This window comes from Sturnira hondurensis, unplaced genomic scaffold, assembly GCF_014824575.4.
Source record: "Sturnira hondurensis isolate 20B ecotype Veracruz unplaced genomic scaffold, ASM1482457v3 Scaffold0017394, whole genome shotgun sequence".
NCBI lineage: Eukaryota > Metazoa > Chordata > Mammalia > Chiroptera > Phyllostomidae > Sturnira > Sturnira hondurensis.
The window spans coordinates 798,785-942,963 of record NW_028090025.1 but is presented as its reverse complement, the minus strand read 5'-3'; the positions used below and the strand labels follow the sequence as shown (position 1 = coordinate 942,963).

Genomic DNA, 144,179 nt, shown 5'->3' with positions numbered 1-144,179 from the left:
ATTTGAAAAAATAATGAAAGAAAACTTCCCCAATCTGGCAAAGGAAATAGACTTCCAGGAAGCACAGGAATCTCAGAGAGTGCCAAAGAAATTGGAACCAAGGAAGAACACACTAAGGCATATTACGAGTACATTATGCAAGATTACAGATACGGAGAGAATGGTAAAGCAGCAAGAGAAAAGGAGACAGTTACCTACAAAGGAGTTCCCATAAGACTATCAGCTGATTTCTCCAAAGAAGCCTTGCAGGCAAGAAGAAGCTCAGAAGAGGTATTTCAAGTCATGAAAGGCAAGGACCTACATCCAACATTACTCTATCCAGGAAAGTTACCATTTAGAATGGAAGGGCAGATAAAGTGCTTCCCTGATAAGGTTAAGTGAAAGGAGTTCATCACCACCAAGTCCTTATTATATGAAGTGTTAAAGGGACTTATCTAAGAAACAGATGATCAAATCTATGAAAGTAAAATGACAATAAATTCACAACTGCCAACAACTGAATCTAAAAGACAAAAACAAAACCAAAAACAAACTAAGCGAACAACTAGAATGAGAACATAATCACAGAAATGGAGATTACATGGAGGGTTATGAGCAGGGAGGTGGCAGGGGGAGAATAGGGGAAAATGTACAGGGAATAAGAAGCATAAATGGTAGGTTCAGAATACATAGGGGGAGGTTAAGAGTAGTATAAGAAATGGAGAAGCCAAACAACTTATATACACAACCCATGGACATGAAATAAGGGGGTGGGGAATGCTGGAAGGAGGTAGGGTGCAGGGAAGAAGGGGATGAAGGAGAGAAAAAATGAGACAAGGGGATGAAGGAGAGAAAAAATGAGACAAAAAATGAGACAAAAATGAAAAAATGAGACAAATGTAATAGCATAATCAATAAAATTTACTTTAAAAAAGAAACCATCAGGGACTTCCACCAAGATGGAGGCATAGGTGGAAACACTGTGCCTTCTCCCACAACCAAGTTTGAATACAACAAAGGTTTAGTAAACAAAGACGCAGCCAAGGAACAGAAAATTGAACTACACGGAAGTCCAACAACAAGGAACTGTTCAACCAGACCTGTAAGAGGGGCAGAGCCCGCATCGGAGCAGGGTCAGGCAGGAAGGATCCCCCAACCCCAGGCACCTAGGCAGCGGTGGATGGATCCCAGGCATGGGGTAGCACTGGGTGGACCCAGTGAGGGTGCAAGGCGGCAGGCCGACCATGGTCACACATTCGCATGCAGATAAACCAGCAAAGGAGCAGTGAGACAGACCACGCAGACCCCAGCAGTGGACCCAGTGAGGGCGCAAGGCAGCAGGCTGACCGCGGTCACACATTCGCGCACAGTGAGACAGACTGCGCAGGCCCCAGCAGCGGGAAGCAGCAAAGGGGACCACCATTGCCCCTCTTTGACCTCGCCCCCACATACAGTGTCTCAACCCAGGAACTAAGTTGCTCCGCCCTGGTGAACACCTAGGGCTCTGCTCCTCATATGAAACAGGCACGAACAGTCCAAAATATGGCTCAAGAAGAACTCAAAGCCCCAGAGCTGATAACTCTAAGCGACAAAGAAATAGTGAATCTCTCAGATGCACAGTTCAAAATACTGGTGATCAGGATGCTCACAGAACTGGTTGGTTTTAGTCACAAGTTAGAGGAACAAATGAAGACTAAACTAATTGAAATGAAGGGAAATGCACAGAGAACCAATAGTGATGGAAAGGAAACTGGGACTCAAATCAATGGAATGGACCAGAAGGAAGGAAGAAATGACCAAACAGAAAAATATGAAGTAACAAGAATTCAAAAAAATGAGGAGAGGCTTAGGAACCTACAGCACATCTTTAAACTCTCCAACATCCAAATTATAGGGGTACCAGAAGGGGAAAAGAAACAGCCATGAGTGGAAAACTTATTTGAACAAATAATAAAGGAGAACTTCCACAGTCTGGTAAAGGATATAGACTTCCAGGAAATCCAGGAAGCTCAGAGAGTCCCAAAGAAGTTGGACCCAAGAAGGAACACACCAAGGCACATCATAATTACATTAGCCAAGATTAAAATGAAGGAGAGAATCCTAGAAGCAGCAAGAGATAAGGGGACAGTCACCTACAAAGGACTTCCCATCAGACTGTCAGTGGATTTCTCAAAAGAGACCTTACAGGCAAGAAGGAGCTGGAAAGAAGTATTCCAAGTCGTGAAATCCAAAGACCTACATCCAAGATGGCTCTATCCAGCAAAGCTTTCATTTAGAATGGAAGGACAGATAAAGTGCTTCTCAGATAAGATCAAATTCAAAGAGTTCATCATCACCAAGCCCTTATTATATGAAATGTTAAAGGGACTTATCTAAGAAAAAGAAGATAAAAAATATGAACAGTGAAAGGACAGCAAACTCACAGTTACTAACAACCACACCTAAAACAAAAGTAAACCAAGAGAACAGCTAGATCAGAAGTGAAACCATAGAAATGAAGAACACATGGAGGGTTAGAACAGGGGAGTGGGAGGAGGAGAAGGAGGGGAAGGTACAGAAAATAAGTAGCATAGACGGTGCGTAGAAAATAGATAGGGGGGAGGGCAAGAATAGTAGGAGAAATACAGAATCTAAAGAACTTGAGACATGTGGGCATAAACTAAAGGGGGGAATGGTGGGGGAGGGGGTGTGCAGGGTGGAGAGGAATGAAGGGGGGAATAGAACAACTGTAATGGTATAATCAATAAAATATATTTTAAAAATTTAAAAAAAGAAACCATCATCAAAATCAAAAGACAACCCACTGAATGGGAGGATGTATCTGCTGATACACCTGATTGCGGGTTAATATAAAAATTTTATAAAGAATTTATAAAGCTCAACACCAAAAGAACTAGCAACCCAATTAAAAATGAACAAAGGACCTGAATAGACACCTTCAAAGAGGACATACATATGGACAGTAAACATATAAAAAATGCCCAATGTCAGTAATAGTCAGAGAAATACAAATATTTTTGTTTGTTTGTTTTTGTTTTTTCTTATATTTTTATTTTTAAGCATTTTTAAAAATTTAATTATTGTTCAGGTACAGTTTTCTCTCTTTTACTCCCATCCCAGCCCACCTCCCCAGTGCTCCCCACCTCCCTCCCATTTCCACTCCCCTTAGTTTTTGTCCATGTGTCCTTTATACTTGTTCCTGTGAATCCTTCTCCTTTTCCCCTGAAATTCTCTCCCCTCTGGTAAAATGACAATGAAGTGTTACCGGTCTCAATGGCTATCATTAATAAATCAATAACGAGTATGTGTCGGTACACATGTGGAAAAAAGTGCACTGTTGGTGGCAATGCAGACTGGTGCAGCCACTGTAGAAAGCAATATGGAGTTACCTCAACAAAATTAAAATGGAACCACCTTATGATCATGGAACTGCCCTTCTGGGATATTATCCACAGAAATCTGAAACACTAATTGAAAAGAATATATGCACCCATATGTTCATTGTGTTATCTGCCATAGCGAAGAATTGGAAGTAGCCCAAGTATCCATCAGTAGATGAGTGGATAAGAAAGCCGTGGTACATTTACAAAATGGAACACTACTCAGCCATATAAAAAGATGGAACATTTACCTTTCGTGACAACATGGAGAACACTATGCCAAGCATAATAAGCCAGTTAGAGAAGACAAATACCATATGATATCACTCATATTTGGAATCTAATAAACAAACTGAACTAACAAGCAAAATAGAGAAAGACTCTTAGATACAGAGCAGGCTGACAGCTGTTGAAGGAGGTCAGGTTGGGTGTGGAGTGAAAGATTTGAGCAAAAAGGAAAGAGAAAGTGGAGTATTTCTGTTAACATTTCAGTTGAACAGATCAGGATGATGATAATCCAGAGTATGACCATCACAGTTAGGTGCCTAAAATGGAGTGGAGGCAAAGATCCCTGAAGTTAAATCACATTGATGTCAGACTCTTGGATGATTGAAAAAACTTAGGGTGGAGAGGATGACTGTCATCCACGTGACAAAGTCTTCATATATGTGGAGGAATGACTAAGTGGTTGTCCATGATCCAACAAAGAGGAGAGGAATGCAAGGTGGTAAAACCTATTGCCATGAGTATCTTGATGGCCATGAATCTCTGAGAAGGAAGAATATTTTTTTCACAAGTGCTGCAACCAGCGCAGCTAGATCGGTCAGGTCTCGAGGGAAGGTGACAGGAGATTGAGAAATAAAGAGACAGGGTCAAAGCAGGGTCAGGTGGAGTCCCTTCTCTGGGATGTAGAGGAGAGAACTGTTTATTGGTGAAGTCAGGCTGTATACATTGAGTAAGCTTTGAAGCAGAGCATTAGAAAGACAAACCACAAGGCTAGGTACATTGTATTTTTAAAGAACATTTGCTGCTCCTTCTTGGTACAGTGATATAGCAAGCAGCCAACTCATTCTTTCCTTACAACAATCTATCAGGCAGTTGTCCGTGGCCTAGGGAAGCTGTGCTGAACCCGAGGCCTGCTTCCAACTCCCTTGGCATGCATTATCCTGCTTGGCTCTCCACACACAAGGGTGAGGAAAAGTAGTCTGGATACAACTATGTGGGAGGTGTCCCCTTATAAATTTAAAATATGTAGGGTACAGGAAGTTAACCTGCTTCTATTGAAAAATAACTAAAGAATAAGTGATATCCTCAGAGGTAAGACGGGTCAGGAAGGGCAAAGAAATATTATAAGCCTTAGCATAACACTCAGTAAGGAGTAAATGAGGGAATTTTACCAGTTAAGCATTGTCTCATGTAACCAGGAATCTAGAAGACAATGGAAACTTTTTTGAATGGAGCAGTGGAAGAAGAAAGTAATAAGCAATATGGAGAAAGGAACACACAGGTGAATATTAACCAAATTAGCTTTCCTTTAGGGCCATAACTAAAGATGGCATTTATGTGAGACCAGGGAACAGTATTGTCAATGTTTCAAACTAAATTCTGGAATAAAATTGTCCCAGACAAATACTGGACTTCATTTATCAGTGTAGAAAAGGCTGACAGTGTATTCAAAATATAAGGGGATTATTCACAAAATACTTTTTTAAAGATTTATTTATTTATTTATTTTTAGGCAGGGGGAAGGTAGGAAGAAAAAGAAGGAGGGAAAGGTCAGTGTGTGGTTGCCTCTCATGTGCCTCCTACTGGGGACCTGGCCCACAACCCAGGCATGAGCCCTGACTGGGAACCGCACCAGCAATCCCTTGGATCATAGGCTGGCACTCAATTCACCAAGCCACTCCAGCCAAGGCTAAAGACTCTCTTTTTTTTAAATCCTCATGCAAGGGCATGTTTTTATTGATCTTGTAGAGAGAGAGAGAAACATCAATATGAGAGAGAAACATTGGTCAGTTGCCTCCCATATGTACCGCAACTTGAGATCAAACCTGCAACCTAGGTATTTGCCCTGACCTGGGACGTAATCTATAACTTTTTGGCATATGAGATGATGCTCCAGTCATCTGAGGTACCCAGGCAGGGCAAGAGCAGGCAATCTTGAAGAAGCTGAGAAGGGCAGAGCTGAATAGGGTAGAGATGAATATAGGAAAGAATTTATATCAGAAGGGTCCTAGAGCTGTGATTGTAGATTACAAGGGTGAAGGAGGAGCATATAATCTTTGGGCAGGGAGGAGGAGTAGAGTGGAGGATATTGGTACTGAATTACCTCAATGTAAAATTAACTGGCCCTGAAATCCCAAATTCAACTGCTTTAAATTCCTAAATCAGGTGGAAGTCAGGGCTTGAGTTGAGTGTTACCTGTGTACCTGGTGGATGTGGCATAAAAATATAAAATTATAAACAAAGGCTACATTAAAAATATTTTGGGCCATTTTAATAATGTAAGTCTTCTGAAAAGTGATCTATTACTTATGAGTAATGCTAAATACCTATGTGTACATTGAGAAGATTCGGATTTTATTAAAAACTGGTAGAAACTTAGTCAAGGGTTTAGGATGTTAAAATTGAATTCATTAGTCCAGTCAAGATGGAGGTGTAGGTAAACACACCTCACCTCCTTGCACAACCCCAGGAAGAATTACAAATAAACTAAAAAATAACTATCACCCAGAATCATCAGAAAACCAAGCTATATGGAAATACAACAGCCAAGGAATTAAAGAAGTCACATTCATTCAGACAGGTAAGAGGATTGGAGATGTGGAGACACAAGACACAGAAACATGGAGATGTGGAAAAGACAGCCCCACATCCACATGAGATGGATAAAAATCATGAAGGATATTTCAAGAGTGAGGGATCCCAGCTGCACACCAGACCACCCAGCCCAGAGTTCCAGTGCCAGAAAATTAAGTCTCCATAACTTCTGGCTGTAAAACCAGTGGGTGTTGGGTTGGCAGAAGAAAACACAGGATTCTCAGGCATCTCCTCTTAAAGAGCCCACAACAGTCTTAAGACTTAACACACACTCCCTCCTGGCAACAGCACTGGGGCAGCAGCTGGAGGAGCACCAGTAGCATACGGGGAGAAAATAAACTGTCTGACATTGGGGTGAGTGTTGGGGGACAGCTTACTCTTAGACAAAACTCCAGAGGCCAGGCAGCTGCCATTGTCCCCTTTCTGAGCCCTCTCTCACACAGAGCCACAGACAAACTACACCATCTCTGAGACTCCATCAACCTACTTCATAGGGTTGCCCCACCCTGGCAATTACCTAAGGCTCCACCACATCCAAATTATGGGTGCACTTTTCTACATTAGACCACATTACTGAGACAGGAATCAAAGCAGCTCTACCTAATACTTAGAAACAAACAATAGGAGGCTGTGAAAATGAAGAGACAAAGAAATATATCCCAAATGAAAGAAGAGAACCAAACTCGAGAAAAAAACTAAAGAAAATGAAGATAAAAACTCTTTCAGATGCAGAGTTCAAAACACTGGTTATTAGGACACTCAAGGAACCCATTGGGTACTTAATAGCATAAAACAAACCCAGGTGGAAATAAAGATTACACCAAGTGAAATAAAGAAAAATTTGCAAGGAATTAACAGTAGAACGAATGAAACTGAGAATCAAGTCAAAGATTTGGAACACAAGGAAGACACAAATGTAATGAGAACAGCAAGAAGGAAAAAAAATCCCAAAAATGAGGATAGGGTAAGGAGCCTCTGGGACAACTTCTAATGTCCCAACATTCAATTCATAGGGGTGCCAGAAGGAGAAGAGAAAGAGCAAGTAATTGAAAACTTATTTGAAAAAAATAATGAAAGGAAATTTCCCTAATTTGGTGAAGGAAACAAACATACAAGTCCAGGAATCACCGAGAGTCTCAAGCAAGATGGACCCAAAGAAGACCACACCAAGACACATCATAATTAAAATGCCAAAGCTTAAAGAGAAAGGAAAGCATTATGCTAAGTGAAATAAGCCAGACACTGAAGGATAAATACCATATGATCTCACCTATAAGTGGAACCTAATTGACAAAACAGACAAGCAAGAAAAATACAACCAGACATTGAAATATAGAACAAACTGACAATAACCAGAGCGGGGGGGGGATAATAGGGGAAGGGCCATCAAGGAACATGTATAAGGGACACATGGACAAAACCAAAGAAGGTAGATTCAAAGATGGGAGGTAGGGATGGGTAGGGTGGGGAGTGTGGTGGGGTGAAAATGAAGACAACTGTACTTGAACAAAAAGAGAATCTTAAAAGCAACAAGAGAAAAACAGAGTTACCTACAGAGCAGTTCCCATAAGACCATCAGCTGATTTCTAAAAAAAAAAAACTTTGCAGGCAAGAAGGGGCTGACAAGTATTCAAAGTGATAAAAAGTAAGGGCCTACACCCAAGGTTACTCTATCCAGCAAAGTTATGATTTAGAATTGAAAGGCAGATAAAGTACTTCCCAGACAAGGTAAAGCTAAAGGAGTTCATCATCACTAAGCCATTATTACATGAAATGTTAAAAGGAGTTATTTAAGAAAAAGAAGATCAAAATTATGAACATTAAAATGGCAATGAATTCACAACTATTAACAATTGAATCTAAAAACCAAGCTAAGCAAATAAGCAGAACAGAAACAGAATCATAGATATGGAGGTCACTTACATGGTTACCATTTGGGAAGGAGCAGGGGAAGAGGGAGATTGGGGAAAAGATGGAGATTAAGTACAAATTTGTAGTTAAAGAATAGGCCGGGGGTATTAAGAACAGTATAAGCTATGGAGTAGCCAAAGAACTTACATGCACAACCCATGGACATGAACTAAGGGAGGGGGATTGCTGGAGGGAAGGGGGTACTGGGTGGAGGGGGGCAGAGGAGGAAAATTGGCACAACTTTAATAGCATAATCAATGAAATAGTTTTTAAAAATTGCAATAATTAAATTCCTGGATGCCCTGCATTACAGAATTGAATTAAATCCAATCTCTATTTACTTGTATACATATACATATATGCATCTTTAGTTTTTAAATGAAAATGTAAATTGACTTCTTTTCCTTAAAACAGGCTTTTCAGCAGAGGAGGGGTTGGAGGAATGTAGGGTCAAGTCAAATAAGATGTTTGAGATTATTTTAGCACTAAAAATATCTACATGGACAAAATAACCATTTTTCAAAATAAATTTCCCCCTGATTATTTTTAGTAGTCTCATATAGGATATAAGCAGCATCTAAATGCACAGTAACTTAGGTACAGTAAGACTAGCTACAGTTGGAGGCCACAGTGGTAAACCATGAGAAATTTAGTACCATGTCAAACATACAGGTAAATGCTCCTAGAAAATTAGTTTTATCAAAAAGCCAGGATATGCCAAAAGCCTTTGTGGAGAATTCTTGAAACAGAACTCAGATGGAGAGAGGGATAAATTGGATTTTTGGTAAGGGAAGACATGTAATTTCCCTGATCATTTCACGTGCATCCTTTCTCTCCTGAAAACTACAGCCCTTTGTCCCAACAAGGGAAGCTTAAACAAGGTTTAAGAAATACTAGGGCTCCAACATGTTGCATATTACCACATGATACCTCACTCACCTGGGGTACAAGAGGTGAGTTAAACCCTAGAGGGTAAAGCCCTGGAGTGCTATTCGTTCTTGTTTACATATCTGCAGCCTGGGCTAAGAGAAGCTGTGCAGAAGCTGGCTGGAAGATAAGCTCTTGGGAAGAGCAAGCTTTGGGTGACTATTGGGTTTTCTAACATGGGAACAAAAAAGGACAAAAAATATGGTTTTTTTTTTCATCCAAAAAGTAAGGGTTTACTAATTCATTTAATAAATATTTACTGGTGGGGGGGCTAGAGGGTGGGCTGGGATGGAAGTAAAAAACAAAAAACTGTACTTGAACAACAATTAACATAAAATTAAATTAAATTAAAAAATAAAAATGGTTAAGATGGTTAGATTTAAATCAATAAATTAATAGATAAATAAATAGATAGATAGATATTTACTGATGGCCAACTATTTGTCCTGTCTTCCCAAGTTTTACGTCTCATAGTTCTATGAGCCTTCAGGCATACAACATGGATTCTATGAAAAACAATGGTCTGTAGTAGTGATTTAGGTCATGGGTTTTGTAGGAAGACAGACCTGGATTTGAATATCAGATTTACTATTTGTTTTCTATGTGATCTTGGGGACAAGTTATTTAGCCTTTATGAATTCCAGTCTTCTCATCTCAGTCATCTCATCTATAAAGTGGGAATACTACAGTAGTAGTTTATATGGTGCTTATAAGCGTTAGAGATAACATATGTAATAACACACTTAGCATGCTGCCTATTGTATAATAGACACTAAAAAAATGGTAATAGTAAAAAGATGCTGATGAAGTCATCCCCCTTCTTGGTTTATTCTTCCCCTTCTTCACCTATCCATGTCTGTTTCTCACTTTTAAATCTTGGACAAAATTTATTTCCTGTTACAAGGCTTTCTTGACTAATTGTTTACCCTGCTATCTCCTTTACTTGGACCTGATAGTAATAAACGTAGTATAGGTCATGTTAATTTGAGGAGTTTTTTGCCTATTTTTTTTGTATTTTTATGTATCCATTTGTATATTTTCTGGATTCCTGATTATCACTGAGTAATAGATTCATAGACTAAAGATTAAAAAATATAAACCACGCTGGCTGGTGTAGCTCAGTGGATTGAGTGCGGGCCTGCCAACCAAAGTGTTGCTGGCTCAATTCCCAGTCAGGGCACATGCCTGGGTTGCAGTCCAGGTTCCCAGAATGGAGTGCAGCCACACATTGATGTCTCTCTCTCTCTCTTTCTCCTTCCCTTCTCTTCTCTCTAAAAATAAATAAATAAAAACTATTAATATATATACACCTTCCATGTACTTCAGGAATCCCTTCAAATAAAACCCTGTCTGATGACCATCCATTTACAACTCACAAACTTTCAGTGACAGAGAACTCATCACCTCACAAGACAGTTCACTTCATTGCTGCACAGCTTTGTTTTAGAAAGTTGTTTTTCAGACTACACCTCAAAGTTAGTGCAATACTCTAACTTTCACTCATTGCTCTTAGTTGTGCCCTCTTGGACAATATAGGGTATTGGACTGTTCACTACATGAAGTAAGTTGTCTTCTATTTAACTTTATACTATCCATTCAATTCTCAATCAGTGTTAATGTTTTTGCTTTTTACTAAAGGCAGAATTTAAATTTCAATGTTTCTTACCACTAAAATCTATGGGTTTTTTTTCTATTAGTCAGGAGGGGTCATTTCTTTTGCTTCTTTCATTCTTATTTATTTGTTTGTTTGTTTGTTTGTTTTTAATTATTGTTCAGTTACAGTTGTCCCCATCTTGGAGAAGGAATGGGGAGCCAGTCACCTGTGTGATGTGATATGCTGGGTCCCAGAAATTCTCCTATCCAACAATGTCCTCATGCTTATGATATATTATCTGAAATTTCATTCATTTTTAGAGCAGCATTTATTTGGGTTTTAAAAGCTCTAGGGTCATTGAGCATCTGTTTAAAAGGCACATGGTCCTAGTAAAGGTAGCATCTTAACTTTAACAACTGATACTATAACAGGAGTTAATTGTTGATAGTGACTTGAGTGCAAAATAGCAGATAGGGTGAGATGTGACTTGGAAGTAGTACTTAACTGCTGGATATCCAGGTACCTTGTTTCATTCATGTCAGTATACACAGCAAAGAGACTGACTAACACCGGGCCCTCATTGGTGAACAAATAAATGAATGTGTTTGAAGAGGAGAGAATATTCTCTCCCAAACAAATATTATCTACTTCACAATTTTGTCTCTATCCATTAGAGTGTGGTAACACCAGAAATACTAGGGTCCCTAAGCTTAGTGACAGCCTTGCTGGCTATTAACAATGTTGTTGTTTTTAATATCTATTTCCTCTTCCTAAAGCTATTTGGTATCTCACCTTCAGCTGGCAGTAGGGGATATGTCTTCTTTGTTAGGCTGCTACTATATAAAGCTCTAGCAATAGGAACTGCCTGGAGTACCAGCCGTGATTCACATACCTACACAAAGTACTTACACCCACACAGGGCCATGGAGTGAAGGAACCAAATTCTAGCTCATATCTTCCTTCCTTGGACAATATTGTGAAATTAACATTACTCTTCCACTTATTTATATAAGCTATTGTAGATGTATTGGTCTGTATCATATTATATGATGTTAGGTAAAGTATAATTTTAAAAATTGCTTTAATTCTCACCAGTTTTTAATGTAAGATAAAAATGTGGGGTTGGCACTTAGAGGAGTGAGAGATGATTAACTAATTGCCTTCAAAGAATAGAAACTCTTTAAGCAGTACATAATAGCAGATATTTTGCTGCAAACAATCTTTGCCTATTCATTAAAGGGTAACCAGCAGTGCTTCTCTTTGGCTTGATTTTAGTAGCAAATAAACTTGTATTTTGTATTTAGTTAAGACTTTAAGAGAAAAGACTATTCAACAGGAAATCTCTGAAATATGGAAAAGTACTTTACAAAGTAATTCTTCAGATATATGCAGTAATATAATTTAAGTTAATTAAACATAGAAATATGTTTAAGAAACAATGTAAATGATTTTAATTAATAGTCTAGTTTCTTTTATGTAAATGAATATCTCCTAAGGGACTAGAAAAATTGGTTATCTTGTACAAGGTAACTGATCCCAGTGCAGAGCTTATATATATCACAAATTTCCTTTCATCATAGAATAAGTCCTGGCTTTTCTCTAAAATAATGAAATATTACAACATTCTCCAATTCCAATTATAGAACTGGCCAACTTCAAGGAAGTGGATTTAGTAAAGTTTTACTCTATTTGCAAAATAATTTAATAATGAAAGTAGAGTTCTATTTTTTTAATTCTGTATATTTGTCTGTACTTGTGGCAAGGAAAAATGGCAAATCTCAAAGGATATCTACATTGTTCATCTGTGAAAAATTGTTTAAACCTTTGTCTCTCCTAATGATACCCCTCTGAAAACATGAAAAAAAAAAACAGATGTCCCAGCCCATTAATCCTCACTCTATGAATTCCTGAAATGTTAGTAAAACAGTAAATACTGATGAAACATGTCACTGTCAAACAATAAGTCTTTGGAAATCTTACATTTTAGGCTTCTATTTAACTGACCTGTACCCTTAACCTATAATTACATTTTAAAAACATGAAGTCATGGTGTTTTGCAAGGTTTTATTTAACATTCAGTAAGAATATTTTTATGCTATAACTTCTTATAAATTATTTTCATTTCATAAAAGTGAGATCTTGGGGAGAGTGTATATATAGAGAGAGATATATAGATAGATATAGATATAGATATAGATCTTCTCAAACCACACACACTATTTCCACTTTTTAAATACATTATTTTATTATTGTTCAATTACAGTTGTCCGCATTTTCCCCTCACCACTCCCCCACCCAGCCAAACCCACCTCCCTTCCTTCCTTCCATCTCCCCTCTTGGTTTTGCCCATGTGTCCTTTATAGTAGTTCCTGAAAAACCTTCAACCCACTGTCCCTCCACCCTTTGGCTATTGTTAGATTGTTCATAATTTCAATGTCTCCAGTTATTTTTTTTTGCTTTTTTCTTTTGTTGATTATGTTCCAGTTAAAGGTGAGATCATATGGTATTTGATCTCACCTTGGCTGTGCAGCCAAGACCAGGTGGTGGTCCTGGCTGGTCCAGGGCAGTGCCAGAGAGTAATCAAAACCCTAGCCATACCTACAGCTGGGAGAAGAGGAGGGCAGCAACTGGCCTGAGATAGACCCAGGATTTGCCTCATGGATTGATCAACAGGGTGCAAAATGAGGTGATTTATACACATGCAAAAGTGCAAAGTGGAGAGTACAGGTCTTCAGCACTCTGAAGGCATGGGCTGGAAATTGGGCACCTGTGATTTTGCAGCCCAGAGTGAGCCCACTTCCCTGCACAACCACTGAAAAGTTAAAAAGAAGCCCAACCCCCACTACCTGCAGGAGCCAAAAGGATCTGCAGAACTGGCGAAGCATGTTTAGCAACTACCAGCAGTGGAGCTCTCTTTTTTCCTTTTTTCCTTTCCTTTCCTTTTTCTGTTTTTATTCAAAAATAACACAATAAGTCCTGGAGCTGAGAGAAAACCAGAGACAGATCCAGAATGAAGTCAAAAGGCAAAAAACAACACCTGAGGCAAAGTTCACCTTGCCCTTCACTAGAACTTTTTAAATTTCTCTTGCTTCTTTTCATTTATATAGGTTATTGTCATTTATTTGTTTGTTTTTTCTGATTAGTTGTGGCTTGCTTTTCTCCCTGTCATATTGTATCTTTTATTCTTTCATTTCACTTGTATTCCAAATAGCTCACTACTTGGTTTTTTAAATTTATTCTTTTTATTCACATTATACATTGTTATCACATTATTGCTATTCCAAAGACCACACTGCACCCCTCCCCAGTCTTAATCTATTCCACCATCTTCCTGAGCTTTATCACATTTGTGGTAAACTTATTTGCTCTCACATTAAGCTGACTTCCTATCCTTTACTGTCACTAATGCTCCTCCATCTAAACTTGCATAAGTGCTCCTCTTTCTTAAGTCAGTACACATTCTTCTGCCCCTCTGACAGAGCCTTGTTTCTTTTCCTCCTTATATAAACAGTGACTAGTTAGATGAAATACCACAGTTATTGCTGTATTGCTCCAATGGAAACCATACTTGTTCCCTGTTGGTTCTTTAAGCCCCACAGAAAACCCTTTCCCTGTCTTATTCCATTTTGCCTCCCTCTTGCCCCTGATCAGTAGAGCAAGAAATCTTATTTTGTTTTATAAGTTATTTTTATTTATTTTATTTTTCCTTCTCTCAACCTGGGATTTACTCCGTAGGCTTCTTAGTTTGCTTACCCCATCCTCTTAAAATCATTTACTTTATTATAGATATTTCATATTCAATTTTTGCTTTAACATTATAACATTATTTCAGTTCCACCTTTATCAAACTTCTTTCAGCTGTTGGTGCTATTGACCCTACAGTGGTTTTTCTCCAATTTTGTTCCCACTGGTCCAATGCCTTGTTTACTGTGCCTCAGACATCACGGTATACTTTTCCTTGTTCTTGCCCTATTGTTCCTATCATCCTTATGTGTTTTATTTACATTTAAAATTTTATACTCTTCCTATCTTCTCCTCATTTCTATCTCCACTCATCAATTCCTCTTCCTCTTACTGATCAGTAAATTTCCCCACTTTTGATCATTTCATATTCCCTTTGTCATATCTTTTAATATCCTAATCTCTCTTCATGTTTATCAACATTGCCCAAGTGCAGCCCAGATTGCTGACATGGTAGAGAAGTCCTATTTGCTGGTTTAGTTGCTTTGTAATACTGTTTGTTAATCAATACCTATACAACAACATACAAAACAAGGTTGGAAAGTGTGACCACCAGTAAACCGCTAGAGGGGAGAACACATCAAAATAGAAGCCACCAGCAAGTAAAGCCCAAGTATAACAAGAGAGCCAAAACAAAAAGAAGAAAGGACACTCCTAGACTATCCAGAGAAGATCACAGAAACTACACAACTGAGTCACACAGACCTTATACCAGAGAAGACCACCCTATGAAGATAGCTGACAAAGACGATCATCCTAGTTTGCAGAAATAACCCCAAAGAACCAAAAAATGGGGATACAAAGAAAGAACCCCCAATCAAAAAGAATGAAAGAACCCCCAAAAGAGCTAAATGAATTTGGGGTGAGAATCTATCTAACATAGAATTTAAAAAGTGGTTATAAGGAAGCTCAAGGAACTCACAGACAACTTCAGGGAAATGAGTGGGAATTATGACTTGAAAAATGAAATAGAAACTATAAACAAGAGCTGGGAAGAAATGAAAAATACAATTTCTGAAGTAAAAAAAAACACAATGGAAGGAATTACAAGCAGGCTGGATAAAGCAGAGGACCAACTTAGTGAGCTGGAAGACAAGGTGGAAAGAAACACCCAGGTAGAGCAGCAGCATGAAAAAACACCCCAAAACTACAAGGAGAACTTAAGAGAACTGAAAGACAACATGAAGTGTAAGAACATTCGAATCATAGGGATACCAGAAGGAGAAGAAAAAGCAAGGGATAGAAAATCTGTTGGAAAAAATAAAGACAGAAAACTTCCTCAAGAGGGAAAAAAGAAAAGCCATTCAAGTCCAGGAAGGCCTCAATTAAAATGAATCTAAAGAAGCCTACTCCAAGACACATCATAATTAAAAGTGCCAAATATTAAAGACAATGAGAGAATCTTCAAAGCAAAAAGAGAGAAACAGATAGTAATATACAAGGGAGTTCTGATAAATCCAGCAGCTGACTTCTCAGCAGACACACTACAAGCCGGAAGGGAATGGCAAGAAATATTCCAAGTAATAAAAAACAAAGACCTGCAACTAAGACTGCTAAACCCAGCAAGGATATAATTTAAAATGAAATGAAAACTAGGAGTTTCCCAGACAAAAGAAGGTTGAAAGAATACACAACTACAAAACCAACAGAGAAATACATGCTAAAGGCACTGCTTTAAGAAGAGGAAGAAAAAGCTTGGGAGAGAGGAATAGAAGTACAAAGGGAAAATGGCAATAAATAAGAACCTATCCATAATACCCTTAAGTGTTAAAGGAATAAATACTCCATTCAAAAGACACAGGGTAGCTGAATGGAAAAAAAAAAACATGAACCACACATATGCTGCCTAAAAGAGACTGACCTTAGAACAAAGGACCTACACAGAATGAAAGTGAAGGATTGGAAAAAAAAATTTTGAGCAAATGAAGAGGAAAAATTCCCCTGGGGTAGCAGTACTTATATCAGACAAATAGACTTTAACAAGGGTCAGAAAAAGCGACACATAAAAATATTACATAATAGACATGTAAGATACCCAAGGGAAGAATCCACTGAAAAGACATAAACATTGTAAACATGTATGCACCCAACATAGGAGCACTGAAATGTATAATGAAAATCTTGGAGAACTTTGAGAAAGATATATACACCAACACAATTAAAGTAGGGGATTATAACACCTCACCATCAAAAATGAACAGATCTTCCAAACAAAATATCAACAAAAGTATTGTGGCATTGAACAATGCCCTAGATTAAATGGACTAAACAAGTATACATAGACCTTTAATTGCAAAGAAGAAAAATACACTTTCGATTTTTCTTTATTTAATTATTTCTCAAGTACAGTTTTCTGTCTATTACTCCCAACCCATCCCACCCACCGTGCTCCCCCCTCCCTCCCATTTCCACCCTTCTCAGTTGTTGTCCATGTATCCTTTATATTTGCTCCTCTAAATCCCTCCCCTATTTCCCCTGAAATTCCCTCCCCTCTGGTCGATGTCCCCCTGTTCTCTACTTCAGTGTCTTTGGTTATATTTTGCTTGCTTGTTTATTTTGTTGTTTAGCTTCCTGTTAAAGGTGAGATCATGGTATTTGTCCTTCAACATCTGGCTTATTTCACTCAACATAATGCTTTCCAGTTCCATCCATGATGTTGCAAAAGGTAGGAGGTCCTTCCTTCTTTCTGCAGCATAGAATTCCATTGTGTATATGTACCATAGTTTTTTGATCCATTCCTTTACTGACGGGCACCTAGGTTGCTTCCAACTCTTGGCTATTGTAAATCGTGCTGCTATGAACATTGGGATGCATAGGTTCTTTGGGATTGGTGTTTCAGAGTTCTTAGGATACAATCTCAGCAGTGGAATTGCTGGGTCAAAAGGCACATTCATTTTTAGTTTTCTTAGAAAATTCCATACTGTTTTCCATAATGGTTGTACCAGTCTGCAATCCCACCAACAGTGGACTAGAGTCCCCTTTTCCCCACACCCTCTCCAACATTTGTTGTTTATTGCTTTGTTTATGATAGCCATTCTCACTAGTGTAAAGTGGTATCTCATTGTGGTTTTAATTTGCATCTCTCTGATAGCAAGCGATATTGAGTATCCCTTCATGTGTCTCTGGATCCTCTGTATGTCCTCCTTGCAGAAGTGTCTGTTCAAGTCCTTTCCCCATTTTTTAATTGGGTTAGTTGTCTTCTTAGAGTGAACTCGTGTGAATTCTTTGTATATTTTGGAGATTAAACCTTTGTCTGGGGTATCATTGGCAAATATGTTTTCCCATACAGTTGGTTGCCTTTTTATTTTAATGCTGTTTTCTTTACCACACAGAAGCTTTTTATTTTGATGAGATCCCATTTGTTTATTCTTTCATTTATATTTCTTGCTCTAGGGGACATATCAGTAAAAATGTTGCTGCATGAAATATCTGAGATTTTCCTGCCAATGTCCTACTCTAGGACTTTAATGGTGTCACAGGTTATATTTAAGTCTTTTATCCATCTTGAATTTATTTTTCTGTGTGGTGTAAGTTGGTGCTCTTGTTTCATTTAAAAAAATTTTTTTTTGAAGCCCTGGCTGGCGTAGCTCAGTGGATTGAGCGCGGGCCTGTGAGCTAGACGATCACGGTTCGATTCCCAGTCAGGGCACATGCCTGGGTTGCAGGCTAGTTCCCAGCAGGGGCCAGTTCCCAGCAGGGGATGCTGGAGAAGCAACCATACATTGATGTTTCTCTTCTCTTCTTCCCTCCCCCTCTAAAGATAAATAAATAAAATATTTTTAAAAAAACACCTTGGAGGCCTTCTCAAGGTCCATTATTTACAAAAAAAAAAAAATTTTTTTTTGCACATAGCTGTCCAGTTTTCCCAAGACCATTTTTGAAGATGCTATTTTTACTCCATTTTAGGTGACTGCCCCCTTTGTCAAATATTAACTGACCATAGAGACTTGCATTTATTTCTGGGCTATCTGTTCTGTTCCATTGGTCTATGTGCCTGTTTTTATGGCAGTACAAGGCTGTTTTGATTACAGTGGCCTTGTAATACAGTTTGATATCAGGTATTGTCATCCCTCCTATCTTGTTCTTCTTTCTCAAAATTGCTGAGGCTACTCAGGGTCGTCTATGGTTCCATATAAATTTCTGAAATGTTTGTTCTATATCTGTGAAATATGCCATTGGTATTTTAATAGGGACTGCATTGAATCTACAAATCGCTTTGGGTAGGATGGACATTTTGATGATGTTAGTTCTTCCAATCCATGAACATGGTATGTGCTTCCATTTACTTGTGTCTTCCTTAATTTCTTTCTTTAGTGTTGTATAGTTTTCTGAGCACATGTGGTTTACCTCCTTGGTTAGGTTTATTCCTAGGTACTTCATTTTCCTTGTTGCTATATCAGATGGGATATGTTTTTCTGATTCCTGTTTCTGACATTTCGTTGTTGGTTTACAAAAATGCCTTTGATTTCTGAATAGTGACTTTTATCCTACTGTTTTGCCACAATCATTTATTAGGTAGAGTAGTTTTTTTGGTGGAGTCCATGGGATTTTCTATGTACATTATCATATCATCTGTAAACAATGACAGTTTTACTTCCTCCTTTCCAAATTTGGATGGCATTTATTTTTTCTTGTATGATTTCTGTGGCTAGGACTTCCAGTACTATGTTGAATAGGAGTGATGAAAGGGGGCATCCTTGTCTTATACCTGATCTTAGTGGGAAAGCTCTAAGTTTTTGTTCATTGAGTATGATGCTGGCTGTAGGTCTCTCATATATGGCCTTTATTATTTTGAGGAATGCTCTTTCTATTCCCACTTTGCTGAGTGTTTTTTTTTACCATAAATGGGTATTGTACCTTATCAAATGCTTTTTCCACATCTATTGATATGATCATGTGATTTTTGTTTTTCTGTTTGTTTATGTGGTGTACTATGTTTGTTTATTTGTGAGCATTGTACTATCCTTGCATCCTTGAGAAGAATCCCACTTGATTATGATTTATGATCTTTTTAACGTATTGCTCAATGCAGTATGCCAATATTCTGTTAAGTATTTTAGCATCTGTGTTCATCAGTGACATTGGTCTGAAGTTTTTTTTTTCTTTGTTATGTTGTTATCTGGTTTTGGGATTAGGATGATCTTGGCTTCATAAAATGAGTTTGGGAGGTTTCCACATTCTTGAATTTTTGGAATAATCTGTGGAGTATGGGTGTTAGCTCTCCCTTAAATGCTTTGTAAAATTCTTCTATGAAATTGTATGGTCTGGGGATTTTGCATGTCAGAAGCTTTTTGATGACATTATCAATTTTATAAGCTGTTATTTGTTTATTCAGGCTTCCTGCTTCTTCTTCATTGAGTTTTGGAAGATTATATTTTTCTAGAAATTTGTCCATTTCACATAGGCTTTCAAATTTTTGGCATATAATTCTTTGTAGTAATTTCTTACAATCTTTTGTATTTCTGTGGTATCAATTGTAATCTCTCCTCTTTCATTTCTGATTGTGTTTACTTGGGTCCTCTCTTTTTCTTGATGAGTCTGCTTAAAGGCTTGTTGATTTTGTTTATCTTTTCAAAGAAACGGCTCCTGGATTCATTGATTCTTAGAATTGTGCTTTTAGTCACTGTCATTCAATTATGCTATGATCTTAGTTATTTCCTTTCTTCTACTTGCCCTGGGCTGACTTTATTTTTCTTCCTTGAGTGCTTGTAGTTGTAGGATTAGGTTGTTTTAAATGTTTCTATATTTTTTAGGTAGGTGTGTATTTCTATGAACTTCCCTCTCAGGACTGCTTTCCCTGTGTCCTATAAGTTTTTGGTTGTTGTGAGTTCATTTTAGTTTGTTTCCAGAAACTTTTTTATTTCTGCCCTAATTTAATTCTTCATGAACTCTTTGTTTAATAGCATGCTATTGAATCTCCATGAGTTTGAGTGTCTTGGGGGGTTATTCTTGTGGATGGTTTCTAGTTTCAGTCCCTTGTGGTCACAGAAAATGCCTGATATGATTTCTGTGTTCTTGAATTTATTGAGGCTTGTTTTGTGTCCTATCAGGTCATCTATCTTTGAAAATGTTCCATGTGCTTTTGAAAAGAATTTGTATTGTGCTTCTTTGGGATGAAAGGCTCTCCATATATCAGTTAAGTCCATTTCATCTATGGCATTTTTCAATACCAACATATTTTTGTTGATATTTTGTTTGGAAAATCTGCACATTTTTTACAGTGTGGTATTAGAATCTCCTACTATATTGTGTTGCTGTCAATATCTTTCTTGAAGTTCTCCAAGATTTTCTTTATATATATGGGTGCTCCTATGTTGGGTGCATAAAAATATTTACAATGTTTATGTCTTCTTGATGGATTCTTCCCTTGAGTATTGTGAAGTGAGCCTCTGCTTCTCTTTTTATGGCTCTTTTTTTTTATAATCTATTTTGTCTGATATTATTATTGCTATCCCACCTTTTTTTTTCTTGTGCCTTTCGTTCAAATATTTGTTTCTGGCTCTTCCCTTTCAATCTGTGTAGTCTTTTGTTCTGAGATGGGTCTCTTGTAGGCAGCATATGTGTGGGTCATGCTTTCTTATCCATTCAGCTATTCTATGTCTTTTGATTAGAGCATTTAATCTATTTATGTTTAAGGCTACTACTGATAGGTACTTAGTCACTGCCATTTTTGTACCTGTGTTCTTCTCTCTTTTACTGTTTTGTGTTCTTTAAGCAAACCCTTTAGCATGTTTTGCTGTGGTACTTTGGAGGGAGTATATTCTTTTGGGCTTCTTTTTTTTCTGGGAAGCTCCTTATTGTGGCTTCCATTTTAATTCAGAGCCTTGTTAGATAAAGCAGTCTTGGTGGAATGCCTTTGGTTCGCATTACTTGAAATATTTCTTGCCATTCTTTTCTGGCTTGGAGCATTTCCACTGAGAAGTCAGCTGCTATTCTAACTGGGGCTCCTTTGAATGTTACTTCTTGTTTTTCTCATGCTGCCTTTAAGATTCTCTTTTTATCTTGGAGTTTTGCCATTTTAATTATAATGTGTCTTGAAATGGGCCTCTTTGAGATCCTCTTGATTCAGATTCTGTATGTTTCCTGGATTTATGTGACTTTCTCTCATCACATTAGGGAAGTTTTTTATCATTAGTTTTTCTATTTCCACTTTATAGAAAGAAAATATTACTTAGAGTAGAAGGGTAATTCAAGACTTCTTTGTCTTCAGCCAAACAAAATGGCAAAAGCAAAAAAAAAACCCACTTTACTAAATTTTCTTTTAGATAAATGTAATCACTGTGTAGATTGTATTCTGATTTCTGAGAGGCCAAACGGAAAAGTATCAAATTCTACTGAAATATTAAAAAATAGATAGCCCCCTATCCATTAGTAATATATTTGTTTACCTGACCTTGAGTCAGGTTCACCCTTGCCTTTGACATACTACTAATATCCATAGAAAAGGAAAACAGTGAAGATTAATACACACCAAAGGCAAATGTATAATGCTCCGTGCATTACTTTTGCACCTGTTAGTATCTATTTTGTTAATGGTATAAGCAGTTAAGGACAACATTTAAGAAAACTCAGGAAACAATGATTTAATTTATGATATTGACTAAATAGGTCCAGAAGAATTTCAGTTTGATAAAATTAAAATCTTTTTTACTCCCAGGGTATGAAAAGCTAAACTTGGTGTCTTAAGAACAAATTAATAGAGAAAGTAGCGAGCTATATTCTTGCCAGTTCTAGTTCTGAGTGCCATTTGGAGCTGTGCAGAATAGAAACAGTAGGCTCTCTAGCTTCTTTCTAGTTTCATAATTTGCTTCTTCTGAAGCTATAAGAAAGAATATATGCTTAAATAAAATGTGGTTGTGTGTGCAATTATTACAAGTGAATTGTGCACAACACCCTTTGACTGTGAAAGAAGTTGTCGGGAAGATTATTGCTGGCTACTTTTTACTTCATCACACAGGATTTTGGAAAATATTTTCACCCAAGAAAAATATGTAAGTAATTCTGCTAAAGAAAACAGTGAATCTCATTATCTGTTCTTTTCCATAAGCAAAAATTATAGTAATGTGTGCTGATTTATACAGTTAGACCTCAGATAAAACCCCTGGGTTAGAAGCAGGGTCTGGAAATGCATCTTTGCAAACTCTGCAAAAATCTTGAATTAAAATCCACCTCTGACCTGGCTGGTGTGGCTCAGTGTATTGAGCACTGGCCTGCTAACCAAAGTGTTGCTGGTTTGATTCCCAGTCAGGGCACATACCTAGGTTTCAGGACAGGTCCCCAATAGGGGGTGCATGAGAGGCAACCACACATTTATGTTTTTCTCCCTCTCTTTCTACCTCCCTTCCCCTCTGTCTAAAAATAAATAAATAAAATCTTTTTAAAAATCCACCCCTTCACACATATTTTCTTGTGGCAGAATTATTTAGTTGGTTTACATAATAATGCAATAATTTTATAATAATGGTAGAATAATTTAGTTGGTTTACACATTTATAGAGAGATTACCTGCCAGTAATAGAATAAAATAATCTTATTCCATAAAACACAGTGGAGTTCCTAAGCACATAACAAAGTTTTAGTTTCTTTGGACCTAAATAGCATTTTAAATCTTCTTTTTAGTTTTGAAGCTAGCTAAATGAGACAGACTTATCTGTGTCAGAAAGACTTGTGAATTTGTATTTAGGGTTTATTCAACACATGTAATGGCATGTTGAGCAATTATATGGCTAATCCAAATGTACTTCTCTCAGGCCTGTTTAAAGAGTAACATATCATATTGGCATCTGAGGTAAAATATCCAGTGTCTTATGGCATCATAAGGCAACTCTTTCAATGAAGAGAGCACCAAGATACTCAGTTAGTCAAGGTCAGCCAAATAGATAAAAAAATCAGTCTAATTGATTACTTTAAAACCAAGCACCTTGAAAATGTGAATACATTCCCATAATGAATAAGTCTATAGATCCTCTTTAGTGGTTACATGTTCATGGGAATAATGTGTTATACAGAATAAAAATATATTAAGTTATGCCATTAATTTAATTATCTACACAAAGCCAGTTCATTAGCAGTGTTTGAATCTCAGGCTAACTTCCTTTGATCATTCAAGATACTTCAGAGTCACAGCTTATGGGTCTGAAGAGAATGCTAATTATAAAACATAAGGTGAAAATGTGCTGAAAAGTGAATTTCAAAGCCCTAAAGCTAACCCAAAGTGTTTTTTGTATTATCTACATCACTTCTTCCCATCTACTAGTATCTATAATGAGATTGGACTCAATTATTTTTAGGGGACAAATATACAATGAGAAAACTAGACCTTCAATATAATAAGGTGTACCTAACCATAAGTGGAAAATGGAATTCAATTCAAAAAAGAAAAAAGTTGATTTTGATATTTGAAGGGGAAAGCCAGGAATGCAACATTATTGTTTACATCTTTAGAAGATAATTCTAATAAGAGAAACATCATCAGAGCTTTGGTAAATGACTATCACTTTAAACATGAATACCTTCTATTCCTAAATACTTGACACACTACAATGAACTAGAAAGCAATTTGTTGTAAGACACAGTTCCCTTACATTTTCTTCACTTTTTTTCAGCCTACGTATCTAAAATGTTACTCAGTTCAACTATTTACTTTTCTTTCACAGCACTTAAAATCTTATTCTTTCATCCATCCATTTTATTAGTACTTTGCCCCAGTTAGTGTCATATCTGTTTACATGGCACTAAAATAAGTAAAAGATACAATTGGAGCAAAACAACTGAATACTTCACTTTTAAACAACTGTTTCAGAATTATGTAGATAAGCCTGACTCTTGGATATCTCCTAATACTATTCATTTATTTCTGTTATCCTCCAAAAATACTTAATGCAATTGAAACAATTTTTCATATTTGTAAGTACCAGCCTTGCAATATATAATAACTGAAATTATAAAAATTTAGGATCTATAGCTTACATATTTCAAAGGGGATTCAAATTACTCCCTTGGTTAAACCCAATAAAAATAAAACATTTATGTATAAAATATAGTACATCTAAGGAGGGGTTCTTAGGCTGGGGTCCTTGGAGGCACACAGATGAGCCACACAGTATCTTTATGCAGATGAAATAGTCTTGAAGTTATATGTACATTAAACTTATTTTTTAACATAAAGTAAATCTCTTTTTTCACTCAGGCCCTGACAATTATCCCCTCTGGTAATCACCAGTTTGTTCTCTGAGTTCTTTGTATCTGAGTCTGTTTCTGTTTTGTTTTGTTTATTCATTTATTTTGTTCTGTAGATTCTACATATAAGTAAAATCATATGGTATTTGTCTTTCTCTGTCTATTTCACTTAGCATAACACCTAAGTCCATGCATGCTGTCACAAATGGCAAGATTTTATTCTCTTTATGACCACCTAATATTCCATTGTATATGTACATGTCTCATGTTCTTTACTAATTCATGTATCAATGGATATCTAGATTGCTTCCATATCTTAGTTATTGTAAATAATGCTGTGATGAACATAAGGGTGCTTATATCTTTTCAAATTAGTGGGGTTTTTTCCTTAGAATAAATATCCAGAAGTACAATTGCTGAGTCTTACTGTAGTTCCTTTTTAAATTTTTTTTAAAGATTTTATTTATTTATTTATCTTTAGAGGGGAAGGAGAGAGGGAGAGAAACATCAATGTATGGTTGCCTTTTGTGCATCCCCTGCTGGTAATTAGCCTGCAAGGAACCGGCCTGCAACCCAGGCATGTGCCCTGACTGGGAATCGGACCGCGACTGTCTGGTTCGCAGGCCCGCGCTCAATCCACTGAGCTATGCCAGCCAGGGACTCCTTTTTAAATTTTATGAGGAACTCTATACTGTTTTCCATAGTTGCTGCACCAACTTACAGTCCCACCAACAGGGCATAAAGGTTCCCTTTACTCCAAATCCTCACCAACCCTTGTTACTTGTTGACTTTTTAAAAAAGATTTTATTTATTTTTAGAGAGGAGGGAAGGGAAGGAGAAAGAGATGGAGAGGAACATCAATGTGTGATTGCCTCTCACATGCCCCCTACCGGGGACCTGGTCCTCAACCCAGGCACGTGCCCTAACTGGGGATCAAACCAACATACCTTTGGTTTGCAGGCCTATGCTCAACCAACTGAGCTACACCAGCCAGGGCTATTTGTTGACTTTTTGATAGTAGCTATTCTGACTGATGTGAAGCAATATCTCATGGTTCCGATTTGCATTTTCCGGATCATTAGCAATGTTGGCATATTTTTACTTCTGTAGGCCAACTGTATGTATTCTTTGGAGAAATGTCTATTCACATCCTCTGCCCACTTGTTAAGCAGATTTTTTGTTTTTTTGGTGTTGAGTTGTATGAGTTCCTTATATATTTTGGACATTAACCCCTTATTGGATATATCATTTGCAAATTCCTTCTCCCATTCAGTAGGCTGTCTCTTTATTTTTAATGATTGTTTCCTTCACTGTGCAGAAGATTTTTAACTCAGTTATAAAATAAGTAAGCCATAGGTATATAGTATACAGCACAAAGATGTAGTCAATAATTTATTGATGCTTTGCATAGTGACAGATGGTAAGTAGAGTTATCATGGTGATGACATTGTAAGGTATATAAATGTCAAATCACTATGTTGTACACCTGAACCTAATATTGTATGCAAACTATACTTTAATAATTAAAAATGGGGAAGGTGAAATAAATGGGATACAACAAAAATACATATACACATACTGACATACTTACATACAATGGACATCTGAATAGTAATACTGCAACTTTAGCCTTTCCTTTTGATCCATTCAGTATGGCACAACTAACTTTGATTAGAACATTAAAATTCCAGGAGTTCTACAGTTAAAAAATATATTAAGAAAAACTCATAATAACAAAGACTTGGGTAAAATATATTACCATGACACAGGATATTTCAAGATTATAATTATCTTCCTTTTTCTTTTGTGTGAATAAAAAACGTTTCTACTCAAACATCTTTAAATTGCATTTATAATATTTTGGTATTCTTGGAATATTCTACTTTATATAGGGCACAATGATTACAAATCAAAACCATCAAATAAAATCATACATCCAGAAAATAATATTCTGACTAACTTATTTTGTATATTTTGTATTAGAATATGTAAAAATCATCATTCCCTAATCAGTACTGCTTCAGGAAAAGTTTAGGAAAGACCTTTCATACCATGCTGATGAAGAAACCATTGGAATGTGAAAGAAAGATTTATTTTTCCACTTCTTTTTTTAACTTTATTGAATGTATTGGTGACATTAAGTAATAAAATTACATAGGTCGCAGGTGTAAAATTCTATAATACATCATCCATATATTGTATAATGTGTTCACCACCCCAAGTTAAGCCTCTTTTATTATCATTTATCACCCCATTATCCTCAAATACCTCCCCCTACCCTTTTCTCCTCTGGTAATCACCATACTGTTTTGCATGTCTATGAGTTCTTCTTTCTTAATAGCTTCACCTTTTTTGCCCAGACCCCATACCCCCTCTTTTCTGACAGCTGTCAGTCAGTACTCTCTGTATCTATAAGTCTATTTTGTTTGTGTACTTGTTCATTAGATTACACATGTGAATGAAATCACACGGCACTTGTCTTTCTCTGACTGGCTTATTTCCCTTAGTATAATGCTCTCCAGGTCCATCTATGCTGTCACAAAAGGTAAGGTTTCCTTTTCATGCCTGAGTAATATTCCATTGTATAAATGTACCACAGTTATTTTATCCATTCATCTACTTCTGGACACTTGGGTTGCTTCCAAATCATGGATATTGTACATAACCTTGTAACAAACATAGGGCTGCATATATTCTTCTGAATTAGTGATATGTGTTTCTTCAGATAAATTCCTAGTAGTGGGATTGCTGAGTCATAAGGCAGTTCCATTTTTATTTTTTTGAGTTATCTCCATACTGGCTGCACTAATTTTCATTCCCACCAATGGTGAACTAGGCTTCCCTTTTCTCCATATCCTCACCAACACTTGTTGTTTGTGGATTTATTGATGATAAAAATCTAGGAAAGTTTTTCATAACATGACTGATTAGAAACCATTGAAATGCAAAGAAGGATTTAAATAGTACAATCTCTATAATGTTAATAAATAAAGTAAATCTTATCCTAAATGTTCTAGAGCAATGCTATCCAACAGTGTGCTGTAATACAAATTTCTATCTCTGTGCTGTCCAATATATAGCAACAAGTCACCTGTGGCTATTGAGCACTTGAAATGTGGCTAATGTGCCTGAAGAACTAAAATTTTAATTGTATTTCATTTTAAATGACCACATCAGGCTATTGGCTACCATACTGAATAGCATAGCAGTAGATAAATATTAATATCCGGTCACTGAATAAGCTTTATAAGGTCCATAAAACTCATTGAAATTGTGCACAAAATTATGTGTTCATTAAATCTGTACATAGCCATCATCAAATTTGCAGAAATAATTCTTATTCCCCAAAAGTTATGAAGTAGCTGCCTCTGTTTGGGCATCAAGTTTCCTGACAACATGATTAAAGCTAGAAACACAGCAATTTTTTAAAAGTTTTATGCCAAAAGAAAATACCCAAATTTCTCACAAAACAAACAAATACAGAGAGATCTAAGATGGCAGGGGAGTGAGTGGAAGTTACACTAACCTCCTGGGACAAATCTAAAACTACAATTAAATTGTGTAGAAATCATCTGGAACAAACAACTGAGCAATAGTAAGAGAGAGATGCCTTATAAACAGGGATAGACAGAAGTATCAGCTTCAGTACAACCTGACTGGAAGTGCAGCAGAGATGCAAGAGGGCTGGCTGGGCACCCACAGACAGTAGCACTGGAGGGGTAATTAGGCAACTGGCTGGATCCTCCTGAGAAGTGTGGGATCTAAACTCTAAGATGGGACCCCAACCTACAGCACCATAGCCCAAAAAGTACACAGATAACATCAAGCTTCAAAAAGGAGCAGGATTTCTCTCTGCTAGAGACACAAAGAGCTGTTTAAAGGGCCAGCAATAAATTTTCAGTTGCACACACTTACCCTGGCCTTAGGTAAAGGGAGGGGCAGAGTGGGCTAGAGATGCTTGAAGAAAGACTGGGGACTGAGGCTTTGGAGAGAGACCTGAGAGAGTGGCTGCCAGATCCTCATGCTGAGTCATTCCCCATAATGCAGTAGACATCCTGCTCAGGCAGATGACTCTACTTCGAGCATCAGCAGCCTGAGAGGAAACAATAGCCCTGAACCCCAGGAGGGATTCTGCCCTGCCCTGTGGTACTTAAACCTGACTGCTGAGTGCAGAGCGACTAGATTAACAACTGACTGAGACAGCCACAGATAGTAGATACCTGGTAGTCTTAGAGCAGGCTGCCAAAAGTCAGACTGGGTCAACATCTGACATCACCAGAGATGGATGATACCACTAGAAAGAAAAATCAGTGCTAAATATTAGATTCTACCAAGACAAATCTACTGTGGTGTTCTCCATTATTTGCAATATGTTCTTTCCTGCATAGCTTTTTGACATTCATTTCTTGTCCTTCAAGTTTCTGCACATTAAGCCACTAGATTTTATACTATAGTTTATTTCTCTTCTTATATTAGTCTTAACCTCTTTACACCCTTATTAATACTAGTTCATTTGCTGTTGATAGTGGAATTGAGGGGTGGGTGATAATTTAAGGATGTGAGTTTGTTCCCTGGGCTCTGTGGTTTTCTTCTGGCAGCACCTGTACAACATGATATAAGATGTGCTGGGCAGAGTGATTCTCAGTCAACAGGACAGACCCAAAGAAAGACCCAACAACAATCAAAACCCAGTTAAATCCAGAGAACCAACATAAAGGGCATAAAGGGTATCCCAAGAGCACCAAGTTCAGGAGGTCAAGGAGAGTGCACCAGTAAATCTCACAGGTCTTCTACTATAGAAGTTCACACCACAAATTCAGGGAGTCAAAACAGATCAATTAAGAAGCAGAGGCAAACAAGAAGAGCCTCAAAAAATGGGAAGACAAAGAAACAACCCCCAAAGAAAAGGAAAGGAAGAATCCTCAGAAAGAATGCTAAATGAATACAGGCAAGGCAATAATTAGATATTGACATCAAAATAATGGTTATTAGAAAGCCCAGAGGACTCTCTGAGAATCACCAAAACTTACAGGGAAGCTCCAAGGAATGTACTGAGAATTTCATCAGCATGGAAAAGGATATAGAAAGTATCAGCAATAGCCAAGAAGAAATGAAAAATACAATTTGTGAATTGAGGAACACAGTAGCAGGAATCAAAACCAAGCTAGATGAAGCAAAGGATCAAATCAGTGAGTGGGAGGACAAGGCAGAAAAAACACCCAGAAAGAGCAATAAAAGGAAAAAAGACTCAAAAACTCAAAAAGAACAAAGAAGGATTAATGGAAACACAGGACAACATGAAACACAATAATATCTGTATAATACAGATACCAGAAGAAGAAGAAGAAGAACAAGGGATAGAAGACCTGTTTGAAAAAGTAATGATGGAAAACTTCCCTGATTTGATGAGAGGAAAAAGGCACACCAGTCCAGGAAGCACAGAGGACCCCAATCAAGAGGAATCTAAAGAGGCACATCGTAATAAAAATGGCAACATTCAAAGATAAAGAGAGAATCTTAAAGGCAGCAGGGGAGAAACAGGAAGTAACATACAAGGGAGCTCTGATATGGTTAGCAGCTGACTTCTCAACAGAAACATTACAAGCCAGATGGGAATGGCAAAAAAATATCCCAAGTAATGAAAAGCAAATGCCTGAAACCAAGATTACTCTACCCAGCAAGACTCTCAATTAAAATGGAAGACAAACTAAGGAGCTTCCTTGACAAAAGACAGCTAAAAGAATACTGCCTCCACCAAACCAGCATTGTGAAGAGACTACTTTAAGAAGATGAACAAAAGAGTGAGAGAGAGAGAAGCATAGGCACAAATGGGTAAAATAGCAATGAATAAGTACCTGTCAGTAATTCTTTTAAATGTAAATGGATTAAATGCTCCAATTAAGTACATAGGGTAGCTTCATGGATAAGAAAATATGACCCAAAAATATGTTGCCTACAAGAGACCCACCTCAGAATAAAAAAACACAGACTGAAAATGAAGGGTTGAAAAAAGTATTCCAAGCAAAGGGACAAAAAAATATAAAGCTACTGTAGCAATACTCATGTCAAATGAAATAACTGCAAAACAAAGGCCATAAAAAGAGACCCAGAAGGAAAATTCATAATACTCAAGGGAAGATTACATCAGAAAGATGTAAACATTATAAACATATGCACCCAACACGAGAGCATCCAAACATATAAGGAAAATGTTGGAGGACTTCAAGAAAGATAGAGTTAGCAACACACTTATAGTAGATTTTAATAATCCACTAGCAACAATGGATAGATCATCCAAATAAAATATCAGCAAAGACAATCTAACATTGAACAATGCCGTAGATCTAATTGATTGAACTGAAATATTAACAACCTTTCATCCCAAAGACGCAAAATACACATTCTTATCAAATGCACAGGGAACATTTTCAAACATGGATCACATGATAGGACACAAAAGAAGTCTCAACAAAGTCTAGAAAATTGAAATCATATCAAGCATTTTCTTGTACCACAAGGGCTTCAAACTGGAAGCTAACCTCAAGGAAAAAAGTCAAAAACACTCAAATTCATGGACACTGAATAGCATGCTATTAAACAACGAATGGCTTAAGAATGAAATCAATGAAAAAATCAAAAAGGTTCTTGGAATACATAACAGTAGAAAACATATGGGACACAGCAAAGGCAGTCTTGAGAGGTTCATAGCAATGCAAGCCTACTTAAAAAAGAAATACTTCAAAAATGCAACCTAATACTACATCTACAAGAACGGGAGGAACAACAATAAACAAAGCCCAGAGAAAATAGTAGGAAGGAAATAATCAAGATCAGAGCAGATTAAATGACACAGACACTAAAAACAATTCAAAGGATCAATAAATCCAGGAGCTGATTCTTTCAAAAGATAAACAAAACTGACAAGCTTTTCACCACACTCATCAAGAAAAAAAGGGAGAGGACCCAAATAAACAAACCAGAAATTAAAGAGGGAAAATTACAACTGACACCACAGAAATACAAAGAAATTAAGAAATATCTTTTTTTTATTTGTAATTTCATGTAAGAAATTACTATGAACAAATATATGCCAAGAAATTTGAAAGCCAGGGTGAAATGGAAAAATTTGTAGAAATGTATAATCCTCAAAAACTGAATCAATAAGAAGCAGAAAGACTGAACAGACAGATAACAACTAATGCAACAGAAATAGTAATCAAAAGACTCCTGGCAAACAAAAGCACTGGGCCAGAAAGTTTCACAGGAGAATTTTACAAAACATTTAAGGAGCAGTTAAGCCATATCTTTCTCAAACTATTCCAAAAAAAAAAAAAAAACCAAGAAGAGGGAAGACTCCCAAACCCTTTTTATGAGACCAGCATCATCCTAATCCCAAACACAGATAAAGACACAACAAAGAAATAAAAGAACAGGTCAGTATCACTGATGAACATAGATGCTAAAATCTTCAACAAAATATTGGCAAACTGCATTTAACAATGCATTAAAAAGACCATAGACCATAACCAACTGGGATTCATTCCAAGGATGCAAGGAATGTACAATATTTTCAAATCAATAAATGTAACACATCACATAAACAAAAAAGGAAGCAAAAATCACATGATCATATCAATAGATGCAAAAAAGCATTTGATAAGGTACAACACCCATTTATGATAAAAACACTCAGCAAAATGAGAGTAGAGGAAGCTTACCTCACATAATAATGGCCATATAGGAGAAACCTACAGCCAACATCACATTCAATGCACAAAAAACTAATAGCTTTCCCACTAAGATCAGGAACAAAACAAGGATTTCTTCTTTCACCACTTCTATTCAAAATAGTATTGGAAGTCCTGGCCACAGTGATCAGACAAGAAAAAGAAATAAAATCAGCCAAATTGGAAAGGAGGAAGCAAAGCAGTCATTGTTTGCAGATGATATAATAGTGTGTATAGAAAATCCTATGGACGACACCAAAAAACTACTTGACCTAATAAGTGAATCTGGCAAAACAGTGAGATACACAGTCAATATTCAGAAATCAAAGGCATTTTTGTACACCACAATAAAATATATGACACAGAACTCAGGAAAAAAGTCCCATTTGTTATAGCAACAAGAACAATATGGAATTTAGGAATAAACCTAACCAAGGAATTTTAAAAGCCTGTACTCAGAAAACTATACAACACTGAAGAAATAAATTAAAGAAGATAAAAATAATTGGAAGTATATAATGTGTACATTGATTGGAAGAACTAACATCATCAAAATGTCCATATTACATAAAGCAATTTATAGATTCAATACAATAGCTATTAAAATACCAATGACATATTTTGCAGATATAGAACAAACATTTCAAAAATTTATATGGAACCATAAATGACCCCAAATAGCTGCAGCAATTTTGAGAAAGAAGAACAAAGGAGGGATCACAATATCTGACATCAAACTGTATTACAAGGCCACTGTAATCACAACAGCCTGATATTGGCATAAGAATAGACACATAAAACAATGGGACAGAATAGAGATCCCAGGAATAAACCCAAGTCTCTATGGTCAATTAATATTTGGCAAAGAAGACAGTGGCATAAAATGGAATAAAAATAACCTCTTCAACAAATGATGTTGCGATATCTGGACAGCTACATGCAAAAAAAAGTGAAACTCAATCACCAACTTACACCATACACAAAATAAATTCAAGGTGGATAAAAGACTTAAATATAAGTTGTGACATCATAAAAGTCCTAGAGGAAAAGATCGGCCAGAAAATCTCAGACACTCCATGCAGCAATATCTTCACTGATATATACCATAAAGCAAAGGACATAAAGGAAAGAATAAATAAATGGGACCCCATCAAAATAAAAGTTGCATCACTAAAGACAACAGTATTAAAAAGAGAACCGACTGTATGGGAAAACATATTTGTCAATGATAGCTCAGACAAGGGTTTGATCTTCAAAATATATAAAGAACTCACATGTCTCCGCACCTGGAAGACAAACAATCTAATTTAAAAATGGGCAAAGGGACCTGACTGGTGTAGCTCAGTGGATTGAGCATGGGCAGCGAACCAAAGTGTCATCAGTTCAATTCCCAGTCAGTGCACATGCCTGGCTTGCAGGCCAGGTCCCCAGTAGGGGGCACATGAGAGACAACCAGACATTGATGTTTCTCTCCCTCTCTCCTTCCCTTCCCACCTCTCTAAAAATATATAAATAAAATCTTTTTAAAAATGGGCAAATAACTTTAACAGAAAGTTATCCAAGGAGGTCATATAGAGAGCCCAGAGACATATGTAAAGATGCTCAGCATCACTAGCTATCAGGCAGATGCAAATTAAAACCACTATGAGATACAAATTCACAGCGGTCAGAATCACCATAATAAACAAATCGACAAACAAATGCTGGTGAAGCTGTGGAGAAAAGGAGCATTGTTGGTGGGAATGCAGACTGGTGCAGCTACTGTAGAAAACAGTATGGAATTTTCTCAAAAAAAAAAAACCACTAAAAATGTAACTGCCTTTTTGCCCAGCAATTCAACTGCTGGGATTATATTCTGAGAATCCTGAAAAACCCATTCAAAAGAACCTGTCTACTCCAATGTTCATAGCAGCATTATTAGAGTTGTCATGTGCAAGAGAGAGTCCAAGTTCCCATCAGTAAATGAGTGGTTCAAAAAACTGTCATACAGCCCTGGCTGGTGCAGCTCAGTGGATTGAGTGCGGGGCTGCGACTCAGACGATGGCGGTTCGATTCTCAGTCAGGGCACATGCCTCGGTTGCAGGCCAGTTCCCTGCAGGCCAACTCCCAGCAGGGGACCCTTGAAAGGCAACCATACATTGATGTTTCTCTCCCTCTCTCCTTCCCTTCCCCTCTAAAGATAAATAAATAAAATCTTTTAAAAAACTGTCATACATTTACACAATGGAATTCTTTGCAGCAGAAAGAAAGAAGGAGCTCCTACATTTTGCAACAGCATGGATGGAACTGTAAAGCATTATGCTAAGCGAAATAAGCCAAGCAGTCAAAGACAAATACGATATGATCTCACCTTTAACAAGAATCTAATAAAAAAAACAAATAAACAAGTAAAATATAACTGAAGACTCTGAAATTGAGAACAGGCTGACAGTGACCAGAAAGAAGAGGAGAGGAAATTTCAGGGGGAAAGGGGAAGGGTTTGGAGGAGCAAGTATAAAGGACATATGGACAATAACAAGGGGAGTGGAAATGGGAGGGAAGTGGGGAGGGCTGGGTGGGTGGGCTGAGATGGGGGCAAAAGGCAGAAAACTGTACTTGAACAACAATTAAAATAAAAACTAAAAAAAAAACCTGTGCTATATTTACACAGTGGAATACTACGAAGCAGAAGGATAGAAGGAGCTCCTACCCTTTGAGACAGCGTGAATGGAACTGGGAAGCATTATGCCTAAGTGAAATAAGGCAGGTGGTAAAAGATAAATACCACATGATCTCACCTATAAGTGGAACCTAATCAACAAACAAACAAATGAGCAAAATAGGAATAGAAACATGGAAATAAAGAACAAACTGATAGTGACCAGAGAGGAGGGAGGAGAGGGTTAACAGGTGAAAGAATGGGAAGGGTCATGTCAAGGAACATGTATAAAGAACCCATGTGCAAACACAACAGAGGTGAGGATTGAATGTCTGAGGTGGGAGTGGGTAGGGCAGTGGAGAATAGTGTGGGAAAAATGGGTACATAGGTAATTGAACAACAATAAAATAATTAAAAATAGAATCAAACAGGTTAATTTCAAAAATAATTCATGTATGTGAGTGTGATCTAGTTTCTCCATATTGTCACCATAATTTAATGCAATTTTTCTTTCTTTTATTATTTTAGATTTTTAAAAATTATTTCCTAAAGTTAAATTCAAGTAATATATTATACATTTCTACAACCAACACATAGTCCCCGTTTTAAAGAAATTAATTTAAGATTTAAGTGGATTGATATGCAATTGTAAGAAATAGAGGTCTTATGTATCATTCACTAAGTTTCCCCCAATGGAATCACCTTACACAAGTATAGTACAATATCACAACCAGGAGATTGATATGGATACAACCCACCTACTTTATTTCGATTTTATTAATTTTACAAATTGCATGTTCTGTGCAATTTTATCATATGTGTAGGTTCATGTGGTATCACCACAACCAAGATTCATAAAAGTTCCATCACAACAGGTCTCTCTCACATTGACCTTTTTTAGGAACACATATAATCCACCCCACACCCTCTCCTTAACACTGGGAACCATTAATCTGTTCTCCTTAACCATTAATATGTTCTCCATTACTATAATGTTTTCATTTCAAACTTGTTATATAAGTGGAATCATATTGTATGTAACCTTTTGGATTGGCTTCTTTTCTTTATTTAAAAAGAATTTTTTATTTTTGTTCCATTACAATTGTCCCCATTTTTCCTCCTTTACTCTCCCCCACCCTGCCCAGCCTCCACAGTCCATCCTCCTCCTGCCCCCTTGTCCTCATTTGTGAGTCCTTTATACATTAAATGGCTTTTTCACTCAATGTAATTCTCTGAATATTTATCCATATTTTTGCATATATTAATAGTACATTCTTTTTTATTTTTGAGTAATATTCTGTGGTATAGAGATATTGGGTTGGCCAAAAAGTCTAGTTTTTTCCATGAAATAAAAGATACATTTTTCATTATCACCAATAACTTTATTGATTTGGATATTTTTAGTATGTTAGCTATATCATGTGTGGTATAACATTGATTGTTCTCAGTTAATTTATTGATTTGGTTACTATCAACTTCAACTAGACTACCCAACCATGGAGCATCATCCAAAGAGACATCTCCAGCATACAACTTCACAAACCACTTTTGATACATTCAATCAGTCACTGCACCTTCTTCATATACTGCACAATTTTTTTCTTTTGTGTTTCAACCTTTCTTGAGATAATAAAGCATAATATGCTGAAAATGTTGCTTACTTTTTTCCATCTTCAATATTACAATGGCTGAACAAAAATTCACCAATTTTGATAAATTTTTTTAAATGCACACTGGTATGACACCTGTCACAGTGCAATCTAACAAAATTGTTTCAAATGAAGTTAAAGACAACTAAGTAGTGCTAGATCCATATTATTGGGGGGGAAATGAATGAATGAACTTTTTGGCCAACCCAATATAACAGTTTGTTCAACCATTCACCTATTTAGGTTATTTCCAGTTTGGGCGATTATGAATGAAGCTGCTATGAACATACTTATACAAGTTTGAATCAACATAAGTTTTCATTTATGTGAGGTAAAGGGCCATAACTGAAATTGATGAGTCATATGGTAGTTGTGTGTTTAGTTTTATAAGACACTGACACTTATAGGTGAGATCATATGGTATTTGTCTTTTGCCACCTGGTTTATTTCACTTAGGACAATGCTCTCCAGTCCTGATAGTGACCAGAGGGGTGGTTGGAGGGGATAACGAGGAAAAAAAGGGGAAGGATCTGGTCAAAGAACATGTATAAAAGACCCACAAACATGGACAACAGAGTGGGGACTGACTGTGGGAGCAGGATGGGGGTGAAAGGGGCAGGGGAGAGCAATGGGGAAAAATTGGTACTGGGACAACTGTAATTGAAAAACAAACAAACAAACAAGTAAAACAATCAGACTGATTTCCAGATTGGCTGTTCCATTTTACATTTCCACAAATAACATATGTGTACATCTGATCCAGTTTCTCCACATTCTTGGCATAATTTGGTCTTATTTTTCTCTTTCCTTTTTTCTTTTTTTAGCCATTCTGGTAGGGATAGCACCAAAAGTGATAGCACATTGTGGTTTTAATCTGCATTTCCTTAATGGTTAATAATGTTGAAGATCTTTTCATTTACTTATTTTCCATCTGTATATCATCCTTGGTGAAATATCTGTTTTTGTCTCAGAAAAAAAAAAGCATTCAAAATAGGAATGTGTTATTTTTACATAGGAATTTGCATAGTATCAGTGGATAATTTTGTTTTAAGAAAGAAATGCTGTTCAAGCGGAATTTTTATTTCGTATTTGCTAAGATAGAGGCCTTAATATTAATTCTAATGCCAGTGAAGATATTTCTGTGGACAACTAGGAAAATAGAATTTAAGAACAATAGCTGACTTTTTGATACCTTGACCATAGAGAGAATTGTGGGAATACAAATGAATGGAGAAAAAAGAGCTTTGGTGGGTAATGGATTCAGGCATTTGATGAATACGTTTTCTAGCAAGTACAAATAGTGCACATATTTTATATCCTGAGTAAGCTTTTGACATATTTAGATGGATTCATTTGTTGCCTCGCTTGAGGGTAAGTAACATTTGTATATTCACCCAGACAAAGATCAGTCTCCTTTCAGCTCAGGCAGAAAGGCAAAATTACCTGCAGGCAGAACTATTACTCTACTCGTAAAAGAGCTTGAATCAAAAACTTGCAATGGATGTCCACTGTCTAACAAATCAAGACTAAATTCCTAAATATGTTATTTGAGGTCAAGAAAGCCCTAGCCTACCTTCACTGTCTTGTCTCCTACTACGTCTCCTCTCATGCTCTAGCCAAACTTAATTTTCTCCAAATTTGCTCTGCTCTTTTTTGATTCAGAGCTTTTTTTCCTGCTATTTGTCCTTTACAGAAATATCTTCCCTCACCATGTGAACTTATAAAAGCCCCACCTATTTCTCAAGGCCCTGCTCAAATGTTACTTTCTCCATGAAGTTTCACTTAATTCCTTGAGTTAGAATAAACAGTCCTGCCTGTCTTTTTATACTGATCCCACCTTTCTGACCACTCTTTTGTTTAAATATCATGCCAACGTATTAACATTGATGAATCTCAAATGCAATGTGCTAAGGAAAAGAAGTCAGACACAAATAAATACTGAATAATATAATTTATATGACATTCTAGAAAAGGTAAAATCATAGGGACAAAGAATTGACAAGAGGTTGCCAGGGGTTAAGCATAGGGGGAAGGGTTTGCTTATAAAAGCACAGCACAAAGAATTTGGGGGGTGGTAAAACTATTCTGTATATTGATTGTGGTAGTTGACTAGATGGTGATATACATTTGTCAAAACTTATAGGACTGTACACTGAAAAGAATGAATTTTACTCTAGGTAAATTATACATCAAAAACAGTGAAAAATCCATATCCCTAGCCAGCAAATTAGTCAGTCTGTCCTCCAGTTCTTGTCATCAATTTACTTGCTCTTCAGACATACTCTAATGTGCCAAGCTAAGAGCTCAGCCACAAAAAAGAAAATTACATTGTCCCTCCTCTCAAGGAATACAGTCTCTGATAAAGGAGAAATGTAAGTAAATAAATGCAACATAGCATGGAGATGCTATATACAATACAGGTATGTGTCAGATACAATGGAAGTGAGAAGGGAGCAGTGGCCAGATAAGCCTAGATTGTTGAAGGCCTAGCTTTCCAAGTTTAGAATTTTCTATTTAATTCAATATGTAATGAAAAGTGACAGTTATACCCGTGTTTTAGAAAGTTTAATATGACCATAATTTGAATAATAATTTGGAGTAGGAGAGAGGTTAAAAGCAAGGAAAATTACTAGAAGGCTATTTACAATAGTTTAAGAAAAAAATTAATGTCACTTCTTTATTAGGAGACAATTGAGATTCCACTATGCTTTCAATTAAAGCTTGTATTGCTGATAATCTAAATGCATGTAAGCAAAAACAAAGAGGGCCCACAAAATTTGTCCTGGTACAAATTTACCCAACAATCTTACATACTTAATGGAGGGACTTTGTTGTATACATCTTTTTATCTTCCTCTATCATAGGACTGTATAAACATTAGAAGTTCTAATAATATTTATTATTCTAATGAATAAATTAGAGAATGGGTAATTTTTTAAAAGTTACTAAAATTCCAAAAGAAAGAATATTATTCCTGTAGGCACAATTATGCTTGTCACTTACAATTTTGTATTGCATTACAATTATGCCAGACAATCCAGAGGGTCAAGGTTAGTAAAAATGTTTATTCCTAAATTTGTATACTGATCACACTGATCAGGTGGGATTCGTCTGCCACATTTTCCCCCAAAAGGTCTGCTTGTTCTTTGCTTGTTCACTGCTACCTAGCAACTTGCAGCAACAGGGGGTAAGATTTTGTTTAAAAGAAAGCTGGATATCAGCAGTCATTATAAATCCACTTTCCAGTATACTACTTTTAAGGAACGGACAATTATCTCTGTCTTGGAACTTGAAAATGCTTTACATGAGGCGTAACTGAAAGCACTGATATAAGATAGCCTACTTTATGGAATATACGTGCTGAAAACTTTTCGTCCTTCCTTGTCCAACAAAATAGAAGGTCCTAAAACCATCAGGGCACTGTACTCTAAACACCATGTAAGGCCCAAAACATGTGGTCTCATTGGGGTTCTAAACACCTCAAACATCACCACTTATAAGAAAAATTAAGACATTTAATGAAGTGGTGGGATAACTGAAGGTAAACTTCACAAGCCTCTTCAAACAAACGAGAGCTTCAGGATTTCAATTTCAGCCTTTCCCCCCCTAAAAACCAGACATTGCTGAGCCACCTCATTGCCTCTGGTGAAAGCCTTTTTGTGGCTCCAGAGTTGACAGCCTCCAGAATATTAAACAGACGTATTTGTCTGTTTAATCTTCTGCTCCTGAACTAGTTTTCTTTTTTTATTGTTGTTCAATTACAGTTGTCCCAATTTCCACCCCCACTACTCTCCCCTGCCCTACCCACCTCCCCCACCTCCCACCCTCAACCCCCCACCATGTTGTCTTTGTCCATGGGTCCTTCATACATGTTCCTTGACTTGACCCTTCCCCTTCTTTTCCTCCATTATCCCCCTCCCTTCTGGTTCCTGTCAGTTTGTTCCTTATTTCTATGTCTCTGGTTCTATTGTGCTTGCTTGCTCATTTTGTTGATTAGGTTCCACTTACAGGTGATATCATATGGTATTGGTCTTTCCCCACCTGGCTGTTGAGACTGGTTTTGTGTCCTATCACGTAGTCTATCTTTGAAAATGTTCCATGTGCATTTGAAAAGAATGTATAGTTTGCTTCTTTGGGATGAAAGTCTCTCTCTTTGATCTTGTGCAATATCCTGAACTAGTTTTCCATGAAGAACATGAAGTATACTGATGCTATCTCTACCCAAAGTAACACAGAGAGAACTTAGGAATAAATGCATACTTTCCACCTGCTAACTGGAAGATAGTAGCTAAAGAAGAGTGATTTTATGGATTCCAGAGTGTACTGTAGTTCGAGGAACCTGAGCATTTTTCCTTTTGATCTTCCCATTAGTGTTTTTCCTTGTTAAAGTTTCTATACTGCATGATTTGTGGTGAAATCAAACAAAAATAATTTTGGTAGCCATAAAACACCCTTTTGTGAAGACCTGCTTGTCCGTTACCTGTTTCTTGTGACCAGCATAAACAGAACAGTTACCAGATTCTTAATTACTGTGTGAATCATGAGTGGTATGCCAGACAATTTTAATTGTTTCAACTATGTGCTAGCACCTTGTCACTTATTGCCAGATGCTTGTTTATCTTGGTTATTGATCAATTTTGAGCTGTGACCAGCTGCAGCTAATCTTAATGTATATAGTTGGCAGCTGTGAATTTGACTTTGCCCCTGGGAATACAAAGGTTGCTTTTACTCATACTCAGGCAGATTTTAGCTTCTAAACGACAAGCCTCAGCCTCAGTAAGTGATTGTGATTATGCACTACATTATAAGTATAATTATCCTTAAATTGTTTTTCAGAAGCCCAGGTTTTGCTGGGAATTATCAAATTTGGTTCCTATTAAGAAAGAATCCCACCGGTGAGAATGACTATCATAAACAAAGCAATAAACAACAAATGTTGGAGAGGGTGTGGGGAAAAGGGGACTCTGGTCCACTGTTGGTGGGATTGCAGACTGGTACAACCATTATGGAAAACAGTACGGAATTTTCTCAGAAAACTAAAATTGGATCTGCCTTTTGACCCAACAATTCCACTGCTGGGATTGTATCCTAAGAACCCTAAAACACCAATCCCAAAGAATCTATGCACTCCAATGTTCATAGCAGAACAATTTACAATAGCCAAGAGTTGGAAGCAACCTAAGTGCCCATCAGTAAATGAATGGATCAAAAAACTATGGTACATATACACAATGGAATTCTATGCTGCAGAAAGAAAGAAGGAGCTCCTACCTTTTGCAACATCATGGATGGAACTGGAAAGCATTATGCTGAGTGAAATAAGCCAGGTGTTGAAGGACAAATACCATATGATCTCACCTTTAACAGGAAGCTAAACAACAAAACAAACAAGCAAGCAAAATATAACCAAAGACACTGAAATAGAGAACAGGCTGACAGTGACCAGAGGGGAGAGGAGAGGAAATTTCGGGGGAAATAGGGGGAGGATTTAGAGGAACATATATAAAGGATACATGAACAACAACTGAGAAGGGTGGAAATGGGAGGGAGAGGGGAGCACGGGGGTGGGATGGGATGGGAGTAATAGACAGAAAACTGTACTTGAAAAATAATTAAATAAATTTTTAAAAAATAAAAGAAAAGAAAGAAAGAAAGAATCCCATTCTGTCTGTATGTTAAACTGTACATGTGCATTTTAAGAACTTAAGTCCTCCCTAATTTAGTAAACTGATCATATCCATGCCTGCCAGGCCCACTTTCTTCTTCTGCTCATTTATCCTAGGCAGTGGCAAGATCATAGATATTTATTTTACATATATTGTTTGAATTGTTAAGCTTTAATCTGAAGATTAAGTGGTTCAAAATATATCTATACAATTTTTCATTACTATTATCTCTATTTTGTAGTTGAGAAAGAAGAAAGAGAAGTTTCCTCATTGTCAAATTACCAGTCAACAGCATATTTAAAAATAACAGAGACCAGAATGGGCGAGTTGTGTGGCTCTACTGAGTAGTATGAATGGATTGGACATGGTCTTATCTGTAGGACACAATTCATAAAAGCATTTTTCTCTTCTAGTTTCCCCAAGTTTTTAAAATAACATGCACATAAATTTATTATGGCCACAGATTTTATTGCTTTGAAATCTTCATCTTACTAGGAACCTGAAAAGGAAGGAGAGGAGACAGCATGAGACCAGATGAGTTTCCCCAGTAGATTGCCCTGATAATGCAATACAGGGTAAAAACCACTCATGTCCATTGTTCCCTGCAGCAACTCCCCTGCCTAACTTTTCCCTGAAGCCATCCCTGCCCCCAGCCTTGGGCCCTCTCCCACACTTACTCCTCATTAGCTATCTGGCATCCCATAAATCATCTCCTCAAACTCAAGATAGCTGACTTGATCCCCTAGTACCAATCAAGTCAACACAATTTAGCTCAAAAGTTCTGTGTTGTCTTCAATCAATACAAGTTCATTCTGTACCAGTGTTCATCAGTGGACACAAAACATGTTTATACACTCCTCTCCACACTCTCATGTAAGCAAGTGTGTACAGCTGAAGATGTAGACATATATATATATATGATGATGAAGCACTATACTAAATAGTATACTCCCATAATCTTTGTTGCCTACAGTTTCTGGGGCTGCTCAGCAAAAAAGCAGAGCCTTTTAGTGAGGGGTTTATTAGTGTGCTAAAATGTGTTACTAGATGTGGCTGAAAAACACCCATTCTTTCCACCTTGTAAGAAAGGTAGTACAACAAAGGGAAAATGACAGAATTTGGAGTCAAACATACTCCCATGTGAATTCCACCTCTGCCACTTACTAGCTGTGTGGACTTTGGCAAGATACTATACCTTTCTCTGCCTCTTTTTTCTCATCTGAAAAATGGGAATTATTATATAGTAGAAGTGTATTACCCATTATAAGAGTCAAATTATCTAATTAATGCATATGAAATGTCTGAATATGTTTCCTTCCTATTTCTGCTTTTGAAGGTAGTGTTGTATTGAGTGGAAAGTGCTATAGTGAGAAGAGTGTAGTTTTGTACTAAGACATGGGGGTCAAATTCTAATTGTCATTTGGTTGCCTTGGGTTATCTCAGCAGGTTGCTTAATCTGAGCCTCATTTTCTTCTTCACTAAGATGTAGCATAATAATACTTATGTCATAGGTATAAAGTACCTGACCAAGAGTAGACTCTGAATGTTAGCTATTAGTGTTATGGGTATGAAAAGATTATTCTCAGTTTTGGATATAGCACATCTACTGTTATAAAGCTCCTCTCTGAAATTCTGCCTTTTGAGTGCATGGAAGTTTTGTTTTTTTTAAAAAAATTCCTCTGTGTTATAAGGGTTGTATACCTACTTGTGCAGACTGAGGCTTACTTGCATTTACAAGTGATGTTGTATTATTTGAAAGTATGCTGTAGCATCACATTTGGCTTTTCATTTTGTTTTCTTTGTCTGCTTTCTTTCTGTACACCCCCATCATTTTCTTCTTGGTGTTTGTAGAGCAGCTGCCTAGAGAGGACACTTATTGTCATCCCTTTTCCGCATATTCTCTATACCTATTTTGTCAAGCTGTGTAGCCACAGCATTGCTTAGATGCCAGGGCACTAGTTGTCCCAGATGGTGCTTTGCCATTTACTTAATTGTAGGAAGCCAGATGTGATGCCTCATTTCTAGCAGATATATTAAAGGTTGAACAATATAGCCCATTTCTGCATCTCTGCAGAAACTCATTGTGACTGGAAACTTTATTGGCCACAGCGATGCCCTGCTGTTGCTTCTGCAGGATGCTGCTCTGTTTATCAGTTCACTATTAGATAACTCATTGCTCAGGACAGCTTTCTGTTCAGTATTGCTGATACAAACGTTTGGAAAGGCTAGCTTTTTGGTAGGATTTGAGGAATTCAAAAAGGCTCCTGTCCCAAATACATCTCCCTTGCTGGTCACAGTGCCTGAAATGCATACAAGAAACAGTCCATTTAAACTGACTTTTTTGATATAAGGTAATGTTGAAGTACAAATGCCACTCTCCAGAGGGAAGATTCAGGTATTAATACTTACAGCCAGAACTGCATTGAGATCCTCATTCTGTTACTAGTTATATGATCTTAGGTAATGTGTTAATTCCTTCTGAGCCAGTTTTATCTTCTGCAAATTGGCATGCTGATTGATGATTGTAAGAATCAAATGAGACGATGCATGTAAAGCCCATAATTAATGCTCAATGAGCAGGTCTTAGCCGTAAGGACAGAAGAGCCCTAAGGGAATAAATATAGTAAATTTAGTTTGAGGGCCAGGAATCAGGTGAGGTCTGGTACAAGGAAACTGCTCAAAGCAAAGGCCCTGGTGGCTACAGATGGGAGGAAGAGGAAGGACTGAAACAAAGTCAAACAACACTTGTAAGAACTTTGCTACAAGAAAAGTGTAATACTACTCAAGATGTGATGCTTTGTGAGGTGTGTTCAAGAAGAGGTTGGGTGCTGGCTACACATCAGGAATATTCTAGTCTACCCCAGGGCTTTCCAAACTTAAATGTGTGTACAAATCACCTATGAATCTTGCTAAAATGCAGATTCTGATTCAGCAGGTCTGAGGAGGGACCCAAGATTTTTCACTTTTTATAAGCTCCCTGAAGATGCTGCTGCTGTTTCCCATTAACAGACCTCATTCCTAGCCAGGGTCTGTAGCAGTTTCAAAAGAAATTACACCAAGACAGAGGTATATGGCTGGGGAAAGCCAATTACCCAGACAAGTCTTCAGAGAGTGGGAGTGTTGCAGAAAACCAGGCACTGGAATTACTTAGTGAGGCAGAGAGTAAGGAAGGGAGCTTTATTATGCATGCGGACCTAGAGGAGTAGCCTCCTAAAGTCTGGGCCCCAAGCTTCTATTTCATTTCCTTTTTATATATCTGGACAAGCAGGGTGAGTGACGAGGATCTAAAATTTTTCAGCTTGATCAGCAGCCCCCTTTTCCGGGTTTCCTGCCCAAGGCTGCCGGAGCAGGTGGATGTCTGCAGTTTCAGCGCACCAAGCAGGCTTTCAGAAGCGAGAGTAGGGGTTATTGCTTCAGCTTTAAGAAAATGCCATTTGGCTTTTTTCCTTATAGAAGGACTTTGATGCAGTCAGGTTCTTAGCTTTGTAAGCTTTGAGATTTGATTTGTAGTACAACCAGAGTACAGGTTCCTGAGGACTGATTCACACTTAAGTAAATTCACAAGATACCAATATATAAGCCAGAATGTTAATTGATTAATTTATAACAAGAAGTATAACTTTCAAATTGACCAGATACTAGTGTTTACCCATTAGTGCATTATCTCTCCCATACATCCATCCCCCAGGCATATTTACCTGAAGAGCTAAATGATAATGAGATTGCTTGATGTGGATGGATTTATAGCAAGGGGAATTCATGGGATGATTTTAATGGTTCATGTCATCAAGCTATGATAGTCTGATACCTCCATCACCACAATTAGGCGAGACCTCCAGAATAGTCCTTGGAATGTTAGCTTCCTCACTAGTCTCTCTGTGTCCTGTTTACCCTCATACAATTCAGAGGATCTATTTAGTGCTAGGTCTAACCATATTCATTTGTTCCACATACTTTAACATAAATACACAATTTTAAACTCATCATTTCAAAAAAGTTGAAGATATGGAGAAAAATTGAAAAATAGTACATTGAGCACTTATCTACCCTCCACCTAGATTTAATAATTATTATTTTGCTATATTTAATTTATGTATATGTGTATGAATGTGTTTGAATGTGTATTGTGGCCACAATCATTAACATATTGTAGTTTTCTAAACTCTTCGTGTTCTGGTACAACCTACTTGACCAGTGTTAGTTTCCTTGGCTCCCCTTCTGCAACTTATATCCCCACCATACTTGACTACTGAATGTGGCATTCTCATGTAATATACTATTTCCTATGTCTTCATATCCCTACTCTCTTTGCTTGATTAACTCTGGTTCTTACAGACCCAGCCACACCCATGTAACCATAGAATCCTATGCTTTTTATTACACTGTACCATTTATTACACTGTACCATTATTATCTGTTTACCTCTCTGATTTTCCTATTAAACTGTGAATGCATTGAGGGCAGGGACTGTTTCTTTCATCTCTGTATACTCATGCCTCTCCAGTGAACACTTAGTAGGTGTTCAGTAACCAGAAAATCCAACTGCCTACCAGAGAATTCTACCTAGCTACACCAGAGGTACTTCAAAATCAACATTTCAACATTAAAGGCATCTCTCCCTCCTACCTACTCTATATACTTATAAACTTCTTCCTGATTAGTCAAGTGTCAACCAGTCTTCCAAGCCAAAAACCTCAGAGAAATCCTAACTCTTCTCTCTCTTTCATTCTCCAAACAAGTCCTTTTAATTCTATCTCCAAAGTACATTCCCAATTTGTCTATTTATCTTCATTCCCACTACCTGTCTAGTTCAGGCCACCTCCATCTCTCATCTGGAGCACTGCCAACAACTTTCTATCTTCTACTCTTGTCCCCTGCAATCTATTATCCACATAGAAGCCATAATGATGTCCAAAATTCAAATCTGATTATATATTACTCCATTATTAAACTCTGATTTTATTACTGCTTGCTTTTGGATAAAGTCTAAACTCCCTAGCTTTACCCAAAGGACTCTCAAGAAGTGGCCCCTGTGGACCTCTAGAACTTTGTCTCTTGTGCTCTGGGTAGCATCCAACCATGCTGTGTTTATAGAGCCTGTAGTGCTTGTTACCCAGCATTTTCAGTTTCATGCCTTAACACATTTCCTTGCACTGCTCTCTGCTTAGAAAGGCTAACCTCTCAAACTTGGAACAGGTATAAACTCTGTAAAGCTTTTCCTTATTTCCGAAAGGCTAATCCTTTCAAAATCAGCACAGATATAACATCTGTAAGGCTTTTCCTCATTTCCCAGTCTGGGTTGGATTCCTCTACACTGCAATCATCAGTTTGCTTATTTATTACATCAAAGTTAACTCTTGAGCTTTTTGAGAGCAGAGTTGATCTTACTTGATTTGTCTTATCAAGTTGTCTTACTTGATTTTTTAACTCCAATGCTTAGCCCATGGCTGGTATACAGTAGATGTGCAGTAAATATTTGTTTGAGAAATGAATGAGTGATGTTAACAAATAGCTCTCCAGATGTAATTTTTGTAGGTACTTTATAAGAGATCTCTTTTCTTTTGAACACATTGCTTCTCCATAGTACAATATTGTTGACTGTCATGCAGGTAACATTGAATTTTGAAAGTTCTTCAGTAACAAAGTCAAACAATTTTCATACCATTTCTGGGAGGTGGCTGATCCTACCATTTTCTTTTCCCATAGCTAATTTTTATCTTAGATATTTAAATCATCAGTAGTTAGGAGTTACATATTATTGGTCCCATATACCTACTCCCTTAAGCTCTAAAGTCCCTTTCAACACCTAGGGTTCAAGTTCCACAGAATTGCCCATTTATTTGAATCCTAGGTGCTTTTTGGTTATAATGTTAACCTTCCACTAGGTTTCTCTCAAGCTATAAAAGTACTAAGTGCAGAATTGTCCAATGCTTACTTTTGGGGAATAATATTGATTAGGTAAATGTTGGGCCAGGACTTAGGGAAATGAATGGTTGATCAGAAATTTAACAAATGTTTGGCTGGATAAAGTAACTTATGTTTCTTTGAACTGAAAAAGTGTCTACAGCTGAATATTCTGAACATCATTGTCTTTGATTATTACTTCAAAGTAACAACTTGATTATTTCAAAAGTATCAAGCCCTGAACCTGCTTAATAATAGTATTTAAAGATAGAATTTTTACATTCTGCTTAACACTGTTTTAAGTACTTTACATGTGTAAACTCATTTAACCGTTTGAACAACTCTAAGAGGTAGTTAAAATGGGGACATTTTACAGATGATGAGGAAAGTGAGGCACAGAGAAGTGATTTTTCCAAGGTCAAAAATTATCTGAAACCAGGTGTATTAATTCATTTAATCCAATGTGTATTTCTTGAGTACCTACTAAATGTAATAACCAACAGAGTGCATAAAAATTGACCAATTAAAGTAAGGAGAAATCATAATGCAATATGAGGGGGGACCCCTCAAAACCAGAATAATCTCTGGAGGCCTTTTGTAGCACAGACTTCCCCCACTAGATGAGTGTTCTAGGAACCCACCAGTGTAATAGCTGGTGTTGTTGTGAGAGCCTGTGTTCAGCTTTAATGATATTTTTGAAGATTTACAGGAATACCAGCCCATGTGGTGCTCAACATTCAGCAGTTTTTGACCAAAAAACAGTATGAGCCCCATGCCTCACCATTTGTATACAACCCATCTCGCTCCAAATGATTTTTTGTTTTGTTTCCCTGGATAAAAAAAAGTCCTCAAAAAAAAAAACAAAAAACGTTTTGCTAATGTGAAAGAATTGAAACAAAAAGCAGAAGCTAAAAGACATCAAAACTGAGTTCAAAAGCTATTTTGAGCAGTGGGGAAAAACATCTCAATAAGTGTATTCCATCAAATAGAGAGTACTTTGAAGGTGACTGAAGATCAAACAGGTAAGAATACACAATTTTTTATAAATAAATCCTGGTGTTTGCTTTAAAGATTATATTTATTTATTTTTAGAGAGAGGGGAAGGGATGGAGAAAGAGGAAGAGAAACATCAATGTGTGGTTGTCTACCACATGCCCCCCACTAGGGACCTGGCTGCAACCCAGGTATGTGCCCCAACTGGGAATAGAACCAGTGACTGGCCCTTTGATTCACAGGCCAGCACTAAATCCACTGAGCCACACCAGTCAGGGCTAAATTCCGTTTTTGTGGGTGTCTTCCATCATAGTGCCATGAGTGAATTGCCAAGGTGAGTCATGCTTTAGTTAGTGAGAAATGGAAAAAAATGATAGTACCTAAGGTCATAGTACCTAAGGTCATGAATTGTGCGTACATATCCATTTGGATAAACTTGGTTCATAGAAGACAAAGAAAAAAGGCTTAATTTTGACATGAGTGAAAACGTAATTCTTTTTTGAGGACTAAGATTAATTTTTGAGGTGAACTCTGACGCAGTATTTTAGCATGGGGTAAGGGTAAGAAGGAAATACACAGTTATGACGCTTGTTTGGAGGAGGAAAGGAGAATTTTAAAAAGAAAAGTAAATTTCTCTTCCTGCCCTGCCCCTCCCCCACTCAGAGACTCCGTCAAATGCTTGCCCCCAGCACCACCCACCTACTCAAATTCTTTTGACTGCAATCCAGACCCTCCGGATCTGTGCCTTTTAGAAGTACTTTCACTTTCTGGCACTATAAGGCCGAAACGCACTTCAGGCACATGTTAAGATTTTTAAAAATGTGTTTTTGAAATTCAAAACGGACTCGAATGTTACCAAGGAGCTCTTTTGTGTTCGCGGATTCTATAGTTCCTCACCTATGCATTTTTCCTAAAACTACAGGACACACCTGGCCACAGACAGCCTCAGATCCTACTCTAATGCCTATCTGTTACCCTTTTAAGAGGCGGATCCCGTAGTTTCCTTCCTTCTTTCCCAGCTACCTCTATCCCCAGTCGATTGGGCGGAGCTTCATGCCAAAGCCCCAGAGCCCCAAGCCGCCCAGCCGCAGCTAGGGGTAACTGGAGCAGCAAAGAGCTGCATCTGCGGCAACATCTGTACCGAAGCTACCTGCCTCTGTGCTCGAACCTAACTTGCCGCCGGCGCCAATCCCGCCCCGCCCCCTCCCCACCTGGCACGCACCGGGTCCTGGCCAAGGTCTGGAGGGGAGCAAGAAGGGCGCGTGTCACCGGCCTTAGAGAAGCACAGAGCGCGCGCGCCATGGGGCCACCGCCCTGGGCTGGGGTATGCTGCGACTTTTCCCGATTGCTGACGTGGTGCTTCCTACTGGCCCTGAGTCCTTGTGCCCCCAGCTCTCGACTAGCCGAAGCTGTGTGGACAGCGTACCTCAACGTGTCCTGGCGGGCTCCGCACACCGGAGTGAACCGCACCGTGTGGGAGCTGAGCGAGGAGGGCGTGTACGGCCAGGATTCGCCGCTCCAGCCGGTGGCCGGGGTTTTGGTACCACCCGACGGGCCGGGGGCGCTCAATGCTTGTAACCCGAACACGAATTTCACTGTGCCCACGGTCCCAGGGGACTGGGGAAGCACCGTGCAAGTCTCTTGGCTGGCTCTCATCCAGCGCGGAGGGGGCTGCACCTTCGCAGACAAGATCCATCTGGCTTATGAGAGAGGGGCATCAGGAGCCGTCATCTTTAACTTCCCTGGGACCCGCAATGAGGTCATCCCAATGTCTCACCCGGGTGAGTGCGGCTACAAAATTGTGCCCTTTCAAGTCCAGTTTCTCTTATTTTTCTCAGTGCTCTCCTATCCCCTTGTTCCAAAAGAAAACGATTGCCCTTTCTGTCCCCACCGAGTGAAGCAGGATCTTTTGCTCCTGGAGATTAACCCTGAGCGTGGGGGAGGTTTGGGGGGTTGGACGGAAAAATCCTTTAGAATTTTTGCCTCTGTGGTAGAAAAGTGTGGAGGCTGGCAACCGAAAAGGAGTGTTGGGGCGCGTTGAACCACCTTTTCCTGATGTTTCACAGGGGTGGCTTGCATTTGATTAATTAGTGGTGGGCACTGGCTTTGAAATGACTTGGTAGAAGACTGTCTGGAAATCCTTTCCTCACTCTTCTGTTTAACAACCTCAGACCTGCCGCAGATTTTCCCCTCTGCTCTCCCTGTTATTCTCTCCATGTTTCCTAGTATCAGGTACAAGATTGTGTTACTGTGCTTTGTTAATTTCATTGCAGTCTATGTGGAAAATTTACTTAGTTCTTGGGCTCTCCTCCACCCAGGGATCTCAGGTCCCAAGTGATTGTTGGTATCCATGCCTTCCTTTGCCTTTGAAAAATCTGATCTAGTGTTACTGCGTGACAAAAGAGGTGATTAGTATTACTGGAAAAAAGAAGTTTATGCGTGAGGATAGCAAAGGCCTAGACTTTGGAAACAGTAGTCCAAGTGGATCTTAAATTTGTAGAGATTATGTGGGTTACTATTTTTCCCTCTGCAGTTATCCTTCCAGAAACCTTTCCCCTAATTGTGATTAGGTATACAGACTATATGTATAGTGATCCTAAGCCCCAAAGAACAAAGTAAAATTTTGAACGAAAAGGAGGCGACGTGATAGCAGTGTATTGTAGTTGTTGAGAGCTGGGCCTCAAGTCAGGCCTTGGAATTCCAGATTCTTTGCTTTCTAGTCCTGTGACCTTGGGCAACTTATCTGAAGCCTTTGAGTCTGGGTTCCCTCATCAATCAAATGGGAAAGAACAAAGAACTACATGCATAGGTTTGCCTGGAGGATGAAATGAAATAATGCCTATAAAGAGTTTAACACATCCTCCTCCTCAGTAAAGTTTAGCTAATAGGATTAGCCATTTAGGAGTCACTGGAGAGATGAATCTACTTATTTAAGTACTTAGAAGGTTTTTGTGTTTTTTTAAAGCAGTGTGTTTAGCACTGCCTAGAGAGCACTTGCATTGGGTGCCTGGTAGCACAATGGAAAGAAGACTGAATTTGAAGTCGGGAGACTTAGTCTCTTCTTTGTATCTACCAGCTTTGTGACCTTGTACTAGTTACTGGTCAAATAATACTACAGAGGTAGGAGTTGGAGGCCAGGTTGGCAGAGTGTAGAGACAAAAGTGATCTAGATGAACTCTAATATCCCTTCCAGCTCTAAAATTCCACGATTCAACATGATTTTATATTAATTAAAGGAGCAACTATATCTCTCTTGGTTGTTAATTCATTGATTAGAATGAAATTACTTTTTCTTTTTTAAAAAAATTGTTGACTTTATTGGGGTGACATTGGTTAATAAAATTATGTAGGTTTCAGGTGTACAATTCTATAGTACATCATCTGTATATTGTATTGTGTGGTCACCACTCCAAACAAGTCTGCTTCTGTCACCATATTTCTCCCCGTACCTTTTCTTACCTCCCCACCCCACTCTTCTTTCTTTCTGGTAATTACCATACAGTTTGTTGTCTTTGTCTATAAGGGTTTTTTTTTTCTGCTTACTTCCTTTTTAAAAGCTAATAAAAATGAAGAATAAGGACTTGGTAAATTTTAAAGTCCTTACATTTGAGTTGGATACCTAAATGCAAGGATTTGACTTTGTCTCCTCCAAAGAAGATTCACTTGCATAAATGATTTGGAATTAAAGAATACCCTTTAATTCGAGAGTTTCTATTTAGGCTGTTTTCACCCTACTTCTGTTAAGGATATAAGTTTAATATTTATCTGATAGTTTTAGGGGATAATACAATTAATTTTTGTTGTGTTCTCACTATGTGCCAGGCACTCTGTATACATCTTACTTACACCTCATTGAAAGACAGTATGCTGTGTTAGGAAAAGCACAGGCATTGTGGTCAATGGGAATCAAACTCTGTATTTAGCATACAGCAACTTCTTTTCCTTGGTCAGATGATTTAACTTTACTGAGTCTCTATTTCCCCATTCATAAGATGGAAATAATATTTACATTGCTGTGATTGATAAGGACCACATGTGGAAACTACTTAGCAGATAATAAACACTCAATTAAAGTTAGTTATACTTACTAAGCTTTCCTTAAAGATGTAATGTATTAAAAATTTATATGCTCAAAGAAATAAAGTTAGTTATGATAATAGGTCGATGTTAACAAAATGCCAAAATTTAATATACAAATATATGATTATGCAGCTGTCATTTTGAAGACATGAATACACTGGGAATCTAATCATGGCTGTTTTGCTTCAGGATACTATGTAGAAATAAAGCCCTAAATATTGATCACTTAATTAAACTATATTCCAAAAGGCATTTTGGTACTTTAAAATTTATTATCTAAGATGATGACTATAGCAAAATTTACCATTAAACTAACTAGCTAAGAAAGCTGCCTAGTTACTGAGGTGTAGGATCCCATTTCTCCCTTAAACTCTGGAGAAACTACTTTTCAACATGGGGAAAATCACTTTGCATTTCATTCACATGTGCTGTTGAACTTTTTTTTTTTTTTGGAAAGGGCTGTTTTCTTTGTTTTGCTCATTCCTGAGATAAATCCTAGGGTTCATTGTAATCTCTGGTCAGAAATGACCTCTCTTGGATCTTAGCAGCAGAGAGGTAGGACTGAAGTGTAAGTGTTGATTATCTCAATATATATTGCTATGAATTGCACAAGGGCTACCAAATGTAAAAAAGTCAATGCTGCCTTCTTTGTTCATGAAATCTCTTGTCACCCACTCCCTCAGGGGACTGTGCTTGAATTATTTGGCCTTTAAGTTTGTGCTGAGCATCCATCCACACTATTATAGTACTGTGACATATTACAGTACCTATTACAGTCGTATGACCATGAAGGCCCATATGTTCCACATTAATAGAACTAACTGGTTTAGTTCTGGTTTAGAACTGTTTTAGAATGGTTACTTTAAAACTGTTGTTTATCAGAGAGAAATTCTACTGTATTAGAGCAACTAATTAGGAAAAATGAGGCTGTTTTTATGTATACTGACATTTTACAAAAGGTAGTTAGTTGTAGCCTTGCATCAACCTATGCAGTTTATTTCTGTATAGTAGTATTTTCCTTGCAATGTATCCAGTGAATTCTGTTTCACTATAAATGATAATTGTAAATGGTATATGTTTATTAACAGCTTGTCTTACAATCACTAAATATATTTCAGTCAAGTTGATCCAGAAATCTGGAGGAAATTAAGAAATCATTTTGGTTTCAAAGTTTAATTACTATTCATATGTCTACTATGAAAATCAGATAAGAAGCAGCCAAAACAGACTAAGCACTAAAGCCCTCTAAAATGTAGGATTGTCACAATGAGACAAGGTACACATGCATTTGTTACTATTCTGCTTTTACCACACAGATGGGTCTGATCCTTGCATGCTATGTAATTGAGCATAGCCCGCAGGTTCAAGTGATGTACATGCTTGCTTGTACAATTTTCCCTAAGTCAACATGCGCAGTCATGAATTTATTGAAAGACCTTTGGAGAGCTACAGCTGTCATAATCCATAACACATTTACAAGAACTTGAAACATATTCAAAGGGATGACAGGAGAAGCATTATTGCTGAGGCCTGTAAGAAAGTGAATGAACTACGTAGTTTAAGTTAATGATTGGGTAGAAAACAGTTGTTTCAATACATTGTTGGAAGACAGTAGAGCATATTAAAAGGTTGGGCTCTGTTCCTGTTCTTAAAATCTTAGCCCAGTTATTTTACTTCCCTAAGTCTGAGTTTTCTCCTGTGTAAGATGGGCATAATAATAATCTTGCCTTGTAACGTTGCTGGAATTAAATAAAATAATACAGATAAAGTGTTTAAGACAGTGCCTGACATAGAGGAAACTACTATAACTTTTGCATCACAGTTAAGATAGTTAAATGTATTTAGAAAATGCAAATTAAATCTTATGTTTGTAGTATACAACTTGAAAACGAATACCCTAGAGTACTTCAAAGTCCACATTATGTGAAATCCTAAATTTAACTCTTTAGGAAGAGGGTGAATAGATTGCATTCCTTACAAGAAATTGAGTTTTTGACACATCTGTGTTCGTCATTCTTTTCTCAAATAAATGCTTCTCCTTCAATCTCCTACCAATTTTCTATTTATAAAGAACGTGGGAGAGCATTTTACTCTGATATATCACCATCCAGTCCCTTATCAACCACCTGATAGTTAGTTTTTATTTTTTCCCTAGGATGCTGATTTTGAAAATAACCTTTTTTAGTAGTGCGAAAAGTTCAAAAGAGGATGAAAAGAGATTGGGTGTGATGATTTACCATAGTAAAGTACCATTCCTAAATCTGTTTCCAGATACAGCCTTTTTGGTATCTCTGCAGCACTATATTTGATACTGTTGACCAATCCTTTGAAACCCTCTCCCAAGCAGTCTCTTGCTTTTCTTGCCTCTCTTCTGTTTCATTTTTTTTATAAATTTTTTTAATTCTATTTATTTATTTAGAGGGGAAGGAGAGAGGGAGAGAAACATCAATATATGGTTGCCTTTCATACATTCCCTGCTGGGAATTGGCCTGCAGGGAAATGGCCTGCAACCCAGGCCATTGTGCCCTGACTGGGAATCGAACCGTGATCCTCTGGTTCGCAGGCCTGTGCTCAATCCACTGAGCTACGCCAGCCAGGGCCTTCTTCTGTTTCATTTTTATTATTATATTCATTCATTCATTCATCTAACAATCTTCTTTATTGCGTTCAAACCTAGGCTCTCAACATCTCCCTTCCAATAAATAATTGCCATATCCAGTTGATTCTATCACTTTAAATCTTCTAATATATGGTATGTTCACCTTTCCCTTGCACCTGTTATTACCCTGCTTTCAGTTCCTATGTCTTCTCATAGGAACAAATGCTTAGCCTCCTACCTCCACCTACCTCCAGTGGTTACTTTCCTCTAGTTCTTCTTCCACAGTGCCACTGGAACACAGCTCTCATTACATACATGCCATTGCTCAAAAGCCTATTACTTATAAATTTTAGACATTTCCCAAAAGACTCTTAATCTACTCCCAACCTACTTTTAAAGCTTTATATGCCTCTTCTCTCATGTTGATCCTTAAACTTTCTCTTGCCTTTCCCATTATCATTCCTTTGCCTGTACTTCCACTTTTGTTTACATACCCTTTTCCTCCCAGCTCTGCTGGTCAAAATATACCCATCCTTCAAAACCCATCACAAATTCCTCCTTATCTTTGAAGTATTTCTCAATTCCTTCTTTTCCCTTTCCCACCATAGCACAAAAAACAAAATAGTCCCTTTTCTTTGCTCCTTTAGTGTTATAGCTCTTATACTGCTTTCTGCATTTTGATGGTAGTTATTTGTTTATATATTTTATCTTCCTACTAGATCATAATCACTTTAATGTTTATTAATTTTCATATTCCCCACAGGAATCTTTGTTCTGTGTGTGCTCTGGAAATGCTTGTGGAGTTGCCTTAAATACCCAAGAATGCCAGAGGGTCATAAGATTCACTAGAAAAGTATCTAATAGAAAGATTTAAATTCAATTCATTAAGGATTTATCAAGAGTCTGTGGTATGCTATGTACTATGCTTCTTGTATGATTATACAAAATAATTAAGGAAAAATAGGAGAAATAAGAGTGTACAAATACTTCAAGATTGCAAGTTTCCTAATTTTTATGGCAACCACCATCATGGGCCAGTTTATGGGTTTCTAATGGTAAAATGACCAAGAAAACAAAGAAATGGTGACAATGAGTTTTTACATTCAACTTTTCTGTTTTTGAGTATTTATTAAATTTGATTTATACCAGCATTCAATTTGTGTCTCTGATTACAATGCTGCTATTGAATATGTTGGTGAATGTGGAGTTCCATAACATAAAAACCTTAAGGAAAGAAAGAAATAAAGAAACAAACAAACAAACAAACAAACATACCTTGGTCATAGCTTAAAAATTGTTTTTCTAAGCACATAAAAAACCTTTCCGCCTCAGTTCGTGGAAGAGAATGTGTTATCTTATATAGAATGCTATATTTTAATCTCTGTTCCCAGGCTTAAAGAGGAAATAGAGGAAAGTACCAAAGGCATTTTCTAAGTTATTTTCTGTTATAAAATTAAGTATGCTTTTTGCAGTAATCTTAGAAAATACAAAAATGTTTAAAAGTAAAAATAAAAACAATGCATAATTTCACAGAGGTAGTACCATTAATATTCCTTCCTATCTCTTTTTCCATGTATAAGTATAGCTTTGTAGCCTTCTTTTATCATAATTATTATTTTTTCATGAGTATTAATATAATATTCAAAATACTTATAATTAAAAGGAAAACATTAAAATGCATAAGCATGACCATTTTAGCATCGGGATTTTGTCATTTTCTTCTTCTTTTGTTCTGTAAAATATTATTTAAAGAATTATATAATGTAGCTACAATTTTGTATTCTGCACATTATTATAATCAATCCCCCATAATAATTAAAATAGAAGAAGAGTTCTCTTATAAGTTGCAGGTAGTGGTCTCTGGGGGCAGATTGAGTGTTTCTTTTCTTCCATCAAGTCAGAGAAAGGAAGTGCAAAAATGTTCACAAGCAGTGGTGTGAATTGGAACATTTAAAACAAAAATATGTACTACAGAGCTTTACATAAATTATACTTACCATAAATTTGATCTGATCTAACTTAAGGCCACTATTGTGGCCTTGGTCTTTTGAAAGGTTTGATCACCATTTATACTTTAGTTCATTTTCTCCGGTAAAATCCTAGAGATGATATCTTTGTCACAAGTGAGGTTTGCACCCAGTTTTTGTGTTGCTTTGTTAAGTAACACCTCATTGACTAAAATCGCTTTTTCATGATGGCCACTGAACTATAAATTATTGTTGGGGTTTTCCCCAAAGTTTACTTGATAGGGTACCACAGGTATTGCCTAGGTATACATACTTTTTTGCACATGTAAATTTAGTTGAGGAATAAATACATACCAGGAAAGTACAGAAATCCTTAGTGGATAGCTCAGTAAATTATCACAAAGTGACCATACCTGTTTAACCAACACTTAGATCAAGAAACAGAACAGTACCAGAACCCCACAAGACTACCTCATACCCCAAGATGAAGAATTTTTGAAGCAGCACAGTTGTCAACTTTACCACTTGAGGGAATGATGTCTTGTAGCATGTGGTAGGAACCTAGTCACCCATGGAAACAGTGTTCTTCACTGCACTGAAGCTAGTTAACTATTGTGATCATCAGTTACATACTGCATGCACTTTTGATGTGGTTACTAAGCCAGTACAGATTTTCCATATTTTGCTGTTAATACCCACTTTGGAGCCCTTTGAACAAAGCAGAGGACAAGGCCTCTTTGTTATTATTCCATTTTCTGGTCCATCTTTTTCTTTATTGGTACTGTGTATATCTTTGTGTATATGGTGGTACATAGTTAGTTGCTGCTTGAATTTATCCATAGACTTGTTACAATATTGATTTCTTTCAAAAACAAAGTTTGATGATTCATGCCTGACTTGATAGAAGCTATTAGGTTCACAACCTAGTCAAGGTTTACTTGGTTTTAATGCTTGAATGCTCAAGTTAGATATAAATCAGTGATTTCCAAACCCTATCTAATCTTATTTATTTTTACTTTTTTTGAAAGATGATGGTACTAGAACTTACTTGTTGATGTGTATGTATATGTTTGTCTGAAGATATTAATCATTTTCATTTTATATAAAATGTTGAAGTAGCTTAGTTAAATGCTACCTTCAACTAAAAAGTCTCAGCTCTTAAAAAAGAAAATACACCAAAATGTTACTCTTGGTTATTTCTGATTGCTGTAATTATTGGGTGATTATTTTTCTGTATTTTCTGACTTTCTATAATGAGTATACTTTATACTTATAGTCAGAAAAAATAAGCTATTAAAAAAACAAATACTCCTATAGTATTGAAAAATCCTAAAGAAAGCAATAGTAATGTGACTATACCAACAATAGGAACAAAGGATATTCCATAATAGAAATAATTTACATACTACTATGAGAATTTAAAGAAGAATTGCTTTGGCCTTTTGAATGTATCTAACACATATGACTTTAGCATAGCCCTTTTCTTATTAACACTATTTTCTTAATGTGTAAAATGAAACGTGAACACTGAAGAACTGACCTTTCCTATTTTAACATGCAGTGTTTCTCTTTGCTTTACCGTTTGTACCACTCTTTGTGTTTTTTTTCCCTTTACACACATACCTCTCCCTCCTTAATATTTTGTTTCTTTCCCATAAGAAGCTTTCTTCCTCTCACCAGCTCTCTTCAATATTTATTCTTTTATATACATTTAAGATTAGTGCTGAGTTTAACAACTTAGTTTGAAGAAGCCAATATATTGGCAGTTTTCACCCATGATACACTGGGTTCACCTGATGACAATAGTTTTTGTCATTCTAGAAAATAGCATGGAATTTTAGAATGAAGGCAGGCAGGAATTGTGATGTTCTTATTTTATGCTTTATTAGTGATATGCAGAACATACAAGGTCAACCAAAATTGCAATTAAGACATTATTAAAATTGAATTACTTGCTTTTTAAAAATTTTACTGAATTTACTGGAGTGACATTGGCTAATAAAATTGTATAGATTAGAAGTATATTTGTTTTTAAAATTAACATTCCCTTGAAATAATATTCTGCTATACAGAACTCCACCATTTGATGTTTTGCACAAAAAAAGCCCATCTAATTCCGTGGTAGCTTCTGTACAACTTATCCTCATGGGATACATTTTGTGACCTACTTTTCTGTCCCCTTCCTCTGACTTTCATAGCTTGATTAATTATACTTTAGATAATCTTATATACACAAATAAACACACACTTTCTTGGAGTTCTCCTCTTTTGAACTAAAATTAAACATTATAACAAATCAGTGCTCTCAGTATCTAAGGACCCTGAGTATGTCTATAACTCACTTTCTCAGTCTCCTCAAAAACCTTCCATCAACCATGTAATCCTCCTGATTAAATTAAATGCATTTTTCTTATGTCCTTGTATTTACAATAAATTTTAAATACTTTTTTTTTGCTTTGGGTATTTCAGTGACACTGTTTTCTGAAAAGTTTTATTACAAATATGAAGTAAATAATAATTTATAATTGCTTTGCAGTTTTTAGCCCTCAGAGCATTTTACATGCAATAATCTGTGGACTCATTTGGGAATGCAAACCCCATTGCCATGGGAAAATGTATCATTTCTAATTCCAAACAACAATCCATTAGTGTTTCTGTTGTGCTTATTATTAATGGTGATAGCCCCATCAATTATAGGTTAATACAGTCGACTCTTGAACAACATGGGTTTGAACAGTATGGGTCCACTTATATACAGATTTTCTTCTATCAATACAGTAGGCCCTTCATAGCCATGGGTTTCACATCAACCATGGATGGAAAACAGTATTTTGGATTCGCAGCTGGAATCTGTGGATGCTGAAGACCAACTGTATACATTGTTCTATGTCATTTTATATAAGGGACTTGAGCATACGCATTTTATATAAGGGATGTCCTAAAACCACTTCCCAGCAGATACCAAGGGACAAGTGTAGCTCAGTTTTGGGGAAGTCAAAATAACAAGGGACAAATGTAGTTAAGTTTCGGGGGGGTGTCAAAATTTGTATGTGGATTTTTAAGTGTGCTGGAAGGGACATGGTCATGGTCTTACCACCCTTAACCCCCTTTGTTGAAGAGTCAACTGTATATTCTTTCCAGTCAGACTCTTTCCAGAGTCTTTTAACTCTTTTATTGTTGTTTAAGTACAATTGTTTCCATTTTCCCTCCACCACTCCCCCCACCCCAGCAATCCCCACTTCTCACCCTTGATCCTAACCCCATTTGGTTTTGTCCATGTGTCCTTTATAGATGTTTCTGAAAACCCTCCCTTCTTTTTTCCCTCATTATCCCCTCTCCTCCTCTCTGGTTACTGTCAGTTTGTTCTTAATTTCAATGTCTCTGGTTCTATTTTGCTTGCTTGTTTGTTTTGTTAATTAGGTTTCACTTATAGGTGAGATTGTATGGTATTTGTCTTTTACTGCCTGGCTTATTTCACTTAGCATAATGCTGTCCAGTTCCATCCATGCTGTTGCAAAGGGTAGGAACTCCTTCTTTCTTTCTGCTGTGTGATATTCCATTGTGTAAATGAACCATAGTTTTTTGATCCATTCATTTACTGATGGGCACTTAGGTTGCTTCCAGCACCTGGCTATTGTAAATTGTACTGCTATGAACATTGGGGTGCATAGGTTGTTTTCCATTGGTTTTTATTAAAAGTTTTAACAACACAACTTTGATTTGTGTCTTGGTTAGCCATTGATAGATTTCCTAGTCTGCATATCTTTTCTCATTAGAGGATTTCAACAGTTATTTAAATTAAGGCTAGAAATGTATGGATATATTAAGATTTTCATTTATAGATCTGCAAACAACCTATATTTAACACAGTTCCAAAATACTTTAATTGGTAGGACATTAATATTCCTGTTTGTAATACATTTTATTGATTATGCTATTACAGCTGCTCCATTTTTTCTCCCCTTTATCCCCCTCTACCCTGTACCCTCCTCCCACCAGTTTTCCCCAACCATAGTACATGTCCATGGGTCATACCTGTAAGTTCTTTGGCTTCTCCATTTCCCATACTATTCTTAACCTCCCTCTGTCTGTTTTATACCTACTATTTATGCTATTTATTCCCTGTACCTTTCCCCCATTCTCCCTCCTCCCCCTTCACACTAATAAGCCTCCATATAATCTCTATTTCTGTGATTTTGTTTCTATTCTAGTTTTTTGCTTAGTTTGTTTTTGTTTTTAGGTTCAGTTATTGATAGTTATGAGTTTGTTGTCATTTTACAGTTCACACTTTTGATCTTCTTTTTCTTAGATAAGTCCCCTTAACATTCCATGTAATAAGGGCTTGGTGATGATGAACTCTTTTAACTTGACCTTATCTGGGAAGCACTTTATCTTCTCTTCCACTCTAAATGATAGCTTTGCTGGATAGAGTAATCTTGGATGTAGGTCCTTCCCTGTCATGATTTGGAATACTTCTTTCCAGCCCTTCTTGCCTACGAGGTTTCTTTGGAGACATCAGCTGCTAGTCTTATGGAAACTCCTTTGTAGGTAACTGTTTCCTTTTCTCTTTCTGCTTTGAAGATTTTCTCCTTCTCTTTAATCTTGGGTAATGTAATTATGATGTGTCTTGGTGTCTACTTCATTGGATCAGCTTCTTTGGGACTCTGAGCTTCCTGGACTTCCTGGAAGTCTTATTTCCTTTGCCAGATTAGTGAAGTTCTTCATTATGTTTTCAAATAAGTTTTCAATGTCTTGCTCTTGCTCTTCCTCTTCTCCTTCTGGTACCCCTATGATTTGGATGTTGGAACATTTAAAGTTGTCCCAGAGATTCCTAGGCCTCTCCTCATTTTGTTGAAATCTTGTTTCTTCATTCTGTTCCAGTTGAATGTTTATTTCCTCCTCTACTCCAAATAGCTGATTTGACTCCTGGTTTCCTTCCCATCACTATTGGTTCCCTGTACATTTTCCCTTATTTCACTTTTTATACCCTTCACTTTTTCCTCTATTTATGACCATACTCAACCACGTCTGTGAGCATCCTGATTACCAGTGTTTTGAACTCTGCATCTGATAGGTTGGCTATCTCTTCACCATTTAGTTCAGTTTTGGAAGGTTTGGTCTACTCTTTCATTTGGGCCGTATTTTTTTTTCAATTTTTTTTTATTTAATTAGTTTTCAAGTACAGTTTTCTGTCTATTACTCCCATCCCATCCCACCCCCCATCCTCCCCCCTCCCTCCCATTTCCACCCTTCTCAGTTGTTGTCCATGTATCCTTTATATAGGTTCCTCTAAATCCCTCCCTTATTTCCCCTGAAATTCCCTCCCCTCTCCCCTCTGGTCACTGTCAGCCTGTTCTCAATTTCAGTGTCTTTGGTTATATTTTGCTTGCTTGTTTGCTTTGTTGTTTAGCTTCCTGTTAGAGGTGAGATCATATGGTATTTGTCCTTCAACACCTGGCTTATTTCACTCAGCATAATGCTTTCCAGTTCCATCCATGTTGTTGCAAAAGGTAGGAGGTCCTTCTTTCTTTCTGCAGCATAAAATTCCATTGTGTATATGTACCATAGTTTTTTGATCCATTCATTTACTGACGGGCACCTAGGTTGCTTCCAACTCTTGGCTATTGTAAATTGTGCTGCTATGAACATTGGGGTGCATAGGTTCTTTGGGATTGGTGTTTCAGGGTTCTTAGGATACAATCCCAGCAGTGGAATTGTTGGGTCAAAAGGCAAGTCCAATTTTAGTTTTCTGAGAAAATTCCATACTGTTTTCCATAATGGTTGTACCAGTCTGCAATCCCACCAACAGTGGACCAGAGTCCCCTTTTCCCCACACCCTCTCCAACATTTGTTGTTTATTGCTTTGTTTATGATAGCCATTCTCACCGGTGTAAAGTGGTATCTCATTGTAGTTTTAATTTGCATCTCTCTGATAGCTAGTGATATTGAGCATCTTTTCATGTGCCTCTGGATCCTCTGTATGTCCTCCTTGCAGAAGTGTCTGTTCAAGTCCTTTCCCCATTTTTTAATTGGGTTAGTTGTCTTCTTAGAGTGAAGTCATGTGAGTTCTTTGTATATTTTGGAGATTAAACCTTTGTCTGAGGTATCATTGGCAAATATGTTTTCCCATACAGTTGGTTGTCTTTTTATTTTAATGCTGTTTTCTTTAGCTGTGCAGAAGCTTTTTATTTTGATGAGATCCCATTTGTTTATTCTTTCCTTTATAGTCCTTGCTCTGGGCCGTATTTTTTTGTCTTGGTGCACCTGTTACATAGTAAGGGGTGTAGCCTTAGGTATTCACAAGGGTGGGGCAACCCACATCGCTGTGTTGTGGCACTGTATTTCAGGGAAGAGTCAGAGAGGGAATGATGCTGCTTGCTCAGCCCTTGCCCTACTTTCAGTCACTTCCCCTGGTACCCACAAAGAAACCGGGACCTTCTGTTGCTGATTCCTGAGTGTGTGGGCTTATGTACATTCTAGGACCCTGTGAGTCTCTCAACCAAACTCTTCTGTGAGGTTGGGCATTTCTCCTGCTGCCTCAACCCACACAGTTGTTTGTTTGTTTGTTTGTTTTTGCAGTCTGAGGTTTTGAGGCTTTATATCCCCATGCTGGAACCCTGGGTTGTGTGGTCTGTCTCACTCTCCACTTTTTCCTCCCAGTTTATCCACATACAAATGTGGGATTGCCTGGTCCACCAGCCACCTCGCCAGATCTACCAGCCATACATCCTCTCCGCCCTAGGTCCTCTCTGACATGCTTCCCATCTGCACCCCTCTACCAGTCTGGGTGAATATTTCTTCTTTAATACCTTGGTTGTCAGATGTCCATACAGTTGGATTTTCTGGCACTTCTGTTTTTTTTTTTTTTTTAATTTGTGTCCTTTTGGTTTTGTGAGGAGGTAAAGTGTATCTACCTACATTTCCCTCTTGGCTGGAAGTCCTTGCATTCATGTTCTTCTTTTCCAGCAACATCATTTCATTTTGGCAAGGGAATAGAATGTGTAAGAGAGACAGAAACTGGCCAATGGAAAAGCACCAGTCACCTTCATTGCCTTAGGCTGCGCCACTGCCCCACTACCCTTTTTGCTACTTGGATCTAGCTGATGTCTTTTGGTTAAACTGGCAAACAAGACAAAGAAATTGACTTACTTGAGTAATGTAATTAAAGGCTAACAAATTATCCTTTGATGGCAAGGATATCTACATAATTGCTCTATTTTTATTTCAATCTGTTGTAGCAAAGATGAATGTGTTCCATTTGAAATTAGAAGACCCCATGCCCTGGCTGGTGTAGCTCAGTGGATTGAGCGTGGGCCTGCAAACCAGACGATCGTGGTTCGATTCCCAGTCAGGGCACATGCCTGGGTTGCAGGCCAGTTCCCAGCAGGGGACGTATGAGAGGCAACCATACATTGATATTTCTCTCCCTCTCTCCTTCCTTCCCCCTCTAAAAGATAAATAAATAAAATCTTTTAAAAAATGAAATTAGAAGACCCCATATTACAGTGGGAGGACAGATGTCCTTCAGTCACACTGCTTGCCTTGAATTCTAGCCCTACCAATTAATAAAGATGTGACATTGGGCAAGTTGTTAATCTGAACTTTATTCATCTTGTGCATAAAAGGGATAATTCCTATCTTCCATGATGGTGTAAATAAAATATTTGACACAGAATGGACATTTTGTAAATGTTTTCTTAAACCTTTTGATAACAATTTTTATTACTAAACATAATATTTCTCCCTTGGTAATTATAGGTGTTCATTGCCACATTTTAAAGTCTGTAATTGTTTTGTATATAGAAGTAGAAAAAAATTCTGACATCCAGATTGCTGTTATTTGGGGTAGTTTCTGAGAAATTTGGAGAGAAATCACATAATCAAAAAACTGAAACAACTATTTTGCCCTACTTTACTGTGTATCACCATTTTAAGCAGCAGTAAGATCTTAAAAGAAAGATATTAAGCTCTAACAATACAAATGGCTATGAAACTTTTGATGGCACAGTGGTTAAGAGAGAGGACTTAGGAATGAGAGGGAGTCTGACTTGAACTCAAAGCTGTCATGTAATAGCTCTCTAACCTTAGAAAAATTAACCTCTTTATTACTCAGTTTTTTAATCTGTAGAATGGGAGATGATAATTGTACTTAACTCATAGGGTTATTGTGAGGAATAAATTAGATAATATATAAAGCACTTAGTATACAGCCTGATTCATTAAAGGATAGCTCAACCACCTCCTCACCATCATCTATAGTTCTGTATTGGAGATTGGCAAAGCATGTCACAGCAGGGTTTCTCAGAGCCTCTGATATGCTAAAGAAACACTATTTAACTTTGTTCGGTGCATTATTTTCTAAACTCATTTATCTATATAACCCTTTTTCTCTCAAAATACTTAGTGTCTGAAGTATAATTTAGAAAATGCTGATTGTCATGCATTTAGTAACTCCTCTCTCTCTTTCTCATTTTATTGCACTGCACTATTATTTTAACTATGTCAAATTTTGTCAGTGTCAAGGAGTGACCAAACCAGTTATCTCAGTATGACAAGGACAGAGTGTTTTCAGTGTAATGACAAACACTATATTAATATGGCACTTTTTGTATCAGGTTAATGTGACTTCAAAGTGTAGCCTCACAGCTTAGGTTTATTCTACTTACTAACTTTCAGAAACAACTTACTGTGAAAGGGTAAAAACACGTGAGGCAGATTTGTGTTTGTTTTTATAATTAGTATATGGGCATTAGTGCAGAGGTTAGCTTTTATAATACATCACACAGGAGAACATTTAATATTTTCAGTTGCTAAAATGTTCTTATTTATCAATTTTTATACTAAATGATACCAGAATTTATTCAGAGGCATAGTAAGTTCTATTCTTCTCTAATTCAGATACCTAATAAAATATTAATTGTATTTCTGTAACTGTTGTACCCTTAGGTTCTTGTGTCCAGTTCATAATATATACCCTATCTCTGAACATAATACTCTGTCTAATTTTAATCTTAATGTGCTGTCCAACCCAATTCCCCTATTGGAAAGCATACCTGAAGAAAATGCAAACAAAAAGATTTCAATTTCAACAGAAGTTTGAATACCCCTTTCTGACCAGCACTGTGCTGGATGTGGTAGGAGGAAAAGAGTAAGCAGGGAATGGCTCAGGATAAACAATGAAGTGGTCTTTTCCTTCCAGGGAGCTGATATTTTCAAGATCTATTCCATTGTCTAATAGTGATATTTTATTCTGGTACTCAAATATCAATTTAGGTAGGGCTTTTAGATGTACACAAAAATGGCCCTCTTTAGAGTTTGGCAGTATTTAAGGTACAGAGTAAATATCTGTCCTTTCCATTCATTCTTGTACTAGTTTTACCATATATAAAAGGTGGGAGGGTAAAGTAGCAAGTGGTGGAGGCCATATCCTAATTTCATTGTCAGTGTAGGCTATGGCTTGTTTTATGCTCATATTTTCCCCCTTTATACACTAACAATTTATTCAGTGGAATTCTCTTTTTCCAAGATCTCACATTGTTGGAAAACAGGACCAATTTATATAAGGACAAATGGTGTCTGGCCTTGGCCTGCATCTTCTGGGAGGCCCCAGAGCCTGCACACCCAGTGGATAGCTATAAGCATATCAGAGCACCACCTACACAAATGACACAATGGACTAGTGGACTCAGCAAGCACCAGATCCCTGCTGAAATATGTCCTGTTTGTAGAGTGGGCCCCCGAAAAGCTTATCCTCCCTGGTGGTCAAAGATTGATGGCCAGGGGTCATCGTCAATCCTTGCAGCTGATATGTCTGGGTAAATCCCTTCCATTGACCTGCCAACAGCAATCAAGGCTCAACTACAAGAGGAGAGTGTACACAGCCCATGTGGTGTGTGCCCCTGGGGTACTTGGCTTCGGTGATAGTGGAAGCTGTGCCAATGGACCCTATGGGACACCTACTCTGTTACGCCACTATACCAAGCCAGGGAGACATGGCTCTACCTAATACATAGAAATAAACACAAAAAATAAGGATACAAAGAAACATGGCCCAGATGAAGGAACAGAACAAAACTCCAGGGAAAGAACTAAAGAAAATGGACACGTGCAATCTATTATATTAGATGCAGAGTTCAAAAGAGTGGTTATAAGGATGCTCAATGAACTTAGGGGAAGAGTAGAGGAACTCAGAGAGCACTTCAAAAGTGTAAAAGAGGACATGGAAACCATAAAAAAGAGCCAGTCAGAAATGAAAGCTACATGAACTAAAATGAAGAACAATTTACAGGGAATCAGTGATCGAGAAAATGAAGCCAAGAATCAAACCAATGATTTGGAATATAAGGAAGCAAAAACACTCAATCAGGACAGCAAAAAGGGAAAGAATCCAAAAGAATGAGAATAGTATACGGAGCCTCCGGGAAAACTTCAAGAATACCAACATTCAAATCATAGGGGTGCCAGAAGGAGAAAAGAAAGAGCAAGAAATTGAAAACCTATTTGAAAAGATAATGACAGACAACTTCCCTAACTTGGTGAAGGAAATAGACATATAAGTCTAGCAATCACAGAGAGTCCCAAAAAAGATGATCCTAAAGAGGCCAACACCAAGACACATCATAATTAAAATGCAAAAAGTTAAGGACAAAGAGAATCTTAAAAGCAGCAAGATAAAAGCAGCTAGTTACCTACAAGGGAGCTCCCATCAAACTGTCAGCTGATTTTTTAAAAGAAACTTTGCAGGCAGAAAGGATTGGCAATAAATATTCAGTGATATAAATCAAGGACCTACAATCTAGACTAGTATATCCAGCAAAGCTATCATTTAGAACAGGAACCCCCAACTTTTTTGGCACTAGAACTGGTTTCCTGGAAGGCAATGTTTCCATGGACCAGGGTGGGGGGGTGGTTTGGGGATGCTTTAAGCATATTACATTTATTTTTCACTTTATTTCTATTATTATTATACCCAAACTGGAACTGAAACAAGTGTGCAGTGTGGGAAAGATTCACAGAAGGAAGTGGTAAATAAAATAATGGATGGGCCATGTGTGGACTAAGATAAGTGTAGGATTATGACTTAAAGCCTGCCACCAGATGCACCTGTACAATTGAAGTACATTCATCACTTGCTACTATAAAACCTGCCTCAGATGCTGCTTGTCACTTGCTGCTCACCAATGGGGTTTTGACAGTCTGCAAGCAATTGGTTTATTAAGGTCTCTGTGCAGTCAGACCTCTCTGCTCATGATGGTCTGTATTTACAGCCACTCCCCAGCACTAGCATCACTGCCTCAGCTCCACCTGAGATCATCAGGCATTAGATTCTCATAAGGTGTGTATAGCCTACATCCTTTATGCACAATTTACAGTAGGCTTCATGCTCCTAGGAGGATGTAATTCTGTCACATATCTGACAGGAGACAGAGCTCAGGTAGTAATGCAAGCAATGGGGAGAAGCTGTAAATACTTATGAAGCTTCACTTGCTCACCCACTGCTTACCTCCTGCTATGCAGCCTAGTTCCCAAAGGGCCATGAACAGGTACTGGTCTGTGGTCCTGGGGGTTGGGGAATCCTGATTTAGAATCAAAGGACAGATAAAGAGCTTCCCAAACAAGAAAAAACTAAAGGAGTTTGTCATTACAAAACCAATGTTATATGAAATGTTAAAGAGTCTTTAAGAAGAAAAGAAGATTGAATTGGGTACAAGATGGCAGAGGAGTGAGTGGAAGCCACACTAACCTCCTCCCAGGACCAATCTGGGATTACAACAAAATTGTGGCGAAATCACCTGGAACAAACAACTGAACAATAGAGAGAAGCCTTATAACCTCAGACAGACAAAAGAATCAGCTTCAGCATTCAGCACAACCTAACTGTTAAGGAGTGCGGTAGATACTTGAGAGGGCTGGCTGGGTGCCCACAGGCAGCAATGCCAGAGGGGTAATTAAGCAATTCACTGGATTCCTCTGAGAAGTGTTGGATCTAAACCCTAAGCTGGGGTTCACAGCCTAGAGCACCAGAGCCCAAAAAGTACACAGAAAATACGCAGTGACAAAAAGTGTCATGGTTGCTCCCTACCAGAGACAGACAGCTGGAGATGCAAACAGCCATTTAAAGGGTCAGTGCACACATTTTCAGTTGCAGTCACTTACCCTGCACTCTGGGAGAGGCAGGGGCAGAGTGGACTAGAGATACCTGAGGAGCGACTGGGGATGGAAACTTTGGGGAACTGAGAGTAGATGCCAGGATCCCGATGCTAAGTCATTCCCCCCACTGCAGCAGCCATCCTGCTCAGGCAGATGTCTGAGAGGAAATAGTAGCCCTGAACCTCAGGAGGGGATCTGCCCTACCCAATGGTGCTTAAGCCTGACTGCTGAGTGCAGAGTGACTAGATTAACAACTGAAGGAGACAGACACAGACAGTAGATCCCTGGAAGTCACAAACAGGTGGCATAAGGCCAGACAGGGACACTATCTGACATCACCAGAGGTGGATCCAGAAAGAAAAAACAGCGCTAAATACTAGAGGCTACCGAAACAAAATCCACTGTCATCATCTCCATGATTTGCGATAGTTTCTTTCCTGCATAGCTTTTAAACATTCATTTCTTGTCCATAAATTTTGTGCATATCCAGTCACTAGATTTTACACTGTAGTTTACTTCAATTCACAATTTTGCCCCTTCCTTCTCTTACACCATTTTACCTTCTTCTTTCCTGTCATTATTTTCATTTCAAACTTTGTTTTCTCTCTTGCTATAACTTGTTTCCATTCATCACTCTTAGTATTTCTTCCCTGTGTAGACTCTCAAAACCAATTGTCTTGCCAATGGTCATCCCTCACTCTTTTTCCCATTCTTAAAATACCTGCAGTCTCTCTCCACCTTCAGCAATATTTGCTCATTGGATGTGGATAGGATAGTTGTTGTTGCATTTCTTCAGTTTTACCTCTATATCTTCACTAATTTTATATTTCAAATCTGAAATTTTACCGGTCCCCTCTCGTACACTTTTGTCATCTCAAATTTTTATATTTGCCCTGTCTTAGCTTGTTTTTTCTTTTTTCTTTCTTCTTTTTTCTCTTTCATCCTTCCCTTTTATTTTTTTTATTCTCCTTTTTTCCATTTATCTTTTTCTTTTCATCTTCAATTTTTATTTTTCCTGTCTTAACCTGGTTTTCATTTCTCACTCTTAATATTTGCTCTCCCTCTATGATTTCAGAATCACTTCCCATTCTTCTAGACATCTCTTAAGTTTTTCTTTTTTTATTTTCCCCTCCTATTCCCATCCCAACTATATTAATTTTAGCTAATTTCTCGTTGATAGTACTGTGGTAGGTCTTTCTGTCCAATTTGGCTCCATATTTTTATTATTTATTTAATTTCTTCCTTCATTTTTTTCCTCTCACTTTATTTTTTATTTTTTTTAGATTTCTGTTTAAACCTAACACGATGTGCTTTCCTTCTCATACCTCATTTCATCTTCTTCATTCTCTTTTTATTTATGATGTAAATTGCACTTTCTCTCTTCACATTGCTCCAACTCCTAACTTTTATTAGTGTTTCTTCCTCTACCCTCTCAAAATCATATTTCTTTCAGGAGGTCATCTCATATTCACTCCTTTGTCTTGTGACAGTTGTAATATCTTTATATCTATATTAATACTGGTTCATTTGCTGTTGATAGTGGGATTATTGGAGGGAGTTATTTTGCAGTTGTGGGTTTGTTTGCTGGGCTTGGTGGTTTTGTTCTGGCAGAACCTGTATAACAGCACACAAGATGTGGTGGATGGAGTGACCCTTAGTCAACTATGTGAAGGATGGACCCACCAAAGAATGACCCAACAACAATCAAAACCCAGTTACATCCAGAAAGCCAACATAAATGGCATAAATGGCATCCCAAGAGCATCAAGTTCAGGAGATCAAGGAGACTGCACCACTGAATCTCATAGGACTCCTACCATAGATGTTCACACTACAAAGTCAGAAGGTCAAAACATATCAACTGAAGAAGTAAAAACAAACAAGAAGAGTCTCCCAAATAATGTGAACACAAAGAAACAATCCCCAATCAAAAGGAAAGGAGGAATACTCAAAAAGAGTAATAAATGAAATAGTGGTAAGTCAACTATCAGCTACTGAGTTCAGAACAGTGGTTCTAAGGAAGCTCTATGAGCTCAGTGAGAATTATCAAAAACTATAGGAATGCTATAAGGAATTTACTGCAAAATATATCACCATGAAAAAAGATTTAGAAACTATCAACAAGAGCCAAGAGGAAATGAAGAATACAATTTCTGAATTGAAGAACACAGAAGGAATCAAAAGCAGGCTAGATGTACCATGGCAGATGTGTCTGAGTGGATAGAGCACTGTAGTGCAAACAAAGGGGTCACTGGTCTGATTAAAAGTCAGGGTGCATGCCTGAATTGTGGGCCAGGATCCCAGTAGGTGGCACTCTAGAGGCAACCACACATTAAGTTCTCTGCTTGTCCTTCTCCCTCTCTTCCCCTCTGTCTAGAAATAAATAAAATAATTTAAGAAAAAGCAGGCTAGATGAAGCAGAGGATCAAATCAGCAAGCTGGAGGACAACATAGAAAAAAATTCCCAGAAGACCAAGAAAAGGACAAAAGACTCAAAGAATGAAGAAGGGTTAAGGGAACAGCAAGATAATTTGAAACTTAGTAGTATTCATATGATAAGGATACCAGAAGGAGTAGAGGAGCATGAAATAGAAAACCTGTTTGAAAGAATAATGATGGAGAACTTCCCTAATCTGATGAGAGAAAAAGTCAAACAAATCCAGTAATCACAGAGGGTCCCAATCAAGATGAACAAAAAGAGGCCCGCCCCAAGACACATCATAATAAAAATGGAAAAATTCAAATTTAAAGAGACCATCTTAAAGGAAACAAGGGAGAAAGAGGAAGTAACATACAAGGGACCTCTGATAAGGCTAGCAGCTGTCTTCTCAACAGGAACACTACAAGCCATATGGGAATGGAAACAAATATTCCAAGTAATGAAAAGCAAAGGCCTGCAACCAACACTACTCTATCCAGCAAGGCTCTCATTTAAAATGAAAGGTGAATAAGGACTTGCCCAGACAAAAGAAGGCTGAAAGAATATACCTCCACCAAACCAGCACTGCAAGATATGCTAAAGAAACTGCTTTAAGAAGATGAAGAGAAGAGAAAAAGAACAGAGGCACAAAGGGGGAAAATGGCAATGAATAAGTACCTATCAATAATAACCTTAAATGTAAGTGGATTAAATGTCCCAATTAAAAGACATAGGGTAGCTGAATGGATAAGCTAGGCAGTGAAAGACAAATACCTTATGATATCACTTTTAACAGGAACCTAATCAACAGAATAAACAAACAAGCAAAATATAATAAAAAAGAAACTGAAATTGAGAACAGGCTGACAGTGACCGGAGGGGAGGGGGGAGGGAATATCAGGGGAGAAGGGGAAGAGTTTACAGGAATAAGTATAAAGGACACATGGACAAAAACAAGGGGGTTGGAAATGGGAGGGAGGTGGGGAGGGCTGAGGGTGTGGGTTGGGCTGGGAGTAAAAGGCAGAAAACTGTACTTGAACAACAGTTAAAATAAAAAAACATTACCTGCACATATGCTGCCTACAAGAGACCCACCTCAGATCAAAATATCTACACAGTCTGAAAGAGAAGGGTTGGAAAAATTATTCCAAACAAGTGGACAATAAAAATAATCCAGGGTAGCAATGCTTGTATCAGACAAAATAGACTTCAAAAGAAAGGCCATGAAAAGAGACTGGGAAGGACACTTCATAGTACTCAAGGGAAGAATCCATCAAGAAGACTTAATATTGTAAACATACATTCACCCAACATAGGAGCACCCAAGTATATAAGGAAAATCTTGGAGGACTTCAAGAAAGATATAGGCAGCAAACACTTATGGTAGGGAATTTTAACAGTCCACTGTCAACAGTGGATACACCTTCCAAACAGAATATCAAAAAGTATATTGTGGACCTGAACAACACATTAGATCAAATGGACTTATAATCATATAAACACACAGACACACACACACACACACATATACATATAATCACATATATACATATGTGTATATCAGAAAGCAGATATACATGTATATCTCTTTTCATCCCAGAGAAGCAAAATACATATTCTTTTCAAATACATGGAACATTTTCAAAGATAGATCACATGATAGGACACAAAACAAGCCTCAATAAAATCAAGAAATCTGAAATTATATCATGTATTTTCTGGGACCATGGGGGCCTGAAACTAGAAACCAACCTCAAGTAAAAAACTCAAAAACATTCAAACTCATGGAGACCGAATAGCATGAATGGGTTAAGAATGAAATCAAGGAAGAAATCAAAAAGTTCCTAGAAAGAAAGAAAAATGAACACACAATAGCCCAAAAAGTATAGGAGACAGTGAAGGCAGTCCTGAGAGGGAAGTTCATAGCAATACAGGCCTATCTAAAAAAGACAGATTTTTGTTAGACAAACAACCTACCTAACACTACATCTACAGGAACTGGAGGAACAACAACAAATAAAGCCCAGAGAAATTAGAAGGAAGGAAATAATCAAGATCAGAGCAGAATGAAATGACATAGAAACTAAAAGAACAATTTGAAGGATCAATAAATCCAGGAGCTGATGCGTCCAAAAGAGAAACTAAATTAACAAGCTTTTTACTAGACTCATCAAGAAAGAAAAAAGGAGAGAACCCAAATAAATAAATTCAAAAATGAAAGAGGGGAAATTATAACAGATACCACAGAAATACAAAAAGATTATAAGAAATTACTGGGAACAACTATATGCCAAGAAATTTGAAGACCTGAGTGAAATGAACAAACTTCTAGAAAAATATAAACTTCCAAAACTGAATGAAGAAGTGGTAACACTCAACAGAATGATTACAGCTGGTGAAACTGAAGCAGTAATCAGAAAACTCCCAACACACAAAAGCCCTGAACTGTGTGGTTTCACAGGAGAATTTTACAAGATGTTTAAGGAAGAGCTAACCCCAGTCCTTCTCAAACTATTCCAAAAAATCAAGAAGAGACAAGACTCCAAAATGAGTATTATGAAGCCAGCATCATCCTAATCCTAATACCAAATGAAAACATGGCAAAGTAAGAAAACTACACAATATCACTGATGAACATAGGCGTGAAATCCTCAACAAAATATTGACAAACTGAATCCATTGATACATTAAAAAGATCATGCACCATGACCAAGTGAGATTCATCCCTGGGATATGAGGATGGTACAATATTTGCAAATCAATAAATGTAATACATTACATAAGTAACAGAAAAGATAAAGATTACTTGATCATATCTATAGATCCATAAAAAAACATTTGATAATGTACAGCACCCATTTATGATAAAAAAAACACTCAGCAATGTAGAAATAGAGGGAGTATAACTCAGGATAATAATGGCTATATTTGAGAAACCTACAGCCAACATCATATTTGATGGGCAAAAGCTAAACCTTTCCCACTAAGAATAGGAACAAGACATGTGTCTGCTTTTATCACTTCTATTCAATGTTGTATTAAACATTCTAGTCACAATGATCAAACAAGAGAGAGAAAATGCATCCAAGTTTGAAAGGAGGATGTAAAACTGTGATTGATGGTGTACATCAACAACCCTATCAGCTAAATAAAAAAAAAACCTACTCAACCTAATAAGGAAATTTGGCAAAAACAGTGAGATAAAAGGTCAATATTCAGAAATCAAATGCATTTTGTTCACCAACAATGAAATATCTGAGGCAGAAATTGGGAACAAAATCCCATTTGATATAGCAACAAGAAAAATAAAGCACGTAGGAATAAACCTAACCACAGATGTGAAATACCTGTACTCAGGAAACTACACAACACTGCCCTGGCTGGTGTGGCTCAGTGGGTTGAGTGGTGGCCTGCAAAGCAAAGGGTTGCCAGTTTGATTCCCAGTGAGAGCACATGCCTGGTTTGTGGGCCAGGTGCCCAGTTGGGGGTGCTTAAGGGAGAACCACACATTGATATCTCTCTCCTTTTCTTCCTTCTTTCTCCTCTCTAAATATAAATGAATAAATTTTTGTCATTTAAAAAAGAATGAAAACTACACACCTTTGAGGAAAGAAATTAAGGAAGACACAAATAAATGAAAGCATATATCGTGTTCATGGATTGGAAGAATTAATATCATCAAAATACTGCCCAAAATATCATCCATACTACCCAAAGCAATGCATATATTCGGTGCAATCCCTGTTCAGTTACCAATGGCATATTTCACAGATATCAACCAAACACTTCAAAAAATTATATGGAACCATAAATGACCCCAAATAGCTTCAGCAATTTTGAGAAATAATGTAGTAGGGGTCACGATACCTGATATCAAATTGCATTACAAGGCCACTGTCATTAAAAGAGTCTGGTATTGGCATAAGAACAGACACAAAGATCAATGGAACAGAACAGAGAGTCCAGAAATAAACCCAAGTCTCTATGGTCAATTAATATTTGACAACGGGAGTAGCAGTATAAAATAGAGTAAAAATAGTCTCTTCAACAAATAGTGTTGGCAGATCTGGACAGCTGCATGCAAAAAAAAATGAAACTCAATCACCAATTTACACCATACACAAAAAATAAATTCAAGATAGATAAAAGACCTAAATATAAGTCATGCTGCCATAAAAGTCCTAGAGGAGAACATAGGCAGGAAAATCTCAGATATTCCACCCAGCAATATTTTCATCAATGTGTCCCCTAGACCAAGGGACATAAAGAAAAGAATAAACAAATGGGATCTCATCAAAATAAAAAGCTAGACAGCTAAAGAAAACAGCATTAAAATGAGAAGAGAACCAACCATATGGGAAACCATATTTGCCAATGATACCTCGGACAAGGGTTTTATCTCCAAAATATATAAAAAACTCACATGACTCACTCCAGAAAGACAAACAACCCAACTAAAAAATGAGCAAAGGACCTGAACAGATACTTCTCCAAGGAGGACATAGAGGGCCCAGCAATATATGAAAGGATGCTCATCACTACTAGCCATCAGAGAGATGCAAATTAAAACCACAGTGAGATACCACTTCACACAGGTCAGAATGACCATCATAAACAAATCAACAAACAAGTTCTGGCAAGGTTGTGCATAAAAGGGAACCCTAGTACACTGTTGGTGGGAATGCAGACTGGTGCAGCCACTGTGGAAAACAGTATGGAATTTCCTCAGAAAACTAGAAATGGAACTGTGTTTTGACCTGGCAGTTCCACTGCTGGGATTATACCCTAAGAATCCTGAATCACCAATTCCAAAGAACCTATGCACCCCAATGTTCATAGCAGCACAATTTACAATAACCAAGTGCTGAAAACAGCCTAAGTACCCATCAGTAAATAAGTGTATCAAGAAACTGTCATACATTTACACAATAGAATACTACACAGCCAAAAAAAAGAACTACCTTTGTCAACAGCATGGGTGGAACTGGAGAGTATTATGCTCAGTGAAATAAGCCAGGCAGTGAAAGATGAATACTGTATGATCTCACCTTTAAGTGGAACTGAAAGACAAATACTGTATGATCTCACCTTTAAGTGGAATTTAATGAGCAAAACAAACAAATGAGCACAAAAGAACCAGAGACATGGATATAAAGAACAAATTGACAGTGATCAGAGGGGAGCGGGGAGAATTTATGAGGGAAAAGAAGTAGAAGGGTGGTCAAGAAACATGTATAATGGACCCATGGACAAAGTCAATGGGGAGTGAGTAAGGATTGAATGTGGGAGGTGGAAGCTGGGGAAGGGTAGGGCAGGGGGAACAGAGTAAATGGGGGAAAACGAGGATAATTGTAATCGAATAACAATTAAAAATTTAAAGAGAAATAGAAAAAAGGGAGAAATTACACACAGCCCTACCACTTTAACAAAGTCATTAATATTTTAGTATACTTCTTTCCAAAAAACACTTACTTTCCTTCAGTGTCCAATAATTGTAAAATAACAAATTGTTTTTGTTGTGATATTTCTGAATTCAATAGTGCTCTTTATTTAAAAATTGGTAACCAGAAATAAGACTAGAGTTTGAGACAGTGAAGAAGCATAATGCAGCAAAAATAACACTGGAGTGGGAATCAGAACATCGGATTGCAGTTTTTGCCTGAAGAAAGTAAGGCAGTACTAAATTTCTAAAGTCTGGCAAAAGACATGACCACATTTCTTCTTCTGTCCTCCTGGAATTTCCAAATCAACTACGAATTTAATTGTTTTTCAAAAAATAAGGCACCCCCCACCAATGATAAGGAAACTATGATACTAGTGTCTGATAATGAAAACTGATCATTTATTGGACAACAAACTTCTATGGCCTAAACCCTCATCATAGAGCAGCTGTTATTTCAGGATTTGAAGGTCTCTCAATCTGCACTTTGTTTCAAAGTTGATTGTTAGCCATTTACACCCTTTTCCTTCCTGAACTGTTAGGCAAAATCATTAAGACAAACTATAAAATGTATTGGTTAAATGCCTAACTGACTTGTAGACAAAAATCAAGGATTTATTCATAAATTTTAATGTATTATATCTGAAAACTAAATTTTCAAAGTTGAATATCAGAAAAAGCTGTCATTTTTGCAATTCTAGTGTATTAGTACCACTTTATATTTGATAATTTAATGGTCAAATATAACTAACCTGAGGCCTTAATGGCTCAAACACCAGTTTCTGAGTCCAGTATAACTTAAATCACTTTTTAAAAAGGTTTTTTAAAGTTTATTGTTAGAGATAGGGGAAGGGTAGGAGAAAGAGAGGGAGCAAAACATCAATGTGCAAGAAAAACATCAATTGGTTGCCTCTCCCATGCGCCCAAACAGACACCTGGCCTACAACTCAGGCATGTGTACTGACTGAGAATAAAACCAGTACCCTCCGGTTTGCAGCTTGATGCCCAACCCACTAAGCCATGCTGGCTAGGGCAAGCCACACTTATCTTGATACCACAAATATAGGAGTCACTCAATTCTTTATTTTTGATTTATTTAATTTTACTAAATTTATTGGGGTTATATTAGTTAACAAAGTTATACACGTTTCAACTGTACAATTCCATAATGCATCAATTTGTATATTTTATTGTGTATTCCTATTTAAAAATCATTAATAACCTAATGTGGCTGAAGTTTTTCACATTTTAATTCTGCAATCCAAAGTATTTTGGGAAGCCCTGGCTGGTGTGGCTCCATGGACCCTCCAACCAAAGGGTCCCTGGTTGGATTTCTGGTCAGGGCATATCCCTGGGTTGCAGGCCATGTTCCCAGTAGAAGGCACATGAGAGGTAACCACACATTGATGTTTCTTTCCCTCTCTTTCTCCCTCCCTTCCCCTCTCCAAAAATAAGTAAATAAAACCTTTAAAAATAAATGAATAAATAAAGTATTTGGGGAGAAGGTACAGATTAGGAATAAGTAACAATTAAGTGACAAAAGAAATACAGAATCCAATTTCAAATGTTCAACAATAAATCAATGTTTTTGCATATACCTATATTGAGAACAAAGGTAATAAAATAGAGCATAGTAACTCTTACTACTGTTACTAAATATCATTCAATCAAAATATTAATATAAATAAAAATTCTCTCTTCTCAGCCTTACTGGCAAAACAAAACCAAACCACTTTTTAGTTATTATTCATAATATATAGAAATTTGATCTATGATTTTGCTTGTGATCAATCCCTTTCATGTCTTTCAAAAACTAATGGTATAGGTGAAATAAGTCAGTTAGAAAAAGATAAATACCATATAATTTCACCTACAAGTGGAATATAAAGAACAGAATAAATGAACAAACAAAAATGAAACGGATTCATAGACACAGAGAACAGACTGATGGTTGCCACATGGAAGGAGGGCTGGGGGCTCAGGAGCTGGGTGAAAAAAGTGAAAGGATTAAGAAATACAAATTGGTAGTTATGAAACAGTCGCCAGGATCTAAAATACAGCATAGGGAATACAGTTGATAATATTGTAATATTTTAGCTATGTATGGTGTCAGATGGATACTGGAAATACCACAGGGAATACTTTATAAGCATGATTGCCTAACCAATATGCTGTATACCTGAAACATAAAATAATATTGGATGTAAACTGTAATTGAAACTATGGTTTTGATTTAATCTTATTTCTTTGTGATCACAGACATCTTCATTGAATAAAAATGTATAAAGTACATAGAAACTATGTAGTAAGTTTTGTGTTTTTGGACCTTTCCTCCCCATTTAAATATTAACAGATCAAAACATAAAGTAAATTCTAGAACATTTTATAACATATGAAATATTCTAAGCATAATAATGGCATACTTATAGCACCTTTGTATTCAGGCACAAGATAGATACAAGGAAGTGAGGAAAGCTGTTCAGTATCTCTTTCAGCCACTATTCCAGTTTTAGCATTAGAAAAGAAAGTATTCACAATGATTGATTTACAAATAGTAAAGGCAATTAAAGGCCAAAGTAGCTCTTCTAAAACTAAGTTCATATTCAACACTGTCCAATACTCTGATAAATCAATTGGGCCAGTACTTCTGAATTCACTCTTACCTGGAATGAACAAGATGTAAGTGTGAACAATTCCAACATAATTCTCTAACATTTTCTCCATTAGAAAATCTGAAATCAATTTAAATGGACTTCTGATATTCATTTTGTCCACAGTAGCTTTCATAGCTCCCTTCTCCCGCTATAGCCTAAACTCTTTGAGCAACTAGGGAAGGTCAAGGTATTTCAGACATGGATATGGAAGTTTATCGGACCAATCCTCGTATAGCCGTCTCCATTTTCCCCCTCCCCCTTTCCCACACCCCAGCCATCCCCATTTCCTACCCTTGACACTACCCCCCTTTGGTTGTGTCCATGTGTCTTTTATACATGTTCCTGAAAATCCTTCCTCCTTTCCACCCCATTATCCCCTGCCACCTCCCCTCTTATTGCTGTCAGTTTGTTTTTAATTTCAATATCTCCAGTTATATTTTGCTTACTTGCTTGTTTTGTTGTTTAGGTTCCACTTAAATGTCAGATCATATGGTACCTGTATTTCAATGCTTGGCTTATTTCACTTAGCATAATGCTCTCCAGTTCCATCCATGCTGTTCCAAAGGGTAGAAGCTCCTTCTTTCTTTCTGCTGCATACTATTCCATTGTGTAAATGAACCATAGTTTTTTGATCCACTCATTTCCTAATGGACACTTAGGTTGCTTTCAGCACTTGGCTATTGTAAATTGTGCTGCTATGAATATCCACAAAAAGTCTGATTGCTCTTCTTTGGAATTTCATGTTACATATTTTATGGTTTTCAACAGAATATCAACTAGAGAAACAAATTTAACTTGGGATTGTACCTGAACTTTGACTGGTTTTTCAAAACAAGTATGAATAATTGAAATAAATAAGCAAAGTAACTCTTATGTTTTTAATTTTATGCTGCTTGTATTTAGTTTTAACTCTGTATCCAGTGCTATGTCAAGAATGCTAGAATCATCTGGCTTAGCCAGTTATATCTATATTTTCCCAACTGCACATTCATATGGCTGTAGGAGTAGTATTTAAGCTAAGGAAATTGGGAAAAACTAAAAGTCAAGGATTCTTCCTTCTTCCACTGACTACAAGAGCCAATTTTTAACATTGACCATTACTGCCCTCAGAACATAGCTATTAATTTTCATTTTTATAGTCAAATAATAGCTTTAGGTCTCATTAAAGATAAATAATGTAGAGTGGTGGTGAAGAGCAGGTACCATTTGTGCACTTAGCTTGTGTTATTCTAGGCAAGTTAGTCAGTCTTATCTTTAATGGGATAACAGCAATACCTACCCTAGAGGGCTGGTGTGAAGACGAAATATTTTAATGCATGTAAAGCACTGAGAACAGGGTCTAGTTTATAGCTAAATCTCATCTGGCAACCTCAATTATCCAGAGCGTAGCCAGGATTCAGAAAGTAAACAAAAATGTCACTGAGCAACCAATATAAATATCAGAGGGTACTCGTACTGAATCCCTTGAGCTCTCTGTCTCTGGAAGCCTGTTTTACTCTTTCTTCAAACGCAAGCTTGGTTGAATTTTTAGAGTTGACAGTAGAAGTCCTCTATTATATAGGCAGCGTGAGTAGAAAAAAGGATCCGATAATGAGAGATGCCAGGAAGTAGCATCTACATGACTTAGTAGGTTAGCACCAAGTATTCAAACCTGATTCTGTGGTTCCTAAAACAGTTGAACAGAGATTTGTGATGTCATTAATTGTCACTGGGAACACTGGGGGACGAGTAATTTTTAAACAATTGCAGGAGTGTGGGGAAGAGGTGATATATAATAATGCTTATAAATAGATCCTTTATATGATTAGAAAGTTATTCAGTAGATAGTTGGACTATATATAGCATGTATGAATATGAAATAGGGAAACTGAAGCACAGCATTGTTCATTATGTATAGACAATGTATTTCTTATCAGTGTTTTTAATCTCCATGTGACTACAATGGCCAGTATGTTCCTGAACACCCACCTCTGCCACCCACCACATATCTTCTAAAAGAATGGAAACATTTCTATTAGTCAAAAAAAAGTTTAGAAGGACACCTCTGTGATTAAAAAGGAATCTTTAAATTTATCATATATTCTCAAACCTGACTTTTACAAATATCCATGCTCTTTTTTAAATATATTTTAGTGATTCTGCTATTACAGTTGTCCCATTTTTTTTGTCTCCTTTATCCCTCCTCTGCCCCCAAACATAGTTCATGTCCATGAGTCATACATACAAGGTCTTTGGCTCTTCCATTACCCATACTATTCTTAACTTTCCCTGTCTATTTTATATTTACCATTTATGCTTATTCCCTGTACCTTTTCCCACATTCTCCCTCCAAACCCTCCCCATTAATTACCTTCCATATGATCACTATTTCTGTGAATCTGTTCTTGTTCTGTTTGTTTCCTTTGTTTTTGTTTTGTTTTGTTTTTTTTAGGTTCGGTTGTTAATAGTTGTGAGTTTGTTTTCATTTTATTGTTCATAATTTTGATGTTCTTTTTCTTAGACAAATCCCTTTAACATTGCATATAATAAGGGCTTGGGATGAACTCCTTTAACTTGACCTTACCTGGGAAGCCCTTTATTTGCCCTTCCATTCCAAATGATAGCTTTGCTGGATAGAGTAATCTTGGATGTAGGTCCTTGCCTTTCATCACTTGGAATACTTCTTTCCAGCCCCTTCTTACCTGTAAGATTTCTTTGAAGAAATCAGCTAATAATTTTATGCAAACTCCTTTTGTAGGTAACTGTCTCCTTTCCTCTTGCTGCTTTTAAGATTCTCTCCTTATCTTTAATCTTGGGTAAAGTAATTACGATCTGCCTTGGTGTATGCTTCCTTGGGTCCAAATTTTGGAACTTTCTGAGCTTCCTGGACTTCCTGGAAGTCTATTTCCTTTGCCAGATTGTGGAAGTTCTCCTTCATTATGTTTTCAACTAAGTTTTCAATTTCTTTCTCTTCTTGTCTTTCTGGCCCCCCTGTGAATCAGATGTTGGAATGTTTAAAGTTGTCCCAGAGGCTCCTAATCCCCTCCTCATTTTTTTGAATTCTTCCATCATTCTGTTCTGGATAAACATTTATTTCTTCCTTCTGTTCCAAATCATTGACTTGAGTCCCGATTTCCTCTGTATCACTGTTGGTTCCCTGTACATTTGCCTTTATTTCACTTTTCATAGCCTTCACCTTTTCCTTTATTTTGCAGTCATACTCAGCCATATCTGTGAGCGTCCTAATTACCACTGTTTTGAACTCTGCATCTAATAGTTTGTCTATCTCTTCATCATTTAGTTCTATTTTTAAAGACTTTATTTATTTATTTTTAGAGAGAAGAGAAAAGGAAAGGGAGAGAAACATCAATGTGTGGTTGCTTCTCACATGACCCTGCCCCCAGCACTGAGGACCTGGTCTGCAACCCAAGCATGTACCCTGACTGGGAATCGAACTTGTGACCCTTTGGTTCTCAGCCAAGCACTCAATCCACTGAGCCACACTAGCCAGGGCCATTTAGTTCTATTTTTGAAGTTTTGATCTGTTCTTTCATTTAGGCCATATTTTTTTCTTGGCATCCCTGTTATGTAGTAAGGGGTGGAGCCTTAGGTATTCACCAGCGAAGGGCAACCCACACCCTAGTGTAGCACCGTATGTGGGGGCCGGGGGCTGAGAGGGAGCAGCGCCACTTGCTCAGCTCTTAGCTGGCTTTCAGTCACCTCCCAGCCACCCACAAGAAAATTGGGCTCTCTGGTGCTTATTCCCAGGTGGATGATTTTTTGCATATTCTAGGACTCTGTGGGTCTCTCCAGTGAACTCACCTGTGAGTCTGGAAGTTTTACCAGCTGCCTCAATCCCCACATGTTTTGTCAGTTAGAGATTTTGAGGCTCTGTTTCCTTGCACTGGCACCCTGGGTTGTGTGGTTTGTCTCACTACCTAGTTGTTCCTCCCAGTTTAGCCACACACAAATGTGGAACTGCTTGCTCCACCAGCTGCCACCTTGAACTCCATGGTCCTCTAGCTACCACCTTTCCGTGAGTCCTCTCTGCCTCAGCTGCCCATCTCTGACCCTCCTACCTGCCGGGATGAATGTTTCTTCTTTAACTCCTTGTTTTCTCGCACTTCTATACCATTCAGTTTTCTGACAGTTCTGGTTATTTTTTGTTTTTAAATTTGCTGTTCTTCTATTGGTTGTGTGAGGCAGTAAAGTGTGAGGCAGTAAAGTATATCTACCTACACCTCCATCTTGGCTGGAAGTCACAATTATCCATGCTTTTCATAGGTTATATAGGTTACAACACCAGAAATGAATGCTAGGTTGTGTAATTAATTCATGTAATTAATCAAACTTTATACAACTAAATCTTCCTGACATAGATTTGGTATAGAAAAGACAAAGTCTGCTTTTAGTGCCAAAGCTAGAAATGTGAAGCCCCCAAATAAATAGAAAAGTGAGTCACCCTTCTTGCAAAATAACCAAATGTCTAGACCAAGGCTCCCCAACTTCCGGGCTTTTGACAGATACCAATCTGTGGCCTGTTAGGAATGGGGCAGCACAGCAGGAGGTGAGTGGAGGCATGCAAGATGCCTGAGCTCTGCCTCCTTTCCCTGCTGCTCACCCCGACATTCAGGGAAAAATGTCTTCCACATGGTCCTTGGTGTCAAAAGGGTTGAGGATTACTGCTCTAGACCCATAAAAGATATTGTATCATACACTGGTAGAGTATAAATATGCAACAGAACTTATTTTAGACTCCATTTTCCATTGCTTTTGAGGTTTTCCCCATGTAAATGAGAAGTTGTTAGTGTCTGCCAAACAGTGCTTGCAAATGAGTTAGTGAAGTTATGTTTTAAGTAAATGGTTATACTATGGAAAAACAATGTCTTTTAGAATTTTTAAAATCTGTAATAATACTTTATGAGTATATCATTTTTAAATTAGTAACTTGAAGTAAGGAGATGATCTTGATCTTTTGAAGACTTTGGTCACTGGGGATCATAAATTTAAAGGATTGTTTGGGTAAAAACTCTGCTGTGTATTTGCCATTTAAGGCTTGTACTCTTAAACTAATTATGGAAAGTATGAATAAGTATTAATTTCATATTGAAGGGCCTTTTAGAGTGTGTGTATGCTTGCATGTGTGGCTTTGCTTATTCCAGATTTCAGTTTGATCATTAACCAAGATAGTATCCTAACCTAATATCAGTAGGTGGTTACTCTGGTTGTTAATCACTTAACATTCAAAGAACTCTGTTCTTTTGCTTCAGATTATTGGTCTCAGGTCATATCAACTGGAAGGAATTTAAACCATGATAAACATTGAAATGGCATGAGTAATTTGACATCCTCATAACTTTGGAAAAGAATGTTTGACCCTTATTTTTTTTCACAAGATTTATACAATTGAGGGGTAGGGAGGACAAAGATTAGTTGAGGGTGGGGTAGAGAAAGAGGTGTTACAGAAATTAGGCCTTTAGACTGTCAACTGATGGTCACTGGCACCAATACAACACCAATAGGAACCCCCAATTTGCACTGCGGTAAAGTGGAAGACTGTGTTCAATGCAAACAGCTCAATTCTAATCCAGCACAGTTATGGAACAGCACAGATGTGGAATAGCACAACCATTATACAACTTGACTGGTGTCTCAGACCCTGGCTCATGGGGTCCACGGCATTGTAGCTGAGACAAAAGAAATCCACACATACTACCGAATCCTGTGGAGAAAACGGGCCAGTGACTTCTCTCTCAAGAGGAGAAAAAGCCTCGGCCCTGGCCTCAATCTGCTTTTATTGTTTTTCTGGGCACATTACATGAAGGTCTTCATTTACTATGCACAGGTTCACTTTAGGTGGTTACCTTTTACAGAGTACAAAGAAGAGGATGCTGCTAATCACATCACAGAAGAAGGATATTTGCAAATGAAAGGGGGAAAGTGGTTAAACCAGTTACACTTGTCGTTGGAAGGTTTAGTGTGCATTTTAGGAAGTTACTTTGCAGTAAATGTTTTCTGCCTCAATTCAGGGTGAGGGAGTTTAGCAAAAGCAAGTCTCATAGCAGTCTAGGTACAGTGCAGGCCTGCTTCCCCCTGGAGAACCTATCTGTGGGCGTGAGTCCTGTGTATCTCCGAGTGGGAGCTTGGCCCATGCAATGCAGAATGGTCTCCTATAGACTGGGGAACAGCACAGCTATAAGACAACTGGGTAATGTTACAGCTCAATTGTGGAATAGCATGGTTTTGAAGTTGCCCTGGGAATGAGGCAGCCCAGGTGTTACAGCTGGCCCTTCTCCAGCAAAATAGCTGAACTTCATTCTAGCCTGCCTGGATATCTCTGCTTTGGTCCAGTTGGGCCCAACCAGACAGGACAGCTTCATTCTTCTCCTGAAGAATAGCTTGTGTGGCACAGCTCCAGCTGCAGAAATCAATCTTCAGTGAAAAGGGAAAGTATGCTCCAAGAGTCATAGGGGAGCTTACTTATATAGAGAGACGCTCCCAACCCTTGTTTCTGATTGATCAGTTCTCATGAAAATGAGGGCTCCAAATCTTCACAGTTTGGTTGGCTCAAAAAGCATTGTCCTGATTGATTGGAATGGAGCCATCCACTCTGATTGGTCAGTGAAGAGGCTGATGAGGATATAGCTGTGAATCTTCAATTGGATGGGGAACGTCTCAGTCCTATAGGTTGAAATACAATTCCAGGAACTCCTTTATAATGGCTGGCTCAGATGGCAGAAACGTGATGCAGAAAAGCAGTTCGGTGCAGAGGTCATAGACAGTTTAGTTCAGGCTTCTCCCTGAAGCAAGGCTTCAGTGAGAGGCACCTGTTCAGCAATGGCTGCTAGGCTCTGCATATAAATTTGAGCCCAATTAGCCACCAGTAGCCCTTTTTACTCAGTAGGCGCCTTCATTTTCAGAGTCAACAAGACTAAGATTTAGACTATGAGACTAAGTAATAAATTTAGTCTAATTTAACACTCAATTTTAGTTGGTGTTGAGTAGTAACATACATTTCAATATGTTGTACATTTGTCCTTGTATTTTTGCCTCAGATTATTAATCTGGATATGTAAATTCTTATACTTTTTAGTAATGAGCTCGTAAGATAGTCTATCACCTTATAAATTGGGAAATGTATAGTTAAATATTTCTTTTTCTCAAATCTCAGATTCCCTAGAATGTAATCTATATTTTGTACCATCCAGGGGACTATTAGTCTTTCAAAAAGCCTTTATTTAAGAGGCAAATTAGGCCCCAGACTCAATATTGTTGAATTATAAGTGGTTAACCTGAGAAGAGGGAAGATATTTGTTATATATGACAACTTCCTTACTACACTGAGTTCCTTAAGATTAGTGTTCAAATCTTAGCATGTTTGTATCCCCTATGACTTATATATGCATAGTAGATGCCCACAAAATGTTATTTGAATGAATATCTTTCCTTTGTCTCCTTAGGAATCATTTAAAAGCACTTTAGCACTTAGATTTTTGCACTAAGAAAGCTTTACCAAACTAAAACTAAATTCCTTTTCTTTTATAGGTGCAGGAGACATTGTTGCAATCATGATTGGCAATCTGAAAGGCACAAAAATTCTACAATCAATTCAAAGAGGCATACAAGTAACAATGGTCATCGAAGTAGGGAAAAAACATGGTCCTTGGGTGAATCACTATTCAATTTTCCTTGTTTCTGTGTCCTTTTTTATTATTACGGCAGCAACTGTGGGCTATTTTATCTTTTATTCTGCTCGAAGATTACGGAATGCAAGAGCTCAAAACAGAAAGCAGGTTTGTAATGGTCCTTTTTCCACTTTAAAAATATTTTACTGTTTTAGTTGCACTTTCTGTGTCATGCATTTTAGTACATATATATATATATATATATATATATATATATATATATATGTTTTATGAAAACTTGTAGTTTTTAAAAGTATTTCAGCTTTCATCCTCTCAAATCTTTTATTTTCTTAAAATTGTCTGTGGCCTTAATCCTGCCTGGTTAAGTCTTCTAACACCACATTATGGAGCACAGCCACCACTTAATTATATATAGGTGTAAATAAATATATTCTTTTAAATATTTTTCTAAATTACAAAAGCATTTTATACTCAGTATAGAAAATTTAGAAATTAGAAAGTATAGGGAAAAAATCTTCACCCCAAACCCCACATAACAAAGAACTAGTCACCACACACAGGTAACTACTGTTATTTTACACATATGTGTATGTCTGAGCATGTATGTATTTGCATGTGTGGCCATGGCTGGGAAAAGAGATCAGACTGAATGTCATGGGAAGGCAAGTTTAAAGATCTAATTGTGAATGAGATCATGTCAGACTCAAAGCAGAGTCACATATTCATAATTTTTACCATATTTTAACAACTAATATATAAACAAGTACAAAGCATACAAATAACAGAGCAAAAATACCAAAGCATCATTGCACATGGAGGTACCTATAGTTGTGTGGCAATGGTCTTACACCTTGAAACTGTTTGTTACTCCCCTGATATCGTCACTTCTCTCCTTACCCACTTTAACTTGAATAGTCACTCCCATGCATACATCTTAAGTTCCCTTGCCCATCCCCTCTGTTATACTTGCTGTACCTGCACTTTGCATAGCTGAGCTAACAGAAAATCATACTGTGTTTTCTTAGCCATTTCCCTTCCCACTTTCTTAGGTGACTAATCATACATGTTCCTTTCTCCTTAAACTTCCAATATATCCTCCAACTTTACTCACAACTTGTATTTTGTCTCTTATTCCAATGAGAAAATTGAAGTAACCAAAAGAGTACTTCCACAGGCTTCTACCAGGCCTACCTATGTCTCTGAATCTGTCTACATCCTATATCCTCTGTCTTGGCTTCTGTTACTGTGGATGCGCAAACATGCTAATGTTGCTTCCATTTTCAAAAAAAAAAAAAAAAAAAAACTTCCCTTGACTCCAGACCAAAAACCTTGGAGTTCTTCTTTTCCCTCTTTTTCTATCACTTCACATATAACCTTCATAAGCAAATCCCATTGGTTCTACTTTCATTGTATAAGGTCTGTCCAGAAAAAGTCCAGCCACTGTTAATATAACAAGAGTGGTTTGTGCAACATCAATGTAACCTGGAAGCAAGGACAGTGGACTGGAATGCACATACATAAACAATGATAACTTCACTGTACTGGCCAGTATGGGCAGTAGACGCCTTTGATTGAACAGGTGTATTATGTGGCCATTGCATTCAAAATGACTGAGTGAGTAGAGCAATGAATCTGCATCAAATTTTGTGTCAAGCTTGAATATTCTTCTGTGGAAACTATTTGATGATTCAGAAAGCCGCATCCACAGGCAACTGGTGATTGGCAGCTTCATCAGGACAATGTGCCCACTCATGCATCATGTCTCATGCAGAGTTTTTTGTGAAACATCAGATTACCCAGGTGACTCAGCCTCCCTGCAGCTCAGATTTGGCACCCTATGACTTCTGGCTTTTCCTGGAACTAAAATCGCCTTTGAAAGGGAACAGATTTCAGCCATTGATGATATTCAGGAAAATACGATTGGGGCAGCTGATTGAGATTAGGAAAATTTTGTGGGGTCCCAAGGTGCCTACTTTGAAGGGGACTGAGGTGTCATTGCCCTGTGTACAATGTTTCTTGTATCTTGTATCTTTTTCAATAAACGTCTCTATTTTTCATATTACATGGCTGGATACCTTCTGGATAAGCCTTTTATATTCAGAATTTGATTACTTCTTACAATGCCACTGCTTCTGCCCTTGTCCAAGCCATGATCATTTCTTACATCCTCCCCCTCTCAAGTATTTTCACCATAGCAACAGGGTGGTATGCTATGTCTTCAGAATGCTCAGTACAGATTTAATACTTTCAGCTGATCATATGGTAGGGGCAAGAATACATTTTTATATGAACTGAGAAATTCCTCCAACATCAGTGAAACTCTAGCTGCTTCATGTATTCTTTCTCCAATAAGCAGAGATGAACCCAATTTATTAGGGAGTGCAGGAAAAGTGAGGAGTTCTATATGGCAAGAAAGTTCATCGAATTTATAGGAAGAGATGAGAGTTGAGATCTTATTATAAAACCTTCATAATATTTAAACACCACTGTGGTGGAGCTTTGTCCAGCAGAGCCCCCCTGTCTGTCCTGGATGGGAATAATTCTACCAAGACATGATCTGCTTGGGGAGGAAAGGTGGCCAATTTCTCAAAGGAGAAGGCCCTTGAGCCTGTTCCTCAATTGCCTCTCCTTCTTTTATCGAGTTTAATTTACATAGGAATACAGGACATATACATAAAGCTCATCAATCATTATCAGGTAGTCATTATCAGACAATAGATAACATTCAAAGAACTATGAGGGCTTATTGTGAGTCAGGGTCAGATAGCCAAAGGGCCATAAAACTTTGGGGAACAAACTCATTTTATGTTTGGACCCTTATCATTTAAATTGAAGGCATTGTTAGCAATGCAAGTTTCACAGGATTTTATGCATTCTTTTCTTAGGGCTGATTGTCCCGAAACCCCACCCTTTCTATCACAGGGCCTCACCTGCTTCCAGCATTGTTTCAGGCTGAAGTCAGGTGGGGGATTTGAGCAGCCAAAAAATTAGGAGACTTTTTACAGATAGAATGAGGACTCAGGCCCTTGAAAAGCTGAAGGGTGAGGGTCCATCACCCCTTTTCTATAGTCCCCTAAGTTCTTCCCTGATGGCCCCTTCAAGATGGCGCCTGTCTTAGGTCATCCCTCCCTTGAGGAATCTTAGCTGCCATTGGGTAACCAGTCATCCACCCAGGGCTAAGCAGGGTGAAGTAAAGGGGGCAGAGGCAGCACCTCTGCCAGGAAGATAAGCTTTGTCTCCTTGGTGACTTATGGTCCCAAGGTCTTTTTATTCAGCCTTAGCCATGGGGAGCTACAGCTTCTGAAACCAGGTAGGGTGGTTCCCAACACATCAGTATATGGTAATGCATGATGATTATCCCAATGTTTAAAATTAATTGACTTCTGTCTTCTCAAACATGCAACTATCATATTGGTGTCAGGTTCAGCCTATAACTAGCTATGGTCAAAAGAATGCTTCAGATTCCTCTGCCAGCCCATTCAGTAGTTTTACACTGTGTTAATATTTAACATTTGTATATTATGCTGTTTTTACCTCTTAGGTTTAAAGGAACAGGAGTCCTGTGTGAGTAGCTACTCAATGGTTATAGTTATAATGACAAGAGTGCTTGGTTTGCTTATGTTTGTGGTAGGGTCTGTATTTCTGTATTCTAAGTGTTATAAAAACTCTATTTATGTGCCATTAAACCTTGTCAGCAAGTAATACAGTTTATAAAGCACTATCTAATGCTCCACAAGCTTCATTGGATATTTAGCTCTGGTCTCATTGTTCATTTAAGTAATTTTTATAGTTTATAGTAGTTTATGAAAATTAGCTTCTGTACAAATAGTAGAGAATAGGATTAAAACTTCTCACCTTGTAGAGGAGATTTTGGAGAGGGCATCTCTCACTACTTTGTAGGCTATATCTGTTTATCCCTCAGTGACTAAAGGATTAATGTGTGACTAAAAGATTAATGTATAACTAAAAATCCCTTTCTTATAAATACTTGCAAGTGCTAGAATGCCATTTACATGTTATTTAATTTTCCCAAGTTCCTATTTATTTTTGAGAGAGCTTGATGTGTATGATGGCTATAAATATCATTAAATATTTAACCACATTATCCCCATTTTACCAGTATAAATGGTAATGAAACTGAGTTACAGAAACTTACCTTTATTAGAATATTAGGACTTCATTACAATATTCAAGAATTTCTTCTGTATGAATCATTATGTTGCATACTGTATAATGTCAGGCAAACTGATGAATGTATAACCATACATTTTAATAACCAAAATGCCCAAATATAATGGACAGCACATAGTGGCTGCATGCCTGACATGTCATAGTATAATGTGTAATGACGTATATCATCCCTTTTCCTATGGATGAAAGGTGGGTTGTGAATGAAAATAACATACTAGGCATTACATGGTGGATTCATGTCTCCACCAGGAACAACCCTAATCTAAGACAAAGAAGATTGTGGAAACCTTATGGCATGCTCAGATTAAACTGAATTTTGGAGTAACTGCTATACTCTTGCCTCTGGCATGGGAAGTTACTATGTGTGTACCCTAACTGTATCCAGGCAAGTAATAGTCAATGGCAACAAGGCATATGTTGGATTTCACATTGACCAGTGAAATAAAAGTGGGCTCTAGGTGAAATAGAAACTGGCCAAAGTATAATGTGACAAGCTGGATTTACTTTTAATGAAGAGTGATTTTCAGAAGAAAATAATTTACTCTCTAAAATATATGGATTAAAAGGAATCATCTCCCAAGAAGAGGGAAAAGAATGAGAATTCATTTGGAAAAGTGATAAAGCCTTAATAATATACTAATACAAACCTAATGCACAATGCTACAGAATGCTAGCTCTCAAGACTGGAAAACAGCATATATTCTGACACAACAGGGTCTATTACCTATTTTACTGCAAATGGAAGCCCAAGTAGCCCTGGGGTAATGGCCTTCCCTTTTTAGCTATGAAGCTTAGAGAAAGCATCTGAGACACATGCAGATCGCCAAATTTACAAAGATTTTCTAGGTGAAATTGTAATTTATATCACAGATCTCTGACTGATCTTGACCAAAGTATGAACCAAAATAAAAGTAGCTTTTAGCAATAGGAATAAAACTGAATAATACTCATACATTCCCCAGAAAAAAGATAAGTATCGCCTTGCTGAATAACAGTCAATGTGAACTATAGAATATGAGTTGAGACAAATTATTTGCTTTGTCTTCAGCTAACATGGAACATAGAAATGATGGAATCATTACTATTGGTTATAATATTTGCACATAATAATATGTGGTATATAGGCAAAGAGCAATTCTTATAGGAAGTTTTAATAAATACTCTTTTATACTTCTTTGTTTGTTTTGTAACAAAACCAACCTGTATCTTAACTATATTGTAATATGGTATGTTACTAGGGTTGTTGATAAGATTAAACTATTCTATATAAATAAATCATGACAATCAAGTTATTGGGAAATTAAAACCTCCCCAGGATATGATAATAATGGAGAGTGATTGGTCTGAAGAAGAACTAGATTTACTTCATTACTGTATTAAATAGCTATGTAAAGTTTATCACAAAGTTCAAGTTACCATAGATGAAAGGAGAAAACAGATGTTAAATTGGTACATTAGTATAAATATATTTTAAATGGTCTTATAAACTGGAAGAATTGTTTCTTTGAGCCTATTTTCACCCTTTGTTGCTTTCTAAAGTATTATATATGCTTATCTTGTTCTTACTGTAACATATATAAATGCTGTAGTAACTGTAAAAGCCCAAATAACTATGACTACTGTGTTGTTTAAAAGACCTTGACCTAGAACATAAGGATGGATTGTGAGGACAGATAACACAGTAGATATAATTGCTTACTCCTTGCAAATCACGAGCAAATGGATCATTGGCCCTTGGCCAACCCCAGAAATGTGACACTCAAAGTGTTCATTATGTTGGTGACATGATTTTGTTATAGACACCTAGAGCAATGGACCATGTTGTAACAGCTCGTCAAGGTTGCTTGACACAATCAAGATTGATGGCATGCATTTGGTTTCATTGTTGGGGTCATTTTCAGTAGCATGGCCAGAAACTAGCAGAATTACCTAGTGACCAGACACCCCATCTGAATCTCAGACTCTGAGATTCAGATAGGCTCCCTGAGCAGAGATATACCACACACATGGCCTTGTAGTTCACTGCCAAAGAAAGAGCACTTCTGTGTGGTCTCAGATAAGAAAAAACTAAGCTACATTATCTTAAAATTTATCCTTGAACTTAAAGCATGACCAAAAATATCTACACTATTTCTGGTTACATTAAGTTTTCTCTGCTGGTATGTAAAATTAATTGGAAGATTTATCAGCTGTCTGTGTACACTATCAATATACTATACACATTCATGTTAGGTATGTTTGTATGCATGTATCTACTTCTGTCTATATTTCAAAATTAGTAACTTTTAAAATACCATTATTTTGGCTCTTATATAAGAAGAGCAGATTAAACAAATTTTTGTCTGAGTAGGATCTAGTTTTATAGTCTTTCTATGACTTTCTCATAGGAAACTACTATGGGTCTCAGGACTTTTATATATTTATTTTAATTTTATATTTATATTATAAAGGTTTTGCTAGTCTTTCTTTGACAAATGCTATAATTTGAACCATATCCTCTCTACTGGGTTGAAATCCCCTTTTTCTCACTGCTTTTTCTGACAGTGCATTTCCTCACACTATTCACAGTGATTACCTGCATGTGAGTGGTCTGCACTCCTGTTCACCTCCATCTTGGGAATTCTATAGACTTATATGAAGCTATTATATAGCCTGTACCTCCTCTTTCCTTTAGGAATACTTCACTCAAATATTATGCATAACTTTTTATTTTTAAAAATTGATTTCTTTCAGTTATTACAGATCTAAACAGGCACATGATTTATACATTGATTTTGTTCACTGAAATATATATATGAGGGAAACAATCTTCTTACTAAAATTTTTCATTTTAAGTATTGTTTTATAAATTCTGAGCCAAATTTTTAATGAAAATCTTTGTTTAAAAATTGGTGGCTTAAGCCCTGGCTGGTATAGCTCAGTGGATTGAGCGCGGGCCTGTGAACCAGAGGATCGTGGTTTGATTCCCAGTCAGGGCACATGCCTGGGTTGCAGGCCAGTTCCCTGCAGGGGCCCATTCCCAGCAGGGGCCCATTCCCAGCAGGGGATGCACGAGAAGCAACTATACATTGATGTTTCTCTTCCTCTCTCCTTCCCTTCCCCTCTAAAGATAAATAAATTTTTAAAAATGGTGGCTTAAGTGCAGGAAAATCTATTTTACTTATATTCACCCTCCTTTCTTGCTTTTGCAGGCCCTGCTTCCTATCAAGTAATTTGGTTTAACTACATCCCTAGTGTTATTCATGTGGGTTTCATGTAAGCTAAAAGCTGGACACCTTGGGACCTAAAACAGGCTGACAAATCACCAGACTGACACATTTATTTTGCTTAATTGAATATAAATACATAAATGAACTAGGCAGAATATCATTTTCATCCCAAATAAAGTCCTACTCAGAACCAAAATACCACATAGCTGAGATTCTTCAGTGACTAGAGCAATCACAGCTTTTGAATAGCTAAAATAATGACATTAAGCTTCAGTTTTTAAAAATTGGACAACAACCAAGTTTCTTTCTTTCAATCGATCTTTAATTCTACTGCCAAATATTCTTACACCAGGTATCTCTTAGGTTGGGGGAGGAGAGGAGAAGTCTGTTGGTATGATACACTTTTTAAAAAGAGATCACCAAATCTCAGTGAGTAGTAAATTTTGGAAGGATTTGATGATTGGTTAATAGCCGACTTTCAGATTTCTTTTTTCTTGTATTTATCTTCTTCATAAGGAATGTGAAACCTTTTAAAAGTTTCTGTGCTGTTGCACAGTGGAAGCAGTGTACTATAGTGAAGAGATCATTGGCTTTAAAGTCCATTGGAACCTGAGGTTGAATTGAATCACAGTTCTGCAACTAACCAGTTGCCTGGACTTTAGTCAAGCTTGTGAACCTTTTCTTGTCTATAAAACTTGGATATTAAAATGCCTGTTCCATAAGGTTGTTAATGATTAGACAGATAACACTAAGTTTGCCCTAGTTGAGTAGTTCAGTTCATTAAAGCATCCTCCCGATATGCCAAGGTTGCAGGATCAATCCCTGGTCAGAGCACATACAAAAATCAACCAATTAATGCATAAATAAGTGGAGCAACAAATCTCTCTCTCTCTTCCTCCCTCCCTTCCCACCTCCCTCCCCTTCCTCTCTCTCTAAACTCAATAAATAAATTTTTAAAAAGATGACACTAAGATTAGTATTGAACCTGACATGTGGTAGGAGCCTAATACATGTTCTCTAAACCTTTTCCCCCCAAATTTAGTGGAATAGAGGCTTTTGATAAGTAAAACTGACTTGAATGAGAAAATCTATTTTAATTTCCTAAATTCAGAAGCTAACCTTTGAGCAATGACTAGACACTATGGGGATTTTTAAGAATGATTAAGGCCCATTCCTCACACTCTAGTACATAGGTGGCAAACACAAGGCCCGTGCACTGAGTCTCGCCTTCCATTTGTTTTATCCAGCCTCGCACCTTGTTTCTACCCAGTGACAGTGCTGAGCTCTCACTTAACTGTTCACAAGTACTTACATTTATACTGTCCTAAAATTACATTCGGCCCTTTGAAGGCAACTGTGAGGCTGATGTGGACCCTGGTGAAAATCAGTTTGACACCTCTGATCTAGTAGAAGAGAAAGACATGAATAATATAATTACAGAATATGATAAGAGGTAGAAATAATGTCCTATGGGAATTTATAGAGTAGGAGGATATTCTGATATGATGGAGAGGCATTGAAAAAATGTCCAATGTAAGTTCTGTAACAAAGTAGATATATTCTTGAAGTTCTTTTTAAGGAACAATATATAAATTACAGTTTGGGGGCATATTGTATTTAAATGTTGAGGCATATTTGAGTACCCATAAGTTTGACTTAATATTATCCAAGCAATATATGTAATGTAGACTACTTAGTCTTAATATGCTTTTCATATATTTTTTTATATTTTTTATTGTTGACATTATTACAGATATACCCACTTCCCCCCTCTTTTGCCCCCCTCCACCGAGCGCCCACCCCCAAACCATCACCACATTGTTGTCTGGGTCCATGGGCTATGCATATATGTATATATATCCTTTGGCTAATCTCTTTCAGTCACCCCAACCCCTCCCATCTGATATCTATCAGTCTGTTCCATGTATCCATGTCTCATTATTTCATTCATTAGTTTATTTTGTTCATTAAATTCCACATATGAGTGATATATATGGTATTTGTCTTTCTCTGACTGGCTTATTTATTTATTTATTTATTTGGTTTTTCTTTTTTTATTTTTTTTAAATATAATTTTTATTTAATTCTTGTTCAAGTACAGGTTTCTGTCTTATATTCCCAACCCTGCCCGCCCCCCACCCCATGCTCCCCACCTCCCTCCCCTTTCCACCCCCCACCCTTAGTTATTGTCCATGTGTCCTTTATACTTGTTCATGTGAGTCCATCCCCTTTTCCCCTATGATTCTCTCCCCTCTCCCCTCTGGACCCTGTCAGCCTGTTCCATATTTGAGTGTCATTGGTCGTATTTTGCTTGCTTGTTTGGTTTGTTTAGATTCCTGTTAATGGTGAGATCATATGATATTTGTCTTTCACTGCCTGGCTTATTTCGCTCAGCATAATGCTTTCCAGTTCCATCCATGATGTTGCAAAAGGCAGTAGTTCCTTCTTCCTTTCTGCGGCATAGAATTCTATTGTGTAAATGTACCATAGTTTTGTGATCCAGTCATTGACCGATGGGCATCTAGGTTGCTTCCAACTCTTGGCTATCGTGAATTGTGCTGCTATGAACATTGGGGTGCATAGGTTCTTTTGGATTGGTGTTTCAGGATTCTTAGGATATACTCCTAAGAGTGGAATTGCTGGGTCAAAAGGTACGTCCATTTTTAGTTTTCTTAGAAAATTCCATACTGTTTTCCATAGTGGTTGTACCAGTCTGCAATCCCACCAACAGTGAACTAGGGTCCCCTTTTCCCCACAACCTCTCCAGCACTTGTTTGTTTCTTTGTTTATGATATGACTGGCTTATTTTATTTAGCATAATAATCTCCAGGTCCATCCATGCTGCCACAAAGGGTATGAGTTCCTTCTTATCTATAGCTATGTAGCGTTCTATTGTGAAAATGTACCACAGTTTTTTTATTCAGTCTTCCACTGATGGGCACTTAGAGCATTTCCAGATCTTGACTATGGTAAATAATACTGCTATAAACATAAGGGTGCATATATTCTTTCTGATTGGTGTTTTGGGATACTTAGGATATATTCCCAGAAGTGGAACTGCTGGGTCAAAAGGCAGTACTATTTTTAGTTTTTGAGGAAAGTACATACTGTTTTCCACAGTGGCTGCACCAGTCTGCATTCCTGCCAGCAGTGCACTAAGATTTCCTTTTTTCTACACCTTTGCCACACTTTTTTGTTGATTCATTGATAGAAGCCAGTCCAGTAGATGTGAAGTAGATACCTCAGTGTGATTTTTAATATGCATCTCTCTGATGATTAGTGACATTGGGCATTTTTTCATATGTCTATTGGCCATTTGTATATCCTCTTTGGGGAAGTGTCTATTCAGGTCCTTTGCTCATTATTTTTAATTGACTTGTTTGTCTTCCTGATGTTGAGTTGTATAAGCTATTTATATATTTTGGAAATTAACAATTTATGAGATGTATCATTAGATAATATGTTCTCCCATATGGTGGGCTCCCTTTCCATTTTGATTATGGTTTCTTTTGCTGTGCAGAAGCTTTTTACTTTGATGTAGTCCCATTTTTTTCCTGTGTTTCCCTTGCCCTAGGAGGAATTTTAACCAAAATATTGCTCCAAGAGATGTTTGAGATTTTACCGCCTATGTTTCCTTCTAGGATTTTTATAGTTCCCTAACTTAAATTTAAGTCCTGTGTTGATTTTGAGTTAATTGTTGTGTATGGTGTAAGTTGGTGGTTTAGTTGCATTTTTTACATGAACCTGTCCAATTTTACCAACATCATTTATTGAAGAGACTTCATTGTATCAAATATTAATTGACCATAAAAAATATAGGTTGGTTTCTGAATTCTCTGTTCTATTCCATTGATCCACTGCATGTTTCTTTGCCAGTACCAGGCTGTTCTGATTACAGTTACTTTTTAGTATAGATTAGTTTAATATAGTTTTAATATACTGTAGTACCTGGCATTGTGAACCGTCCAACTTTGTTATTCTTTCTCAAGAATGCTGAAGCTATTTGGGGTCTTTTTTTTGGTTCCATATTAATTTGGGGGATATTTGTTCTAGATCTGTGAAATATGCCATTGTAATTTTTCAGGAATTTCTTTGAATATATCATTTGGTAGTATGAACATTTGAATGATGTTAATTATCCCAGTCCATGAACCTAGTATATGCTTCTACTTGTTTATGTTTTCTTCTGTTTCTTTCCTCAGTGTCCTCAGTTTTTTGAATATAGGTTTTTTACCCCCTGGTTAAGTTTATTACTTGGTTCCTTATTTTTTTCTTTTTGTTGTAATGGTAAATGAGATTTTTTTCTTAGTTTGTTTCTCTGGGAGTTCATTATTATTGTATAAAAGTGCCACCCACTTGTGGATATTAATTTTGTACCCTGATACTTTGCTGAATTTATTTATTAAATTAAATAGTTTTTTGGTGGAGCCTTTAGAGTTTTCTATGTATAATATCATGTTATCTGCAGATAATGACATTTTTACTTCTTCCTTCCCAGTTTATATGCCTTTTATTTTTCTTTTGTGGCTAAGACTTCTAGAATTATCTTTAATAAGAATGGTGAAAGCAGACATCCCTGTCTTGTTCGTACCTTACAGGTTATATTTCACTTTTCATAGAAATAAATGTATCTTGGAGTCTCTTACTATTAGAGCAACAGTGAAATATTTAAAGTACTAATGGCAGTTTTGCAAGTGAATTTCATTTAAGCTCCAAAAATACAGTTTGTGTTTCTTAAGTAAACCACATGGCTCACATCTATATTTAGAGAAAATGACTCTTTTTTTTTTTGGTAAAAACTCAGGAGTAGTTAGCTAGAAATATCCAAGTTTTCTTTTAAAGGATTTTTTATTCAAGGGCTGCTTTGTTAAACATTGATTTCTAGTGTGCTGGATGCAAATCTTTTATAAATTCTTTATAATCAAGTTCCCTGCTTGGAATTTTTTGGCATCTTGGTGTTTACCCTGTATTTTTGTGTCTCCCACTTTATATTAGCATTCATATTAATGCAAGTTCTCTTCTCATTGGCATAGACTTGGACATTACATTTAAAGCTTGCTTTCAATCCTGTCCCTCAAATGAATTTCAATTAGTCTTGGATATAATATATATTTAACATTCATTCTTAATAAATTGATAAGCACTAACACTTGAGATTCAGGCATTTCTATTGTGTTGAATTGAATATTTTGGAATAGGAAATCACACTATATAGACTTAAATAAGTAAATACACTAGAGGTGTATCATTTCCTTGTCAGTGCATATCTCCAATCACATTGTACAGCTTCTTAAGTCTAAATCAGGAGTGCTCTAAAGACAAAGTGTAAGATTATTGTCAAAGGCTCATCAACTACATGTTTTCTTTTCCCATTTTCTCTTCTTGGTTTATCATCTATATTTTTCTAGTTTGGTGTCTAAATATTTAAGATCATGAGCTATATAAAAAAATAGTGACATTTGCAATTCTAGGCCAGGGTCCTGTGGTCATACTGGTTGTTCACTTTAAGGACTTGGCAACAATTTGACAAGCCATAGAATCCAGGAGTTAGAAAAACTTCAAAAGATATTTGAGTTCTTGTGATAGGATCTTGGAATACAAACAGTTCCTTATTGGAACTCTTCTTACTGGGACAACTTTATCGTTTAGAGGTTGCATGCTCTTTTGGACAATTTTTTTATTTGTTCATTTTGTTTTTGTGTTTAATTTTTTCCACTCCACCATTTTCTCATCTTTAAAATGAGGGTATTATCTCTTTCAGCAGGTTGTTGTGAAGATTAAAGGAAGTAACAGATATAAAAATATTTTTAAATTATAAAATAACTATATAAATATGAGGAAGTGATACTAGCTTCCTGCTCCAAGCCACAGTGATAAAAGATGGCTACCTTGATGTTGGGAAGAAAGACTTAACTCTGGTCTTCAGTGGGACTTAACCACTCGGAGATTTTTAAAAAATATTTTATTTACTTATTTTCAGAGAGAGGGGAAGGGAAGGAGAGAGGGAGAGAAATATCAATGTGTGGTTGCCTCTCATATGTCCCCCACTGGGAACTGGCCTGCAACCCGGGCATGTGCCCCAACTGGGAATCGAGCTGTGATCATTTGCTTCACAGGCCCGCGCTCAATCCACTGAGCTACAGTGACCAGGGCACAACTCAGAGATTTTGAGCATGGCGTTCCTCCTCTTTGGGCTTCAGTTTTAATATGTCAGATTAAATATCAGGCTAGGTGACCTCTGAGAACTCTTCTAGTTCTCAAGATACTAAATGTAGTTCCTTTTATTGTCACCCTATTATTTACTTATGATTCAAGCAACAAAATAGAAGGGAAAATATTTGTGCTTAAGATAAAGTGCCATCATAGAATTCTCCTTGTGAGTTGTGGGGTAACTCAGGACATGGCCCCTCCACAACCTCAGAGAACAGGTGGCTGCATGGCCAACAGCCATAAGGACAAGGAAAACAGTCTGTATCTAGATGTCACAGCCCTCTCAAGGCCCCTGTGTCTCAAGGCTCCTGTGTTTATCACAAAGTGTAGAATTTTCACATGCAACTGCTGCTCCCTCCTCCCTCCCTAACCCTATAAATAGCACCAATGCTGGAGGCAGGGTGCAGTCCTTCTTGCACCAATTCACCACCATTGGTGTACTCCATGTAGAGTGATCAACAAACAGGATGTCCACAGCATGTCCATATCTGCTGGTCTTCCGGGTGTCTTTTTACAAAATATGATAACAAGTGCAATCCCCTGGTTTGGAGTTCCTGCATTACATGAGTTAACTCTCAATTAAGTCCCAAAGTGAGAATAAGGGAGCCTCAATTAGTACTTCTTTCCATCTGAAGACTAGGCCTTCCTGTTAACTGTTTCTATGAAATAACAATCAGAATTTTCTGCTGTTCCTGTGACAGCAAAGAAATAGTTTGACTAGTAATCTTTTTGAACTAAGACAAATACCTTTCATAAAATGATATCTGATATAGGAGGTAGGTTTGGGTGTTAACAAATTTGCTCACATACCTACATTCATGGATTATTCTATTCTAAAATATATTTGCTACAGATATATAAAAATGTGTTATAAGAAACTGTTACAGATATTTTTGAATAGTACTTTATATTTTCATTTAAAACATCTTATTGCCCTGGGTAGTATGTCTCAGTGGATTGAGTATTGGTCTGCAAACCAAAGGGTCACTGGTTCGATTCCTAGTCAGGGTACATGCCTGGGTTGCAGGCCAGGTATCCAGTTAGGGGGCACCTGAGACGCAACCACTCATTGACCTTTCTCTCCCTCTCTTTATCCTCCCCTTCCCCTGTTTAAAAACAAATAAATAAAATCTTTAAAAACACTTTTTATTAAATGTCCACTGTATGCCAGATATTATACTACAGACTATTTAAATTATTTCTAATTTTCACATAGCCTAGATATCAGATGTGGGTTTCTCTACTGGGGATAGAGGTGCATATATGGGGATGAGGAAGCTGTTTACCTTCTCACAGTGACCTCTGGTTCTAAGTGCCTACTTTTTGCTGAATTTCTGCCAAGTTTATTCATTTTGCATTTCAAAATAAGAAGATTGCTTATTATCTTGACATGTTGCACATGCTATCTCTCTATTCCACACAGCATCTATCCAGCTGTGACATTTGGCCTCTTCTTTGATTTACACGTATATTTACTTGCAGTATTTGTGCATAAAGTAGATTTTAATGAAAGAGACAGAAGATATTTTTGCAGCATCACAAATAACTTCAGATTAACACTGAATGTCTCATACCACCTGGGACTTTTTACTTTTGGCCAGTTTATTGTTTACTCTCTTATCTTTCCTTCATCTCTCAGTTTTCCTCTATACCCCCACTTCAGTTCTGATTTAATTATGTAAAACATTTTAGTTCTTATTCCCTGTGTGAGCCTGGGGCTCACCTTTGCATGCCCAGACTCATGTAGGTACATGCTGAATGGGAACAAAACAGGTCTACCACTTTCAGAAGCCACCCTCCTTTAGAAGGTGGTAGTGATTACAAACAGTAATTTTTCCATAAGCCAAATAACACTGTAAGGATTGGTATTATCCTCATTTTATAGATATGTAAACAAGCTCAAAGAATTGATGACATCTCCAGGGTTATTTATTTAATAAGTAACAAAATCATATTTTGAATCTAGGTTCAATTGAATTTTAATTGTGTGTACTTTCTTCCAAGTGAGAAATGATTTTTAAAAGTGGAAAAGATACACTTTTAAGGTTCTCTAAGCTTGAAAATAGGAAAATTGTCTTGAAAATTTATAGCATCTGAATCCATTTGGAATAGGAACATGTAGCTTTACCATTACAGCCCAAAGATGCTGTTTAAGAAGGTAGGGAAAAAGTGAAGTTTTAGTAATTTGAGAAATACTGCCTGATAAATAGGACATTTATTATGGTTACCATATTTTTTGGAGCATAAGACACACCTAGGTTTTAGGGGAAAATAGGAAAAATATTTTTGAAGCAGAAAATATGATAAAATATTTAATAATATAAATAACATAATATTTCACCAATGTAAATATAAACAGAACTCATCAGCAGTATTAACAACCATCATTCCTCCCAAATGCGTAGGTGTGTCTTATAGTCCAAAAAATGTGGTGATTAAAATCTTATCTTTTATAAATTTATTTAATTGAATAAATATTTATTAATCTCTAACTTTATCATTGCATTTTCTTAAAAAATAGTTTTTCTAATATCTATGTTTCATTACAGAGACAATTAAAGGCAGATGCTAAAAAAGCTATTGGAAGGCTTCAACTCCGCACACTGAAACAAGGAGACAAGGTATATTCATGACTTGAAAATGCTTTGTGTTTTAAAGCAACACTTACCTGACCATTGTGAAAGCTAAGGGTTCTTCCAAACTAGTCTTTTGGTTGGAATTTATAAATCTTACTGACTTTTAAAAATGTATTCAATGTTGGAGGTATGCTAAAAATGGCCCCCAAAGTTATCTAGGTTCTAATCCCTGGAACCCGTGAATGTTACTTTATATGGCAAAAAGGACTTTGAAGATGTGACTAAATTAAGGATTTTGAGATGGGGAGATTATTCTGGATTATCTAGGTGGGTCCTAAATATAATCAATATCATGTTGGAGTGAGGAAGGGAAAGATTTGACTATAGTACAGTAGGAAGCATGACAATGGAAGCAAGAGTTTGGGGTGACACCAGAAAGGTGCCATGAGCCAAGGAATGTACACAACATCTAGAATCTGGGGGGGAAAAAGGGATTCTCCCTTGAATCCTTCAGAAGGAGCATAGCCCTGTCAACTCTTTGATTTTTAAAATTATGATGTCCATGACAATGAGAAAATAAATTTGTGCTATTTTAAACCACTAAGTAATAGTAATTTGTTTTAGCAATAACAGGAAGCTAATACAGTGCTTTGATATAACTTTACTTGAATAGGCTCAGATTTAGGACAGTTGAAAAATACCATCCCTGTGTAAAACGTATATCAAAGCTATCTATAGAACTTACTGAAGTAAAAAATATCATTTATAATAGCATCAAAACCATTAAATAGTTATAAGTTTTACAAAATAGGTACAAGATCTATATGCTGAAAACTGCAAGAACATGGAAAAAAGAAAGCAAGGAAGAACTAAATAAATGGAGATATATACATGTGCATGACTCAGAAGACTCACTGTTGTCAAGATGTTGATCCCCCTGTCAAACTAATCTATAGATTCAATGCAGTTTCAATCAACATCCTACTGGATCTTTTGTAGAAATTGACAAGTTGATTCTAAGCTTATGAGGGGAAAAAAACCAACTACAATAACCAAAACCATTTTAACTTAATTTTTATTGCTGACACTGTTACAGATGTCCCCATACTCCCCCTCTGCCCACCTCCACCCAGCCCCTGCTCCCCCTTCCCACTGGCTATCCCCTCACTGTTGTCTGTGTCTACGTATCATGCATATATGTTCTTTGGCTAATTCCTTCACCTCTGACAGCTCTTAGTCTGTTCCATGTAACCATACCTCTGTTTCTGTTTTGTTTGTAAGTTTACAAGAGGGGATCTAAAAACCCAGAATTTATATATAAAAGATTTTGTACTCATTCTTACATGTTTAAATTTCAGTTGCCTTCAAAGTAGTCTCCATTCCATTCAATACAGCAATTAAGGCTTTTTTCCACAGCTTAAAACAATTTTTGAACTTGTCGATTTTTATGCCTTTTAGTGTTTATGCCATTTTTTGTTCCATCCCTTCCATATTGGCAAAATATTTTCCTTTGAGGACTTTTTTGTAATCTGGGGAAACCAAAAAAAAAGTTGCTCAGGGTGACATTGGGTGAATAGAGGGGATGAGGCACAGAGGTTATGCTGGCTTTGGTCAAAAACTGCTGAACACTCAGCCCTGCTGAGTGGGCAGTGCACAGGTGTGCTCGTAAGTCATGCATCATGAAATGGGCAAATACATTGAGAGTCTGCAAAAAAATTTCACTGAAACCAAATGCAGCCTCTCACAACATTGCCAACTGGTACACTGGTACAGATGGGTTTCTAGAACACTCACCTAGAGGGGGAAACTTTTACTAAAAGAGGCCTGCCCTCCAGAAAAGAATTCAAGGTTTTTCTTCAGTCCCACCTCGTATTTTATTAGATTCCATATGTAAGTAAGATCAACTTGTCTTTGTCTTTCTCTGATTGGCTTATTTCAATTAGCATAATAATCTGTAGGTCCATCCATTATCACAAAAGGTAAGATTTTTTTCCTTTTAAAGCTACATAGTATTCCATTATATAAATGTACCACAGCTTTTTTATCCATTCATTTACTGATAGATACTTTGGCTGTTTGCAGTTTTTATAAAGAAGAACAAATTGGATGACTAACATTACCTGATTTGCAGGGTTATTTTAAAGCTACAGTAGTCAAGATATTGTTATATTGATATGATCTCACATATAAGTGGAACCTAATCAACAAAACAAGCAAACAAAATAGAACCAGAAACATGGAAATAAAGAAAAAACTGACAGTGACCAGAGGAGTGGGGTGAAGAGGACAATGGGGGAAAGAAGGGAAAGGGTCAAGTCAAGGGACATGTGTAAAGGACCCACAGACAAAGACAACAGGGGGTGGTGAGGATTGAGTGTGGGAGGGAGATGGGTAGGGCAGGGTAGTGTAATGGAGATAAAATGGGGACAACTGTAATTGAACAACAATTAAAAAAATTAAGATATTGTGGTATTGGAGAAAAGAGAGATCTGTATTTAAATAGATGGTACAGAAGAGAGAGTCCAGAAATAGACCTACACATATATGATTAATTGATTTTGACAAATGTACCAATGCAATTCGATAAAGAAAGGATAGCCAATTGTTGGCTCTCCATATACAATGATTGAATATCCATATGTGAAAAAGTGAACCTTAGTCCATACTTAATGCACTTTGTAAAAATTAACTCAAAATGGATCACATGCCTAAACACAAAATATAGAACTATGAATTTTTAGAAGAAACATCAGAGAAAAATATCTTCATTACTTGGGTTAGGCAAAGATTACTTTCATGTGATACCCAAAACATGTCCATCAAAAAAATGAAAATTTGGCCCTAGCTGGTGGGGCTCAGTGGATTTATCCCTGGGTTGTGGGCTAGGTCCTCAGTAGGGGGCATGCTAGAGGCAACCACACAGTGATGTTTCTCTCCCTCTCTTCTCTCCTCCCTTCCCCTCTGTCTAAAAATAAATAAAATATTTTTAAAAACAAAATTTAACACTGTCAAAATTAAGACTTTTTGCTCTTTGAAAGACAATGTTAAGAGAATGAAAAGACAAGCAACAAACTAGAAGAAATTATTTGCAAAACCCAGACTGATAAAAAGCTCTATCCAGAATATATAAATGACTCTCAGTACTCAACATACAAAAATCTATTGAAAAGTGGGCAAAACAGACATTTTACTGAAGGATATATATGGATAGCAAAAAAAAAGCACATAAAAAGATGCTCAATATCATTAGTCATTAGAGATATAAATAAAACCACAGTCCACAGCACATTCATTTGAATAGCTAATACCGATACAACTGACAACACCAAAAGCTGGCCAAGATGTGGAAAAATTATAACTCTCAAAAATTTCCTGGTGAAATTGTAATGTATAGCCAGTTTGGAGAACAGTTTGCCAAATTTTCATGAAACCAAATATACACTTTCCAAACAACCAAGAAATCTCACTAATAATATTTACCCTAGAGAAAAAAATATGTTCACATAAAAACTTATACACAATTGTTTGGCTTTATTAATAATTACCAAACAATGGGAAAGAACCCAAATGTCCTTCAAATGGTGAATGTAAAAACACTGTGATACATTCATATCCTGGAATAATATTTCGCAATTTAAAGGGAAGGGACCCCACCGATACACAACAATATGGATGAATCTGAAATACATTAAGTGAAAGAAGCCAGAATCAAATGCAGGAGTCCATATATAGAATATTCTGGAAAAGCCAAAAGTATAGGAACTAAAAGTAGATCAGTGGTTGCCAGAGGGTGGGGGTGAGGATAACTATAAAAGGAGAAGATAACTATAAATGGATACAGAGGAATTTGTTGAAGTAATAAAACTATCTTATATCTTTATTGTGGTGGCAATTAAGTGACTGTATGCTGGTATGAATTTGCAAAACTGTATAATAAAAGGTGAACTTTAGTGTGTGTGAATTATATTTTAATTTTCTTTAAAATTTTCAGCAGTGATTTTATTTTATTTTTAATCATATTTTATTAATTATGCTATTACAGTTGCCCCAATTTTTTCCCATTTGCCCACATCCACCCAGCACCTCCCTCATGTATCCCCACACCATTGTTCATGTCCATGGGTCATGCATATAAGATCTTTGGCTACTCCATTTTCTATACTGTACTTTACATCCCCATAGCTATTCTGTAACCACCTATTTGTACTTCTTAGTACCCTCACATTTTCACCCATTCCATCATACCCTGTCCCATCCAGCAACCATCAAAATGCTCTCCATATCCATTATTCTGTCTCTGTTCTTGCTTGCTTGGTTTGTTTTTTAGACTCAGTTGTTGATAGATGTGTATTTATTGCCATTTTATTGTTCATAGTTTTTATCTTTTTCTTTCTTAAATAAGCTCCTTTAACATTTCATATAATAATGGTTCGGTGGTGATGAACTCCTTTAGTTTTTTCTTGTCTGGGAAGCTCTTTATCTGCCCTAAGATTCTAAATTATATCTTTGCTGGGTAAAGCAGTCTTGGATGTAGGCTCCTGCTTTTGATGACTCTGAATATTTCTTGCAATCCTGTCTAGCCTTGAATGTTTCTTTTGAGAAATCAGCTCACAGTCTTATGGGAAGTCCCCTATAGGTAACTAACTGCTTTTCTCTTGCTTCCTTTAAGATTCTCTTTTTATTTTTAACCTTTTTTATTTTAATTATGATGTGTCTTGGAGTGGGCCTCTTTGCATCCATCTTGTTTGGGACTCTGTGCTACCTAGACTTGCATGTCTGTTTCCTTCACCAAATTAGGAAAGATTTCCTTTATTATGTTTTCAAATAGAATTCCTATTTCTTGTTCTTTCTCTTCTCCTTTTGGCACCCCTATGATGCATCTGCTGGAATGCTTGAAGTTGTCCCAGAATCTGATTATATTATCCTTGGTTTTTTAAATTTGTTTTTCTTCTTGTTCTGATTGGTTCTGATTTGCTTATGTTCCAAATTACTGATTTGATTCTTTGCTTCATCCACTCTACTGTTGTTTCCCTATAAATTTTCTTTATTTCAATTAATTAGTGTTATCCTTTGTTTCTGACTAGGTCTTTTTTATGCTGCTGAGGCCATCACTAAGTTCCTTGGCCATCCTTATAACCAGTGTTTTGAACTTTGCCTCTGATAGATTGCTTATCTCTATTTTATTTAGTTCTTTTTCTGGAGTTTTTATATATGTTTTTTTTTGGGGGGGGGCATGTTTCTTTGTCTCCTCATTTTGGCAGTCTCCCTGTGTTTGTTTCTATGTATTAGGTAGAGCTGCTTTGACTCCCTGTCTTGGTAGCAAGGCCTAATATAGTAGGTGTCCTATAGGGTCCAGTGGCACAGCCTCCCCTATCACCCAAGATGGGTAATTGAGGTATGCCCTTCATATGGGCTGAGTATACCCTCCTCTTGTAGTTGATCCTTGGTTGCTGTTGGCAGGTCAATGGGAGGGATTTACCTAGTCCAGTCGGCTGCAAGTATAGACTGTGTCCACTGACCACCAACCTCTGCCCTCTATGGACGATCAGCTGTGCACTGTAGCTGTCCACTGGGTGCACAGGCCATGGAGTTTCCCAGGTAGTATAGGGCAATGTCAATCACCACCTGTGTTCTGTCAGGGGCCACCCTGCTTAAGCTATAAAGCAATCTGAGATGGCTGCTACTGGTGCCATGCCTGGGGCCACTTAGCAAGACATAGAGGGTCTCGTGGTTCCCTGAGGCTAGCTGTTGCTTGTTTGAAAGGATTTAGGAACTTGTGAAGCATGAATCAAGACCACCAATTCCTACGGAAAAGCCACTGTTAACAGCTGTAAGTTGGGTGGAATAGAGCCTCACAGGATCTCCAGGATGAGTCAAACAGTGTTAGCCAGGTTGGTGGAGTCTCAGATATGGCACCCACCTGCCAGCTCCGGGGATCTGTGGGAGGAGGATTCAGAAAAGGGACAATGGCCTCGGCTTGCCTTTCTGTCTAGGAGAAAGCTATCTCCCAGCTCTCAGCCTGATGCCAGACATTTCATTTCCTCCATGTATGCCACTGGTGCCTTTCAAGGTGCTACTCTGGTGCTGGAGCTCAGAGGGAGTGAGTCTGAGTAAGTTTGTGTGTAGGTTCTTTAAGAGGAACTGTTTGGAACTCTAGAAGTTTCTTCCACTGATTCAATCCCTGCTAGTTTTTGCAGCTGGAAGTTATGGGCACTTATCTTCCTGGCAGTGGAATGCTGGGCTGGGGACCCAGGTGTGGTGCTGGGGCTCTTTGCTCCCAAGATATCCCTCAAAAAATTTTTTTAAAGATTTTATTTATTTATCTTTAGAGAGGAAGGGAAGGAGAGAAGGAGAGAAATATCAATGTCTGGTTTCCTCTTGTGAGTCCCCTGTTGGGAACTGGCCTGCAACCCAGGCATGGGCCCTGACTGGGAATCGAACCGCGATCCTGTGGTTCACAGGCCTGCGCTCAATCCACTGAGCTACACCAGTCAGGGCACTCCCAGATTTTTATCCACCACACATGGATGTGGGACCAGCCCATTCCACATCTCTACCCCTCCTACCAGTCTAGATGGATGTGTGCTTTTTTAAATTCCATCATTGTTAGACTTCCATTCAACTCAATTTCTGATGGTTCTGAATGATGGTTGTTCTATAATTTAATTGTAATTTTGGTGTGGTTTTATGAGGAGGCAAGAAGTGTTTACCTATGCCACCATCTTGACCAGAAGTCTTAATTTTCTTTAAATGGTACCACATAGCTAAAGAATTGTACAAATTGCATTTTGTAAATTCTAAAACTAGAAAAATATTTAAATTAGTGCTATACATTTCTCTTTGGGCTATTCCCATTTTGTTTGACATTATTCTTTTACTTTTTTTCCTTTTTATTGAATTCATTGGGGTGACACTGGTTAATAAAATTACACAGGTTTCAGGTGCACAGTTCTATAACACATCATCTATATACTGTATTGTGTGGTTCACCACCCCAAGTTAAGTCTCCTTTCATCACCATTTATTCTTCTTATACCCTCCTCTACGTGCCTCCACCACTCCCCCTTGTAGTCACCACACTGTTGCCCATGTCCATCAGTTCTCTGTTTCATTTTTACATTTTAAGACTAAATACTTTTTATTTTAAATTTCAGTTATATAATGTTATCAACTATAGTCACCATGTTTTACATTAGATCTTTAGACCTTATAACTGAAAGTGTGCTCTGTATTTGTTTCATTACTAGCACCTAGCAATCACTTTTTTACTCTGTTTCTAAAGTTTCACTTTTCTTCAGAATCCAATTAAGACAAAATAATTTTAAATTGCTTATTTAAAATAGTCATTAGTGATATGATATTCCTCCTTCTATAGGACTAATACAATTTAAATACATGTATTTATGATGTTGCTCTGTAGTTTAATGTATTATTTCTTATCTATTAGAGTAATAATAACTTTTGCTCATAGGAAATTGGCCCTGATGGAGATAGCTGCGCTGTGTGTATTGAACTATATAAACCAAATGATTTAGTGCGCATCTTAACCTGCAAGTAAGTTTGATTTCCACTTATATTATCAATAAGAATAGCTGACTTACAAAATTGATTGTAATGAGGGAAACTATTTTGAATATTTTAAAATTGATGTATTTAATTTAAATTATTTTTATTTAAATATAAGAGAATGCTTTATTTTTTAATATCATTGAAAATACTATAAGGCTAATTATATAAAGTTTCCATAATCTGGTACAATTAGGAAAATAGTTCAGTGTAAATTGAGAATCTAGTCAGCACCACAATTTATTTGTATACACATACATACTTGATTATTTACATTCATTCTAAAAATCCTATTAAGAAAAAAACCACAAAACTAACTTATTACCTATTTGGAAGTCTTTATTCTTTTTTTTAAGTCCACATTTGAAAGTTTTCTTAACACTCTTTCTTTTAGCTATTAAATAGTGGTTCTCTTGGAATGTATCACATTGTCTAAAGTATCAGCCCTGTGTTGTACTCACTACAATTTTGTACTATATTATTGGGAATGACCGAACATACCATGTTACAGTTAGGGAATGACAAGATAATTGAGATATGAAATGCTGAACAAAGTCTTAGGTCAGCAGCATCTTAGCCATTTTTCAAGTAATGAGTACTGAAACTATTTATTTTTAACTAGAGCAATAAGGCTTTTATATTTGAAAATACTATATTATGCAATTTCCAAATTTTGCTTCTGTGGCTCTTCCTTGGTATTTATGCTGTAATGTAATGATTTTGAACAAGTGTGCTACAAGAATTTTTAAAACATGCAATACCTGACTATTTAGTCGAGGGCATTGACCTCTTTCCATAGATTGTCAAATAAAAAAAAATGACAATAGCCAACACTACCATAGCCATTCGGTATGAATGAATAAAAATTATATCTATCTTTTGTCAGGCAAAAAAATATGTTTTAGTGTGCTGCAGAATTTTAGTAATTAGTTTATACATGCCATGAGATGCAAGATTGAAAACCACCACTGTAATAGTATGTTTAAAATTTTAAAAAGCATGTTAAAATATGAAGCAAAATTATAGGGTAACCTGTAATATATTAGGCAAAATGTTGTTGCTATTTCACAACTGATAAATAAGTTATATGTTTTTTTTCTTCATTAGCCATATTTTCCATAAGACATGTGTTGATCCATGGCTGTTAGAACACAGGACTTGTCCTATGTGCAAATGTGACATACTCAAAGCTTTGGGAATTGAGGTAAACATTACTAAACTATTTATATGAGGAAACTTAAGCAATGCATTATTTATGTTCCTGAGCCTTCGGGAGAATAACATGCTTATTTTAGTTTTGTAATGTGTTATGCTTAAAGTTTATATCCCAAATTGGACCCACTTATATCACCTCCATTTTCATTCCCCACCCCTTTCCTCAAATGTATCTGGTTTTTGGTCAGAATTTGAAGTAATAACCATATAAACTACCAACTGGATTCTGATATCCCTTTCTCATTTTTTTTTTACTGCCTTACTATTCCATAGCAACCAAACTTGTAGCTTAATGAGCTTGTATAGTTCCAGAAAATATAATAAATATTAAATTTTATTTGGTAAATGAAAAATAAAAACTACCTCTTCCACAGTACACACAACAGAGGATCAAGCTCAAAAAAACTCTTCCTGATTGTAAGAGATATATAGAATAACATGATTCTCAATTCCCCTAAAGAACATCATGAGATTTTCTTTTTGACTGACCACCTTGTACCAGGAATTATATTATGAAGTGCCAGGATCACCCAGATGAATATGTCAGGTGTAATGGAAATCTGTTTGTAACACCTTTTGCCCCATTGGTGGACCCAGTTACTCCAACTGCCCTGGCTGAGTCCAGCAAGAGATTTTTGTGATTATTAAAAGGGATTATAGGTTTAAAAGGTTAAAAGCATTGCTATAATAAGTCACCTATGAATAAACATTGTATGGTATGTTAAAGAAAAGCATATAGTCTGACAGTCTTAATTTGTTCAAATGCCTTTCAAAGGTGGATGTTGAAGATGGATCAGTGTCTTTACAAGTCCCTGTATCCAATGAAATATCCAATAGTGCCTCTCCTCATGAAGAGGATAATCGCAGTGAGACTGCATCATCTGGATATGCTTCAGTTCAGGGAGCAGATGAACCACCTTTGGAGGAACATGTGCAGTCAGCAAGTAAGCACCATGCTAAGGATCAAAGTGCCCACAAATACCCATTGTGGGTCTTAGCATTTGCTCCACTCATCCATCAATACACTTCAGATTTTTTTCTATGAACAATTCAATGCAGTATGTACCCCCATGTTAACTTAATATACATATTCAAATGTACCTGAACCATGAAATATTGAATACATTAGGAATGGGATTATTCACAGAAGAAAATTTTTATTGGAAAGCTTCTCTGACTCATTTAAGCACTCTCTTGTTAATTTACAGAGGGTAAGGAGAAACTTTAAACTTCAGAAGCCATTGTTTATTGCACACCAATCAGAAATTAGGAAAGGAGTTCTGAAATGACAATGTTGAATTCAATTTCCGAAAGCTTGATTTATACATAACTTCTCAGGAACCCATCTTTTGCACAGATTGAAACTAAGAATAGTATGTGCTGCCACCTGTTGATTATTTATCATGAAATGAACAAACCTTGGAAACTAAAACTGAATACAGTAGTATCCCCTCATCCATGGTTTTGCTTTCCATGGTTTCAGTTGCCCACAATCAACCACAGTCTGCAAATATTAAATGGACAATTCCAGAAATAAACAGTTCATAATTTTTAAACTGTGCACTGTTCTCAGTACTGTGATAAAATCTCACACTGTATAAGCTCCTAGCCAATTAGTCACTTAGTATCCACATCAGTTATAAGATCTACTGTTTTACTGCAGTGCTTGTGTCCAAGTAACCCTTATAATAAGTAGCCTAATGCTATGTCATAATACCTATGTCATTTACCTCACTCAATCTGATCACATAGGCATTGTATCATCACACATTGTAAGAAGAAGGGTGAGTACAATACAATAAGATTGGTGAGAGCATATTCACATGACTTTTATTACATTGCAGTTATAATTGTTCTGTTTTATTCATTGTTGTTAATCTTTCATTTGTGCCTAATTTATAAATTAAACTTTATCATATGTATGTACACAGGAAAAAACTTAGTTTATATAGAATCGAGTGCTATCTGCAGTTGCAGGCATCTACTAGCAGGACTTGGAACATAGCCCCTGCAGATTAGAGGAGAATACTGTACATTATTTTAAAATTAATATCAATCAGTATTGCAACTTAGTAATATCATAGCAGCAAAAAATTTTAGGAAATTCTGTTATGTTTTTCTTAGAAAACCTCTATACAAAATTTTTTGTGTCTTAAACTTCCACCTTTCTTATGGTTTGAATTTTTTTTTCTTAATCCTCCTTTTGAGATACATTTTGGCATAAAGTTGAAGAAAAACTAAATGTCAAGATAACTTGTGATATGTCAAATGTCGGCTTCTTATGACATAAACCTTTGTCCTCTGTAGGTTTATCAGTGCCATAGATACCATTTCTGAAGATGACCCTAAGAATAATATACAAATACAAATCTTTTATTTTATGTAATTGAATCTTCAGACACATCCTAGAGTATAAAATTATCAAAAGAATCTTAATAATCTCTGGATTATTCTTCCTATAATAGGAAATCATTGTCTATTTGCCCCTGATGAGATTTTGTACCCCTAACTGTGTGGTAATAGAATTCAGTGAAGATAAAGGAGAGTCTACAAGATAATTCAGTTTATTGCTAGGCTTATTTTTTAAAGTTCCAACTTACTTCTTTTGATGCTCTGTTCTTCCTATCGGGGCAGGTGGTAAGCAGAACAATTTTTCTGAGAAGTAAATGAAATGATGATCCATATTTCACTTCCTGTATTCTTCATAAGGATGAATGATAGTAACACCTACCCAAGTGCCTCAAACCTGAAACAAGGGAGGCACTATCTCTTTGTCCTTGATTCTTCTCTCTTCTTTTTTCTATTGATTCAATATCCTTCTTCTCTAATTCACTTCCTAATTTCCAACCTTTATTCTGCAGTTATAGTTTGAGCCACTATTTTCTCTCCATTCCTTCCAGCCTTCCTCCTCCAAGCATTGGGGAAGACTAGTCTAACTCCTGTTCCTCCTTTAAAACTCCCCCCTCTTTGAGAAGGCTCCCTCGACTTGCATATGTGACCCTACTGTCTGCTTCTATAGAAGTTCTATCATTGTACTTATTGCACTGAATTGTATTAAAACTTTAAAGTTCCCTTTGGGTAGGGACAGCATCCTGTTCACTGTTTTATATCTGCACCTAGCACAGTCTGCCACATAATAGATACCTAAATAAGTGTTGAATGAATGACCACCTAGAATAGAGTTAATTTTATATGTGATTATGGATCACTACTTCAGGTACCTTGCCTACTAACCATTGATTGTTATTATGATAGTTGATTTAAATAACTTTGTAAACACATAATTGATTTGTTTATGTCTATGTGTCCTATCATTGTGCTAAGTTCTATTAAGAGCACTGGTTTTCAAACTTAAGCATGCATCAAATCACCTGGAGGGCTTGCTAAAACAGAGGTGCTACCACCAATTTCTGACTCAGTAGATCTGGGTTGGAGCCTGAGAATTTTCATTTGTAATAAGTTCTCAGGTAGTACTGATACTGCTGGTCCAGGGACAACACTTTGAAAACCACTAAATAAGGGTCTTAGTTCTTAAACTTGGCTATAAATTAGAATCACCCAAAGAAACTTTAAACATTATTGATGCTTGGGCTCTACCCCAGTATGGTTAGATCAGAATTCATGAAGGGTAGGGACCAAGAACAGTTTCACAGATTTTTACTAATTTTAATTTGAAATACTTTCAGGTTAACAGAAAAGCTTCAAAAATAGTACAAAAATGCCCATATACCCATCACATGACTTTTCCAAATGTTAACATTTTATATAACCATATGCAATGATCAAATCCAGAAAATTAACTGATAAGATACTAACTAAACTTACAAATGTTACTCAAATTTCATCAGTTGACCCACTAATGTTATTTTTATGTCCCAGGATCCCACATTACATGTCCTTTCCCCCCAAAATTTATTGAGATATACATACTTGATAGATAACATAGTTTCAGGTATACAACATGCTGATATGATACACATGTATATTGCAGAATAATCATAAAATTTTTACAAGTGGTAAAAACATTTAAGATCTGCTCTCTTAGCAACTTTGAAGTATATAATGCAGTATTGTTAGCTATAGTCACCATTTGGTACAATAGATCCCCAGAACTTATTAATCTTATAACTGGAAATTTGTGTGCTTTGACCAACATTTCCCTGTTTCCATTAATTCCCAGTCCCTGGCAACCACCATCATACTCTCTGTTTTTATGAGTTTGGCTTTTTATAGACTCCATATATAAGTGAGATCGTGTAGTATTTGTCTTTCTGTCTGACTTGTTTCACTTAGCACAATGCCCTCTAGGTCTATCTATGCCACTGCAAATGGCAGGGTTTCCTTTTTTCTCATTTCTGAACAATACCCTTTATATAATTTTATTTCTTTATCTCTTCATCTATCAATGAACACTTAGGTTGTTTTCATGTCTTGACTATTGTGAATAATGCTGCAGTGAACATGGAGATACAGTACCTCTTCAAGATAGTGATACAATTTCCTTTGGATAAATATCCAGAAGTGGGATTGCTGGGTAATATGGTAGTTCTATTTTTAATATTTTGAAGAACCTCCATACTGTTTTCCATAGTGTACCAATTTACATTCTCACCAACACTTACCTTCTGTACTTTTGATAATAGGTGTTTAATATCTTACAAATGACAATATATCATTTTGGTTTGGTTTTGTATTCCCCTGGTGGTTACTGATATTGAATATCTCATCATGTAATTGTTGGCTGTTCATATGTATTTGAAAAATATGTATTCAGTTCCTCTGTCCATGTTTTTTTTTTTCTCTGTCCATGTTTTAATTGTATTATTTGGTATTTTGCTATTGAGTTGTATGAGTTCCTTATATATTTTGGATATTAATATCTTATGTAATATGTGGTTTGCAAACATTGTCTCCCATTCTGTAAGTTGCCTCTTCACTTTGTTGATTGTTTTGCTGTGCAGAAGCTTTTTATTTTGCTGTAATATCACTTGTTGATTTTTGCTTTTGTTCCTGTGTTTTGGTGTCATGGCCAAAAAATTGTTTCAAGACCAATGTCTAGGAGCTTTTTCTCTGTGTTTTCTTCTAGGAGTTTTGTGGTTTCAGCTCTTATGTTTAAGTCCTGAATCCATTTTTCGTTCATTTTTGTGAGTAGGGGTCCAGTTTCATTGTACTGCATGCGAATATACAATTTACAGAATACCATTTATTGATAAGACTCTGTTTTCCACATTGAGTGTTCTTGGTTCCCTTGTCAAAAATAAGTTGACTGAATGAATATGCATGGGCTTATTTCTAGGCTCTCACTTCTGTTCCATTGATCTATGTGTCTGTTTTTATGCCAGTGCCATACAATTTTAATTATTATAGCTTTGTAGTATAGTTTGAAATCAGGAAGTGTGAACCCTCCCAGTTTGTTCTTCTTTCTCAGGATTGCTTTTTCTGTATAGGCTTTTCTATGGCTACATATTAATTTTAGGATTTGTTAATATATCTGTGAAAATGCCATTGGAATTTTGATAGGGATTCCACTGAATCTGTACATGGCTTTGAGTAGTATGAAAATTTCAATGGTATTGTTATGCTCCATGAACATTGGACCTTTTCATTTATCTGTGCCTTCTTCAAGTTGTTCACCAGTGTTTTATAATTTTCATTGTACAGGGTTTTTCTTCTTATTTCTTTGGTTAAATTTATTTATAAGTATTTTGTTGTTTTTGATGCTATTGCAAAAGGATTTTTTTTCTATTTCAGATGTTTCATTGTGTATAGAAATATACTAGTGATTTATTTTTGTATTTTGACTTTTTGTCCTGCAACTTTACTGAACTCATTAGTTCTAACTATCCTTTAGTGTAATCTTTAGTGTTTTCTCTGTATAAGGTCATGTCATCTGGAAACAGATAATTTTACTACTTCCTTTTTGATTTTGAGGGCTTGTTTCACTTTCTTGACAAATTGCTCTAGCTAGGATTTACAATACTGTGTTGTATAGGAGTGGTGAGAGTGGGCACCCCTGTCTTTGTTGTCTGTGAAGCAGCACCAGAATGTTGCCAGAGAGTGGACCTTATTTCACCAACCTGGGTACTTGAGTTCTAGCTAAGAAAAATTTTAGAGCCAAGACTCAAACTATAAGCAGAAGTTTATTTAGTAAGTTACAGAGATAGAAGAGAGCTGTAGAAGAAGGAGGCTCAGGAAACAAGTTACAGAGGCAAAAGAAGGGCCCTTAGAGGTTAGGATAGAAAAAGGTAAAGATAACATGCCTTGGGGGAAGAAGAAGAGGGATAATAAAGGCACAGTGGTGGGGTTGGGGGGGCAGGTGGTGAACATGCTCACAAGAGGGAGAGGGAGGGAAATCCACATTGGGTGTTCCTCATAAGGGCTTTTAAACATGTGGATTTTAGGGGAGTCCCCAGCAGATGATCTCAGCAGAATGTTCATCAGCTTTCTAGATGTGTCCTTTCAGAGATGTGATCTCTAATGATTGGTTGGTGCCAGAGGCAGGGGTTCATTAGTCAATACAGATGGTCCTGGTGTCAGCCGTGTCATCTCTCCATCTGGTTTTGCTGCTTTTCTGGGCCTGGAAGTGAAACACAACTGAGGCCTAGATGTATTTGCTGCAGATCATAAACTCATTGTTCTTGGACCTTAATACTTAAGAGCTATTCTCCAGCCACCTTGGTATCATCCTCTAAAGGGGTCTAACTGCGTAACTAGCAATGTGTCAGGGGAGGGTCCCAACCACATGTCCAGAGCTATGAAAGATCAGGGGGTCTAAACCACATGGGCATCAATATGCTAAAGGTGGAAAAGTTATGCTGGGGATGAGATTCTTATTTTCCCAGGTTTTCCCCTTGCTAGGCACTGGGGCTTTCTGCCCTGGTGATCTTCTGTAGCTGGCCTATCATCCTTGCTCTGCTCATGTGTATCTAACTGCCTACCACAGTCTTATTCCTGGTTTTAGAAAAAAAGCTTTCAGCTTTTCATCTTTGAGTAAGATATTATCTGTTGGTTTGTCATATATGGCTTTTATTATATTTGGGTATGTTCTTTCTATATCTAATTTGTTGAAAGATCCACCTTGCGTTTAATTGTAATGTCCTCTTAGTTTCTAAGCCATGATTATTCCTTACTCTTTGTCTTTCATTACCTTGACATTTTTGAAGATTACTAGCCAGGTATTTTGTAGAAATTTGAACTTATCTGCTGTTTCCCAATGATTAAATTTATTGTCCTTTTCTATTTTAGCCAATAATGCCAGGGAAATGATGTTCCCTTTCCTGCTTCATGTCATATAATGAGTCATATGATGTCTATGTCTTATTACTGACCTTATTACTGATGGTTTGAACTTTACTCAATTGGTTAAGGTGTTATCTGCCAAACTTCTCCTTTTAAAATTACTATTTTTTCTTCTGCAATTATTAGTTACCATATAAAGAAATACTTGGAGACTATGAAAATATCCTATTTCTCAACATATTTTTACCCAATAATTTTAGCAATTATTGGTGCTTCTTACTTGCAATAATTATTACTGAAGTGTGGGCCAATGGTGATTTTTTTACATCTTTCTTTCTTTTTTTTAAGATTTTATTTATTTATCTTTAGAGGGGAAGGGAAGGAGAGAAGGAGAGACATATCAATGTATGGTTGCTTCTTGTGCGTCCCCTGCTGGGAACTGGCCTGCAACACAGGCATGTGCCCTGACTGGGAATCGAACCAAGATCCTGTGGTTCATAGGCCCGCACTCAATCCACTGAGCTACACCAGCCAGGGCACATCCTTCTGTCTACATTAAATAAGCTTCTATTTTCAGGAAGAACTATCCTTTTTCCATTTGTTTATTCAATTATTTATAATAGCATGGATTCATAGATATTTCTTTTATTCTATAATATTATTCTCATGATTTATTCATTACTTAGATTGTTCTAGATTTGGTCATTGAGAACTTCCTCAAGTTGCTTTCTGTTTTATTTCAGTATGTCCCATCAGTTTTTGAGCATTTCCTTACTTTCTGACACCACAAGATGTTTGGTGCCAGGGATTAGCAAATTTTTTTTTTGTAAAGGGCTAGATAGTAAATATTTTAGGCTTTGAAGGTCAGAGGTCTCTGTTGCCTTTTTTGTTTCTTTGTCTTACAACCTTTTTAAATTATGAAACCACTCTTAGCTATGGAGCTGGGCCACATGCTATAGTTTGCTAAACCTAGGCAAGAATCTAAGTTAATCTTCTACCCTCCTTGCCCTAGCCCTAGAATCAGCCATTTCCACAAGAGGTCTTTTATTGGAGAACATTATTTTGAAAGCAAGGTCAGGATACTAGGTATGCTCATTGCTATTGAGGTGCCATTGCTATCAAAGCCTTTTTAATGACATTGCTATTGAGGTGCCATTGCTATAAACCCCTTTTAATGAACAAGGCTGGGAAATAATGTGCTCATGCAAATGTACACACATATCTGCATCCATCTATTCATCTATCTATCCATCCATCTGAAAAACAATGGCCTCATACTGATACATCCATTTCCAATCTAGCACCACAGTTTATTCTAGCCTTCCCCTTTCTATTTGTAATTTCTTTTTCTGACAGTGAGGAACCTGTCTTTTATTATCTACAAAATGTTTACTTACTTGTTCAATCCCAGAACACACAAAAATACTTTCAACATTGCTAACTCACAACCCTGTGGAAAACAATTTCACTAACAGTTCTTTTTGTTTTTAGCCTTATAAGACAGTCAAAATACTGAGTTCCAGTGTTACTAAGTTACTTCTTTTCTTTTCCACTGTCTTCAGGATGGTTATTTTTTTCAACGTTAATATACTTATGTTCATTTGTTACCATTTGAATTTCATTTTGGCAGTCTCCCCAACATCATGGTTGTTGTTTCATTTTGTTTTGTATCTGTGCATTTGAAAAAGAATAGGTAATTTTTTTCAAGTTCCCAGGTGATTGAAATGTGAACCTAGGTTTAAGAATTGTTATATTTACAATAGAAAAGCAGAAGAAGGTGTAACTTTTGCTCTTAATGGGTCTATAATCTAGTAAAAGTAAGCATACATGTGAGTCAAAAAAAAAAACACAGTAATTGTAGCCCTGGCTGGTGTGGCTCAGTGGATTGAGTACCAGCCTGCAAACCAAGGGGCTACTGGTTCAATTCCCAGCCAGGGCACATGCCTGGGTTTTGGGGTGGGCCCCTAGCTGGGGTCATGCAAAAGGCAATCACACACTGATGTTTCTCTCCCTTTCTTTCTCCCATGTTTTCCCTAAAAATAAATAAAATCTTAAAAAAGAATCACTTTAAAAAATGAGTAATTGTAAACATTATAATAATGCTGTAGGTGCTTTTATGTAAGACATGGTATAAATCATATAATTATTAAAGGAACAGGGAATAAGTATAATAATCAGAGTATTATGGAATTAGATGAGAAAGACTTCTTACACATGAGTGTTGAGTTTTATCTGGAAGAAGAGAAGGGTAAAATCATTCTAAAATTGTTATTTCTTTCTAAAGATGAAAATCTACAGTTGGTAAACCATGAAGCATGTTCCATGGCAGTGGATGTTGTTCCTCATGTTGACAACCCAACCTTTGAAGAAGATGAAATTCCTGATCAAGAGACAGCTGTTCAAGAAATTAAATCATAAAATCTGTGTCAATAGAAAACTTGAGCCTTTAGTAATAACAGAACTGCCAATCAGGGCCTAGTTTCTTATTAATGAACTTGATAGATTTAATAAAGTTAAGAATGATATGGAAAATGCTGAGATGACTAATATTATGCTCTACTTTAATGGCTTTAAATATTTAACCTGTTAACTTTTTTCACAAACTCAATGTAATATTTTTCATAGAGTAGTTTCCTCTCAATGGTTATAGCAAGATTTTTAAACATTCAAAACTCTCTTCAAATAGTCATGTTTTTCATTTATAACAATTTTCTTATAAAAACATGTTTTTAAAATGTGAAATAGCTGTGATCATTTTGTTTTATGATAGTATCTTAACTAAAAAATACTACTACTTTAGCTTGGGCTATAATGTATCAGGTTTTACTCCAGGTGTTTATGTTAATCTGGAATTATATTATAAAAAGCAATGCAAATTTAAGTTAGGACTTCAGGAAATGTCTATTTAAGCTACATTAAGTTGATAGAACAAGATAAAATCAAAATAATCATTTTAACTATTTCTTATTTTTAGGTTAAATGTACTTCATGTGAGTGTTGAACATAGTTTATCAGAGAATATGGACTGGACTGGATCAGTTAGTATATTAGTGCACTAATGTGACACAAAATTGCAGACAAAAAGTTTCCTTACAAAACTGACAATTTCAAAAGTAGAGTATATAAGTATTCATGCTATTTGAAAAGGATAAGCTGAGTTTACATTTTACCTAAATGGGCTAAAATTACATTAGCTAAACTAAAATTCTGTCCATGTTGCTATAAATTTTGTGAATGCATTTTCTTGGTGTTTGAAAAATAATTGGGGGAGAGGGGAGAATTCCAGGTGCCTTAACATAAAGTTAGAAGCTCCATCCATCAAAGTTAAATAGAGCTATTTAAAAATGCACTTTATTTGTATTCTGTATGGCTTATCTTTTATTTTATAGTTTTGTTTCCAGTGCAAATTTCAGCAGAATTTAAGCAAAAGCAGGAGAGACATGTATTTTTGTTTCCTAAATGTAGAACGGATGAAACCATTGCATTCTTGTACACCGATTTGAAATGCTGTAAATATGTCCTGATTTATATTGATTCTCTTTAAATATAAAATGTAAATAAAATGTTATAATAAAATATTGTATCTGGTGTTTAGTTAAACAATCCTAAACTAACATTTGATATACAAGGTCTGTCCAGAAAAACTCCAACTATTGTTAATATGAGAACAGTTTGCATGACATCAACATTACCTGGCAGCCAAGGAGAGTGGACTGGATGCACATGTGTGAAAAATGACAGCTTCACTGTACTAGTCAGTGGGGGTAGTAGACATTGAGTAGGCATGTGTACTGTGTGACCGTTAGCATTCCAAATGACTGACTGAGTAGAGCAACAAATCTATATCAAATTTCCCATTAAGCTTCAATATTCCTTTGCAGAAACTATTTGATGATTCAGAAGGCTTCAGCTATAGGCAACTGGTGATTGGCCACTTCATCATGAGAATGTGCCCACTCATGCATCATGTCTTGTGTAGAGTTTTTTGGTGGTGAAACATCAAATTATGAAGATGACTAACACCCCCTACAGCCCAGATTTGGTGCCCTACAACTTCTGGATTTTCCCAAAACTAAAATCACCTTTGAAAGGGAAGACACTTCATATTGCCAGTGAGATTCAGAAAAATACAGGAGGGCAGCTGATGGAGATTGGGAGAACTGTGTGAGGTCCCAGGTACCTACTTTGAAGGTGGACTGAGGCATCACTGTCCTATGTACAATGTTTCTTGTATCTTGTATCACCTTCAGTAAATGTCTCTTTTTCATATTGCATGGCTGGATACCTTCTGGACAGACCTCATATGCTTGAATTTGGGATGAAAGATTGTAAATGTTGTATTTCATGAATAAAAACTAAAATTTTAGTATAATATAAATTTGCATATTTCATTACATGGAATCTGGTGCCATTGTAATATAACTGACTCTACCATGAATTATTCTAAAATGTCAGCATGGTATGGAACTGAAGATATTATGCTGAATGAAATAAGCCAAGCAGTGAAAGAAAAATACCACATGATCTCATCTGTAAGTGGAATCTAATCAACAAAACAAACAAGTAAGGAAAATATAGCCAGAGACATGGAAATGAAGAACAAACTAACAGTAACCAGAGGGGTTGGAGACACTGACAACGGGAGAAAGAAGGGGAACAGTCAAGTCAAGGAACATGTATAAAGGACCCATGGACCAGGACATGGGGGAATTGAAATTGGAAGGTGGGGGAGTGAGTAGGGCAGGGGAGAGTAATGGGAAAATATGGGGACAACTGTAATTGAACAAAAAAAATTTAAATTAATCTAAAAAACTAAGGTTATGTTTACCTTATAATAATATAGGGTTAGAGAAAGACCTTGTTGCCAGTCCATCTTTATACCACCTAAAACCTAAGGCCATTTTAATACTTTAAAGTTTTCTTTTCCTTCAGCCTTCTCTTTGGTAATGCAACAGTTAGGATGTTGTTAATAAGTCAAGTGCCTCCCTTTCTTTTCTGAAATATTTTAAGAATAAATAGATGCCTGAAACACCTCAGAACCAAGATTTTCCTTTTTAATATTTATTATGTATTTATTTTATTCTTGTTCACATACACTTGTCTCCATTTTCGCCCTACCTTGGCCCACCGCTCCACCAATCCCTGCCTCCCACCCTTGAACTTACCCTCTTCAGCTTTGACCATGTGTCCTTTATACATGTTCCTTTATGGACTTTCCCCTATTTTTCCCCATTATCCCACCCCCACCACCCGTCTGGTAACTGTCAGTTTGTTCTTTCGTTCAGTGTTTCTGTTTATATTTGCATGCTTGTTTTTTGTTGTTGTTGTTGATTAGATTCCACTTACAGGTGAGATTATATGGCATTTGTATTTCACCACCTGACTTATTTCACTGAGTGTAATGCTCTCCTGATCCATTTATGCTATCCCAAAGGGTAAGAGCTCCTTCTTTCTTTCTGCTGGGTAGTATTCCATTCTGTAAATGTACCACAGTTTCTTGATCCACTCATTTACTGATGGGCATTTGGGTTGCTTCTAGCACTCAGCCATTGTCAATTATGCTGCTATAAAAATTGGGGTGCATAGGTTCTTTTGAATTGGTGTTTCAGGGTTCTTAATGTATAATCCCAGTAGTGGAATTGCTAGGTCAAAAGGCAGTTCCATTTCTAGTTTTCTGAGGAAATTCCAAACTGTTTTCCAAAGTGGCTGCACCAGTCTGCATTCCCACCAAGAGTGTACTAGGGTTCCCTTTTCTCCATAACTTCACCAGCAGTTGTTTTTTTTATTTGTTTCTGATGACCATTCTGACTGGTGTGGAGTGGTATCTCATTGTACTTTTAATTTGCATCTCTCTGATGGCTAGTGATGCTGAGCATCCTTCATATGTCTTTGGGCCCTCTGTATGTCCTTCTTGGAGAAGTGTCTGTCAGTTCCTTTGCCCATTTTTTTAATTGGATTGTTTGTATTCCTGGAGTGGAGTTGTGTGAGTTCTTTATATATTTTGGAGATCAAACCTTTGTCTGAGATGTTATTGGCAAATATATTTTCCCATACAGTTGGTTCCCTGTTAATTTTACTGCTGTTTTCTTTAGCTGTGCAGAAGCTTTTTAAATTTGATGTAGTCCCATTTGTTTATTCTTTCTTTTATGTCCCTTGTTCTAGGGGATATATCAGTGAAAATATTCATGCATGGAATACCTGAGATTTTCCTGCCAATGTTCTCCTCTAGGATTTTAATGGTGTCATAGCTTATATTTAAGTCTTTTATCCACCTTGAATTTATTTTTGTGTATGGTATATGTTGGTGATTGAGTTTTATTTTTTTGCATGTAGCTGCCCAGATCTCCCAACATCATTTCTTCAAGAGGCTATTTTTACTCTGTTTAATGCTTCTACCCCCTTTGTCAAATATTAATTGACCATGGAGACTTGGGTTTATTTCTGGTCTCTCTATTCTGTTCCATTGATCCATGTGTCTGTTCCTATGTCAGTAGTAGACTATTTTGATTATTGTGGCCTGTAATATAGTCTTCTATAAAGTATTGTGGTCCCTCCTACTTTGTTCTTTCTCAAAATTGCTGTGGCTATTCAGAGTATTTTATGGTTCCATATAAACTTTTGCAATGTTTGTTCTATATCTGTGAAATGTGTTATTGGTATTTTAATAGGGATTGCTTTAAATTACAGATGACATTATATTGTACATAGAAAATCCTATAGACTCCACCAAAAAGCTACTTGACCTAATAAGTGAATTTGGCAAAACAGCAGGATACAAAGACAATATTCAGATATCAAACACATTTTTGTACACCACCAACAAAATATCAGAAAAAGAAATCAGTAAAAAAAAAAAATCCCATTTGCTATAGCAACAAAATAACGTACCTAGGAATAAACCTAACCAAGGAGGTAAAAGACCTGTATTCAGAAAACTACACAACACTGAAGAGAGGAATTAAGGAACACAGAAACATATACTATCTTCATGGATTGGAAGAATTAACATTATCAAAATGTCCATACTACCCAAAGCAATTTATAGAACCATGATTTTCAAACAAGAGTACACATATGTCTTATGTGGCAGTGTTCCAGGTATATGTGTGTGTGATGCCATACAATAAACTTGGCTTATATCCTTAAAAGTTAAGGGGGAGGTGATTTATATTTTTTTGAGTTTCAACAGCTGTATAATTTACATACTCGAAATTCACCCATTTTAAATGTACAGTTCTGTGATGTTTAGCAAATATATATAGCTATGTAAATTTCACCACAATGAATTTTGAAACTTTTTTTTTACTCTCCAAAGTTCCCTCATATCCATTTGTAGTCCATTTCTGCTCCCATTCCCAGCCCCAGGCAGCCACTATTCTGCTTTCTGTCTCTATAGATTTGCCAGTATCGGTACATTTCATATAGTCAGAATCATACAATATGTGGTGATTGTGACTTACTTCTACCACTGGGCATAATACTTTCAAAGTTCATCCATGTTGAAGTGTGCATCAATACTTCATTCCTATTCACTGCTAAGTCATATATCCCATTGTATTGATATTCCTCATTGGTTATGTATTCATCAGTTAATGAACACTTAGGTTATTCCCACATTTTGGTCATGATGGATAATGGTCCTATGAACATTGATGTGGACACCGGCCCGCAGTGTCCACAGAGTTATAGGTGAGACAAGATAAATTCACATGGACTACTGAGTCCTGTGGAGAGAGAGGGATGGCAGGGTCACTATCTCAAGGGGAGAGCCCTCCAACCCTTGCTTTGATAGGCTTTTATTGGCTTTCTGATAGCATCAAAGGTTTTCATTCATTATGCTTAGGTTTGCTTTAGGTAATTACTTTTTATAGATAGCAATGGAAGGGATGTTACTGATTAATTCCTACAGATTAACAAAGAAAAAATGTTGCAAATGCAAGGGAATGATAAGAGTAATTGGTCTGGTAACATTTTAGTCTTTGGGAGAATTAGCACAGATTTTAGGAAGTTACTTTGGAGATATGCAGTAAGCATTTTCTGCCTCAACTCAGGATGAGAGAGTTTTAGAAAGAGCAAGTCACAAAGCATCCTAGGTATAATGCAGGCATGATTTCCCATGGGAGAACTAATCAGTGGGTTTGGCTCCTGTGTGCCACCACCAGCCTATGGACATTCCCATACAGCTAAGCTACAATTGCCATTGCCAGGCAGATCGGTTCCCTACAGAATATTCATGCAGAAGTCTTTTTGTATGTTTTTTCTTAATTTTCTGGGGTATATACAAAGGACAGGAGTTCCATGTTAGTTTTACATTTTTTCCAGCTGTTTTCTTTGATAATGAAAAATGCAGTTTGACAGAGGGATAAAAATCAATATTCATAAATCAAAGGCATTTTTATATACTAACAATGAATCAGCAGAAGCAGAAATCAAGAAAAGAATCCCATTTTATATAGCAAAAACAAAAATAAAATATTTGGGAATAAAGCTAACCAAGGAGGTAAAAGACCTGTATGCTGAAAACTACACAACACTGAAGAAAGAATCAAGGGGGACACAAACAAGTGGAAACAAATACCATGTTCATGGATTGGCAGAATTAATATCATCAAAATGTCCATACTACCCAAAGCAATTTACAGATTCAATGCAATACCTATTAAAGTACCAATGGCATACTTCACAGACATAGAAAAAACACTTCAAAAATTTATGTGGAACCATAAATGACCCCGAATAGCAGCCGCAATTTTGAGAAAGAAGGACAAAGTAGGAGGGATCACAATACCTGATACCAAACTGTATTACAAGGCCACTGTAATCAAAACAGCCTAGTACTGGCATGAAAACAGGGAAATAGACCAAGGGAACAGAACAGAGAGCCCAGAATTAAGCCCAACTCTCTACAGTCAATATTCAACAAAGGGGGCAATGACATAAAATGGAGTAAAAATAGCGTCTTCAGCAAATGGTGCTGGGTGAACTGGACAGCTACATGCAAAAAAAAAGAAACTTGAGCACCAACATACACTATACACCAAAATGAATGCAAGGTGGATAAAATATTTAAATTTAAGCCGTGAAACCATTAAAGCCCTAGAGGAGAACATTGGTAGGAAAATCTCAGATATTTCATGAAGCAACATTTTTACTGATATGTCCCCTAGAGCAAGGAATATAAAGGAACGAATAAACAAATTGGATCTCATTAAAATAAAAAGCTTCTGCACAGCTAAAGAAAGTAGCATTAAGATAAAAAGAGAACCAACTGTTTGGGAAAACATATTTGCCAATGATACCTCAGACAAAGGTTTAATCTCCAAAATATACAAAGAACTTACTCGACTCCACTCTAATAAGACAAGAAACCCAATTAAAAAGTGGGCAAAGGACTTGAACAGACACTTCTGCACAGAGGACATACAGAGCATCCACAGACACATGAAAACATACTCAATATTGCTAGCTATCAGAGAGACGCAAATTAAAACCACAATGAGATACCACCTTACACTGGTCAGAATGGCCATCATAAACAAAACAATAAACAACTGTTGGAGGGGTTGTGGGGAAAAGGGGACCCTCGTTCACTGTTGGTAGGATTGCAGACTGGTGCAACTGCTATGGAAAACAGTGTGGAATTTTCTCAGAAAACTAATAATGGATGTGTCTTTTGATCCAGCAATTCTACTGCTGGGATTATATCCTAAGAACCCTAAAACACCAATCCAAAAGAACCTATGCACCCCAATGTTCATAGCAGCACAATTTACAATAGCCAAGGGTTGGAAGCAACCTACATGCCAATCAGTAAATGAATGGATCAAAAAATTATGGTACATTTACACAATGGAATTCTATGCAGCAGAAAGAAAGAAGGAGCTACTACCCTTTGCAACAGCATGGATGGAACTGGAAAATATTATGCTGAGTGAAATAAGCCAGGTGGTGAAAGACAAATACCATATGATCTCACCTTTAACAGGAACTTAAACAACAAAACAAACAAGCAAGCAAAATATGACCAAAGACACTGAAATTCAGAATAGGCTTACGGGGACCAGAGTGGAGAGGGGAGAGAATTTCAGGGGAAAAGGGGAAGGATTCACAGAAACTAGTATAAACGACATATGGAGAACAACTAAGGAGGGTGGAAATGGGAGGAAAGTGGGGAGCATGCCGGGGGGTGGGCTGGGATGGGAGTGAGGGATGGAAAACTGTACTTGAACAATAATTAAATAAAAAATAATAATAATTAAAAATGCAGTTTGAGGAACAGACTTTATTACTCTTACATATTAATCAAAATATAAGTTGATTCCTTTAACTGGCAGTAGATATATTTATCTGTATAGGGAGTCTCTAACATAAGACAGTTATGTTAGAGGATTTTCTCAGGGTTTTCTGAGACTTCTTTTAGTAGAAGTCAGGCTGTATTATTCTGTAAATAAGAATATCCATAGCCCCACATATAAATAAGTAAAAATATTGTTAACAAGAGAATTGGGCCTGGCTGGTGTGGCTTGGTAGATTGAGTGCTAGCCTGCAAACCCAAAGGTCACCAGTTCGATTCCCAGTCAGGGCACACGCCTGGGTTGCAGCCTGGGTCCCCAGTTGGGAGCATGTAAGAGGCAACTGATCAGTGTTTCTCTCACATGGATGGTTCTTTTCCTTTCTTTCTTCCTCCCTTCCCCTCTCCAAAAATAAATAAAATCTTTTTAAAAAGATATAATTGGAATGCAGAAAATATTCCTCCTTCACCCCTATATCTAATTTTGGATCATTTACTAATTATTTTAATTCAATTCTATAACATCTGGAAAAATTTTACTACCTCAGGCTAGAACAAATTTTGAGTTATTTACCTCACTCATCATCTATTCTGTTTGGAGTGGATTTTAAAATATTTTTAAATATGGAAATATAAAATTTAGGTTTACATATTACATGAAAACTATAAGAAATTCACGATTAGTTCTGGCCAAACTGGAGGCATAGATAGAAACCCTTTGCTTCCTCGCACAACCAAAAGGAGGGTAACAACCAATCTAAAACCAATAAGTCAAACTGCATGGAACTCTGACAACCAAGGAATTAAAGAAAGAGTCAATCAGGCCAACCAGACAGTAAGACTGGTGAACAGATAACCTGCAGCAAGGCAGCAGATCATGTAGGCAGGGCTGGCAGAACAGGAAGCTGAGACTCAGAGCTGACTGTGGATTATGGCAGGGGTTGCCACAGTGGCAGAAACACCCAGTCTCACACAAGAGTTCATTGGAAAGTGGGGCTAGAACCCAGCAAGCAAGTTGCATTGTTCCCTCTCTGACCACTACCCCACAGACAGTGCCACAATGAGCAAAGAGGGTTGCCCTGCCCCCTCACGACATAGCAAGTGTGCCGAGACAAAGAAATATGGCCCAAATGAAAGAACAGAGCCCAACTCCCCAGAAACACCTAAGCAGTGAGGAGATAGCCAACCTGTCTGATGGAGAGTTCAAAGCCCAGACAATCAAGATGCTCACAGAACTGATTGAGCTTGGTCAAAAAGTGAAAGAACAAATGAAGACTACCCAAAGTGAAATAAAGCAAAATATTCAAGGAACCAACAGTGATAGGAAGGAAACCAGGATTCAAATCAATGATTTGGAACAAAGGGAAGAAATAAACATCCAACCGGAACAGAATGAAGAAACAAGAAATCAAAAAAAAAAATGAAGACAGGCTTGGGAAACTCTGGGACAGCCTTAAACATTCCAATATCCTAATTATAGGTGTGCCAGAAGGAGAAGAACAAGAACAAGAAATGGAAAACTTATTTGAACAAATAATTAAACATTTCCCCAATCTGGTAAAGGAAATAGAGTTCCAGGAAGTCCATAAAGCCCAAGACTTAAGAGGATGGCTTCCAAAGACAAGGGTAGTCTTAATAAAGATGATTCCTCTGCAATATTGCTATTGTTTGACCTCTGAGGTATACTAACTTGTACTGTCCTTTCTATTTTCCTTTTAACTATCTCAATTTCCTCCTGTCCACCTAGAATCTAAGATAACATCTTATCTCAATGAAATAATCTAGGATAACATTTCAATGAGAGAAGGTAAGAGTGAGAATTTAGTTACTATATAAAAAAAATTAATACCTTAATCTATTACCAAATTTATTCCCCCNTGGGGGGGGGGGGGGGGAGGGGGAGGGGGAGGGGGAGGAGGGAGAGGAGGAGGAAGAGGAAGACACAAAGGCACATTATAATTAAGTTACCCAAGATTAAAGATAAAGAGAGAATCTTAAAAGCAGAAAGAGTAAAGGAGTTACCTACAAAGGAGTTCCCATAAGACTATTAGCTGATTTCTCCAAAGAAACCTTATGGGCAAGAAAGGGCTGGAAATAAGTATTCAAAGTCATAAAGCCAAGGACCTATATCCAAGATTACTCCATCCAGCAAAGCTATCATTTGGAATGGAAGAGCAGATAAAGTACTTCCCAGATAAGGCCAATTTAAAGTAGTTCATAATCACCAAGTCCTTGTTATATGAAATGTTAAAGGGACTTATCTAAGAAATTGGAGATCAAAAACTATAAACAGTAAAATGACAACAAACACAGCTATCAACAACTGAACCTAAAAACAAAAATAAACTAAGCAAACAACTAGAACAGGAACAGAATCAGAGAAATGGACATCACATGGAGGGTTTTCAGTGAGGAGGAGCAGGAGAAGTATGGGGGGGAGTTACAGGGAAAAAGAAGCATAATTGGTAGGCATAAAATAAATGAGAAGAAGTCAAGAATGGTACAGGAAATAGAGAACTCAGAGAATTTATATGTACAACCCATGGACATGAACTAAGGGAGGGAAATGCTGGACGGTTGGGGGTGCAGGGTAGAGTGGGTATAAAAGGGGAAAATTGGAAAAACTAAAAGCATAATCAATAATATATACTTTAAAAAAAAGAAATTCATGATTGTGGTGAGTACTTTGACCTCCAGAGATGTTCACAGTCTTCTAGCTTAGAGCTAATTCAGTAATAAATAAATAAATAAATAAAATTAAAAATTTTGAAAAACCATACCCATTAGTTTTTAACTTTTTTCTACAGGAACATATGATCTCATGAGTGTGGGACACTTCTGGACATACCTAGATTTTAATGGTTAAGGTAGTAAATGTAAATAGGTTTAGCATTAATAGTGTAAAGTTCTCCACCTGATATCTCAGTTCTCAGCCACTGCCTTAGAAAACTTTAATGGGCATGTCCTGATAGAAACTTTTTTTCAAAAATCAATTTAGCCAGCTAAAATTCATTAACAGAAGTTATTATTTAACAGATGCCTATGTATGTTTCAATGAAAACATAATTAATCACCTCCAGTTTGTTGTAGAGTTTGATTTTTGAATATCTAATTTGCTTTAAATTAGTGCATCTAAATCTTTAATATATGCACATATTACTTGGGAATCTTGTTAAAATGCACACTCTGATTTAACAAGTCTGAAATGGGGTCTGAGATTCTGAATTTCTACCATGCTCCCAGTGATGCAGGTGTTGCTGCTCCGGATCCCCATTTTGGGTAGCAAAGCCATACATGGTGTGCATGTGTATGTGACAGTGGGGGTGGCAAGAGTAAGAAGTTTAAGATTATTCCAATGCCCTTAGCTTGAGCATCTTGGTAAACAGTGGTGCTCTGAACTATGAGAACCTAGTAGGAGAAACAACCTTCAGCAAGGGGGATATTGGGGAATTAAGTTTTGCTTTGGACATGTTGTATTTGAGGTATTTATAAGCCACTTGGATAGGTAGTCTAGTGTCATGATTTGCATCAACAAATCTAGGTTCTAATCCCAGATCTATTTATTTTTTAATTTAATTTATTTATGTTTAGAGAGGGGAAGAGGAAGAAGGGAGGGAGAGAAACATCAATGTGTGGTTGCCCCTAAATTGCCCCCCACTGGGGGCTTGGCCCACAACCCAGGCATATGCCCCAAATGGGAATTGAACCAGAGACCATTATGTTTGCAGTATGGTGCTCAATCCACTGAGCCACACCAGCCAGGCTTCTGTTAATTATTTAGCTATGTGATCTAGGTAAGTGACTTAAGTTCCCTGAGCTTCCTATTCTTCATTAGTAAAGTAAGGATGTAAAAATGTGTATTAATGAGGAGTAAATCTCCCTCTCTCTCTCCATATATACATTATATACATTTTTTTTCTAGTGTGGTACTAGCATTGATATCTACAGCAGTTTGTAACTCCAGTCCTTCCCTAAAAACAAATTACATTAATGTATACAGTTGAGTATTGAATAGAGTGACATGCTCTGTTTTTTAAGGCACCTTCAGAAAAGTACTTTTATTCATAAAGGCTTGAAATATAGTTTATGATCAAGCCAAATTTATATCATATGAATAGTTTAATTTTAACAAACATTTTTACACAAAGTGAAATGTTTACTAAAGCAGGAGCTTTAGACAGCTGCTGTTGCTCCTGCTGAGCTAATTGCCCCTGCTGAGCTGAAAGTGGGGAGCATGTGAGTATATCTGGATGGAGTTGCATAATAAAGAGGCAGATGAACCCCCCAGTTCTGGACAGCACTTGCCACAATTTTAACCTTCTAGGGTATTGGAAAAGAATGTAGTTTTATAAATAAAGATATAAAAAAGGGAAGGGAAAGGGAGGAAAAAAGGACATCTCATATCTCTTTACTTTGGCTGCATTTACTGATCTTTCACCAGGAAAAGGAATTATCTTCCTTAATACACATCCAGATTAGGAAGGCTTTTTTCCCAGGGATACATTGCAGTTTGGGAAGATTGCCCCTTTCCATCCTCCCAGAAGGCTGCCACCAGACTATTCACTGACTTTCAATAGAACAGAATTGTAAATTGACCCTTTACTCACCCCCCAAAAAAATCTCTGCTTCTAGCACATATCTGCCTCCCTTGAGCTGGCCCACATCTTGCAAAGTTTAAGCCAGACATGCTGCTCCAAGGCAAAATTGTTTGGCTCCACAACTTGGCTTTGTGTGTACCTCATCCCATTTTCTTGGCCAAATGCCCTTGAGGCTTTGTTCTCAATATAGCTTCCCAAGAACCCCATGTTTTTTTGTATATTGTTTCCCAACTCCTTTCTTCCTATAAACCTGTCCTCACCTTTAGTGCACTCTTTAATTTGGATGGGCTTAATTGTCACAGTAAATAAAAAGGTCCCTCAAATAATTCCTCACTGCAAAGCCATGCAAATCACTGAACTCATTTGCCTTTGTGTTTTCAGCAGCTGTGCATTATTGCCAAGGTACAAAGAGGTGAAGGCTGCCCTAAAAAGGAATTTTTTCCTTAAAGAGGCGAAGAAAGAAAAATTTATACTACTCATAAATTGTTTAGACACTGAAGAGGAAAATCTGATGACATTTTGTGGGAAATTACAGTAAATAATGAGATTGCAGTGGTAGTGGGGGAAGAGAAGGGAGCGTGCCATGAAGAAAACTGGGTGGCTTCTGGAGATTTTATATTCTTCCTATAAAGGCACAAAGAGCTTAATCTAAATAAGGTTTTGAATTAGACAAGAAATCGTGTACTTAAACGACAATTAAATAAAAGAATAAAATTTTTTAAAGGATGCACTAACTCTGTAGCTGATGGAAAAGTCCAATGACTACTTTGTGTTGCAACTGCATCAGGGCTTTGTGCAGGAAGGCAGAGGGTGGCTCACAGGTAATTTGTGGCCACCACCACTGTCTGGGGCCCATGGTCAGTGGTGTTTAAAAGGTGGCAAGGACAAGAGTTAACTCCACCTGCCATTAGATGCAAAATTTTGGGTGGAGAATTTGGGGTGGTTCTCTACCTGCCACTTTTGCATTGCCTTCCCCTAGTCCTGAGAATGCATCTTTGTTTTTTTGTTTGTTTGTTTGTTTTTTCCAATTTTTTTATTTAATTATTTTTCAAGTACAGTTTTCTGTCTATTACTCCCATCCCATTCCACCCCCCATCCTCCCCCCTCCCTCCCATTTCCACCCTTCTCAGTTGTTGTCCATGTATCCTTTATATAGGTTCCTCTAAATCCCTCCCTTATTTCCCCTGAAATTCCCTCCCCTCTCCCCTCTGGTCACTGTCAGCCTGTTCTCTATTTCAGTGTCTTTGGTTATATTTTGCTTGCTTGTTTGCTTTGTTGTTTAGCTTCCTGTTAGAGGTGAGATCATATGGTATTTGTCCTTCAACACCTGGCTTATTTCACTCAGCATAATGCTTTCCAGTTCCATCCATGTTGTTGCAAAAGGTAGGAGCTCCTTCTTTCTTTCTGCAGCATAAAATTCCATTGTGTATATGTACCATAGTTTTTTGATCCATTCATTTACTGACGGGCACCTAGGTTGCTTCCAACTCTTGGCTATTGTAAATTGTGCTGCTATGAACATTGGGGTGCATAGGTTCTTTGGGATTGGTGTTTTAGGGTTCTTAGGATACAATCCCAGCAGTGGAATTGCTGGGTCAAAAGGCAAGTCCAATTTTAGTTTTCTGAGAAAATTCCATACTGTTTTCCATAATGGTTGTACCAGTCTGCAATCCCACCAACAGTGGACCAGAGTCCCCTTTTCCCCACACCCTCTCCAACATTTGTTGTTTATTGCTTTGTTTATGATAGCCATTCTCACCGGTGTAAAGTGGTATCTCATTGTAGTTTTAATTTGCATCTCTCTGATAGCTAGTGATATTGAGCATCTTTTCATGTGTCTCTGGATCCTCTGTATGTCCTCCTTGCAGAAGTGTCTGTTCAAGTCCTTTCCCCATTTTTTAATTGGGTTAGTTGTTTTCTTAGAGTGAAGTCATGTGAGTTCTTTGTATATTTTGGAGATTAAACCTTTGTCTGAGGCAAATATGTTTTCCCATACAGTTGGTTGTCTTTTTATTTTAATGCTGTTTTCTTTAGCTGCGCAGAAGCTTTTTATTTTGAGGAGATCCCATTTGTTTATTCTTTCCTTTATATTCCTTGCTCTAGGGGACATATCAGTAAAAATGTTGCTGCATGAAATATCTGAGATTTTCCTGCCCATGTTCTCCTCTAGGACTTTAATGGTGTCACGGCTTATATTTAAGTCTTTTATCCACCTTGAATTTATTTTGGTTTATGATGTAAGTTGGTGCTCAAGTTTCATTTTTTTGCATGTAGCTGTCCAGTTCTCCCAACACCATTTGTTGAAGAGGCTATCTTTACCCCATTTTATGATACTGCTTCCTTTGTCGAATATTAATTGACTGTAGAGAGTTGGGTTTATTTCTGGGTTCTCTATTCTGTTCCATCGGTCTATGTGCCTGTTTTTATGCCAATACCAAGCTGTTTTGATTACAGTGGCCTTGTAATACAGTTTGATATCAGGTATTGTGATCCCTCCTACTTTGTTCTTCTTTCTTAACATTGCAGCTGCTATTCAGGGTCTTTTATGGTTCCATATAAATTTTTGAAGTGTGCATCTTTGGATCAGCAGTTGCTCTTTAGGTTGGTTTGGGAAAGGGAGGAGCAGTTCTGTGTGATGTAAAGTACCCCCTGCCGCATTGCTTCTCAAGTGGGAGAAGTCTGATAACGAGTATTAGACTCCCACATGTTGCATTTAGGCTGTTTACTGGGGCTACTTCACAGTTGTGGACCTAACTTTTTTTCACAAAACTCCCTATTGATAATCACCACCTTGAGTGTGGCGGGGGCAGGTTGGATGATGAGAAAGAAAGAAGTCCCATCACATCCTGAAGGACTGACTTAAAATAAGAAAGTAGGGTGTGGGTGGATGCCTAGGGAAAGGTCTCTCGAGTTGCTTGGCCTGTTGGAATTTAGCATTTTTTTTTACTTTCTCTCCAGGGTTTCAATCCTTGGGCTCCTCTCTCAAAGTAAGTGCCTCAGTTCATGTATGTCTTGAGTGTTTGGTGCTGCTCTTATCTTTCAAAACAACATGATATAGCAGAAAGAGGGAAGAGTGTGAAATCCAGCATTTTAGTCCCATTTTTGTCTCTTGTTAAATGACATTTGGCAGATTCTTTCATTTATTCAATCTTAAGTGCCTACTATGTGCCACATCGAATGCTGGGGTACAAAGACAACTAAGATTTGGTTCCCTGACTTGAAGTGCTCATAATCCTGATAAGTGGGGGAGGCTCAGGTTAGGGGGAAGTAACCAGTAAATCAGGAAACTTATCATTATAACCAGTAACTATTAAACCAGCTAAATTATATTTAGAACCAAATAACTGAAGATTTGAATAGATTCATAAAGTACATGATATTGCCTTTCCTCTTCTGTAGAATGGGGTTTACTTCACAGAGTTGAGACGACAAAGTGAAAGATAATAGATGCCAAATTATTGTGTATTGTTAAGATCTGTGATGTTATTTCCTTTTTTTCAAGCCACCCTCAGAGTGGAGAGAATTTTGAGGTTCTACAGGACATTTTTTAAAATCTTTCAAGACCTATCTTATTCAGCTTTGGACTCTCTTGTAAATATGGCAATAATAATTGCCTCATTAAAGTTGACATTTTTTTAATTTTCTGTATTTTACAAAGTTGTGTTACTTCATTTCTTAGAGGAATCTTTTCATTTGGTAGGTGCTTATATTTTCCAGATTAAGATTTGAGACTCCAGTCTTCATAATTACCCAGTGATGTAATTTATCCTCTCAGTCCATTGAGAACAGGTCAGAATATATTTAAATAGATCCTTATAGCCTCGTGTCACAGCATAATATTTTGGTTCTCCATAATTTTATTTGACCGGAATTTTTTAGTGTTCTTGTCCACACTTACCTGCTTTTGCCCACATTAAGAAGTGTATTTTGCTTTGTACAACCATGTTCCCAAAAAATAATAGGCAAGGCATTCCTGAAAATCAAATCACTGTAATGTATTAAATGGTTCTTTACTTGTTGCATATTTCCTTCAAATAATCACTCCTTGTTTTCTGTGTTTGATTTTTTAATTTGGTGTGAGGCTATTATACCAGTTTCTTACTTCTATCCCACCCACTCCCACTTAATCTTCCCCATATCTCTAGAATAGGAGATTTGTCTGAAGAAATGAACCAAGATTTCTACCACACATGTTTGTTGAGAATAGCCATAGCCCATTTTCGTTGTTAATTTATATCTCTGAATGATTGTTTTACCTGTAGTATTGTATAGATTCTTGAAATTGCTACTTGAGAGTTGACACTGTTCCATGTAAATTAAACAATGAGTAAGAAAGGAGCAAAGAGATTTTTGTTTATTTGGTCTAAAGCTAAATAAAGTGTGTGCTGATTCTCATGGCTACCCAATTACCAAATTTTACTTAAAATTGTGAAGCCAATTTGCTGTTGTTTACCACAAATCCGCATGTGGATTAGCTCCCACAGGAGTTTTACTGTGTGCAAGCATAAGCTTGCCTTTGTCCATTTTGTTTGCTAAAATTCAGTGTTATGTACTATTCCTTTAAAATATTTGTTTATATATTTTGTTTAATGAAGAAAAGATAATGACCATCTAAAAATGTTAACAGTTTTATTTTCTTTAGGATTTCACTTCTTTGGTTTCTAATAATTGACAATAACCACCAGCAATATACTGACTTTTACTGTGGGGGTGGTGACTCTTTTTTTTCTAATAATGGAATTGGAGCAATAGAGAACCTTAGTATGGTTACAGTAGGAGACTGGTTTGGAAGTTAGATTTCTGAGGTCCTTTTTTAAATTCTGAAACATTTTTGGTGGATATCTGGTAGATTATTTATCATTTTCTTGACATTATTTTATTTAATATTCCTGGTTCACAGCAGAGTGGGATATCTTGTGGATACTCTTGTTATGCATAGCATTATTTTACAGATTAAGTTACTTTCTTTCATTTAGAGAGGTAATTCACCATTCTGGATTTTTGCAGTTACCTTACATTATCCCTTGTTCCTCCTGCCTGGTTAAGGGTAATGTCTTTTCCATGGCATCTAAGTTTGGCACCTGGTTTTATGTAATTAAGAACAATTTATGCATATTTGCCTTATTAAGCACAAATCAATTTGCTCTACTTGGCAGGTGGGAGCTACTACACGAGTGGAATTATGGTACTATATTCTATAAAGTACTTCAATGTATGTACAGGATTTAGGAAGATCTGACAATCAGGAACATAGCGTGCTTTGCCCTCCCCAGAGGTTACCTTATGGGATTTTCTTTTTAATAAGTTAACTATAAGCCAATATCCACAAATATATGAATACGCCACTGAGTCTGGCAATTAGACTCACAGCATTAATCCTGCTTCCTTTATCTTTCCAGATTCTTTAATATGTTTTATGCTTCTCTTCAGCTGTAATTGTTTTATAAATGTTTTTTCTCATCTGTAAAATGGGAATAAAATTATCTTCCCTAGGTTGCCACATTATTAAGTGAATCAAGTGAGTTTTGAAAGCTATGAGCAACTGTATAAATATTTGATGTTCATTTATCTATTAAAGAAGGAGTAATATTCCCTGTCTGGTGTGGTTCAGTGGATTGAGTGCTGGCCTGTGAACCAAAGGGTTGCTGGTTTGACTCCCAGCCTAGATCATATGCCTGGGTTGTGGGCCAAGTCCCCAGTAAGGGGTGCATGAGAGGCAACCATGCATTGATGTTTCTCTCCCTCTCTGTCTTCCTCCCTAAAAATAGATAAATATAATCTTTAAAAAAAGAAGTAAGATGTTGAGTACTATTTTCCCCAGTAATTACATTTCCCATGTTGTATATAGAAATTGAGTTGGAGTAGCAACACTGAGTATATTCAATATGCAATGATATCACTGTAAAAACAGATACACTGGTAGTTCATTTAAGAATTTTGGTAGGATGATGATTGTTCATTTATGGTTTATAATCAGAATAATGTACAACAATTAGAATAAAGTATCACAACAACATTACCAGTACTTTTTGATCTAGAGTTGCAGAAAACCTGTAAGTTCTCAGAGCTTCTACAGATATAAGTATCACTTGTCTTACTGAGTGGTATTAAAGATTATATATAACTTTAGTTATCATAGCATATTTTTAAAAACATAATACTTAAATAAATAATGATTCAGGTGGTGAATGCCCATGCTTCTGTTGGACAGTTGTAGAAGGACTACGGATATAAAGTAAGCTAAAGTTAATAACAAAATAAAGGGAACTCTGGTGTTTACCATGTTGTGTACAGCTATGACATGGATTTTATATTACATTTATGTTAGAAAATTTGTCCAGTTTTCCACCTTTTGATGCTTGCTTTATAAGCACAAAAAAGAAACGTGATGGAGTGGATTGAGCTCAGGCCTGAGAACCAAAGGATCGCAGTTCGATTCCCAGTCAGGGCACATACCTGGGTTGTAGGCCAGCTCCCAGCAGAGGATGTATAAGAGGCAACCATACATTAATGTTTCTCTCTCTTTCCTTCCCTTCCCCTCTAAAGATAAATAAATAAAATCTTTAAAAAAAGAAAAGAAGTGTGATGGTACAAGATATATTCAGCCAACAGGTAATTACGGATGCCTTTTAAAAACTAAACACTGTTTTAGGTGCTGACGATAACAGCCACAAGGAAAACAAAATCCCTGTTCTAATGGGGCTAACATTTTAGTTGAGGAAAGCAAATAAATCAATAATGTGTTATATGGCTGGTGACGATGAGCAATATGAAAAAAAAATAAAGGTATAAGGATATAGAGGGGAGGGGCTTGGTTTGTAAGCTAAATTTGTTCTGAGAAGACCTCTTTAAGGTGACCTATGAGCAGATGCCCAAGGCACTAGAGTTATGAGCAAAGAAGATATTTGGAGTCAGAGAGAACATACATAATTCTTTCTAGGAATTTTGTTGTAAAGGGAAGCTGAGAATGGCTTGGTAGCTGTCTACTGTGCTGGGTGTTGGGTACACAGTGGTGAATAAAACAGAAATAGTTCTTACCCTCAGAGAGTATAATCTGGTGGGACAGACAGATAATAAACAAGTAAGCAAACAAATATATAATTAATAGTGTCAATAACATCAGCCTGGTTTTGGTGGCTTCTAAATAGTCATTAATAAAGGGTACTGAAAACCCCTAAGTAATTTTCCAAGACTAGCTATGGTGTAAAGTATGCTTATAATATGTCCCAGCAGTGGTGTCCAACCTGTGGCCCATGGGCCACATGTGACACAGGAGGGCTATGAATGCAACCTAACACAAAATTATAAATTTACATAAAACATTTTTTTGCTCATCAGTTTTCATTAGTGTTTATGTATGTAATGTGTGGCCCAGGACAACTCTTCTTCCAGTGTGGCCCAGAGACACCAAAAGGTTGGATACCCCTGCAAATGATACAAACATTTCCTAAAAACTGGTTAATAACAACAGATGGTATTCTGCTGACAGAATTCCAGTGTGACGTCTGTGGTGCAACTTGCCAAAAACAAGGCTGGATTGTTTTTGGAATTAAATCAGCCATCTGTGAGTACTAATAGAATCTGGGATAGGGTTGGGAGGGCATTCTCAATGGGAGGAATAATGTGATAGTGCAAAAGCCAAAAGCAGTTGTTGAGGACTTAGGAAGTATTCCAGATTCATTTATTTGTGAATGAAAATATGAGAATCAAGAGATAGTGTCCTTAGCAAGTAGAAAAGGTTGAATAGCAATTACCTCATCTATAAAAGATGAAAACCTGAGATAATTAAAGGGACCTAATAATTAAACCTTTGTTATTTTTGTCTCCATGGCTCTTTCAACTCCAACCTAGATGGCCTTATTTTCCTTCCTTACTCCAGTAAAAATAAGTGAATTTTTAAAATAATGGATAGTGACATTTGTTAACTTCTATCACTATAATTGTTGTTCTCTTGTTTTACACTAACCAAAATAATGGTCAGTTTTAGTTCTTCTAAATAATCTTTTTAAATTACTATACTATATAGGAGGGTGAGATCCCTAAAGAAATTGAAATTATCTTCTGGAGGGCATGCCCCTGGTATTACAGGTGTCCCTCGTTAGGTGAATGTTCTAGGAGCCCATCTGTATCAGTGTACCAGCTGGCATGTTGTGAGAAGCTGCATTTGGCCTCAGTAAATTTTTTTAATACTTTTTCAACAGGTTTGCCCATTTCATTATTGGTAATTTATGAGCACACCTGCCCACACTGTGCTGAGTATTCAGTAGTCTTTCACCAAAAATGACATGACCCCCCATGCTCCACCCTCCCTATTCACCCAATCTCACCCTGAATGACTTGTTTTCTTTTTCCCCTGATGAAAAAAAGCCCACAAAGGGAAGTGTTTTGCCAATGTGGAAGAGGTGAAGCAAAAACCAGCAGAAGCACCAAAAGGCATCAAAATCAATGATTTCAAAAACTGTTTTAAGCAGTAGGAAAAACGTCTTGATAGGTGCATGTATCAAATGGAGAGTACTTTGAAGGTAACTAAAGTTAAAATATATAAGAATAAATACACAAATTTTCAAAATAAATTACAGGTTTTCGGTTGGGCCCCCCTTATGAGTGTATTCATTTGCTGCCACACTTCCTTGTTGCTTTCCGCCAAGGGATTCAGATGCTGTATTTAGTTTTCTGTGTGGATACTCTTTTGTATACATCGATGCATACATCTTAAAATGTAAGAATGTGCTATAAATAAAGATGGTAACAATTCCCATATTTCCCTCTTTTAACCTTTAGAAATATGGCTGGCCTTGATTGATAACTCATGCATTCTTTTTTCCCACATGCCACTGTAGCCTTCCCTAATTTTTTTTGCAAATTTTTTAATGAACAAAACTGTCAATTAAGGAAGAAAATTGGTGCTTACATATTTCCAGTTTTCAAGTAAATCTTTAAAAGAATGCATGGGAGAGGGGAAAACAGGACAAAATAATTATTATTATCTGTTTTTTCTTGCTTTTAGGTTCACAGCTTTCAAATTACCAACTGTGGCTATTA

At 37.0% G+C, this 144,179-nt stretch overlaps 1 protein-coding gene across 1 annotated transcript; it reads left to right on the top strand.

Annotated features, from left to right (window-relative positions):
* Nucleotides 1-50,156: 50,156 nt before the first annotated feature.
* Nucleotides 50,157-123,937, top strand: RNF128 (ring finger protein 128). Its single transcript, XM_037067713.1, has 7 exons — nucleotides 50,157-50,889; nucleotides 87,942-88,189; nucleotides 104,202-104,273; nucleotides 111,700-111,782; nucleotides 112,902-112,998; nucleotides 113,785-113,953; nucleotides 122,533-123,937. Exons 1-7 carry the CDS (start codon nucleotides 50,409-50,411, stop codon nucleotides 122,664-122,666), a joined length of 1,284 nt encoding a protein of 427 aa, XP_036923608.1. The 5' UTR covers nucleotides 50,157-50,408; the 3' UTR covers nucleotides 122,667-123,937.
* The last annotated feature ends 20,242 nt before the right edge of the window (nucleotides 123,938-144,179 follow it).

Coding starts and splice junctions, on each gene's coding strand:
- RNF128 (XM_037067713.1), top strand. CDS start 50,409: ATGGGGCCACCGCCCTGGGCTGGGGTATGCTGCGACTTTTCCCGATTG. Junction 104,274..111,699: donor CACTGAAACAAGGAGACAAG/GTATATTCATGA, acceptor TTTTGCTCATAG/GAAATTGGCCCTGATGGAGA. Junction 112,999..113,784: donor TCAAAGCTTTGGGAATTGAG/GTAAACATTACT, acceptor TGCCTTTCAAAG/GTGGATGTTGAAGATGGATC.